This window comes from Nannobrachium achirus, assembly GCF_963921795.1.
Source record: "Nannobrachium achirus genome assembly, chromosome: 24".
NCBI lineage: Eukaryota > Metazoa > Chordata > Actinopteri > Myctophiformes > Myctophidae > Nannobrachium > Nannobrachium achirus.
The window spans coordinates 16148448-16292626 of NC_137831.1; the positions used below are offsets into that span (position 1 = coordinate 16148448).

Here is a 144179-nt window from a genome sequence, read left to right on the forward strand (position 1 = left end):
CTGGTATAGAGTATGTGTGTGTGCATGCATGCATGGGTGTGTACGTCTACCAGCATGCGTGTCTGTCGACCCGTGCGTCTGTTAGCCTAGGTGTGTCCAAAGTGCGAAGTCTGACAAAGTGGTTCTAAACAGTACAACGTGGACGATGCGTGGCTCTTCCTTTCGTCTTCCCGACGGTTCCGGGTCACTCTGTCCACCTGGAAAGGGGTATTCCACCACAGTGTGCCCAAAACACAGACACAGGTACTTAGTCTTTCCTTTCCCGTTAAGCGCAATAAAGAGTATCTAGATGGAGCTACGTCAGTGGTTCTCAAAGTGGATTCCAGGAACTTTGTGGGTTCCTATATGGGGGGTCTCACAACGCCACACGTTGTGAGCGTGTAGATCGGCTATTTTCACAATGTTTGCCTTTAATATTTAAGAGGCAATTTGGCTTTGATTTGTCATTTTAGAGGTATTAAAAAGTCCTTAAATTGTCACTTTAGAAATGTGCAGACAACCTCTATACAGTGAGGTCTTCAACAGGGGGTCCACGACCCCTAAGGGTCCGTGGAGGTACAGCAGGGCGGCCACAAAATTGTTGCTTTATTAAACATTTTTTACGTTTTTTTTTTCTCCCAAAATGGCCATTTGTCTTTAAATATTTTTAAAACATTTATGTTAAAAATAAATCATGATTCTGTCCATTTTGAATAGCTTGTATTTACTGTGCAAATGACAGTTTGTTGATAGTATTGACATTGGTTCTCAGTTAATAAGTAGTACGTTTAGAAATGGCAGTGGTATGGCCAGTTGACCACCCCGCTCGCTGTACCTTGTACATGTATGTATAAAATAAAGTAAAAATATGTTGTAGCCCCAACCCCCCACCCTATGAGGTGGAGAAAACAATGCTTCACATTAAGCTAATCATCTGGGGACCCTCCAAAATAATCTGGGGATTACCGACCGACAGGTTGAGAACCACTGCAATAATAGAGGGCTCTAGCAGGGCGGCTATAACCGGACGTTTTCATTAATTAATATTTTTTGCATCAGTTTTGGGGCTCCAGGCCCTCCAGGTGGTCGGGGATGGGCAGGCCGGTGAGCACGGTCAGACACTTGTTCCACACGTTGAACACGGGGCAGACGGGCTGGGCGAAGGCCACGTGGAAGGTGTGCAGGTGCTGCGAGCCCACGGCGTCGTAGAAGGTCAGCAGGCCGGCGTCGTAGTCCAGCAGCACGCCCACGCGCCGCAGGTGCGGCGAGGGCTCGATGGCCAGCTCCTTGCTGTTGTGGCGCACCACCCACGAGTTGTTGCAGCGGCACAGCACCCACGAGCACGGGTTCTTGCCGATCCACTCGTGCTTGGGCGCCGACTTGTAGGCGATGCCCACGGCGTACCTGGGTTTAAAGAGATTTGTCTTTTTTTAGCCATATCGACGTTGTCAGGTGAATGAATGAATGAATGAATGAATGAATAATGAGCCCCTCCAATTTCCCCCTTGCCATGAAGGAGAGGACCTCATGGTGCTGTGGTAAACAAACTTTTTTCACAAAATATGTTTTTTGCATGTAAAAGTAAATGTTCTTGCAGCCAACTTAATCAGCTGTTTGTGTCAAAGCAAATTGATTCAGGAAGATTTATTTTTTATCACACATGTTGATGAACTACCAACATATAAATCCATGTGATAGCTGCTAGCCGAAGATACCCTGAATTGCTAAGAGATGTCATTTTTCCTAAAACGTGGCTGTGGGGTAAAGTGAGACAAATGCTTTGGGGTAAAGTGATCTGATATCTGATCATTTCCATTTTTAGGATACATCCAGAATGAATGGGAAATGTGTAATCTTTTACTGATGTATCTTTTAGCTCGCCTAGAGGGGAGCAAATGTAATGATTCTCACTTCACCCCCTATGAATCCTCATGTGCCGCAAATGTACAGTACCTGGTTCACTTCACCCCCTTGATTTCTCTTGTTTGTCTCAGTTTACCCCTGAACTGGGGTAAAGAGCCCCTTGTCTTGAATACATTCTGATCATTTCCATTGTTTGGAAACATCCCGAATGAATGGGAAATGTGTACATTTTTACTGATATATCTTTTAGCTCGCCTAGAGCAGGGGTTTTCAAAGTGGATGACGGGGCACCCTGGGGTGCCGTGATGGAAGTCCAGGGGTGCCGCGAGATCATTTGATAATATTTGCAATTTATTTGGACACTTGAAACAATTTTAGTATCATTTTAAACTTGAAGTACAAAGTTATTTTCAGTCGGTTCTAACCAAAATGACTATTATCTCAACGTTTTCCTCGCAACATAATCACTAAAATATCGTCACTGTCGGGCAGAAACCTCGTATCTCCAAGTTTCAAATGTGTACGTCTTTTGGTAAAGCAAAGCCCTGCTTCATCATACAAGACTGTCACACAAAACTAGTGAAAACAGTTTGTATAGATGATAAATACAAAACGAACGGTTTTGGACATACAAGGTTTCCACCAGACAACGACGATATGCTATAAATATAAGGTGCTGGAAGTGAAAATTATAATATAAGGGTGCCTCGGATTAAAACAAATATTTATGGGGTGCCCTGAGACAAAAAAGTTTGGGAACCCCTGGCCTAGAGGGAAGCAAATGTAAAAAGTGTCACTTTACCCCAGTCTCCCCTACTTCTTCCACCACTCACCATGTGCTGCCTCCGATCAGAGCCTCCCAGTAGTGTCGTCCGCTGTCTATGTAGACGTTGCCCACCACACCGTAGCTGCTCTGGCTGCTGAAGCCCCCCTGGCCGTGGTGGCCCTTCTTGGAGGTGCTCTCGTCCCGCTCCACCGTCAGGTTGTCGTGGGAGATCTTCAGCTTCCGGTGGGCAGACTTGGGGTCCAGCTTGAACGGCTGGCCTGGCGGTGGGGGCGGGAGCGGGAGCGGGAGGAGAAGGAAGGGAGGAATTATGAGCTGGCCATGGTAGTCTGGCTGCCAACAGGCCTTTTTTGGCATAAGTATGACATTTGATATATATATTTTTTTTATTGGCCTAGAATATTGTCTATATACATACAGTCATGAATCCACCTGCTGACCGCCTTTATAGGGGGTAAAAGTGTAGGGCCCGCCCAATCACTTACTATACACTATACTATTCACCATATGCCATTTTCTTTTACAGAGGGCGCTAGAGAGTTTTTCTCTGTGTGCTGCTTCAAAAACATCTTTTCACTTCCTCCCAAATCTAAGAAAAAGAGATCCCAAGTAAGGAAGTGACAGGGAATTGTCTGTTGCCAGATATTGCCAAAGAAACAAGCGGCCAGGTCTATGAATAATAAGCCCAATAGAATTAACTAGGTTCAGTTTTACTACTTTACATTTGAAAATAGCAGATCAGCAAGCTCACAATGTGTCACATTGCGGCACTTTGTGAGTTTGTATATTTGCTATTTAAAAATATTGAGAAAAAAATAAAAATAAATAATTTGAATATTTTTTAAACATTTATTAAACACAAATCTGTGTGGAGGTCCCAGGCACCACATATTTTCAGATGGGAGTCTGCGACTGTGGACAAATATGTTAATCTGGGGTCCTTGATGTGAAAAGATTTGGGAACCACTGGTTTAAAAAATATTAGAAAGTAAGCCCAATAAACAACTACACAACTTGCTTATTATAAGCAGACATGGCAACACCGGTTCATTCAGAGCCCAGAGCGCCACTACTGACACTTTAATGCAAGGACACAGGAAACCAAATGATGTTTTTTATTTTCTTTCAGGATATGAACAGGAAGCCGGGGGCGGGGCCAGGAATATGGTGCATAAAGGAAAAAAAAATAACACCCAAAACATCAGCTTGAAGTAGCATGTGAGGGGTCTAAATAGGGTTTTTTAATTATTCTGAATCCATTGAAAGCATTTTTGTTTTGCATGAAAAACATGCCTTGGGCTAAAAAAGGCCTCCACAAAACTGTGAAAAGTGATAACTCATCACTCAATCTGAGTTCCCAGAAGTTATTTTTCTCACCACTAGGGTGGCGAGAACTCATCACTAAACCACAAAACTAAACTTTATGTTGGTGTGTTTACTGTTGAGTGAGAAAACAATGTTTCACTTTAAGTTAATCATCAGGGGACCCCCGCAAAATAATTTTGGACCCCCCTCCCCCTCACGGGGGTCCCGACCCACAGGTTGAGAACCACTGCTTTACTGTACAGTACGCCAGTGTGTTTTTTTGGCGTTGGCGCGGTTGGTTGCCAGCTGCTTACTGTTGGTCTTCAGGGTTCCCGGCTCGCTGCTGCGGCTCCCAGCCTGGTTGATGGCCTTCACCACGAAGATGTACTTGGTGCCGCTCTGCAGCCCGTGCACCGTGTAGTGGTTCTGCTTGATGTTGGGCACGATCATCCAGCTGTCCAACGAGTTGCACAGGCCTGGGGGAGAGAGAGGAGAGACGGAGGGGCGAGCGAGGGGGCGTGACAGGAAGGAGACGAAGATAAGGAGTGAGCACAGAGGGAGAGAGAGAGAGAGAGAGAGAGAGAGAGAGAGAGAGAGAGAGAGAGAGAGAGAGAGAGAGAGAGAGAGAGAGAGAGAGAGAGTTAGAATTGAAACCTCCAGTGGTGGAAAAAGTACTCACATTTTATACTTAATAAAAAACCTAATTAAAAGTATCAATACTGCAATGTAGTATGGTTGCAAGCTTATCAGCTAGCAACCATACTTTGGTGTGAACGTGCCCTCTCAAGTAAACAGAATTAAAAATGTACTTGAGTAAAAGCACACCATTATTGGTGTCAAAATGTAAAAGTGCTCAATAGGCAGTGTCCTATTTCAAGTTTTCAAGTTTTCAAATGTATAAAAAATCTTTTGAAAATAACAGATCTACATCTACAAGCTCACAATGTGTCGCATCGCAACACATTGTGAGCTTGTAGATAGGCTATTTTCAAATGGTCAAAATGTACAGTATATAGGGTTCAATTGATTAATGTATGTTTTGTGATAATCAAAATCTACAAAATAACTAGTAACTAAGGTTTTCAAATAAATGTAGTGGAGTAAAAGTACAATATTTGGATCCGAGATGTAGCAGAGTAGATACCCAGGGGGCAAACCAGCCTTTTTTTAGGAAACCTGCATTTGCCCCGACATAAAAAGTTGTCCACCAGAAATATTATCTATGACCCAGTAGGATCACAACCTATATGGACAACCCGGTCAATTTGTACAACAAAGTCCAATATGGCCGCCTCAATATTAGCCCCTATTAGTTTTAATGGGGGGTGAATAGGGCAAAATTTTAAACTGAGGGATATTTCCACGAAACTTCACAGGTTGATCAATGGTATACATATGAACATTTTTTGTATTGCAAGTTTCCATGAAATCCAATATGGCCGCCACAATATGGCCGCCATAATGTAAGGACCCAGAAAATAGGTTTTGCCTCTAACTTCTGAACCGGATGAGCTAGAAACGCAAACTTGGTGTCTATTTCATGGTGTCTGACCATGGGAGACTCAATGGAATAGCTAATTTTATTATTGGGTGTGTCTGGACCTTTATTGTGCATATTTGCAAGATGGTGGACTCCCAAAATAGAGCTTTAACATAATTTCTACCATGATTGTTGACTGCTTTTGCAAATACAAGCAATATGAATCCATTTGCTAAGATTTATGGCACAGAAGGGACTTATACCTGTATTATTCTTGAGTTTGCATGTTGTCAAAATGGCTGTAAACGAGATATTATATTTCCTGTCCGATTCTACTGTATGTAGTTGTAGCAATGACTTCAGATAAAATCAGAGACCAAAACAATGTATCTTAGAAATTATTTTTTAATTACAAAAAAAAGAAAAAAAGAGAGAGATTATCTCAATGAAATGAATGCAACTGCCTTTTGGGTCTTTCACACATAGACATGCACATGCTTTCCAACAACTTCAGCTTCAGGGAAATTATAATGAACACATGATTAAAACAGGCTGCATTATAATGCAAATAATTGCTAGTCACTATCACTGTCATGTGTACCTATCCTGCTGCATCTTGTCTCCAGTCCTTGGCAACGACACCCCAAGTAGCATGCAATTCCCTTCTTCGCACATGAACAGTTTTTCTGCCAGCCTTTGATACAGCTACATGATATTGCCTTGTCCATTGATATAGGCCAGGCTGGCTCTGTAGATGGACAGGGGACTGCCTTCCCATCAGTGAGAGACCATCCATATTCAGTGAAGCAAGGGATGTCTGGCTTCGCGATGTGTGCAGTTTTATCTATTATGGCTGCTAGAGCAGCTCTTTTCAGGTGCAGGCCAAAGGCATTTTCTGTAGGTGGCAGCAGCTTCAACAGGGTTGATCGGTTATTTAGGAACTTGTACACTCTCAGCTTTGCCAGGTCAAAGTCCTCCGAATGGTCAGCTTTTGATGCATATACAGCTATTGTGAGGTCTCTAGCCTGATTCTTGACATCCTCTGAGAGGGAATAAGAGGAATTTTCACCAAACTCCTGAAGTGCAGGGAGATCTAGACCCATGCTGGTCTTGAACCATGCCTTCTTTACCGTGAAAAAGGGATAGCTGGTGGTATCTCTGCCACTCAGGCTGTGAATAAAGGGCAGGGCACGACACTGTGCGAGTCCAAGGGCTGAGACCATGTGATGGATAGGAAGATATGCATCCTGCTCTGTTCTCACCCACAGCTCTGGAAGGTCTAGGAGGTGGGTGGCAGCATGATATAGGCACATGATGTCATCATCATGTGCCTATATCATGCTGCCACCCAGAAGAAGAAGGCATGGTTCAAGACCAGCATGGGTCTAGAGCTCCCTGCACTTCAGGAGTTTGGTGAAAATTCCTCTTATTCCCTCTCAGAGGATGTCAAGAATCAGGCTAGAGACCTCACAATAGCTGTATATGCATCAAAAGCTGACCATTCGGAGGACTTTGACCTGGCAAAGCTGAGAGTGTACAAGTTCCTAAATAACCGATCAACCCTGTTGAAGCTGCTGCCACCTACAGACAATGCCTTTGGCCTGCACCTGAAAAGAGCTGCTCTAGCAGTCATAATAGATAAAACTGCACACATCGCGAAGCCAGACATCCCTTGCTTCACTGAATATGGATGGTCTCTCAGTGATGGGAAGGCAGTCCCCTGTCCATCTACAGAGCCAGCCTGGCCTATATCAATGGACAAGGCAATATCATGTAGCTGTATCAAAGGCTGGCAGAAAAACTGTTCATGTGCGAAGAAGGGAATTGCATGCTACTTGGGGTGTCGTTGCCAAGGACTGGAGACAAGATGCAGCAGGATAGGTACACATGACAGTGATAGTGACTAGCAATTATTTGCATTATAATGCAGCCTGTTTTAATCATGTGTTCATTATAATTTCCCTGAAGCTGAAGTTGTTGGAAAGCATGTGCATGTCTATGTGTGAAAGACCCAAAAAGGCAGTTGCATTCATTTCATTGAGATAATCTCTCTCTCTTTTTCTTTTTTTTTTTAAATTAAAAAATAATTTCTAAGATACATTGTTTTGGTCTCTGATTTTATCTGAAGTCATTGCTACAACTACATACAGTAGAATCGGACAGGAAATATAATATCTCGTTTACAGCCATTTTGAAAACATGCAAACTCAAGAATAATACAGGTATAAGTCCCTTCTGTGCCATAAATCTTAGCAAATGGATTCATATTGCTTGTATTTGCAAAAGCAGTCAACAATCATGGTAGAAATTATGTTAAAGCTCTATTTTGGGAGTCCACCATCTTGCAAATATGCACAATAAAGGTCCAGACACACCCAATAATAAAATCAGCTATTCCATTGAGTCTCCCATGGTCAGACACCATGAAATAGACACCAAGTTTGCGTTTTTCTAGCTCATCTGGTTCAGAAGTTAGAGGCAAAACCTATTTTCTGGGTCCTTACATTATGGCGGCCATATTGTGGCGGCCATATTGGATTTCATGGAAACTTGCAATACAAAAAATGTTCATATGTATACCATTGATCAACCTGTGAAGTTTCGTGGAAATATCCCTCAGTTTAAAATTTTGCCCTATTCACCCCCCATTATAACTAATAGGGGCTAATATTGAGGCGGCCATATTGGACTTTGTTGTACAAATTGACCGGGTTGTCCATATAGGTTGTGATCCTACTGGGTCATAGATAATATTTCTGGTGGACAACTTTTTATGTCGGGGCAAATGCAGCACACCTTCCTTTGCCCCCTGGGTAAGAAGTAAAAGAGATACTCAAGTAAAGAGCAAATACCTCAAAATTGTACTTAAGTACATTACGTAAGTAATTGTAACCCGTTACTTTACAGTTTACACCATTGGAAACATATTTTTATAATGTTTTTTTGGCGCTTTTGAATTCGAATCCTGAAAAGGAACAGTTTTGGGACATAATGAGGCTTCCAGCCTGGCCCTGACAGAGACCATGTGCAAGGCAGCTGGAGCTGCGTGGCCCAGGCGTGTCACGTCACCCAAAAATACACTCCAACCCACCGTTCCCCCCCGAAAGATGAGTAAGCATTTCAAAATGAAACTCTTAAGGGGGCCACGTGGGGGAGGGGCGGGCAGAGTTGGGTCGCAGAGAGAAAACCGCTGAAAATGTCTTTTTTATTTTCGAGTTGTGCGTTTTTCAATCCGCAGGCTGTTTTCCCTGGCGCGTGAAGAAACTGGCACAAACTGTGGGGCTTTCCTTCACGCCGTTTCAGGCAAAGAGAGGGTTGGCGTCGTCGGCAAGGACTGCATACAGAGGGGGGGGGGGGGGGGGGGGGGGGGGGGGGGGGGGGAGGGGTGTTTATGCCTGAGCCCGTGGCAACAGTAGGCGAGAAGGAGGCTTCACCGATGCGGCGCGCAGGCACTGAAGAGCACTAGAGGAAGCAGGGGTGTCACACCAAATTATGGCGCCCTGGGTACAAGCATTTACTCACATTGTGGGCTTTAACTATTGGAAAATAGCAGATATACAAGCTTGTAGATCTGCTATTCTTTTTTTTTTTTTTTTATCTGCTATTCTTGAAGATTTTTGAACATTTGTGCAAGTCTTTGAATATTTCAAGTGTTTAAAAAAAAAAAAAACATGTTTCTATGTCAGTGGTGCTCACACTTTTTCATGGGAAGGACCCCCGAAATGATATGTATTTGGCCACGGACCCCCATCTCAAAATATTTAGTTCCAGGGACCCCCAAGAAGCAAAATTCAAGTTAAAAATGTTCGCTTAAAAAAATACACATATTCAAAGATTTGCACACATTTTCACGACCTTTCAAAAATAGCAGATCTACAAGCTCGCAGCGCGGCACTCGGTGCCGCGCTGTGAGCTTGTATATCGGCTATTTTTCAATAGCTAAAGTATAAAATAATTAAGGCCCCTCCACCTTGGGCCCTGGTAACTCAGTCCCCACTCCCCCCCCCCCCCCCCCCCCCCCCCCCCCCCTTGTGACACCCCTGAGAGAAAGTCATTCACACCTCGTTGGCTGCATAGCTCCATTGAGCTCTCCCACTGCCAAGTGAGTGTGTGCGTTTGTGTGTGCGTCTCTGTGTGTGTCTGTGTGTGTGTGTGTGTGTGTGTGTGTGTGTGTGTGTGTGTGTGTGTGTGTGTGTGTGTGTGTGTGTGTGTTTGCGCGCGCATGTGTCCTGTTGTGTGGCACTAAATAACTGCTGTGCCGCATGGCGTTCTTAGCACTCCACTCCACTGTTTTCCCATTGAGCCGGGCCATTATGCAATATGCATGTTGTGTTTATAAGTGTGTGTGTGTGTGTGTGTGTGTGCAGGGGCGGTTTTTATAAACTGGGGGCTCCCCACAAAGGTAGTAAAAGAGGCCCCCCCCCCCCATGAGCGCGCGTGAAAAATAGATATGCGTGAAAAAAAACAGTATGCGTGCGTGCGAAGTGCAGGAATTAAAAATGCCACCCTCCAACTCAATACCTATTCTGAAAAAGTGATGATTTAGCATGACAAGACGATGAACTTGACAAGACAATGAAGAGCAGAGGCAGAGGAAGCCTATTTGTTGTCATTATGGTTGGTTTTAAATACCTAACCACAATCATTTTGGATCTATTTGATTAATTTAAGAAGAGTACAGTAAGGTAGCCTATATAGAGTAGGCCTATATGTATATTTTTATACAGGACATATTTGATGCAGGACAATAATTATTTTAATAACAATAAGGGAATATCAGTGAATAATAATACTTTAAAATTATATTTTAATTATTAATTATTTAATTTAATTATTATTTTTCAAAACTTTGATAAAATTAAAGCTGCAAGCAGCAATGACCGGGCCCTCGCAGCTCTACCCACATCACAAGGGGCAACAGCCAATCAGAAGAGGGGACAGGACTAAGTTAAACCAATTAAGGTGAAGGACTCTTGATGAAGTCATATGACACCAGCCACAAGTCTGTACGACAAACGGTTCATGAGATATAGAGGCACTTCCTGTTTGGCGAAGGGCACTTCCTGTTTGGCGAAGGAAGCGCCAATTAAGGTTAAGGACTCTTAATCAAGTCATATGACACCAGCCCCGAGTCTGTACGACAAACGGTTCATGAGATATAGAGGCACTTCCTGTTTGGTGAAGGGCACTTCCTGTTTGGCGAAGGAAGTTTGATCTCTGTGTGAAACCTATTGACTCCAGTGAGCAGTTGGTCAATTCTTTAAACAATCATAACTTTTGACAGGAATGGGCTAGAGACTTACTTTTTTTTTCTAAATGCTCAGAATAATGAGCCCAGCAGGGGGCCCCCTCTGCCTTGGGGCTCTACGCAGTTGCGTAGTCTGCGTAGAGCAAATGCCCGCCCCTGTGTGTGTGTGTGTGTGTGTGTGTGTGTGTGTGTGTGTGTGTGTGTGTGTGTGTGTGTGTGTGTGTGTGTGTGTGTTTGTGTGTGTGTGTGTGTGTGTGCGCGTGCGTGCGTGCGTGCGCGCGCGCGCGCACACACACGTGCGTGCACACATGCATGTGTTCTCTGCACTCAGCCCCCATCATCCTTTCCATGGCTTGGACGTCAAGGGGTTTACAACTATACCCACCCACAATGGTAAAATGTACACACCTCAACCCAGAAACCATCTCAGAGCCAAGTGGGGAGCGTTTACCCGCTGACAATGTCACACTGGCCCATAATGACCACAAGTCATGGGCACACACAGCTCATTTCTACCCAATGCGATTAATCACTCAAACCCCAGCTTCTATGATCTGGGGGGTTCAAGTGGTTAATAGCAAACTTTAGCTGATCTACAAGCTCACAATTGGATTTTGATTTGTGATTGTATGGAGGAGATGAGTTCAGCACAATGTCTTCACTTTTAATACCGAAACCTTAATATTGTCGTTGTCGGGTAGAAACCTTGTATCTCCAAGTTTCAAATTCTTCTCAAAGTAAAGCCCTGCTTCATCATACAAGGCTGTCGCACAAAAGTAGTGAAAACAGCAGATCTACAAGCACACAACGCCTCGCACCGCGAGGCGTTGTGTGCTTGTAGATCGGCAGTTTTCACTAGTTTAAACCATTTTTAAAATGATAAATGCAAAACCAACGGTTTTGGACATACCGTACAAGATTTCCACCCGACAACGACGATATGCAACGATTCGGTCGTTCAGACCTTCATCAGGCATCCTCTAGATTTGTCAATGTAAAAAGGCCTGGATTGTGAGAGATCTTTTCCGACTTGAAATCTCAGCATTATTACGTCATTCTTCGCTGATGGGAAGGAAGTTTGCTGCTGCCTATAGAAGATGTTTGACTCCTGGCGTTGTGTTTTATAAGATGGAACATTATTTCATGGATGTGACAGAAAGGCCAACGGCAATATACTGTATCTGACACACAGGATGTTGTGAGAACATAAGACCTGCTCTGACACTGCAACCACTGGAGGTGACGACCAGGGGTGCCACACCAAATTCTGGGCCCTGGGTACAACAAGGATTCACTGCGGGCCCCCCATGAATGTTCTTCATAGGGGTAGGGGGGAGTTTAACCAATTTAGACTGGGAAGGCATTATTACGCATTATTTTGTGCTTTAACTATTGAAAAACAGCAGGTATACAAGCTCACAGCACTGCACTCGCCACGAGCTTGTAGATCTGCTATTTTTGAAAAAAATAATAATTGTGAAAGTCTTTGAATATTTCAAATCCTTCTAAGGTTTTTTGAAAAACCTATTTTTCCCATCTCAAAATATTTAGTTCCAAGGACCCCCCAGAAGCATAATTTGAGTTACAAATGTTCACTTAAAAAATACACATATTCAAAGATTTGCACACATTTTCACACCTATTAAAAAAATTCAGATATTTTTCAATAGCTAAAGTATAAAAGAATTAAGGCCCCTCCACCTTGGGCCCTAGTAACTCAGACCCACTTTCCCCCCCCTTGTGACGCCCCTGTGTATCTGACACACAGGTTGTGACAACATTAAGACCTGCTCTGACACTGTGACTGCAGGCACTGGAGGTGACGACACACAGAACGGAAAACTGAGGAAAAAAAGCTAAACCGTTTCACTTAGGCACACCGATTTAGGCGTTTAGCAGACACCCTTAGCCACAGCGACAAAGTGTGAGGCGAGAATAAACGGCCTGATGAACCCTCGTCAACAAACAACACGGTAAATGGACAAGTAAATGGAGTGCCAATAAAAACAACTGAATGCTGCAAAGTAACTATAGGATGCACCTGTTTTGGTTTAAAAATATTTTGTTATAATTAAAGCTATACTATGTAACTTTTTTAATAAAACAAATCTTAAAATTGTCCTAATTATTAAATCGCTAAAGTTTTAGAACACCCACTCTGTTCATTTCAGCTCCCAAAGCCTTTTCTTTATATGTGTTCTACTGAGCCCTGGTGGCCGTGACCGGGGCTGTTTTTCCCGGCAAAATTACGTCATATGCATCATCCTGTACACGTGTCTCCCTACCGGCCAATCAAAGCCCAGATCATACACTGCCGAGCTCTTCAGGAATTACACTGCAGTGTTTACACTGGGCTAGGAGTTTAGCATGTAGCTCCCCAACCGAGGCTCGTAGAGGGACACGAAAGACCTCTTTGGATAGGTCTCGGCGAGGCGGACGCGGTGGTCTGATGGCCCGATCCGCGGCGAAAAACGGACGAAAAAAGCAGACGCGACCGCGGTTTGCTATAACGCTACTGACCACTAGTTGAGCAACTTACACAGTATAGCTTTAATGCAATGTCACTGTTGTTCATGTGACACTATACATAATACTGCAACACCGCGAAAATGATAATAATAATGAGAAAGTGTCGGCTCTAAACCCCTAGTTGCTCCCGGTGAGCAGGTCGGTGCCTTTATGGTTCCCTCTGCCATCGGTGTGTGAATGTGTGAATGTAATGCACAATCTCTGTAAATCGCCTTATAAAGCACTATATAAATGCACCATTTTTTTGGGGCCAGTATTATATTATTTAGTCGACTAAAACTAGACTAAAATGAAAACTTTCCAGAATGATGACTAAAATATGACTAAAACGAAATTTAATTATATTAAAAAAGACTATGACTAAAAACCAAATCAAAAAGAGTGCAAGGAAGCCGCTTTGGGAGAACACCAAGACAAGGACAGTAGGAGAATATGAGGGCAGGAGTTAGTCATTCTCTGCAGCGTGACATCTATCAGCTTATAGAGAGAAAGGAATAAATAAGAAAAGGACTTCAAAACAGGAGAGATGAAAGAAAGGGAAATGGCAGCTTGATTGATAGCTATAGTCTTCAGAAGTATTGACCCCATTTCCTGTCCTGGTAGTTGTCGCTCACTGAAGTGTGCACTGCAGCCTGCTGTTATGCTTGGCTCTGCATCGTGTGTGCAAAAAAAACAAATAAAAAATAAATAAAGAGTGCTTAGGCCTGTCACAATTATTACATAATCGTATAATCGCAATTATTTGACATATTCGCAAATATTTTGACATAATAGTCATAATCGTGTTGAAAAATGTTCATATATTTTCAAGAATAGTGAAAATAGCAGAGCTACAAGCTCCGGTTTGGGAGAAAAATCAAACCTCGGTTCGAAGTGAAGCGGTGAATCTGAGGAAATTGTCTAGAGCTATGGATTCAGATTTCTGAATGATTTTATCTGGAGGGCCGGATTGTCATGTGAAGCTTGACCAATCCTAATTTTTAGGGACATTTTTAATCATCCAATCATCAGACCGGGACGGACACTACACACATATTCTGGACGTACGGGACAGATAAAACCTGTTCATTCTGGACTGAAATGACCATATATGGACATGGGGGACACACATTTACGGACAGATAAAACCTGTTCATTCTGGACTGAAATGACCATATATGAACAGGGGACACACAAAGCCACTCCTTGGACCGCTTCAAAAAACAGACAGGGTCTAACAACGCGGTAGCTTCCACGTGGATCTGTGATGTCATCTATGACGTCAGCACCATCTCCATATTTGGGCAAAGTTTCAGCCCGAGCCACTCTCCTCCAAGTCCCTGCTTGGCATTTACCACCCTCCAGAGATTTCCAGTATAAAATGTAAGTTCTAAAGTGTCTGACAAATTGGCAGCGTGCAAGAGAAATTTGGCACTGATCACGGTTCAGTGGGTTGTAAGATTAGCAGACAAACTCACAGACATAAACACCCTCTTCTAGGAGGCTCACTTTAAAAAAAAACAGTCGCGTCACCTCTCGAGGTGCAGGCAGCAAGGCAGGCATATACTGCAGTGCTTCCCAATCAGTACAGTACTCACTGATGACGTCAGCTTGTCCAGTAAACTACGGCAGGGGTTCCCAAACCTTTTTGTCTCAGGGCACCCCAGGAATATATTTTTTTAATCCGAGGCACCCCTACATTATAATTTTCACTCCCAGCACCATATATTTATAACATATCGTCGTCGTCGGGTGGAAACCTTGTGTGTCCAAAACCGTTCGTTTTGTCTTTATCTATAAAATGTACTAAACTATTGAAAACAGCTGATCTACAAGCACACAACGCCTCGCGATGTGTGCTTGTAGATCGGCTGTTTTCACTAGTTTTGTGCGACAGTCTTGTATGATGAAGCAGGGCTTGGCTTTACCAAAAGACGTACACATTTGTAACTTGGAGATACTAGGTTTCTGCCCGACAGTGACAATATTTTAGTGTGATAATGGCCATTTTGGTCAGAATTGACTGAAAATAACTTCTACTACTTCAAGTTTAAAATAATACTTATTTATTCAAGTGTCCAAATAAATTCCAAGTATTATCAAATGATCTCGCGGCACCCCAGGGTGCCCCGTCACCCACTTTGAAAACCCCTGAACTACGGTACTCACTGATGACGTTAGCTTGTCCAGTGAAGATGGCGTACTGGAGCTCGTAGGAGACCACGCAGAACTCGTCGTCGGACGTCCAGTGGACGGTGATGGTGTCGTAGGACGCCGTGCACAGCTCCTCCCGGATGGCCGGAGCGCTGGGAGCTGGGGAGGACGCAAAACACAAACAGCAGTGGTGAAAAAACTTTTTTTACTTAACCACTAGTTCACGTGGGCCTAGAATTATTTAATGATATAACTATTGAGAAAATAGCAGATATACAAGCTCAAAGCGCGAGTTCAATGAACCAGAGTACAATGAACCAGCGCTGAAGTCGTCGACTAAAACTGTGACGAAATATGTTCGTCGAGTACCTTTGTCCACTGACGAAAACGAAATGAAAACTAAACAAAAACTAAATATAATGTTAATTTTGTCAACAAATAAACTAGACTAAAATGTTGGAGAGCCCCCACCCCATTTGGTTCCATTTGTACACTCTCAGATTCAAAGACCAAAACACCAGGGGGTCCCCCCGTCCCCAGACACCACCACGCTGACGACCTCTGTGTTAGTTAGCATAATAAGCTGCTCTGTCATTTGCGATGCAGTTCTGATCCGAGTACAAAGGAGATTTGTATAAAGACGTTTTAACACAACCCGAGGGGATAAGGTTTGACGGAACTGTGACCAGCTGTGTGTAAAGCGGTCCCAAGCTTCTGTGTCGCTGACCATATTTGGACCGTGAGGCTTTGAACAGACCCCCGCCACCGCTCTAACAGCCTAGGGCGAACAGGTGTCCCACTTTATGAGAGGAACTGCACAGAGTTTGCATCCCTTGTCCCACGTCCCCACATATCGTCGTCGTCGGGTGGGAACCTAATTGTATGTCCAAATATCCAATGTTCTTTTAATATCTATCATTTTAAAAATGAGAGATATTTCACTTTCTGGTGACTCATATTGTCCTCCAAATACGTGAGCTCACGTATTAGGAGGACAGTATGGAGTCACCAGAACCAAGAACTGGTGTTTTTCTGGTGTTTCTATCACGGTTAAAATGGAGTTTGAAGTTAGAATGGGTTTGTATAGGAAGGGGGTGTGTCTGATAAAATGAATATCAAATATCTAAGTATTGAATCAAGGAACTTAAAACTGTCTGCTGGGGTGCTCCCAAAAGCCTGAGTAGATGATAAAATGACAAAAAGTTTTTTTTAAAGTGAAATATCCCTTTAAGGTTTTTTTTTTCTTTTTTTTTTCTTCTCTGTATGTTGTATTTTCTTTTTTTGCTTGTCTCATCTGTATGTAGCATAGTATTGTCCTGTATATGTTGTTTTGTATGTCCCTTTAAAAAATGGAAAAACAAAAATAAACATATTGTTTAAAAAAAAGAAATATCCCTTTAAAATAGCGAAATAAAGTGCTACCAAAAGCACACGCCTCGCATTGCGAGGTGTTGTGTGCTTGTAGATCGGCTATTTTCACTAGTTTTGTGTGACAGTCTTGTACCAGTATGATGAAGTAGGGCTTTATGAAATATGTTATAAAGAGAGTCTCATGGGAACACATCGTCGTCACAATTACTTTCAACAAAGAAATAAAATCCGACACAGGCTTGTTTTGCTGTGTTGCTATGGCAATGCGACCCAACCCAAAGTTCTGCCCCCGCGCCGTCTTTTACACTTGAAAGTTTCGGAGCGTACAGTCCTTGGCATTTAACTGCATTGCTGGGCAGGATCTCATCCTGTCAGAAAAAAATATGACAACATTCCTGTTTTACGTATTCATGCTGCGCAACCTCTCGAGTAATCGCCCAATAGCTCATAGAAAGCGAATAAATGGAAATAAGATGTAAAGCCACTGTCTCTAAATTGATCGCAGAGACACTTTCCATCTCTCCCCCACTCTCTCTCTCTCTCTCTCTCTCTCTCTCTCTCTGCCTCCATGTTTGTCTCTCAGAGCCTGTGCTCAGGGGCGTCACACCAAATTCTGGGCCCTGGGTACAAAGATTCACTGCGGGCCCCCCATGAATGTTAACTATTGAAAAATAGCAGATATACAAGCTCACAGCGCGGCACCGAGTGCCGCGAGCATGTAGATCTGCTATTTTTGAAAAATTGTGAAAATGTGTGCAAGAAACCTATGTTTCCATGTCAGTGGTGCTCAAAGTTTTTCCAAGGACCCCCAAGATGATATGTATTTGGCCACGGACCCCCATCTCAAAATATTTCATTCCAGGGACGCCCCAGAAGCAAAATCTGCTACTACTTTTCAAAAATAGTAGATCTACAAGCTCGCAGCTGTAGATCTGTTATTTTTCAATAGCTAAAGTTACTAGGGCCCCTTCACCTTGGGCCCTAGTAACTCCCACTTTTCCCCCCCTTGTGACGCCCATGCCTGTGCTCATGAGTGGCTGCACAATGTGGCATGACTCACAGTGATTGGGTTAGAGAACAGGGCCTTGGGCGGAGTGCTGCTCTCGCATCACAGAGGATGAATAAACACGAGACAGGCATTTCTCACAAGCTCTCCTTCCATATCCACTCCCCGCCAAGCCTTGTTCTTCTTGTCGCCAGTACACTGGCATTTACATAGCAGCAGTTAAGGATGTTTATGGTCAATACATAGCAGGGGTCTTCAACGTTTTCAGGCCAGGGCCATCATTTTAAAAATGATTTAAACTAGTGAAAACAGCCGATCTACAATCACACAACGCCTCGCACCGCGAGGCGTTGTGTGCTTGTAGATCATCTGTTTTCACTACTTTTGTGCGACGGCCTTGTTTGATCAAGCAGAGCTTTACTTTGCAAAAGAACGTACACATTTTGAGATACGGGTTTTCCACCCGACAATGACGATATACTAGTGTTGTTGCTGCTCTTACAGAAGTGTACACGTCTGGACAGATGGAGTCAGAATGTGCCGTTTCACATACTAAACTAAGTTCAAGTGTTCAAAAAAATTATAGTTTACTGCACTTTGTAGGGCAGTATAGAGCTCAGACGGCACGTTCACCGAAATGTCCTCGGATGCCACAAACAACCTCAGTTTGGCAGCCATCTACACATTGCAATGCATTGAAACTAGGGTGCTGTCATGACTTATATGCTGAAATTCCACGTGGCAGCAACCCAGTCCCTAAATGAAGCACATTTAATCTAGCCCCAGGGCCAAGCTGTACTGAAGCATACTAACTAGTAGTCTAGAGGGGAGCCTTCAGCAAAGGCACTGAGTGAGGCTGGGGAAAAAAGAAAAAACTTGAACATTTTCAGCAGTGGTGGAAGAAGTACTCTTTTTGTTTTTACTGAAGTAAAAGTGTTAATACCACAATATAGAAATGAGTCTGTTACAAGTGCAAGTTCGATAATCAAAATATACTTGAGTGACTTCTAACATCTTGCCATTGGCAAGACAGTAGATTTTCAGGGGATTTGCATTGCGAGTGCTTGCAGATCTGCTATTTTCACAACTTTTGTGCTGCCCCCGCGCCGTCTTTTACACTTGAAAGTTTCGGAGCGTACAGTCCTTGGCATTTAACTGCATTGCTGGGCAGGATCTCATCCTGTCAGAAAAAAATATGACAACATTCCTGTTTTACGTATTCATGCTGCGCAACCTCTCGAGTAATCGCCCAATAGCTCATAGAAAGCGAATAAATGGAAATAAGATGTAAAGCCACTGTCTCTAAATTGATCGCAGAGACACTTTCCATCTCTCCCCCACTCTCTCTCTCTCTCTCTCTCTCTCTCTCTCTCTGCCTCCATGTTTGTCTCTCAGAGCCTGTGCTCAGGGGCGTCACACCAAATTCTGGGCCCTGGGTACAAAGATTCACTGCGGGCCCCCCATGAATGTTAACTATTGAAAAATAGCAGATATACAAGCTCACAGCGCGGCACCGAGTGCCGCGAGCATGTAGATCTGCTATTTTTGAAAAATTGTGAAAATGTGTGCAAGAAACCTATGTTTCCATGTCAGTGGTGCTCAAAGTTTTTCCAAGGACCCCCAAGATGATATGTATTTGGCCACGGACCCCCATCTCAAAATATTTCATTCCAGGGACGCCCCAGAAGCAAAATCTGCTACTACTTTTCAAAAATAGTAGATCTACAAGCTCGCAGCTGTAGATCTGTTATTTTTCAATAGCTAAAGTTACTAGGGCCCCTTCACCTTGGGCCCTAGTAACTCCCACTTTTCCCCCCCTTGTGACGCCCATGCCTGTGCTCATGAGTGGCTGCACAATGTGGCATGACTCACAGTGATTGGGTTAGAGAACAGGGCCTTGGGCGGAGTGCTGCTCTCGCATCACAGAGGATGAATAAACACGAGACAGGCATTTCTCACAAGCTCTCCTTCCATATCCACTCCCCGCCAAGCCTTGTTCTTCTTGTCGCCAGTACACTGGCATTTACATAGCAGCAGTTAAGGATGTTTATGGTCAATACATAGCAGGGGTCTTCAACGTTTTCAGGCCAGGGCCATCATTTTAAAAATGATTTAAACTAGTGAAAACAGCCGATCTACAATCACACAACGCCTCGCACCGCGAGGCGTTGTGTGCTTGTAGATCATCTGTTTTCACTACTTTTGTGCGACGGCCTTGTTTGATCAAGCAGAGCTTTACTTTGCAAAAGAACGTACACATTTTGAGATACGGGTTTTCCACCCGACAATGACGATATACTAGTGTTGTTGCTGCTCTTACAGAAGTGTACACGTCTGGACAGATGGAGTCAGAATGTGCCGTTTCACATACTAAACTAAGTTCAAGTGTTCAAAAAAATTATAGTTTACTGCACTTTGTAGGGCAGTATAGAGCTCAGACGGCACGTTCACCGAAATGTCCTCGGATGCCACAAACAACCTCAGTTTGGCAGCCATCTACACATTGCAATGCATTGAAACTAGGGTGCTGTCATGACTTATATGCTGAAATTCCACGTGGCAGCAACCCAGTCCCTAAATGAAGCACATTTAATCTAGCCCCAGGGCCAAGCTGTACTGAAGCATACTAACTAGTAGTCTAGAGGGGAGCCTTCAGCAAAGGCACTGAGTGAGGCTGGGGAAAAAAGAAAAAACTTGAACATTTTCAGCAGTGGTGGAAGAAGTACTCTTTTTGTTTTTACTGAAGTAAAAGTGTTAATACCACAATATAGAAATGAGTCTGTTACAAGTGCAAGTTCGATAATCAAAATATACTTGAGTGACTTCTAACATCTTGCCATTGGCAAGACAGTAGATTTTCAGGGGATTTGCATTGCGAGTGCTTGCAGATCTGCTATTTTCACAACTTTTGTGCTGCACTTTTGTATGATGATCAGGGCTTTCATTTACGAAACAAACATACACATTTGAAACTTGGAGATACAACATTTATGCCCGACAGTGACAAAATACTGAGGAGTTGAAACAGCACATCTATACAAAGCCTTACCTGTGAGGTAGTCCAGGCTTTGAAGTAAAGACTATATGACATACATGTGAGGTAGTCCAGGCTTTAAAGTAAAGACTATAAGACATACATGTGAGGTAGTCCAGGCTTTAAAGTAAAGACTATATGACATACATGTGAGGTAGTCCAGGCTTTAAAGTAAAGACTATATGACATACATGTGAGGTAGTCCAGGCTTTAAAGTAAAGACCGTATGAAGCCGTACCTGTGAGGTAGTCCAGACTTTCCAGCAGCTTCTTCTCCCTGGTGAAGTCCAGGGCGAAGGTGTCGAAGGTGTCCGTCAGGTTGATCTCCGGGATCAACACCTGGGTCGACGCCGTCGCCATGGAGACCCTACGAAGCGGAGATGAGCAGCAATTCATATTTTAACATTTTGTGTTTTTTTCTCGTAAATTACTGTAACATCCTACTTGATCACACTGTGCAGCATCACACGAAAGCATCAAAAATAGCAGATCCACAAGCTCGAAAGCTCGGAGCAAAGCGGCACGTTTAGTCGGGGGCCTTAGGGAGATAACATGGCCATTTCGTGCTATATTAGTCTAAAAGCGCCAAATTGCACAGATGTAGCCCAGGGCATGCTCTAATGATTTAGCTAGGGCGCCCGAGTCGACGACCTTCGGGGTCGCCACAGCGGCCAAATCAAGTTGGGCTCCCATCGACTTTCTATACAGGAGGAAAATACCCAGAAAAACATTATTTTCATGGGTATTTATTAAGTAGAAAGTGAGGGGTCTAACTAGGGGTTTGTCATGATGCTGAATCCATTGCAAGCATTTGTTTTGCACAAAAAACATTCCTTGGGCTATAAATGGCCCCAGAAAACAATGGTTTAGTGATGAAAAGTGATGAGTCATCACTTTTCACCGTTTTGTGGGTGTTTTCTTGGTCCATTTATAGCCCAATGAATGTTTTTTTGTGCAAAGCAAATGCTTGCAATGGATTCAGCATCATGACAAACCCCTCGTTAGACCCCTCATATCCTACTTAAAGCAGATTCTTTTTCTGGGTATTTTCCTCCTGTATCAGAAAGTCAATGGGAGCCCAACTTGATTTGGCCGCTGTGGCGACCCCAAAGGTTGTCGACTCGGGCGCCCTAGCTAAATCATTAGAGCATGCCCTGGGCTACATCTGTGCAAAATGTGGCGCTTTTAGACTAATATAGCGCGAAATATCCCTAACGCCCCCGACTAGTTTCGAGCTTGTACGTCTTCTTAGACGATATGACAGCTAAAGCAGTGAAAAAAAGCCTGAATTTCAATTGAATCAAGTCAGCACTCTTGCCAATGAGCTGTGGGAGTGGCCCCATGTGTATCAATATGATACTATCTGCAGGGTGCGATTAAATGACAGGTGAGACTGAAATCAGTTTTACAATTTGCATATTCGCATTATTGCTCACTATGAGGGCTTGAAAGCCGGGATTTGCTCCAATCTGGCTACCGGTTTCCACCCCCTCCACACACAGCCCAGAGCGACAGTATTGACTTGCTGCCCAGTGAGTGCTCGATCCGCCCAGAGCAGAGCTGAATGGGAACAGAATCAACGGCGCGCTGCGGGCCCTGTGAGTTTTCAGCTCCGGCCAAACAGCTTTCCGATCACAGTCTGATTATTCCGACAGGGGTCTGTGCCCTCCATTATGTCGGAATCGAAGGATCGCAGGCTTAATGTCGTTCAGCACCGACCGGACTTTCCACAACCATTTATTTGAATTTGAAATCACTACTTAATAAAAGTGTTTTTCCCCATGTAATTAAAAGTTATTTTTAATGGAATTCCTCTTAAAAAAACGTTTGGATTTTTTTTAATTGGGATTTCTTTTATTAACTTTTCTTGAACATCTTTTGAAAGTAGGGAGGCTGCTTCAATATTTTACAAGCCGTTCTGGGGGGGGGTTCTGGGGGATATCTCGGGAAACTCGAGAGGGGGCAGCCAATGAGTGAACGACAGAATTTAGGGAACAAAAAATAAAGGGGTGTTTTTAGTCGTGACCCATAAAAATGGGTCTCGACTAAGGATGGGACGATAATCATCTTATCGTTTATCGTGATAAATAACACTCAAAATAACACTCAAAATAACACTCAAAATAACACTCAAAATAACACTGAAAATAATCGTGACATGACATTTTCATAATAATAATAATAATAATATCTGGGACTTATATAGCGCTTTTCTTAATACTCAAAGACGCTTAACATTGGGCCTACGGGGGCTAGGGGGAGGGAAGCTAAAAACAACTTTATTAGGAACAAATATACTAATAAAAATTATAGAAAGAGTACAAAAGAGAAAAACATTCAATAAAAACATCAAGAATAAAACAAGAGTTAAAAAGGAAGTCAACTGGGGAAGGCAATTTGGAACAGGTGGGTTTTCAAGGCAGTTTTGAAGGCAGGGAGGGAGGGGGCATCTCTGATGGGCTTGGGGAGTTCATTCCAGAGTGTGGGGCCGGCTACAGAGAAAGCCCTGTCACCCCAGGTTTTCTTCTTTGCCTTGGGGACCACAAGGAGGCCATCCTCGCTGGACCTGAGGGAGCGTGTTGGGGCATATGGTTGGAGGAGGTCGGAGAGGTAGGGGGGAGCCAGGTTGTGCAGAGCCTTGTAGGTGGTGAGGAGTAGTTTGAAGTGGATGCGCTGTTTGACGGGGAGCCAGTGGAGGTCATGGAGGACAGGTGTGATGTGGTCTCTGGAGCGGGTGCTGGTGAGGAGGCGAGCGGCTGAGTTTTGGACATATTGAAGTTTATTTAGGGTTTTGGAGGTGATGCCATGAAGTATGCCGTTACAGTAGTCTAGTCGGGAGGAGATGAATGCGTGGATGAGGGTTTCAGCAGCGGAGAAAGTCAGGGAGGGGCGTAGACGGGCAATATTCCGGAGGTGAAAGAAAGCTGTTTTAGTGATATTATTTACGTGGGGGAGAAATGACAGGGTGGGGTCGAAAATTACATTCATATCGTCCCATTCCTAGTCCAGACCCACTGTTTGGGAAACGGTCCACTACTAGACTATTCGCTGTGGGGTAAAGTCTAGTCTAATGTCCTGGGCTGCCAAGCAGTCCAGCCAACTCGTGTGCGTGCATGCTCATTAGATCATCAGATAAGGACCTATTGAAAGGCCACGACACCAACCTAGTTACCCGAGGTGATCGGGCTTTTGCCGCCCGAGCACCCAAGTTATGGAATGCACTGCCAGTACACCTTAGGTTAGCGGCTTCCCTGCCACTATTTAAATCATTGCTTAAAACATACTTATTTACTAAATCTTTTTCTTAATTGTAGTGATGTGATAGTAGGCTACACTTTTTTAATTTATGATTTGTGATTCAATTTGTGTAGTGTTTTTGCTCTGTGTCTGTGTTTTTTGTGTTTTTTGCTTTGTTACATGATGTTTTAATCTTGCCTTGTGCAGCACTTTGTGACTTTGTTTTGAAAAGTGCTATGTAAATAAAATTCATTATCATTATCATCATTATGCGTGTATGCGTGTTTGTGTGCATGTGTGCGTGCGTGCGTGCGTGCGTGCGTGCGTGCGTGCGTGCGTGCGTGCGCATACACTCTCTGACCTCTCGGTGATGCTCTTGGCGGTCTGTAGGAAGCGTGCGTGATCCGTCTCCTTCAGGGTCTGGTCTGCCTGTGTGATGAGGGCCGAGGAGCGCTCGATGCACTGCTTGCAGTTGGAGATCTGCTGGGCCAGCTTCCTCAGCCTGTGGGCCTGGAGCAGGGGCGAGAGACCATGGGAGACAGTGTGATTATTTATTTCGTGCCAGAGACCCCCTGAAGAGGAAAAAATAGCAGATGTAGATCTGCCACTTTAGGTTAGCCAATATATAAATGGATAAACTGGTTAAAATGACTAAGATGCTATGTTATGGGGACCCCCTGGAGTTACTTTTGATGGTAACGTTATAAAAAATCCCCCGATTCTTTTTCTCAAACAAATGGGGGAGGGTAAGAATTAGAATCAGACAGATAGAAGGAAAGAAAGTTAATCTATCACCTGATTGATGGGAACAACCAGCTTAAAACAAGCTTAAAATGAAATCTGCATCATTAATATCAACGATCTGTCTGTGGAGTGGGGCATGACTCCATGGTGGAAGAATCCTGTGTTTTTCACTCTCTCTCTCTCTCTCTCTCTCTCTCTCTCTCTCTCTCTTTCTCTCATCTTGTCCAGGGACATGCTGGGCCCCTGATTCAGCCCAGGAAAAATAGTTGGAGAGGCCCTCATTGCGCGCTATAGAGAGATCTCTCTCTATAGCGCCTATAGTGCTGCTGCTACTACTCAAAGATTTGAGTAGTAGCGCTGCTGCTACTATTCAAAGATTTGAGTAGTAAAAAAAAACAGCCGATCTACAAGCACACAACGCCTCGCGGGTGTGCTTGTAGATCTGCTGTTTTCACTACTTTTGTACGACGGCCTTGTATGATGAAGCAGGGCTTTGCTTTGCGAAAAGAATTACAAATTTGAAACTTGGAGATACGAGGTTTCTGCCTGACAGTGACGATTTACTTTGTTGGCCACCCAGCCCCCAAAATGGAACGAAGATCCGACATTTTATTTTTAATTTGTTTCCTAATGGCCGCGGCCTGGACCGGCCGGGAATGAACCAGCCGTTCGGGAGTTGTCCCGCTTTTCCCAATGGCCAGCACGTCCCTGATCTTATCTACAGAGATCCAAGCAGACGGATTGAGGTCGGCAGCAGGATTGAGGTCAGACAGACCCTTCATCAGCAGTTTTGCCCACAGAAAGAATAATCTCAATGGAAATCCTATGAAATCTGCCCCGTCAGAGAGAGAGAGAGAGAGAGAGAGAGAGAGAGAGAGAGAGAGAGAGAGAGAGAGAGAGATGCTGATATTTGTCACTCGAGCAAGGGTCTTCAACAGAGGCCGGTCCAGGACTCCTAGGGGGTCCTCAGAGTTACTACAGGGGGTCCTCCAAATCTTTGTCTCCTTTGTTATATTAACCACTTGAACCCTAGTGTCCATATTATGAGAACTGGCCAGAAAATAGCAGATCTACAAGCTCACAACGCCTCGCACTCGCACTGCGAGGCGTTGTGAGCATATAGATCGGCTATTTTTGGCAAAGAGGTTTGGTGTAGAGGGGAAAAAGAGCAGACTAAGTACAGTGTGAAAGGTCAAGTTTATTAAGTATTGACTTTCAAGTGGTTAAATATGTGAAAACACAAATTGACATGAATTCAAAATACACTGATGATTGTGCTGTCAAACAATGAAACAATATGGAATCTATGAACAGGTTGTGGGGGGTCCCTGCTTCATCTCTCTCTCAACTAAGGGGTCCTTGGGCTGAAAACGTTGAAGACCCCTGCACTAGAGGCTCTGATCAGTCAACTTCAAAGGTTTGTTGCCAGGAAGGAAGGAAGGAAGCAAGGAGGGAGGAAAGGACGTGGTTGCACCCTTCAGAAACATGACCACTCCCACAACAACTCCAAGATCATTGTTGGTATTCAGAGATAAGGTTATAACCAGGTCTGAAGACAGACTTGTCAAGCACTTTTTTGATAATTTCACCCTAGAACTAAATATTTTGAGATGGGGGTCCGTAGCCAAATACATGTCATTTTGGGGGTCCTTCACATGAAGAAGTTTGAGCAACACTGACATAGATTTAGAGAAAAAATAACGCACATCCTCCTGTCTTTGGTGCTGAGCTATAACTGACAGTGCAGTAATACTAAGAACAAACAAGGTAGCCCGCACTCACTTTCTTTGTTGCTCCAATTTTTATTTAGCAAGTAGCAAAAAATATAGACGTTTCGACCAGTGAGGTCTTCTTCAGTATCATACTGGTCGAAACGTCTATATTTTTTGCTACTTGCGGGCTACCTTGTTTGTTCTCAACACTGACATAGAAACATAGGTTTAAAAAAAATATATATAATAATAAGAAAAACGTAGAAGGATATACAGTATATTCACAGACTCAAAAATAGCAGATCTACAAGATTGTATATCTGCTATTCAATAGTTAATGTACCCAGGGCCCAGAATTTGGTGCGACACCCCCCTGTCCGTACCTTTCCCTCTTTGATCTTGGTGCCGATGATCTGCCTCCGCTGCTGGATGATGTCAATGAGGACATCACACTCCTCCAGCAGCTTGCCCTCCTGACGCGAGGCGTTCACCTGATGGGGGAAAAGAGAACTCATAAGAGGAGAGGATTAATTACCCTAGATCAGAGCCCTGTATTAGAGCAAGGGTCTTCAGCGGGGTGTCCTCTAAATCAGGGGTCTTCAACAGGGGGTCCGGGACCCCTAGGGCGTCCTCAGAGTTACTACAGGGGTTCCTCCAAATCTTTATTTTTTTAACCACTTGAACCCTCGTGTCCATATTGGGAGAACTTTAGCAGATCTACAAGCTCACAACGCCTCGCACTGCGAGGCGTTGGGAGCTTCTAGATCGACTATTTTCAGCAAAGAGCTTTGGTGGAAAGGGGTAAAAGAGCAGACTAAGTACAGAGGGAAAGGTCAAGTTTTATAAGTGGTTCAATATCTGAAAACACACATTGACGTGAATCCAAAATACACTGACGATTGTGCTGTCAAACAATGAAACTATATGGAATCTATGAAAAAAGGTTTGTGGGGGTCCCTGCTTCATCTCTCTCTCAACTAAGGGGTCCTTGGCCTGAAAACGTTGAAGACTCCTGCTCTAAAATCTTTGTGTGATGGAGACTTTTTTTCTCCTTTTTTATATGCATGCACTTGAACCCTAGTGTCCATATCCTGAGAACTTTAGCCAAAAATAGCGAATCTACAACGCGAGGCGTTGTGTGAGCTTGTAGATTGGCTATGTTCGGCAAAGAGGTTTTATGTATGGAGGGGGAAAATTGCAGACCAAGTACAGCGTGAAAGGTCAAGTTTATTAAGTATTGACGGTTCAAGTGGTTAAACATCTGAAAACTGACATGAATCCAAAAAATGCACGGATGATCGTGCTGTCAAACGATGAAAATATGGAATCAATGAAAAGGTTGTGGGGGTCCCTGCTTCATCTCTCTCTCTCTCTCTCTCTCTCAACTAAGGGGTCCTTGGCCTGAAAACGCTGAAGACCCCTGCTCTAGAAGCAATGTGTGACGTGTCATCCCTCAGCTATACAGCCCTCCAGGTCGGCTTCAACGTGGAGAAGGACGACGACACTTTGCATGCCGACGACTTGACGTCGCGGAGAGACACGAACCTCTCCCGTGCGTACGTGACGTGTGTATGTCTAACAGATGCTCTCCACACCAGGAGGTTCAGGGATCAAGGGGGCTTTTGCGTATTAAAACCCATTTAGGCCTAGAATTATTGAACGCTTTAACCAGTAGAAAATAGCAGATATACAAGCTCACAGCGCGGCACCGAGTGCCGCGCTGCGAGCTTGTAGATCTGCTATTTTTGAAAAAGTCGTGAAAATGTGTGCAAATCTTTGAATAGATGTATTTTCAAAGCGAACGTTTGTATAACTCAAATTTTGCTTCTGGGTGGTCCCCGGAACTAGATATTTTGAAATGCAGGTCTGTGGCCAAATACATATAATTTTGGGGGTCCTTCACATGAAAGAACCACTGACATAGTAGTTTGAGAACCACTGACATAGTAGTCTCTCAAGAACAGACTAACTGAGCTCCATTTAAGTGAAAAGGACCTTTTCTTTGACGATGGCTATAGGCAGATTGCTGACATAGAAACATAGGTTTTTCAAAAAACCTTAGAAGGATTCAAAAGACACTTATAGAATCGGGTCAAAATTCTAATGTTCACGATTTTTCAAAAATAGCAGATCTACAAGCTCGCAGCGCGGCACTCGGTGCCGCGCTGTGAGCTTGTATATCTGCTATTTTTTAATAGTTAAAGCATAAAATAATAATACACAATATAGCGTACCCGTTCTGAATGGGTTAAGGCAAACTATGCATGAGAGAAGTGCTTTCACACTTATACATAATGTAAAGCACATGTGCATATCATATCATCATATCATAGTCACTGTCTGCTGGAAGCCTTGTACTGTAACTGTTACTCTACTTACAATGTTTAGTACACTACATTTACTTCTACTCCACTACATCTCTGAGGCAAATATTGCACTTTTACTCCTGTACAATTATGTGAAAACTTTAGTTACTCGTTACTGTACTTTCTAGATTACAAAACATACATTAACCACTATACAGCCCCACATTTCGGCCATTTGAAAATAGTCAATCTAGAAGCTTGTGTATCTGCTACTTTCCAAATATTATTTTTTTCTTTTCTTCTCTTTTTTTCCTTTATTTTCTTTTACAATTTATACATTAACATTTTTCAAGTTTTCTAATTTTGAAAACTAGTTACTACAGGGGGTCCTCCAAATCTTTGAGTGACAGAAACTTTTTATCTCCTTTCTCACAACTTGTGAGCTTTGAGCTTGTACATCTGCTATTTTCGGCAAAGAGCTTTGATTTAGAGGGGAAAAGGAGCAGACTAAGTACAGAGTGAAAGGTCAAGTTTAATATTTATTATTGAGGGTTCAAGTGGTTAAATATCTGATATGATTGACATGAATCCAAAATACACTGATGATTGTGCTGTCAAACGATGAAACTATATGGAATCTGGGGGTCCCTGCTTCATCTCTCTCTCTCTCAGCTAAGGGGTCCTTGGCCTGAAAACGTTGAAGACCCCTGGTTTAGATACTTTTACAAGTAAGAAATGTGAGCAGGCCTACTTTTTTCCACCACTGGAGCGATGCCACCAAGCTCATGTTATAGCTGCAGAGAGCCGAGGGCTTTACGATTCAAAACGGGCGAATGAAAACCCAAAGTTCACGTTTATTTTTCAGCAGCAGAGGTCTGCTCATAACGTCCCATATTTCTGCTCGCACCCATTTCCCTCATGGACCTATTAATATCTGGGAGGGGTGGGGGGAAAAGTGTTTTCTGGCAAAGAGGAGACGCCGCAACGACAGCAGCGAAGAAAGTGAGGTTGCCATGCCAACGAGAGCGTTACTTAAGTAAAAAAATCGCACCCGTGCGAAGTGAGCGGTGCAAACTAATTCCTGCGCGAATCAGTGTTGATAGGCATGCATGGCAATATTGTTTTTGTTGTGTATGATGTCAGTCTAGAGGTCTGCTCAGACTATATAAGTCTTTATCGTCATTTCTCATCAGTTAGTTGACCAAGCTACGGATTGTAACTTGTAACTTAAGAGTGTCGTAGTGTAATGATAAGTGATCTTATTTACCTCCAGAGAGGCGAGAAGAGGCCAGAAGATGAATATTTTAGTTTTTCAAAGTCTGTTCATTTGTATTTTAAACTTGTATTAGCTGCCTATCATTTATAACCTGTAAGATTTTCCACAGTCTGTCTAAAAGTGTGGTTATTTTATCGCTTATAAGTGATATTCATCTAATACAATTTTGAAATTCAAGGTTAGCACCGCTCAATAATTTTTTATGACGTATTTTACGCGGCCTAAACGCGTTCTAAATCAGGGTTAACCAATCGGGTGCCTCTGTGACTATGACATCATGGACAGATCAACAGAATCGAAGTGTTTCATTGGTCTAGCGAACTCATGTCATCATCATTTGTGACATCATAGTTTTGGTAAAAAAGCGGTCTATAGGAGCGGTTAGCACCGCTCAAAAATGAAATGATTACTTGTTTCCACCAATGGTTCTCAACCTGTGGGTCAGGACCCCGAGGGGGATCTCCACATTATTTTGGGGGGGTCCCCAGATGATTAACTTAAAGGAGCTATAGTCAACTTTTTCATTGTAGGGCCGACACTTTGTTTACATCCTAGTCTATAGACTAGAATGTAAACAAAGTGTCGGTCTGCCAAAATGATTATTGTATCATTATTTTACGCTTTTTGTGGTCATTTTTGAATAGAAACACATATATGAAGCTTATTTTTTTATAAAATATTTTCGAAACATTATTTTTATTTTAGCATCCGTTTTTCAAGAAAAAGTTGACTATTAATAGCTCCTTTAATGTGCAACATTGTTTTCTCACTCAACAGTAAACAAATCAACACAAAGTTTAAGTGTATAGAGGGTATCTGCACATTTCTAAAGGGGGGGTCCCCAGTTATGATTATTTTGGGGGTCGCGGCCTGAAAAGGTTGAGAACCACTGGCTTCCACCACTGTGTATGAGTCTGTGATTGCTAACAGTGGAACTCGTTCGGTCATGTGACGCTGGCCTACTAAGGAGCTTTAAATATAGCCATGCCAAGGGGCAGAGAAGCAGCGACCCTCCTCCACCAACACCACCACCCCCGCCTTAGCGTCTTATGACTGACGTGGCCTTTACGGACTGGAAGCAAGGACCATATTGTCGTTGTCGGGTGAAAACCTTGTATATCCAAAGCGGTTCGTTTTGCATTTATCATTTTAAAAAATGATTTAAACTAGTGAAAACAGCCGATCTACAAGCACACAACGCCTCGCGGCGAGGCGTTGTGTGCTTGTAGATCTGCTGTTTTCACTACTTTTGTGCGACAGCCTTGTCTGATGAAGCAGGGCTTTGCTTTGCAAAAGAACGTACACATTTGAAACTTGGGAGATACGAGGTTTCCACCCGACAACGACGATATATTAGATTCATCAAAAGAAATGTTCATGTTTTGCTGTTGAAAAGGGCCCTGTCAGGAAGGGCAGTATTATTCACTGGAACATAAGTTGTGGTTTTCTCTCACGTTGTCGGGCAGAAACCGCCTATCTCCATACTGTATTCTTAAAGGGATATTTCACTTTAAAAAAAAATATATATACTTTTGGTCATTTTATCGTCTAGTCAGGCTTTTATGAACACCCTGAACAGTTTTTAATTTGCTTGATTCACTATTTAGATATTTGATTGAGGGTAAATGTTATCAGGTCCTCCAGGCCCATGTATGGCCTTTCCCCATACACACCCATTGTAACTTCAAACTCCATTTTAACCATGATAGATTAATTAAAAACACCCATTATTTTTTCTGTATTTTTACTGTGAATATTTTTTTTAAATGAAAAATACAAAAAGTTTTGGACACCCGACAACAACGATATTTTCTACACATACATGGTTTCCACCCCGACAGAGATGATATGCTAGCCATGTGTCATGCGTGACTGCACACATGTAGCACATGTAACTCTGTGTCTCTTGGAAGTGGGCCACGGCCACGGCTGCAAGCCGTCACGCGAGCACGTTTCCCATGGGATAGTCAGACCAAAAAGGCTCGCTTTCCACTACCACGAGGCAGACGTTTTCTTTTTTTGTCAAAGGAACGCATCAAAAACATTTTCACGCTTTTTTTCCCCCCACGCTCGGCTTGTAAAGCAATTCCCTTTCAAACCCGGAAATGAATAAATTATGCATGGAAGGCAAAAAAATAAATACATAAAAATACGCCCTGACCCCATTTCCCCAGTGCATTATGGATATACTGTACACAGCAGGCTCAATACACACTCTCTGACCTCCATGAATAACTTGCGTGTACAGAAGGGATAGCAGGATATCTGTGTGCGTGTACGTGTGCATGTGTTTGCGTGTGTGTATGTGCAGTGGTGGAAAACGTACTCACATTTTTACTCAAGTAAAAATATTAATACTGCAACGTAGAAGTACTCTGTTGCAAGTAAAAGTCCGGAATTCAAAATGTACTTGAGTAAAAGTACGAAAGGGTTGGCATCAAAATGTACTTAAATTACTAAAAGTAAGAGTAAAACATGTTTGAAAATAGCCGATCTACAAGCTCACAACGCATCGCGATGCGACACGTTGTGCGCTTGTAGATCGGCTATTTTCAAACAGCCTATAGATATAAAACATGGATAATGTGGTTAATGTATGTTTTAAAACAGTATCTTATATCTGAAAAGTAATTAGTAACTAAAGTTTTCAAATAAATGTAGTGGAGTAAAAGTACAACAATTCGATCCGAGATGTAGTGGAGTAGAAGTAAAAGTATTGGAAATTGGAAAAACTCAAGTTAAGTACAAATACCTCAAAATTGTACTTAAGTACAGTACTTAAGTAAATGTACTTAGTTACTTTACAACACTGTGTGTGCACGTTTGTTTGTGCATGCGTGCGTGCGTGTGCGCAGTATGTTGTTGCGTGTGAGGCGGATGAGGCGGATGAGGTGGACAGCTCTTCGTCATTACACCAAAGAGAGAAAGAAGCCATGCATGCTAATTTGATGATTACTAAAGCTCGTGATTAAAGCACAGCCTCGCATGTTTCTAATTTAATGAAGATAATGAAGGTCTCCATTTGATGTAGGCCGGGACCAGAACCTGACCAGCACCAGATCTGGGGGTCCAGAAAATAAAAAGGGGGCGGAATCTATTGAAAAACTCAGATTTTAAAGGTGATACACCATGAAATGTCACTTTTCCTATTTTAAAACCTTTTTTGGGGTCCCACTAGCACCTTCTATCCTCACAGTCACAAAGTCCCATTTCTGACCATTGTGTCTTTCTCTGGTTTTGGGAAGGCGGAGGTTAAAAGCATCCCACAGGTTCTCAAAACAGGCTGTCCAGATTTGCTGCCGTCGCTGACGTCAGGTTAGGCCAAAGGTGGTACTGCAGCTGAAAATCCTCTGAGAGCCATTAAAAAATGAGAGAGGCTCTCTATTCAGGAGTGGTAATTTAGCCGCAAACCTTTTGAAAAACGTTTTTGGGACATAAACAATATGACATAAATACTTTTTAAATGCATGGTGTATCACCTTTAATAACCCTATAGGGGTCGACCGGGGTCCCTCAGGGCGTTATGCTAGTGTCCTTTCTGTATTCTCTCTACGTGAAATATTTTCGCTGAGAATAGCCGATCTACAAGCTCACAACTGCTATTTTTGGCTCAAGTTCTCAGAAAATGGATGCTATAGGATTGGCTAATATAAAAAAGGAGAAAAAAGTTTCTATCACACAAAGATTTGGAGGACCCCCTATGTGTCCCGGGCCCCCTGTTGAAGACCCCTGCTCTACGTTAAATACTTTCGCTGAAAATAGCCGATCTACAAGATCTCAACGGGAGTTGTGACGCGTTGTTTCCCATGTTATTTCTTGATTATCAAGAAATAACACTGATTTCAGTGATTGACTAATCAGAATCAAGCTGATCAATGGCTGATATGTTTGCCAGACTGAGAGATCAGTCTGGCTGTATCGCTCTGACAGCGTGGCTTCGTGGCTTTACCTGCGAGCGCGCTGAGAAACTGAGCGTTCTCTCACAGCAGCACTCAGGAGCAGACAAGAGACATGGCACGCAGTTTGCAGGGCAAGGCGCTATGAATATTTTAACCCGTGTTTAATCTATCCCAGAGCAAGCTGTTCCGGAGACAGCTGCCTTGATTTTGCAGACAGCGCGCTACAAGCTTCTCCCATGCCATTAGAAGTCTCATAGCATGCATACTATAACAGTACATACAGTACAGATCCATCTCAGAAAATGTGAATATTGTGTAAAAAAGGCATTGCAGATGCCCTAGCATCCCAAATCATAACTGACTGTGGAAACCTCCCACTGGAATTCAAGCAACTGTGACTTCAGAAGGTTGACATTTTCTCTATTAAAAAAATCCATGTTTTGAGTGATCTCGTGTAATATTGTAATATTTATAAGTATGGAATTTTGATATTCATGAGCTGTATGCCATAAAAATCCAAGATTTGAACAAAAAAAGGTTTGCAATAATTCACTGAATGTTCAATGTATCTAGAATATATTATGAAAGGTTCAAGAAACATATGAAAGTTTCAAGAAAATGTACTTTTACACAATATTCATTTTTTTAGATGGATCTGTATATTATGTTCATACATGTGAATCTTTCAAAGCACCAAACACAGCACGCCACCCTGTTATCGAGAAATCTTGTTTGGTTATCTACTGTAAAGCTGCTATAGTAGGGATGTCCGATATTATCGGACTCCTGATATTATCGTCCGATATTAGCAGAGCAGGAATTTCAGTGAGGCCATGAAGGCCATGGCCGGTCGTTGCCCCTCAGTTTGGCCTTGTGCCCCTCCAAAAGATGGCATGCCCTGAGGCCACAGTGGCATATGCCCCAGCCCAGCTGACTGTACTACTTTCTCCTCTGTCTCTGTCTTGTCAATATGTAGACACCAGTGTCTTGCTTGTCATGTAGACACCAGTGTCTTGTTGAGCCCCCATTTTTAAATCAATCCAGTATCTTTATAATATCAGTATGTATTTCACAGCAGATATTAAACATATTAAATTAAACCCTTAAATGAAATTAATTATTTCAATGGACTAAAATCTTGTTTTATTTGATGGCCTTCCTGTCCTGGCATGTGGCCTTTGTGCCCTCAAAAAATTGACAACCCCAAAGGCCAAGTGGCCTTGCCCCTAAAATGACAAAATTCAAGGCCTAGATATTAGCATCAAATAAATGCTCACTTCATTGGAGACTTAACATGACTGTATTATATTAGATTTATTCAGTATTTATTCGATAGTATATTGATATTTAGCTATTTTATTTGATCAAATATGTGGTGTTACATATATCGCTAATATCAGTGTCGGAAATTAAGAGTTGGACAATATCGGTATTTCAATTATCTGTTAAAAGGCCAATATCGGACATTCCTAGCTACTAGTTCAACAATTATTAAATTGATAATGTACATACGGAAACATATTATAATACACAAAAGTCACATGCTGATGCTGCCACAGAAAAAAAAAGAAGAAAAGAAAAAAAAGTTGTCTTCTCTTTGCGCTGCGAGGCATTGTGAGCTTGTAGATCGGCTATTTTCGGCAAAGAGCTTGGGAAAAAGAACTGACTAAGTACAGAGTGAAAGGTCAAGTTTATTAAGTATTGACGGTTCAAGTGGTTAAATATCTGAAAACACAAATTGACATGAATCCAAAATACACTGGTACAATGATTGTGCTGTCAAAAGATGAAACTATATGGAATCTATGGAAAGGTTGTGGGGGGTCCCTGCTTCATCTCTCTCAACAAAGGGGTCCTTGGCCTGAAGACGTTGAAGACCCCTGTGCTAAGAGAGGAAAAGGGGCCGTCAGTGTCCTCATGGGGACAGAGTCAGTGACCTCATGGGGACAGGGAGTCAGTGACCTCATGGGGACAGAGTCAGTGACCTCATGGGGACAGGGAGTCAGTGACCTCATGGGGACAGAGTCAGTGACCTCATGGGGACAGAGTCAGTGACCTCATGGGGACAGAGTCAGTGTCCTCATGGGGACAGAGTCAGTGACCTCATGGGGACAGAGTCAGTGTCCTCATGGGGACAGAGTCAGTGTCCTCATGGGGACAGAGTCAGTGACCTCATGGGGACAGGGAGTCAGTGACCTCACGGGGACACAGTCAGTGCCCTCATGGGGACAGAGTCATGGGGAGAGAGTCAGTGCCCTCATGGGCACAGAGTCAGTGTCCTCATGGGGACAGAGTCATGGGGAGAGAGTCAGTGCCCTCATGGGCACAGAGTGGCTCACCTCCACGTGCTGACACGTCTGGATCATCTTCCCCATCAGTGACTCCAGCTCGTTGTTCCTCTTGATCAAACTGCTCAGGTTGGAGTCCAGGGCTTGCTGAGAGGGAGAGGGAGAGAGGCAAAGAGAGAGAAAAACTAAGTCGGTTGAACATCAATGGGTGAAGTGGATGAAGGCAAAATGAACAATAAAAAGAGGTGACAATAGTGCCAGTGGTGTAAAAAGTACAAAAATGTTTTACTTAAGTAAAAGTATCGATACTGCAATGCAGAAATACTGTGTTACAAGTAGAAGTTCCGGAATTCAAAATTGACTTGACTTAAAGTACAAAAGTATTGGTGTCAAAATGTACTTTAAGTACAAAAGTAGAAAGTACTCATTATGCAGAATGTTCCATTTGAAGTAGGCCTATACAAATGTATAAAAATATTAGAAAATAGCAGATGTACTCACAATGCGTTGCATCGTGATGCACTTAAGTGGTTAAAGTATGTTTTGTAATAATTATCCGAATCTACACAATGATTGAATTTTTCAAATAAATGTAGTGGAGTAAAAGTACAATATTTGGATCTGAGATGTAGTGGAGCAGAAGAAAAAGTATTGGAAATTGGAAATACTGAAGTAAAGTACAAATACTTCAAAATCTTACTTAAGTAAAGTACTTGAGTAAATGTGCTTAGTTACTTTACACCACTGTTAAAGGAGTAGTTCACCCCCAAAATGACTTTTCAATTGATTAGTCACGCCATGGAGACTAGAGTTCAATAATATTTTTATTTTTTTGTCACATTCCTAAGACAAAAATGTGATAACAATAAATTTACCCCCATTCGTTCCGGATGGGGACCCGTTTCGAAACGGGTCCCCATCCGGAATCAATGGGGGTAAATTTACTCGAATCACATTTTTTTCTTAGGAAGGTGACAAAAAACAAAAAATATTATTGAACTCTACTCTCCATGGCATGAGTAATCAATAGAAAAAAAGTCATTTTGTGGGTGAACTACTCCTTTAAGTGCAACAACAGATCAACCTCACCCCTCCACACACACACACACACACACACACACACACACCCTAGGTTTTTCTGCTTTTCGCTGGAAGCCCCAAAAAAGTGTCCAAGCCAGTGGGGTATTATCATCCTGCTTCAAAAGTCAAACTTCTAAAAGGGGGGAAACAGCAGGGGAAGCAAGCTGGGATATGAGACGAGACACCCCGACAAATGTCATCGCAACCGAGAGCAAGAGGTCGATAGTATTACATCACAGGGCATTAACGACTTGTGATTTTCGCAAGTCGACTCGACTCAGTAAAAAGTTGAGTTGAAGTCGACTTTATCGTTTGATGACGTCATCACATCACACACGAGTCGACTTGTGTAATGAAGTCGACTTGTCAACTTTTTCGTTAATGCCCTACGAGACACCCGACAAATGTCATCGCAACTGATAGCAAGAGGTCGATAGTATTACAACACAGGTTCAGCCAAAAGCACAAAAAAAAAACACAACAGATTATTATATATATATATATATATATCTTTGCTGCACCAACTTTCTCCACGGCAGTCAAAGATTCAGTGTCGTGGAGGGCTCCTCTACTACCCACTTCCTAGTGGGTAGGCACACTAGGAAATTAACCAAAACGTTGACCAACAAGTCGACTCCCACCAGGGAAAGTCAAAAGTTGAAATAAATAAATAAAATGTCTCATTATACGCTCCAACATTATATAGGAATTAGGATTATTATTATTCAATGATGCTGGTTGCAGTGGAATCTGTAATATTAACATCAAAACAAAAGCCTTGCAAAGGGAGAAAGGATCGCTTTAGTCTATTCTACTAATCCCAGAAGTAAGGAATTTGTGGGTTTTGTCCCCCGTTCACGCCCCCGACCGCCATGTCAATGTGATGACGTCATCAAACTATTAAGTCGACCTCAACTCAACTTTTTTCGAGTCGACTTGCAAAAATCACAAGTCATTAATGCCCTGCTACCCACAATACCTCTGGACGCTGGTGATGTCCCTCGTCTCTGCGGTGCCTCCTCATCTTTCGTCTTCACCCGCTGCCTTCCGACCCCGCGGTTCACTGCTAACAGCACGACTACGAGGCAAACGCGAGTGGGAGAGCACTTCTTCCCAAGAGTTCCCCTGGCCGCGAATCCCTTCGCCACGAGACGACGCGAGTAGGAGATAGCCTGTTCCGGCCGGCCGTGCCCAAAAAACTCAGCCAAGCGTCAAATCAGCCATCAAAAAGCCATGCTCCCGCGAGAGCGCGCACGCAGCGTCCCTGGCTAACGAAGCGAAGAAAACAGGTGCCCGGCCAGCACGTCAGCAGCGACCCGCCGCCTTTACCCCGTTCTTCCGCAATGTGGACTTTGTCTCTTTCTCGTTTCTTTTTACGGCCCCTTCTTGCCTTTCTCCTATCCTCCTTCTTTCTCCTTCGCGTGCCCTGTTTTCTCTACAGGGAAACGAGCTCGCCTCTCTTACTCACAGCTCCGTCATGTTATTGCCAACCGGAGCGTGCTAAGCTCCACTCCAAGGCTGGCTGCATCTGTGCACTGACCGGCTTTAAGCTTTAAAGATAAACCTCTCTCCTCTTATATTGAAAGTGGGTGACCTCCGTTGGTTCAACAATATATGGAAAAATCTATCTTCACCACCTTTTTCATTCATGCACATTAATATTGGCATTTGTATCGCAGCGCTTATCGAGGTCGAAGCATTCAGTACACTCTTTTTTTTAAGTTGTGCAGCCAGGGGTGTCGCACCAAATTCTGGGCCCTGGGTACAAGGATTCCCTGTGGGCCCCCCATGAATGTTCTTCATATAGGGGGAACTAGGAGCGCATTATTTTGTGCTTTAACTATTGAAAAATAGCAGATATACATGAACATTTGTGCAAGTCTTTGAATACTTCATATACTTCTAAGATTTTTGGAAAAACCTATGTTTCTATGTCAGTGGTGCTCAAACCTTTTCATGTGAAGGACCCCCAAAATGACATGTAATTGAACCCCATCTCAAAATACTTAGTTCCAGGGACCCCCCCAGAAGCAAAATTTGAGTTACAAATGTTTGCTTTAAAAAAAATACATATATTCAAAGATTTGCACACGTTTTCACGACTTTTCAAAAATGGCAGATCTACAAGTATACCTATGTATGTATATCTGCTATTTTTCAATAGTTAAAGTATAAAATAATGAAGGGCCCTAGTAACTCAGTCCCACTCCCCCCCCCCCCCCCCCCCCCCCCCCCTTGTGACGCCCCTGGACGTTACATTATCACTTCCCATAGATGTTCCTCTCTGGAGTGTGAATAATTCTTCTTCAGACTTTTTGGGAGCGCCAGTCGGCGTGAATGAGTGCCCTGCTGTAACGTTGGCCATTAACAAGGAGCTGCCCAGAGGGGAGTAGAGGGTAAACAAAAGGGGACGGCCAGGATGAGAGTTTGAGAGGTCCAGACAGGGACGTGCTGGGCCCCTGATTCAGCCCGGGAAAAAGAGTTGGAGAGGCCCTCATTGCGCGCTAGAGAGATAGAGAGATCTCTCTCTATAGCGCTGCTGCTACTCAAAGATTTTTCATTTCAGATCATGACAAGCCAGTGGGCCAATTACATGAGTTATATTTTGTCTTTGTCGGGTGGAAACCTTGTATGTCCAAAACCGTTTGTTTTGTATTTATCATTTTAAAAATTATTTAAACAAATGAAAACAGCCGATTTACAAGCACACAACGCCTCGCACCGCGAGGCGTTGTGTGCTTGTAGATCTGCTGTTTTCACTTCTTTTGTGCAAACAGTTTAATTTTTACTTTTGTGCAAACAGTTTAATTTTTTCCTAATGGCCGGACTGGACCGTTCGGGAGTTGTCCCGCTTTTCCCAATGGCCAGCACGACCCTGGGTCCAGATACAGTCGATAGTATGTGGAGGGGGTGGTGAGGGCGTCTCTTTGTTTGTGTATTAGCTTGTGTGCATTATGGAGTACAGTATGTGTGTGCGTGTGTGTGCAGGGGTGTCACACCAAATTCGGGGCCCTGGGTACAAGGATTCACTTCGGGCCCCCCATGAATGTTCTTCATAGGGGGAGGGGTTTAACCCATTAAGACTGGGAACGCATTATTATTATGCATTATTTTGTGCTTTAACTATTGAACAATAGCAGATATGCAAGCTTGTAAATCTGCTATTTTTTTTTTTATCGCGAACATTTGTGCAAGTCTTTGAATATTTCAAATCCGTCTAAGGTTTAAAAAAAAACATGTTTCGATGTCAGTGATACTGAAACGTTTTCATGTGAAGGACCCCAAATTGCCCAAAAAATTATATATTTGGCCACGGACCCCCATATATTTAGTTCCAGGGACCCCCCAGAAGCAAAATTTGAGTTAAAAAATACATCTATTAAAAGATTTGCACACTTTTTCACGCTGTGAGCTTGTATGTCTGCTATTTTTCAATAGCTAAAGTATAAAATAATTTCAGGCCCCTCCACTTTGGGCCCTAGTAGCCACCCCCCCCCCCCTTGTGACGCCCCTGGGCACATCTTTGTTTGTATATTAGCTTGCGTACATTATGGTGTGTGTGTGTGTGTGTGTGTCTGTGTGTGTGTGTGTGTGCGCGTGTGCGTGCGTGCGTGCGTGCATGCGTGTGTACAGTATCTGCGCGCGTGCACTGCAGTTCATTCAACGGACTGTGTGGGCTTAATGGATGGCCTTAATACGACAGTGGTGACGACGCGGGGTCTGCGGGGAGAGGGACACTCCAGCCAGCGTCACAATCAACACCGTTTCAAACAGCCCACCACTCAGAGAGAAGCCCCCACAGGCACAACAAGGCCAGCTTCAACAATGAGTCAACAGCACATCATCAACACACACTCACACACCATATTGTTGTGTCTGTATTTTATAGCTCATTGTGTGTGTGTGTGTGTGTGTGTGTGTGTCTGTGTCTGTGTCTGTGTCTGTGTGTGTGTGTGTGTGTGTGTGTGTGTGTGTGTGTGTGTGTGTGTGTGTGTGTGTGTGTGTGTTTTATGCATCTGAGCATTTGCATGTACTGTAAATATATGTATATATGGTAGGCCTATTTATTTTTATTTATTTTTGTGTCATGATGCCCATATTGCCTGCTGGTATTAAGGTCATGGGAATTAAACCTGAATGTCACCCTCCTCCCCCTGTCTGTAAACATACTCTGTCTGTCTGTCCATCCGAAAAACATGACTAAAAGTATCTTGTGTGCAAAGCCAAAGCTTTCACCTGAGGGTGGCACTAGAGGAAAGGCCATGGAAGCCTTCCTTTCAGGCGCATGCACACATTGATATCAAAGGGGGCTTGAGCCCCTGCCCTTTTATCCGTCTGTAAAACGTGCCTCCTCCAGGAAAGGACATGAGGACACTCACAATAGTTGAGGTTCATCCTATCCTGAATACACCCAGCAAGCTTCATGGCAATCTGCCCATCAGATTTAGAGATATATCTTATGTCAAAGTGGAATGTTTGGCCAATGGGTGTTGTAGCGTAAAGGGCCAACGGGGGTCACACCAGAATCCGATGGGTTCGTCCTTGCGGAGTGCATTTGGTTTCAGGCCGATCTGCCTTCTAGATTGGGAGATGTCGGGTGTGTGCGATTGGAAATGTTGTGCAAAGGCCATAGGGACAGACAGACATCCTTAGAGCCCTGCTGATAAATTGACTCAAAAATGTGATAAAACAGAATCTAGAGTCAATATTTAATTAACCCTTAACTCATTGCATGCCAGGCCCAATAGTCCCGAGATTATTTTAATGTCTTTCCCTGCCAGGCCCGATAGTCCCGAGAATTTCCGCCATTTTGAAAAAAAAAAAAAAAAAAACATTTTTTTCAAAAAAAAATTTGGACCCCAAAAAATGTAGTAGGCATGATAGAAATCGCGAAATTGCATGTTTAACCCCCATAGCAACCCCATCTATCAAACATGGCAGCCATCTTTGTTTACATTTTAGGAAAACATAATGGCTTGTATCTCATGAATGCCTGAACGGATTTCCATTCGGATTTTTTTGTTTGAAAGCTGTGAGCAATGTGGACACACGTGGTGCATTATCTAGGCATGGGTGTGCATGATCCGTGCACTATGAATTACATGGAAGTCTATGGAGACCAGAGGCACCATAGAGTACGAAGGTATTGTTAAATGGCGGGGAATGTGTTAAGTTCTGTTCAGATTCAGTTCACCTTCGTTCTGTTCGCGGGCCATTTTGACCGGGGGATATTTGGTTTAAAAAACAACACTAATATAAATTTCAACTTAACAAATCATCATTATACAATGACTTTGTCTCAATTCCAAATAATTCATATGATATATATGGCAAATGTTTGCATTTATGCTTTGCTATATCACATTAAACACCGAAAGAGCTAGGTGTTTTTACTGATAGCTGAAGTTCATGTAAAATAAGAGCTGAACACACATGTGAACACACATGAACGTCACATATGAATGTACACTTGTATACACTAGGAAGCACATGCTTCACAAACAAGGACTGCATGTGAGGCACAGATGAGCTTCTTGCACCTCCTGCAAGCAGTCTGTTTTCCTGTCTGCTGTGGGGTAATCTCGCTTTTGCGAATGCCCATCATTTTGACCGGAGGGTTAGGAGGTTAAGGTTAGGGTGAGGGTTAGAGTCGGGTGTCGAAAAGATGACATGTAGTAACAGCGACATGCTCCCGTCTGCTGTAGGACACACTGAACAGCACTTTCTCTTGCCAGATGCTTCAACTTTAAGTTCATTGTTTATTTTACCATATATATCATATGAATTGTTTGGAATTGAGACAAAGTCAATGTATGATGATGATATAACAGTGTTTAGTGCACCTCAGGCCCATGCATTCCGTCTCTCAAGTCCTTGAGATTTGTAAGTCACTCTATCTTTGTTTACTCGTCTCTAGCTGTTCCTGTCCACCTATACAACACAGTCACACAACCCTTACCCGCACATACAGTATTAGGGAATTTAAGCCAGGACGGTTTTCAGGACGGCTCCGTTAGGCAGAAGTACAGCTGCTATGACGCAATCGTTGTATCGTCTGAACTTAAGATTTGCACACGCACGCATGGATGCAAGCACCGTACAGCTGCAAAGAGAGCAGTCGCACAACCCGCGGAGAGGAAGGCATTTAGTTCCTCTCTCATTTTTCATGTGACATAATAGTTCTCTGTCACTCCGCAAACATTGTGTCGCTCACCGGCGTCCTCCGCCCACACAAACACGGAGCGTATCCTCTCCACGCTCTACAAAACCCAGCCGAGCGCTGTTTACTTCCCCTCTGCCGAAATGCAATCACGCTGTTTACATCTGACGGGGGAGGATCTCCGAAGTGGCGGATAGACAAAACATAAAAAATAAAAATCCACACGACACGGCAGAGGCAAAGTCAAGTCAGTTCGAGACTTTGAGGTTATTTATTGTCACATGCGGGGGCGTCATTTTTGAAAAGTCGTGAAAATGTGTGCAAATCTTTGAATATATGTATTTGTAACTCGAATTTTGCTTCTGTAGGGTCCCTGCAACTACATATTTTGAGATGGGAAACATCAGGTTTTCAAAAAACCTTAGAAAGATTTGCATAAAATGTTCAGGGTTTTTCAAAAATAGGTGCCGCGCTGTGAGCTTGTATATCTGCTATTTTTCAATAGTTAACGCACAAAATAATGCGTTCCCAGTCTAAATGGGTTAAACCTCCTCCCCCTATGAAGAACATTCATGGGGGGCCCACAGTGAATCCTTGTACCCAGGGCCCAGAATTTGGTGCGACACCCCTGACGCTGTTTACATCTGACGGGGGAGGATCTCCGAAGTGCCGGATAGACAAAACGGTGCCTCAAAAAAAAAAACAAAAAAAAAAAAATCCACACCGTGCCCTGTGTCGGGGCGCCGTGGGAGGCAGAGGCAAAGTCAAGTCAGTTCGAGACTTCGAGGTGATTTATTGTCACACGCGCTGACGATACAGATGGATACCGACACCGCTGTGGGTGAAGTTTGCAAAAAGCAGAGATGCGTATTGGAAACGTAGTGGTAGAACAAATAGACACAGAAACCTGGGAAGTTCTCTCTCTGTCTCTGTCTCTCCCAGCCTCAGTCTTATTGTCTGAACAAACCTGAACATTTCCTGCAAAATGCGTTTTTTCCACAGGTTTCTTTCCCTGTTTTGCCTTTCTCATTTTCATGGAGAATGGAGCGTATTCTTGCAGAAACGGAAAATCGATTGCAGGATGTGTGAAGTTTTTAAATGATCCCTCTGTATGTCCAGAAGGAAGTTGATTTGCACAAAAAGCTAAAATATAGAGACAGCAATGGTATGGGTCTAGTCCAGGGGTCTTCAGCGTTTTCAGGCCAAGGATGCCTTAGTTGAGAGAGAGATGAAGCAGGGACCCCCACAACCTTTTCATAGATTCCATATAGTTTAATTGTTTGACAGCAAAATCATCAGTGTATTTTGGATTCATGTCAATTTGTGTTTTCAGATATTTAACCACTTGAATACTTACTTAATAAACTTTACCTTTCACTCTGTACTTAGTCTGCTCTTTTTCCCCTCTACACCAAAGCTATTTGCCAAAAAATAGCCGATCTACAAGCTCAGAGCTTGTATTGTTATTGGCTAAATCTCTCAGAATATGTACATAGTAGAGCGGATAATAGGAGAAATCGTTCACTTAGTGATACAAGCGTGAAAATTGGTACACATCATCTTTGGAGGCCACTCTTCGATTTAAGAAACCGAGACACTTGAAAATCAAAGATGGCGGCCCCCAAAATCCAAGATGTCCATCCGAAAACATGTTTTTTCCTTTATAACTCCAAATGCATTGATTTTAAGACCCATAAATGAATTAAAGTTGAATATAAAGCTGGGCATTGCGGATGTTTCGGTACCAAGTATGTGTCTGTATCTATTGCAGTTCTTGAGATACAGCATATAGGTACTTTTACAGAATCCGGTGCACCTATATGCTGTATCTCAAGAACTGAAATAGATACAGACATGTACATGGTACCAAAATATCTGCAATGCCCGACTTTATATTCAACTTTAATACATTTATGGGTCTTAAAATCAATGCATTTGGAGTTGTAATGGAGAAACCATGTTTTCAGACGGACATCTTGAATTTTGGGGGCCACCATCATTGATTTTCAAGTGTCTCGGTTTCTTAAATCGAAGAGTGGCCTCCAAAGATGATTTGTACCAATTTTCACGCTTGTATCACCGAGTGAACGATTCTCCCAAAATACTGCTGTTAGCCGCTGTACTAACACTAGGGTTCAAGTGGTTAACTCATTGACTGCCAAGGCACGAGTTTCACGAGTTATTACAGTACTCCCAGGCTGCCACAGCCCGAGTTTCCCGAGTTGGAAGCCATTTTGAAAAAATAAAAAAATAAATTCAAATTTTTTTTTTATAAAAAAAATTCTAAAAATGCCTCAAATGTATTAGGCATGATCGCAATTGCGAAATTGCATGTTTAGCCCCATAACAAACACATCTTTCAAAATGTCAAAAATGGCTGTTTTGTCTGACTTTGAAGGCTTGTATCTCATGAATGCCTGAACGGATTTCCAAGCGGATTTTTTTGTTTGAAAGCTGTTAAAAAGTACTACACATATGGTGCATGATCTAGGCATGGGCGTGCACGATCCGTGCACTAAAAATTGATCTGTGCACTAGAAATTTAGGAAGGTGGCAGTGTTTGTTTTGTCTGACTTTGAAGGCTTCTATCTCATGAATGCCTGAACGGATTTCCAAGCGGATTTTTTTGTTTGAAAGCTGTTAAAAAGTACTACACATATGGTGCATATATGGTGCATGGGCGTGCACGATCCGTGCACTAAAAATTGATCCGTGCACTAGAAATTTAGGAACGTGGCATCCTGGTACTTGGCGGCCATCTTGAAAAGGGCATTCAATGAGTTAATATAGAAAAAGAAGAAAAAAAGTTTTGTACTCGCCGCAAATATAGCCGACACACTAACTACAGGCTCACAGTGCTTGTGGAGCGACTATTCTTGGGTTGTCAGATGTCTTGTCTCTTGTGCCTTTGGTCTCTCTCTTTGCTTTGTCTATCTCCCTTCCTCTGTTTTGTCTCACCAGTGCTGAGTCACTCTTTCTTTGCCAGACCACCCTGCTACCTATCTCTCTGTTGTCTCCGTTTACAATGTTTGTCTGTTTGTCTGTCTACCTGGATTATCTATTTCGTCCTCGCTATCATAACACACACACGCACGCACGCACGAACGCGAGCGCACGCACGCACACACTGTCTCACAGTAAACAAACCAACATAAAGTTGAAGTGTATAGAGGGTGTCTGCACATTTCTAAAGTGACAATTTAAGGACTTTTCAATGCCTCTAAAATGACAAATATTCGAGGCAGAAATTGTGAAAATAGACAATCATGCTCAGAACACCTCACGTCGTGATGCCTTGTGAGCATGTAGATCTGCTATTTTCGCAATAGAACCGGGTTATACAAAAAGTAATGCCTCAACTCTTAGTGTTCGTCAGAGTGGGGGGGAGGTCCCCAGTTAAAAAATGATTATTTTGGGGGTCGCGGCCTGAAAAGGTTGAGAACCACTGGGCAGGTGAGTGCATTCCCGTGCTGGTACATTTTGCACCGACTCTCAAGTTTTTCGGGGCGGGCGAGGGACGACTTGCCCCTGACGATTTAGCGGCCGACTTGTCTGGCCCGACGCAGAGGGCCTTGTTCGTATTTGTTTGTGTGTGTGTGTGTGTGTGTGTGTGTGTGTGGTGTCCATCATTCCCCACAAAGCAATGCTGTCATTGCAAAAAGTACCGCTCCAGGATGAACGTGTTCATTCCCAGCACACATGAAAGGTAAATAGATACAGTGTCGCATGCACATTCGCTTGCACACGCACGCGCACGCACACACACACGCACACACACACACACACACACACACACACACACACACACACACACACACACACACACACACGCAGGTTTGCAATTACTACTTTGTGGGGACATTACACATAGTCTACTATATTTGTGGGACATTCTATAAATTTTTAACCCTAACCCTATAACCCTAACCCTTAACCTAACCCCTAAACACCTTGTGGGACACTAAAATTTGTCCCCACAAGTTTTTTTTCTCCGATTGTACTATCTTTGTGGGGACATGAGGTCCCCACAAAGTAGTAATTCCCTGTCCACACACACACACACACACACACACACACACACACACACACACACACACACACACACACACACACACACACACACACACACACACACACACACACACACACACACACACACACACACACACACACACACAGGATACTGTAATTGCAAGGACATTCTTTTCATTGGTTTAGAGAAGACAGAGGCGATGAAAGGCCGGTATTCACTTTGAGGTTTTCAAAAGGACGGACTGTGATTCTGCAGAGATGCAGAGCAACAGCGTTATACAGCCATGACTTGTAAAATCCTACTTTTCCTACTGCTCTGGGCTGATTAGGAGCAGATGCCGCGGAAAGACTTTGGTTTTCTTTTGAAGAAGGAAGCTGCACCGCAAGTGCCTCAAACACCAGCTGACCGCGCTCAGGAAAAGTCCACTTATATTTGGAAGTGTATTTTACATTTCAAGCGATTCCGCCGCTCCGCCGCAAGCAGCCTTCGGGGAGGAGGCGGGCAATTAGTTCTACTCAGTGGCGGAAAAAGTACTCACATATTTTACTAAAAGTAAGAGTATCGATACTACAATATAGAACTACTGTTACAAGTGAAAGTCTGGAATTCAAAATGTACTTGAGTAAAAGTATGAAAGTGTTGGCATCAAAATGTACCTAAAGTACAAGAAGTTGTGTTTCAGCACATCTACAACCTCACATCACGTCGCATCATCGGCTATGTAATAGTCTAGGTATAAAATAGGACTATAGAGGTTTGTGTATGTTTTATTTATATCTGCAAAGTAACTAAACTGGAAAAGGGGCTTTGGTCTTGAACTTGGCAGGTACCTTAGCATACCGATTATGTGCCAATGTTGGTTTGTGTGTCTATGACATAATTGCAGTACTTTGTAGCACTCTGGAAATACTTCCTTGTGTCTCTAATTGAGGTAAGTAAGGATAAAAAAGTTGCTATCAAACTTACAGTAAAAAGATATAGGTATCATAGCTAGTGTTGCCCGATCCCGATCACGTGATCGGATCGGCCGCCGATATGGCCGTTTTTATAAGATCGGAGATCGGGGGAAAAAAATCGGGAAAAAAAAGTTTTTTTTTTTTTTTTTTTTTTTTCAAATTTTTTTTTTCTGGGAGTACTGAAAGTTACAGGTAAGGTGAATGCGATATGAAATGTAAGCTTACCATAATCACAGTAATCCTTAATCATTTTCAATCATATTCAAGGGCTTTTGGAGAAATGAGACAGACAGAGCACTGCAGAGGGAAGGTGATTGTGTCAGACTCTGTGTACAGCTGGCAGCTGATGCCAATAAGTAGTAATTGGCCCCTTGCTAATGGATCAAAGGAAGGCAATTATGTCTCTCTGCACTGTCAACTAGCTCAGTGGTTCTCAACCTGTGGGTCGGGACCCCCAGGGGGGTCCTCAAATTATTTTGGGGGGGTCCCCAGATGATTAACTTAATGTGCAACATTGTTTTCTCTCTCAACAGTAAACAAATCAACATAAAGTTTAAGTGTATAGAGGGTATCTGCACATTTCGAAAGTGAAAAATTAAGGACTTTTTAATACCTCTAAAATGACAAATTAAACATTGGCCAAATTGTCAAATATTAAAGCCAGAAATTGTGAAAATAGCCGATCTACATGCTCACAACTCCTCGCGTTGCGAGGCGTTGTGAGCATGTAGATCTGCTATTTTCACAATAGAACCGTGTTATACAAAATATACTTCCTCAACTCTTCAGGGTCGGGGGTCCCCAGTTAAAATATGATTATTTTGGGGGTCACGTCCTGAAAAGGTTGAGAACCAAGTGATAGAATGAATAGAATTTTTTTTTCTTCTTAATGCCTTGCCAAAAGATCGGATCGGGAAAGATCGGGATCGAATCGGAAGCAATAATATTTGATGGGTATCGGATCGGGAGCAAAAAAACCCTGATCGGGGCATCCCTAATCATAGCTAAATATTGTAAATATTACCGTTGTTCAAGCTCTTCCTTGGACTCAATCTGCTCTATTTAAAAGTCCAGACTGGGTGTTTCAGTTAAATAAGTAAAGTAAGTAAATAAATAAACTAACCTGAAAAACATTCTTGTTTTTATCAATAGATAATCTACCTTGGTGTTTGCCATGAATATTGGATGGGCCTTGAGTTGCCAAACCTCTTTGCCAAGAATAGCAAATCTACAAGCTCACGACGCCTCGCACTGCGAGGCATCGGGAGCTTGTAGATCGGCTATTCTTGGCTAATGTTCCACAAAGAATAGGGATTCTAGGGTTCAAGTGGTTAGTGTAGAAATAAATTGAGTTATTTTCACACAAAGATTAGGAGGACCCCCTGTAGTAACTCTGAGGACCCCCTATAGGGGTCCCGGACCCCCTGTTGAAGACCCCTGCCCTACTCCTTCCAGTGGGAGAAGTTCTTAGTCTTACATATCGTCGTTGTCAGGTGAAAACCTTGTATGCCCAAAACCGTTCGTTTTGCATTATCATTTTAAAAATGATTTAAACGAGTGAAAACAGCCGATCGATCTGCTGTTTTCACTTCTGCCGTTTTCACTTTATGTAATGGCTTTGTATGATGACGTGGGGCTTTACTTTGGGAAAGAACGTACACATTTTAAACTTGGAGATGCGAGTTTTCCGCCCGACGACGACGATATCCGGGTTATGTTTTGAAGCTAATTGAGCTGAATGGTCTCGGTATGCAGAGAATGCCCTGCCCCGCCCTCCTCCCCTTTCAATGTGTTCACGCTGTCATTGTAATAAGTGTCCGGGGACGGCTCAGGGTCAACGGGGTCTTAATCAGGCCCTTGGATCTGACTCTCGGCACACGCCGGCTGCCTGCAGCGGGGGGCTTGCCTTGCACGTTCCTAGGCTTACTTATGCAGGGGCGTCACAAGGGGGGGGGGGGGGGGGGGGGGGAAGTGGGACTGAGTTACCAGGGCCCAAGTTGGAGGGGCCGTAATTATTTAATACTTTAGCTATTGAAAAATAGCAGATGTACAAGCTCACAGCGCGGCACCGAGTGCCACGCTGCGAGCTTGTATATCTGCTATTTTTTAATACACATTTGTAACTCAGATTTTGCTTCTGGGGGGTCCCTGGAACTAAATGTTTTGAGATGGGGGTCCATGGCCAAATACATATCATTTTGGGGGTCCTTCAAATGAAGAAAATTTTGAGAACCAATGACATAGAAACATATGTATATATATTTTTTTAAACCTTAACACCTTCTAAGCCTGGCCGCACTCCCTCGGACTTCCTACTGGGTCCCATCAGCCAATCGTCTATTCCCGTACTTCCCCGTAATTTATGAAATTAATCATAATTTTTTGAAAAATACAGTCGCAGGTCGTGCTCTGTCTCTTTAAGAGACGTTGTGCAATCGGATCACGTCAGAAACGTGATGACGTCATCGGCTGGCTCTGCCACTGGCTCCACGAGCGGCCATTACGTTCCCCTTCACTGTGTGTGCTGCAGCCTGGTTTAGCCCATCCCCTCGTCTTTTTCGACCAGACGACAGGCGAAATCAAGGCTTCGGAATGAGTGGAATACATGGAATTAGATCGATGTGCGTGCGACGAGGACGTAATGTACTTTCGAACGCTGTTTTTTCTCGCGGATTACCCCATCTCGCTCCATGCAAATGAACGGCAGAAATACAGCCAGCAGCAGCTTCTAAGTAAGTGGCCGCCCAAACACGTAGTGTGTGCACGTCCTGCTGGCTTGCACTGAACGACCCGCGCGCGTTGTTTATCATTTGGTGTGTTTGTTTTTTAAAATATGTTTATAAATAAAACGCTGATTGCACGGCAGTACCGGGGTTCAGGGGGTTCTGCCGGGGCTTGGAAGGTGTTTTAAAAGGATTTGAAATATTAAAACACTTGCACATATTTTCAAGATTTTTCAAAAACAGTAGATCTACAAGCTCACAGTGCGACACTGTGAGCTTGTATATCTGCTATTTTTCAATAGTTAAAGCACAAAATGTGAGTGAATCCTTGTACCCAGGGCCCAGAATTTGTTACGACACCCCTGTACTTATGTATAGGAGGATGGACTGTGCAGTCGCTCAGATGAATCGCAGAGGTGAGACGCAAGCCGACCCTGAACGCACATGAAACACAAATACACACTTCTGTCAACTAAGACCTATGAGTTTCACTTTAACTTCACCAAGCATTTCAGGCTTTCGTGGGCAAATACAGCATGTGCAATGATCTTATCAGGGTTCCCACACATTTTTACCAATTAATTTCCAAAACTTTTCCAAAACTTTTCCAGAATATTTAACCCAATTTCCAGGACTATATAACTATAATTCAGCTCAATAACAAGTCGCTTACTCCTATGCGCAATGCCCAAAGACAGGTAGTGTATGCCAGTGGTTCTCAACCTTTTCAGGCTGTGACCCCCAAAATAATCATATTTTAACTGGGAACCCCGGCACCCTGACGAGCACTAAGAATTGAGGAATTTTGTATAACACGTTTCTATTGCGAAAATAGCACATAGATCGGCTATTTTCACAATTTTGCCTCTAATATTTGACAATTTGGCCAATGTTTAATTTGCCATTTCAGAGGTATTAACATAATCAATAACCAAGACAATGCATAGCTATTTTTTCCAGGACCTTCCAGGACCCTTGATCAAATCCAAAAGTTTTCCACTACTGGAAAAATATTTTTCTAATCTCAAAATATTTCCAGGAATTTCATGACCGTGGGAACCCTGTCTTATACAACTTATACAAAACATACACACAATATACTGCTTGGTCTGTCCCCACACCACGCTTCACATTGATTTTGCACCGTTTATTGTGACATTTTTATGAAGAAAATGATCTCGATATAATTCCTTGGAGGGGTTTGGAAATTGAAAAATAGTGGGGAGAAGTCATGAAGAAAATATGAATGCCCTTCATGGCACATCACGCACATTCTAATGCATCTCAGTGCACTCTGTGGGGGCGAGGGTGAATCACTGAGTTATATAGGTTATTTTTTGTTGCTGTGGCTTAAAGGATACAAAAAAAGATGTTCATGAAAATGAATGATACAAAGAAAACTATGAATCCACACCAAGGGGCTAGCTTTGTTCGGGCTGAAGTGGGTAATGTATGTTTTGCAATAATAGTCTCTAATAATAATAACTCTACAAAGTAACTATTAATAGTCTAGTGCAGGGGTGCCCAAAAGGTAGATCGTGATCTACCAGTAGATCACCAAGGGTGTGCAGGTAGACCACATGACATGCCTCTAAAAATGTATTATTAAAATATAAAAAGAATATGTCAATATGACATCAAGAAGGGCCTGTCAGCTCCCTTCATGGCTTCTAAAGTAGGCAAACCTCCAATGCAATACTTTGTTCAAGAGTCAGTAAAGAACCCCAAAACCTACCACTTCCATACAGAAAGGGATGAAGACATTTCCCCCAGTATTTCCCATTTATTTCCCCCTTACAGTAAGTGTGTTTATCTAAAATTTAACACCAGTGCTGCTGTTCCAAAGCTCCCCTCAGGCCCTCAGCTAAAACATTGTGGATGGGTAGATCATGTTGAGCTAGTCATTTTAAAAGTAGATCTCACGTCAAAAAAGTGTGGGCACCCCTGGTCTAGTGGTATTTCTGAAAAATGTGATTGTTAGAGGCATTTGGGGGTAAAAGTTGGGAACCAGTCTATTTTACACAATTCAAGGGTGCTGAATCTGGAAAAAAATGGTTACCAAGCAAAATTTTGAGTTTTTGACCTTCTAATTTGCATAACAAAATAGCTGCAGAATTGTCAATTTTAAACTATTTCTTCAAGGGATATTTCACTTTCAAAAAACCTTTAGTAATTTTATCGTCTAATCAAGCTTTTGGGAACACCCAGGACAGTTTTTGAGTTTGATTCAGTTTAGATTTAGATATTTGATATTCATTTTATCAGACACGCCCCCTTCCTATACAAACCCATTGTAACTTCAAACTCCATTTTAACCATGATAGATTTAATGAGAACACCCGTCCTTTTTTTCTGGTGACTCCTGATATGCTCCTAATACGTGAGCAGGTTATGTTTTGTCAATAACATTTTTCATTTATCTTTAACATGCCTGTGGTGGATTTTTATGAAACAAAAACTTTGCAGATAGAAAGAGGATAATTCAAGCTTTCAGTACAGCCGCAATGTTGGTGAGTTTAACTTTGTTTAATACAATCAGATAGGACTTTTCTGTTTGGATGTATGGGCTGTCAATGGCAGAAATTAGTTTTTTGCCACTCAGTAGGCGTGTTCCCACATAACTTCTAGCAACAGTGATGTCATGCGCATACCCTCTATATTTGCCTCTAAGATGTAGTGTACAGTAAATGTACTGGAAACTGGAAACACTCCACGAAAGTTTAAAAACAAAAGTACTTTAGAACAGTACTTGAGTAAATGTACTTGAAAAAGTACTCTCTCTCCACCACTGGAGAGAGAGAGAGAGAGAGAGAGAAATTGAGAGAGGGAGCGAAACTGAAATAGACAGTGACCTGTGCTCTCATTGTAACTGCTTGCTCATGCTAAACATGTGACTGTGAATCAGCACGTACGCACGCACCTGCGCTTCCGACACAACAAGGCCATCAAAGATAGCCTACGTCGCAGTGTATTCTGGGAGTTAAGACCTCAGCTATACGGATCTGGATTCTTCATATCCCGGCTTTTCGGATATCCACATTGAAAAATATCTAGGTCCACACAACAAAGATATTGTTGTTGTCGAGCGGAAACCTCGTAACTACAAGTTTCAAATGTATACGTTCTTTCTTAAAGTAAAGCCCTGCTTCATCATACAAGGCGGTCGCACAAAAGTAGTGAAAACAGCAGATCTACAAGCACACAGCGCCTCGCACCGCGAGGCGTTGTGTGCTTGTAGATCTGCTATTTTTGGCTAAAACATTTTCATGACTTTTAAAAAATAGCAGATCTACAAGCTGTGAGCTTGTATATCTGCTATTTTTCAATAGCTAGCCCCCCAAACTTGGGCCCTAGTAACTCAGTCCCACTTTTCCACCCTCTTGTGACGCCCCCGCACACACACACACACACACACACACACACACACACACACACACACACACACACACACACACACACACACACACACACACACACACACACACACACACACACCGGTGCACAATCACATAAATACATTCTTGCTTGTTTGCGTTTTTTTGGTCTTGACAGCAAAGGGCTTGGAAGTGACAGAAAGTCTATATTACCATGCTACCCTCCTGCGGCCATCCATAAAATATATATAACACCCTTTGGAAACCATTGGAGCCTGTTATTTCATTAAACCATTTAGAACGGGTACACATTATTGTGTATCATTATTTTATGTTTAAATATTGAAAAATAGCAGATATACAAGCTCACAGCGCGGCACCGAGTGCCGCGCTGCGAGCTTGTAGATCTGCTATTTTTGAAAAAAGTCGTGAAAATATGTGCAAATCTTTGAATATATGTATTTTCAAAAAGTTTGTAACTAAATGTTTGCTTCTGGGGGGTCCCTGGAACTAAATATTTTGAGATGGGGGTCCGTGGCCAAATAAATATCATTTTGGGGGTCCTTCCCATGAAAAAGTTTGAGAACCACTGACATAGTAGTCTCTCAAGAACAGACTCACTGAGCTCCATTTAAGTGAAAAGGACCTTTTCTTTGACGATGGCTGGCCAGATTGCTGACATAGAAACATAGGTTTTTCAAAAAAATCTTAGAAGGATTCAAAAGACACTTATAGAATCGGGTCAAAATTCAAATTTTCACGATTTTTCAAAAATAGCAGATCTACAAGCTTGCAGCGCGGCACTCGGTGCCGCGCTGTGAGCTTGTATATCTGCTATTTTTCAACAGTTAAAGCATAAAATAATGATACACAATAATGTGTACCCGTTCTAAATGATGCGAAGGAGTGTAATGACGAAGCGAGTTCGGGGAAGTGTTCTGGAGGTTGCGCGCGCTCACGTGGTCGGGACCTGCGCGTCCCGCCCCCTATACAATATATAGGTAGACCTGCCTGTAGGTAAGGTATTGTTGCGCAAGCTACTGCTGCTGCTACGCATGGCTGTCTCGAGGGGCTACTGGTTGTTTGTGCTGCTGACTTCTGCTTGGATCATGTCTTTCGCGTCTTTAGCCGCTGTCTACGCTAGGATCAAGGGATTCAAGGCAAGGTTGTATGGGAAAAACTTTGGGATTGTGGATGTGGGTAGACACTGCTGTTATAGTACTGCTTCAACAAGTGTGTGGGTCTGCGCTAATGTTGCTAATTCCCAGCTGATTTCTGCAGTGCAGTGCTGCTGATCCTTGCAGCAGTTGTTGTCGTGGCTAGGCTAATTTAGTGTGTTTGTGCTGTTGTTGTTGCTTAGCTAACTTAATTGTGCCTTTGTAGGCCATTGCTCTTCTTGTTTCGGCTGCTCACTATTGCTAAAGCACATTTTTAGCTGTTGTGATCAAGGCAAGGCTTATGGCATAACTGTTGGGTTTGTTGTTTGTAGTAAACACGGCTGAGGTCTACCTCTAACTACTGTTTCATCAAGGTAATGTTGCCCATTCCAGCGATTTTTGCATACTACAGATCAAGATGGAAGTAGTTGTGGCTACTGGCTAATGCTAAAATAACTTCATTGTGCTTGGCTTGCTTGCGACCGTTCGCTATAAAGGTAAACTCAGTTGGTTGTGCTTATCGGGAACAGTGGTGTGTCGTCGACGGAGCTAGCCGTATCTGCTACTGTTGAGCAGCGTTCCTTTCTTCAGTCAGCCAAGGGCTAGCTTTGCTTGTTGTTAGCCGGCTAGCTTCTAACTTCTGTAAGGATAGCTGTTAGCTGGTAAAACAGCTTGCTAGCCATGTTCTAGGCACAAGTATGGCCCCGTGTGAAAACGTTGCCTCTATTAACAGTAATGTCTCATGTCAGGAGGAATAAATTAATATATAGGTTGCGCGTGTCCGTAAGCGGCATATTATAACTCTATGAATCTACCTAGCAGAGCTTTACGTCTTCACGGAGGAGGTTTACGGTAGCACATACTAAGCGCTGCGTGTGGGAAATGTAGTTCTCTATCATGCCAAGCCTCGGCGTTGTGCTAGAAGTAATAGTCATATGAACTACACGTCGGGCCAGGAGGAAAGCTTTCGATTCAGGCTTCGTCGCAGCGTGCTTAATCTAGTTAGTATCTGGGGCCTATATTGCTTCTGCCTCTCCTTGGGTTATGTGTATGTTTTGCACTGTCTGGCCCTCGCGGGATGAATGATTAAAACATTAATCGCCGCTCGCTATTATAACTCTATGGCCGCTCGTTTGAGAAGCTATAAAGAATGTCTGTTTGCGTGGGCCCCTGGGAGGAGGAACCCGCTAGCTCATAGGTGCCATAGTTTACGTGCGATCAATGTTTTGCTTCCGCTAACGCAAGTCGTGCCTGTCTGACCTGACGTCACCAGTTGAGTCGCTAGTGCATGCAGGGAAACGTAGTCTACTCTAAAGTTAACCATTCTCTTCAGTTTTCAGCATCCATCAGCTGCAGCTCATCAGCTTTTTTCTTCGCATCGCAGGCTATTAGTTAAAGTTGATAAGTTCTAAGTTGTCAGTTGTGCTGCTATATTAAATGCTAAATAAATACGCCAATTGTTGCTGCTGCCGCAGTCGGATACCGTCATGTCTCCGTGGTTTCGGTGGAGGCTAGCTCTACTCAAGCTGCTAATGCTGCTGTTATGGCTGCTAATAATTACAACTGACGCTTCTGCTTGTAGGATGCTGACATCATGTTATCTGTGCAGTTCATGCTCAGTGCCACGTGTCTGATACTAACATTATTTGTATCATTACAGCTCCTGGCTAAAGCACTTCTGGTCCGCTGCAATCGTTACTGCTTCATGTTAAAGCTGCTACCAGTGTATCAGAAGTAAAAGTGATTTAATTTAAATGTCGTTTCAAACTAAGGTTATAGTATTGGGTCACATAGCACACTTTATGTTTTCTTACAGCTCATGCTAAAGCTAATACATGTTGGTTGCTAACATCCTGTTTATTATTTCAGCTCAAGGCCGGAGCGGCTGCAGGCCCACGGCTTCGGCATCAGGTTATCATGGCAGCTTTATGCTAAAGCGGCTACATGTTCCACTAATCATGTTTTACTTTATAGCTTCTTGCTGCGGCTGCTACATGTCTGCTGCTAACATTTCTATATTTTCAGCTCGTGCTGGAGTGGCTGCATAGCTGCTACTGCAGCAGCTAACATAATCTTTATCACTGCAGATCCATGCCGGAGCTGTGGCAGGCCCGCTACTACAGCAGCATTTTGATCATTGCAGCTTCTGGCTAATCTCCTACAGCTTCTGGCTAAGCTCCTACAGGTTCCGCTAACAGTGCGTTTTTCTTCATAGCTTCTTGCTTCGGCTGCCACATGCCTGCTAACAGGTTTTCAGATTCGGGCTGGAGCTGATGCATGGCTGTCGCTACAGCATGTTTGCCATTGCAGCGTCGTGCTGCAGCGGCTGCGTTGTCTATTAACATGTTATCTTTATAGCTTCGTCCACGGCTGTAGAATACCATGAGGCCAGTCAGGAGTCGATTAGCACTGCAGAGGGCTTTGCTTCTACAGCATCGGCCAACCCAAGCAAGGCGGTCGTCACGCCTGCCAGCCCACCCGCCGCCTGCCTGCTGCCCGCTAGCCCGCCGCCTGCCTGCTGCCCGCGAGCCCACCCGCCAGCCCGCTGCCCGTGAGCCCACCCGCCTGCCCGTGAGCCCACCCACCCGCCAGCCCGCCGTGTCGTGCTAGAAGCTCAGGGGGCGCAGGCTCGTCTTCCGGAGGCGCAACACGCCGACGCCGCCATCATGCCGCAAAGGAATCTGGGAACTGCAGTTCCAGCACCAGTGGCGGGAACTCCATTCCTCTCACCAGCAACAGCTATCCTAGAAGCACTGCGGAGCCAGACTCTAGCAGGTAAATAGCAGCGCATTTGCTTGTTCGGTGCTGTTGGGGTTTCAGTCGCTTTAAGCTTGGAAACAATAGGTAGCCTTAGTAAATAGCAGCACATTAGCTTGGTTGGTATATTGGCTTGGCCGCTCTTGCATTGCTTGACTTAAAAGTCAAGATGTGGTTTTGTTGAGTTTCTTATATTACGCATCAGCAGACTCTGGAGCAGAACTAATTCACTTTTCCGTCCTTTATTTCCATGCTGAAACATCCGCCTGATGTCTGCCCCCGGCACCCATGACACGAGCCTGGTACGGCATAAAACCGAGAGAGCTGCGGCCTGCCCAACCAGCTGCCCACCTGCACGCCGCCCCCCACCCGGCTACCCGTCCACCCGCATAGCTCTCTCGCTGGACCGGAGCAGTGACAACAGCTGCGCTCCGGGTGCTGTCATCAACCAGGAAATCCTCTAGCCGCCGGGCATCGGCAGCTATGTCCGTTACGTCAGACTCGGCAATCTGAAATCCGGCACGCCCAGCTACCAATGAGCATCAAGCCATGCAACTCGGGACTGAGCGGCTGTGCTACTAGCTCAGGTTTCATAAGGTTACATTATGCCGTTCTGCTTCGGCGTGTACCCGATATGTTTGTGTGTTTATTTGCCGCTGCGCTTCACATGCCTAAATATGCAAAGCAAGGTGTTTGCTGGGGTGTCTTTTTAGGTTAATGGCTGCCTCTCTGCTGTGCTTCACATGCATTTTAATATGCAAGCCAAGGTGTCTTTTAGGTTAGATGGGTAAGTTTAACAGTATAAACCAGTGTTATACGCAGTTGCTCCTGCTCAGTATAGCATCGCTAAAATGACACCTACCTTCATTGTTGGTTGGATGTTGCTAATATTAATACACTTCAGTACTACTGTGTATTTCTATCGCGTTTTCCCATTCTAGTATAGCATAGCGCTCGAGTTCTAGTGTTGGTCGGCGTATCTACACTTTAGTTGCCTCCTGCCCACCGCAGTAATCGCTAAATTGCAGCAATGCTACCTTCTTCGCCGTTGGTTGGCCTTTGGCAAGCTGCTAATATTAATAAATGTCAGTACTACAGCGTATTTCATTTGCTGTCCATTCTAGTATACGTTTTTATGAATAGTTGCATTGCTCTGCCGCACTCCATTTTCTCTGCAAAGCAAGGTGGTTGCTGGGGTGTCCCTTTAGGTAGGATGTTCTGAGCTGTCCCGCCGCCTTTACTTTAATAACTGAGCTTGGCCTTTCCAGAGTATTGTGTGAGGTAGTTATATAGTTCAGTGCCTCCTGCTCACAGTAAGCGCTATAGTACAGCAGCGCCACCTTCCTCGCCGTTGGTTGGTCTTTGCAAGCTGTTGGTATTCATTAATTCCAGTTTACTGCGTATTCATTTGGTATCGCTCTAGAGTATTAAGGTTAGGCAGTTAGTGTAGTTGTGCTCAGCACTAGTCGCCTATTTACAGCAGAGCAACCTTCACCGTTGGTTGGCATTGGCAGTGGATTCTTAGCTTTTGCTTGTGTTGGGGGTTGTTGTTTTGGGGGGTCTCGGGTAATTGCCTGCAGAGATATGTTAAGCCCACGACGTACACAGCCATACATGTACTTCGCCGTACATGGTACACGTGTGATCGTGGGCCTGCAGGAAATGACCCGAATACAGAATCCATCGCCAAGTTATGCTCCTGCCTAAGTTGCCATAGATGCCTGTTCTTATTCCTAGGCTGTTGGTATGCTGCGGCCTTAGTATAGTATCACAGTATACATGTCATGCATTTGTCGCTCTCCTGCTGCCGTTAATATGCCTAGTGTATGCTGCTGCCTTTATGTATCGTGCTGCTGCCTTCATATCTTGCTGATGTTTATATGCTATGTTGCTGCTGCCATTCTTGTCAATAAAGTATAATCTAACCTAAAGAACGCTCCCCTGAAATGATGCGAAGGAGTGTAATGACGAAGCGAGTTCGGGGAAGTGTTCTGGAGGTTGCGCGCGCTCACGTGGTCGGGACCTGCGCGTCCCGCCCCCTATACAATATATAGGTAGACCTGCCTGTAGGTAAGGTATTGTTGCGCAAGCTACTGCCCCGCCACCACCCCAGCTCCACCGTAGGTTCTGTGTTAGACCCCGCGGGGGGTCTCGGGTAATTGCCTGCAGAGATATGTTAAGCCCACGACGTACACAGCCATACATGTACTTCGCCGTACATGGTACACGTGTGATCGTGGGCCTGCAGGAAATGACCCGAATACAGAATCCATCGCCAAGTTATGCTCCTGCCTAAGTTGCCATAGATGCCTGTTCTTATTCCTAGGCTGTTGGTATGCTGCGGCCTTAGTATAGTATCACAGTATACATGTCATGCATTTGTCGCTCTCCTGCTGCCGTTAATATGCCTAGTGTATGCTGCTGCCTTTATGTATCGTGCTGCTGCCTTCATATCTTGCTGATGTTTATATGCTATGTTGCTGCTGCCATTCTTGTCAATAAAGTATAATCTAACCTAAAGAACGCTCCCCTGAAATGGGTTAAGGAAAAAAGGAAACTATTTCAACAGAGATGTGTAGCTAGGCTATTTCCCTAATGAATGGCGACGTTGCGACGGCAGAAAAACAATTTCCAGTCCTCTGGCAATGTATTGTAGGCATGAGTATAGGACATTAGGTTACTTGTCATGCCGTCCCCCTCCCCCCCGAAGGGACGTTTATGTTATTTGTCTGTGTTTTGTGGACTATAGTAGCTGATCTCTAGTGAGTTTATTGCCTCTGGTTTTCCATTATAGCACTCTATCTGCCTCTGTGAGAGAAGCACTTGATTTGCCGTTTGTTTTTGAGAAAGAGAAACAGAGAGCCGGGGTGCGTTTGGAAAAAGAGGCTCGCGTACGGGACCCCCTGTGTATTTTGCCGCGAATAAAGGCTGTCCTCTTCCAGAAAAGCCTAGATTCAGAGAAAATGGGCTTCAAAGTTGGCCATCTGCATTGGATTACATTGAATAAATCGGCGGGAATATGCACTTAGCGATCGCGGTAAACAACGGCAGCCCTCGGACCACCTACAGTGTCAATAATCAGCTCACGGTACCAAAGCAAGCCGACACTAGCCGACAACAGCAGTGATAGCTGAGTGGTTAGTGTCCATACCTAGGACTCCGGAGGTCCCAGAGGTCGCAGGTACGATTCCCTGCTCCAGCTATCACTGCTTCCCTCCCCCCCGCGCCTTGTGCGAAGCACTGGGGGTCAGCTGGGTTAAGCTGAAAACTGAATTTCCCTTGTGGGAGGACGTAGGCAAATTCTTTCTTCTTCTTAAAATGAGCCGAACTAGTTCGGGATCGGCGCTCCGGATTGCGTCGCTAGCCCAAATGAGCCGAACTAGTTCGGGATCGGCACTCCGGATTGCGTCGCTAGCCGACAAAAAGCCGAAGTAGTTCGGCCATTTGGCACTTTAAGGGTTAAATTATGGCTCCATTAAGGTGGAGTAGTGCTGAAGGAGATGGTTAAGTGTACTGTACTGTACTTCCAGCCTCTGAAACCGGCACAGAGATGGATCCTCTCCAAAGGCCAACGACCTTCCACACCTTCCATCCACTATGGATTTTACTGTGACAGTGACAAAGACTTCCTGTGTGTGTCTCTCACACACAAGCACGTGCACACACGCACGAGCAACTAATGGATACAGCCACGGGCAGGGAAACATATCGTCACTGTCTGGCAGAAACCTCGTATCTCCACAGTGTTTTCGAATTTTAAATTTTCTTTTTTTTTTGTTTCGTAAAGTAAAGCCCTGCTTCATCATACAAGACTGTCGCACAAAACTAGCGAAAATAGCAGATCTACAAGCACGCCTCACAATGGCGAGGCGCTGTGTGCTTGTAGATCTGCAATTTTCACTAGATTAAATCGTTTTTAAAACGAACAGTTTTGGACCTGCAAGGTTTCCCCCCGACAACAACTATAGGCATAATTACGAATGCATGTTTTCTCACATGTGCGCGAACACACTCACACACACACACACACACACACACACACACACACACACACACAAACGCACGCACGCGCACGCACACACACAGAAAGGGAAGGAAGTCCCTAGCCTCCACCAGGGTCTGCTCAATTAGCCACGCCTCCACCTCCGCCCCGGCAGCCAATTAGCTGTCATTAACCTGCAACCTCGTTGAGGACGCCGTGTCCCAGCACTAATGACACCCTGCGGGGTGTGTGTGTGCGTGCGCGCGTGCGTGCGCGCGTGCGTGCGTGCGTGCGTGCGTGCGTGCGTGCGTGCGTGTGTGTGTGTGTGTGTGACATGCCATTGTATCATGAAGACATATGCCATGATTTTGTAAATGTAACTTTACTGCAACTATAATATGTGTGTCCTTGTATGCATCTCCTTTGTGTGGACATACATAACGTCGTTGTCGGGTGGAAACCTTGTATGTCCAAGACCGTTCATTTTGTAGTTATCATCTTAAAAATGATTTATACTAGTGAAAACAGCCGATCTACAAGCACACAACGCCTCGCACCGCGAGGCGTTGTGTGCGTGTAGATCTGCTGTTTTCACTACTTTTGTGCGACGGCCTTTTATGATGAAGCAGGGCTTTAAATTACGAAAAAACTCACAAATTTGAAACTTGGAGATACAAGGTTTCTGCCCGACAACGACAATAAATGGTTAAAATGTGTGCGTGTGTGGGTGTGCGTCCATGCGTGCGTGCGTGCGTGCACATTATATGAACACCCTCCTGGCACACAGGGGTGGCGTAGTAATTATGATAATTGTTTAATTATGCGGCGGAGATAATGACTCTGCGGGAGTCGATAAGAATCGCCGGATAATTGAGTTGGAAACCTCAGCCCGTGTGATGACGGGCTATTTCTCACCGCAATTTATTTGCTTTACTTTTTACTTATTCTTTTTTTATTATCTCCCAAAGGCTAAGCGCCAGCCGTCCTAATATATACCAGCATTATGCGTGAAGATAAAGGTTCGAGACAAAAACTCTGATATCACCTAGTCGTACGTTTGCAATTTATCACACCCTTCAACCTGGAAACGGCGGCCAGGCCATCCGTAACTCATTTGCATAATGTCACTGTCATGCAGAAACCTCCTATCTACAAATTTCAAATGTGTTTGTTTTATTTTTCTGTGAATTAAAGCCCTACTTCATAATACGAAAGCGTCACACAAGTAGTGAAAATAGCCGACCTTGCTCGGAAGACAGAGAGAAATAAAAGGGAAGGTTTTGGACATAAGGTACAAGGTTTCCCCCCCACAACGAGGATAAAGTGTGTGTACAGTATTTGTCTCCCAGTGTTCTCAGTACACAGAGCCCGTATGGAGGCATGGAGGGAGGCTCTGGCTTGATAAATGACAGCCCACCTCGCTTACCCTCCAACCCCCTCTTTTACACACAGCCCCGGAGCTCAGGGGAAAGTTACATCATATTAGAAAATAATGACACACACACACACACACACACACACACACACACACACACACACACACACACACACACACACACACACACACAGTGGCGTCAGTTGAGAAAAAGCTAAGGTATGGCAACATGACTGGTGTCTTGAACGCGTGCGAATGGGCACGTGCAAGACACCAGTCATGTTTCCGTACCTTAGCAACAGGTATGTATGATGAATTTATTTTAAGAAGTCCATTTAATTTTCCCCCTGGAGCCAAGGTATGGCAGCTGCCATACCTTGCCATACCCAATTGACACCTCTGCACACACACACACACACACGCCTCCCATCCTCTTCTATTCCCCCTTTCTCTCACCCGCAGCTTCTCGTAGCGGTCGCTCAGCGCCGCCACCTGGTGGTCGCGGTGCCTGCCGACCAGCTTGCACAGCGAGCAGATGAGCTGGTCGTCGGTGACGCAGTACATGTTGACCTTCTCCTCCTCGTGCTCGGGGCACTGGAGGCCGCGCAGGTGCGAGTCCTGCAGGGGCTCGATGAGCCGGTGGCCCGTGAAGGGCCTCTTGTTGGGGTGTGTGGCGCGCAGGCACTCGTCGCAGTACGACACCTCGCACGTCACGCACGTCTTCACCGCCTCCTGCGGCGGGTCCTGCTCGCAGAACTGGCACTGGACGGGCTCCGGAGGGGTGCCGGGGCTGAGGGGTAGATAGGTAGATAGATACCGTTATTACTGGACGGGCTCCGGAGGGGTGCCGGGGCTGAGGGGTAGATAGGTAGATAGATACCGTTATTACTGGACGGGCTCCGGAGGGGTGTCGGGGCTGAGGGGTAGATAGGTAGATAGATACCTTTATTATCCCAAGATGGGAAAAATCGGTCGCACAGTGGCAGCACAGCAGTTAAAGGACAACTTTGTTTTTTTTACAAGGGATCATATTTTAGATTGTAACTAGTAAGACTCCCTAATCGGGAGATACGCGCTTATCACAAACTTCAGAAGGCAATCGTAGCCAAGATGAGTGTTAAAATGTTTTCTTTTACTGCTTTCTATAGTTTTTTTATCGTTCTTTTTTTACGTCGAATGTAACATACATAATAACAAAATGCATTTCAAATTAAATTAAAATTTAACTTTTCAGGATTCCAATTCAAAAATAGAAAAAAATAGCAGAGCTTGTAGATCGGCTATTTTTGCTACTTTTGTATGACATGGAACGCAGATGTCCTACAGGGGGTACTTGAGAGAAAATGGAAAATACCCAAACACTTATTTTACTATTATGTTTAATGATAAAACATTAACACATGTATGTGAAAATGCTGTTCTGTAAAGGTTTAACCAGAACTGTCACTGAATAGAAAACAATAGGCTACTTTTATTTTTAATATATTGACAAAAACTGGACATTTGATGTCAGTATTGTCCAATCAAAAATGTTGTTGTGGATTAAAGGGGGTACTTGGATTCAGCAATCAGGAAAAGGGGGGTACTGAAGCCCAAAAGAACCACTGGTATATGCAATGTGGCCCTCTGGAGTGAGTGTGTGAATATAGTGGCCCTCTCCATCATCAAAGTTGCTTAACCAAATAATGTCAGTGTCATAACAGTCATCATTGCTACAGGAATGTCTCGCCGTCATCTCACCATAACACAAGTCAGGGACGTGCTGGCCATTGGGAAAAGCGGGACAATTCCCGAACGGCCGTTTCATTTCCGGCCGGGCCAGGCTGGTCCAGGAAAAAAATATATATAAAATGTCGGCCTTCATTCCATTTTGGGGGCTGGGCGGCCAACAAAGTAAATCGTCACTGTCGGGCAGAAACCTTGTATCTCCGAGTTTCAAATTTGTACATTTTTTTCGCAAAGCAAAGTCCTGCTTCATCATACAAGGCTGTCGCACAAAAGTAGTGATAACAGCAGATCTACAAGCACACAACGCCTCGCGGTGCGAGGCGTTGTGTGCTTGTAGATCTGCTGTTATCACTAGTTTAAATCATTTTTAAAATGGTTTTGGACGTACAAGGTTTCCACCCGACAATGACGAAATATAAGTCATGTAATTGACCGATCGCTATGCCCCTCCTAAAGCCGACTTTGCCCAATGCCACGTTAGCGACAGGTTACTAAGGCGGGTGCCTTGGCAAGCTGCCATGGCGGCGTGCAGACTGCAGAGGAGAAGCCAGCTGTCAAAATCCCATATTAAACCTGACACAAACGCACGTCCAGGAAGAAAACAATAGCCTATACTAAAGTCAGATTAACATACAGTACACAAGTGTTACCAGTTATATTTTCTCATGAAGTGCTCCTAAATTATTCCCGTGGGTTTGTAGGTCAGTGCAATCCGTTCTGTTTTTGTTCAGTGTTTGTGACACGGAGCGAGTGGGTGGGACGTTCGCGAACGAATCGAGTCTTTTGAACGGCTCTTTGAAATGAACGATATGATTCGGTTCACAGTAGGGAGCCGTTCCTTTCTAATGAACAGTGGTGGGAAAAGTACTACATTTCTTTACTTAGGTAAACATATCAATACTGCAATCAAGTTTGGAATGTTATTAATGTACTTGAGTAAAAGTAAAATAGTATTGGTATCAAAATGTACTTAAAGTAGGTCTACCAATATTAGAACGTACTCATTATGCAGAATGTCCTGTTTCACAGGTTTTCCAATGAGTAAATGTAGAAAAATCATTTGCAAATAGCCGATCTACAAGCTCACAATTCATTCAATGCATCGCAACGTGACACATTGTGAGCTTGTAGATCACCTATTTTCAAATGCCAGAAATGTATCCAATGGCCAAAATGTATAGGCCTATTTGGGTGGAAGTGATTTGCAATCATAATCAAAATCTACAAAGTAACCAGTAACTAAAATGAGCCAGTCTTTTGAATGGCTCTTTGAAAGGAACGGATCTCAGAGTCAGAGATCCGGCTCACTTCAAAGAACCATAAATCCCATCTCTATCTAGCAGCCAGACTCGGTACACCGATGCGCGCCGCCATGGCAGCTTGCCAAGTCAGCTGCGTTAGTAACCTGTTGCTAACTTGGCATTGGACAAGGACGGCTTTAGGAGGGGCATAGCGATCGGTCAATTGGCCCACTGGCTTGTCACTTGTCATGATCTGAAATGGCAAATCTTTGAGCAGCAGCAGCGCTATAGAGAGAGATCTCTCTCTATAGCGCGCAATGAGGGCCTCTCCAACTCTTTTTCCCTGAATCAGGGGCCCAGCACGTCCCTGACACAAGTAATACCACTTGCCTGCCGGACATGACGAGGGCGGAGGCGTCCGGGCAGACGGGCACCAGCGCCAGGCGGTCGCGCTCCTCGCCAGGGGAGTTGGGCCCGCTGGGGGGCGCAGAGGGCAGCAGCCCGGTGGGCAGCGGCAGGCCCGCGGCCGAGCAGGAGGCGGCGCGCTGCACGCGGTCGATGATGTTCTGCAGGGTGACGTTCCTCTTGAGGCCCTCGAGTCCGCGTTGCGGGCTCAGGGAGATGACATAGCGGCACGTGGGGCACTGGAAGGCGCCGACGCTGTGGACGGACGGAGCAAGGTTGTTAGAGTTAACAAAAAACTAAGAAATAACGAAAACTAAAATGGTGACTAAATAAAAAACTATAATAAAAACTAACTGAAATGGTATTGTGTATAACTAAAAGGAACTGAAATGGAAAGGGGCACCGAAGGCAGCAGTTTAGTTTGTTTAATGTTATTTTTATTTATTTTTATTAAACAATGATTTTAATCCTGTACCTGCCAAATAACACAAATTATGAAAAAACTAAAACTAAACACTAAAACTAATAAAAACTAAACTAAGACTAAGCGTTGTCACAAAAATAAAAACATAAAAACGAGCAACCCTGCTCTATAAAACAATTAAAACTAACTGAATTAGAAACTAATTTTGTCAAAACAAGCTAAAACAAAAAACAAAACAAGTAGAATGGCACACACTCGTGGCCATATAGAGCATCGCAGCGGAAGTGGATTCCTGGGGTCACTTAATATTCCCCATTCATTTTCGCCATAGACTTTTACAAAGATATTTATAACAATTATGTTAAGCCTCGAACCAAGCCATCCAGGATGGAGGTGAATCATGACCATATAACCTTTTTTTCTATGAAAAGAACAATTTGAAAATCGCTAACCAAAGGGTAGTTATTAAATGTAGTATATCAAATAATGTAATATTAAAATATGTTTTCACATAGGATCAAAGGTAATATGATCATGATTCACCTCCATCCTGGATGGCTTGGTTCGAGGCTTAACATAATTGTTATAAATATATTTGTAAAAGTCTATGGCGAAAATGAATGGGGAATATTAAGTGACCCCAGGAATCCACTTCCGCTGCGATGCTCTATATGGCCTTCTTGTGCGCCAGCAGAGTGCCCAGTACTGTGATCGGTGCTGTACGGTGCTGTCTGCATGTATGTGGGTGGGCAAGCTGGCACTCTGCCGAGATGCCAACTTGCGTCTTGTTATCTATCAGGTCGCACTTGTTGTTGGTAACGTCACCAAGAATGCTAGTCCCTCATTAGCTGCTGATGATGACGTCACCATGAACACTGGTCCCCGATTGGCTACGGGCGTAAACACAAACAGAGGACGCGACAGAAACACCAAACGCAGTACTTGAGCACTCTGTTGGTAGGGCTGTCACGATTATGACATTTTACATCACGATTAATTGTCACTCAAATAATTGCGATTGACGACTTAATTGTGTTGTTGTCGTTGACACTTACATTACTGTTTGGCTTTTAGGCTTAAAGTTGCACATGGTAGATATGATACATAACCTAAATATACAAATAAATTACTGACATATTTGACAACTTTATACTTAAAAAAGAACATTGATAGTGGAAATAGCCGATCTACAAGCTCACAACGCGTCGCCATGCGACGCGTTGTGAGCTTGTAGATCAGCTATTTCCACTATTTTTGCCTTTTTAAAAAAAATATATGAACATTTTTCAACATGGAAACGATTATGACGATTATGAAAAATAATCGTGATTAGGTCAAATAATCGCGATTGGACAATTATGTAATAATTGTGACAGCCCTACCCGTTGGCGCAAGTAACTAACTATGAAAGAAAAGTCCCAAAGTGTTCCTCTGACCTGTGGACGGACTCGTGGGCGGCGCAGTGGGACGCGAGGATGCGGTGGGCGCAGCCGAAGCACAGGCTGTGGGCGCAGGGCAGCAGCAGCGGGTCCTCGAAGAGCTCCAGGCAGATTGGGCAGGTCAGCTCCGACTCCAGGCTGTCCATCACTGCTCAACGGAGGGGCCGGGCCGGGAGGGGCGGCGGGACGGCGAAATGACGGAGGCCCGGGAGGCCGTCTGCAATACAGCCAACAACGGGGTGGGGGGGGGGGGGGGGGGGGGGGGGGGGATAGAGTGAGAAGGAGGGAGAGAGAGTACAGACCCAGTGAGCACAGTCTTGCAATCGAGAAACAACGTCATAGGCATACCTGGCTCCCTAGAGCAGGGGTTCCCAAACCTTTTTGTCTCAGGGCACCCCATGAATATTTCTTTCATCCGAGGCACCCCAACATTATATCGTCGTTGTCCGGTGGAAATGTCCAAAACCTTCTCTTTTTGTGTTATTTTAAAAACTATAATAGTGAAAATAGCAGATCTACAAGCACACAACGAGGCGTTAGCGCCTCCTGTGCTTGTAGATCTGCTATTTTCACTACTTGTGTGACACTTTTGTATGATGAAGTAGGGCTTTTATTTTACCAAAAAATATACACATTTGAAACTTGGAGATATAAGGTTTTTGCCTGACAGTGACGATATTCATAATTTTCACTCCCAGCACCTTATATTTATAGCATATTTTAGCGATTATGTTGTGAGGAAAACGTTGAGATAATAGCCATTTTGGTTAGAACTGACTGAAAATAACTTTGTACTTCAAGTTTAAAATGATACTACATATTTTTTTAAGTGTCCAAATAAATTCCAAATATTATCAAATGATCTCGCGGCACCCCTGGACTGCCATCATGGCACCCCAGGGTGCCCCGTCACCCACTTTGAAAACCTCTGCCCTAGAGAAAACAGACTTTGCACCCACTGCAAACAAAATGAAGTGGAGACTGAGCTACACTTCCTAACCACCTGTCCACTGTACGAAGACATCAGAGACACATCCTTCCCACAGATCATAACCACACAAGGAGAGTTTGAAAATATGACCAATGATGGAAAAACTCCCATATCTGCTGGGTGAAGTAAAACAATGTGCAAAGCAGCAAGATTCGTGAGCTGGAGAAGGATATCAAATGGAACCCAACCACCTTAAAAACCAATGTATATATCACTGCTCTGCCTGCACGTAACATTGATGCATGAAAACTGTTTTCACCTGTACATATTTTGTTCTGATTGTATTGTATTGTATTGTATTGTATTGTATTGTATTGTATTGTATTGTATACACTTCTGCTTTGGCAATGTAAACGTATGTTTTCTCATGCCAATAAAGCCCTTTGAATTGAATTGAATTGAATTGAATTGAATTGAGTAATAGAGTGAGAAGGGAGAGAGAGAGAGAGAAGGAGAGAATGGGGGGCGTGGGAGGTAATGGAGTGAGAGGGGGCGAGAGAAAGAGGGGGGAAAACCACAAGGATTTTGGATTAAATGGAGTGAAACAGCTTACGTCTCTCACTGTGTACGCCGCGGGGTTCATATCTCCACGGAGCTCAGTTTGGAGAAATACACAGACGACTCGAAGAACGACCGAGTGCAAGGCAATAGATTTCATATAAAAGATTGGGGCGAGGGGGGGGGAATGGAAATGAGGGGGGAAAGTGATAACCAAAGAGTCCCGACGTCAACAAAATGCACGGACGGCTCGGCGAAAACTGCAAGTTTGCTCGTGTCGTGTATTAGAAATGGAACAATGGGGGAAAATGTCAGGGCCATGAAATCAGCACTTTTTGTCAACGGGCCACGGTGGTTTGAGAGCTTTCATCATCACCGCTCTCCTTTTCTTAGCCGGCGTAGGAAACACAGGTCAAAGAGTCAGAACACAACTCAGAGACAATGCCGAGGCCAAACGAACAGGAGTGGTTTTGAAACTAGGACCTTGACTGCAGTATTTCAACCTCTTTTTAAGGCCACAGCGAGATTTCAGAATAAAAATGCCGTAAAACAATGTTTTTAGTCCGACATCTCGTTTTTTTTTCACCCAGTGCCAATTGCCTAATGTAATCCTGGGCTCTGCTCTCCCTCTGCCGCGCCTGGGGAGACAACGGACTGACCTCATGCTTCCTTCTGTGCACAGGGCCGATTCTAGGGTAGAGCGAACGGTGCGGTCGCTCAGGGCCCCGCACCTGCAAGGGCCCCGCGCTAGGCTTGGTTAATTGATTTAGTTTTGTTTTCATATTAAATCTTCACACAAACACCGCAATCTGCAGGACGGAGACAGAGCCTGTCAACCGATTGGCTGTGATATCTCCCTGACAACCAGCAACAACCAGTGAAACGGCTGACTGTCCCCTCGGGCTATGGGATTTACTGTATCTAGTCTTGAGACAGGGGATCCTACAACTTGATTCAGCGTTCCCTTCCCTTCCGTTACTTACTTATGAGAGAGTTGAGAGAGAGGGAGCATCATATCTGCGCGAGGTAAGGCCAGGGTAAAGTTCTACAAAGTTATGAGGAATCCCCTCATCTGACAACATGACGATCTTGTGTCTGATTGATAGCCTAGTGAAGTAAATACATGGTCCCATTCAGCTATTGCATTCATTCTGCAGGAGTCTGCTTTGTGGCCGTGTACAATAAAAGCAGCAGAATAAACATGCTTCTGTTTTACCGTTTTAGAGGTAGAGTTGCTGCTTAATTCCATTTCCATAGCATTTATAGATGCACAGCCACAGAAAATCGGTTGCGCACATGTGCGCGTGCACGCACGTGCAAGTAAAAAAATCCCGGCCGTGCTCCACGGGGGAGAGGGGGGGGGGGGGGGGGGGGGGGGGAACTTCGCTCAGGGCCCCGCATTTCTCCCAGTCGGCCCTGTCTGTGCATGAGTAGTCCAAGTTGCTTCTTTTCACTTGACAGGGGGGGAGTTCCCCGGTTTGGACATAGCATCAGTTTGGGGATCCCTGGCCTGAAAACTTTGAAGACCCCTGGTATAGTAAATTATATGAACAGATAATAATTTCATTCTGTGTCTGTTTACAAAGTCTTTAAAAGGGAAAGGCAGTATTTTATACTTTAAGTGAATATTTGAGTCATTGTTGGCTGAACATCGCTCAGTAAGTCATCCTGGGTGTTTGAATCTGTCTCCCAGATCGATCAGTTCTCCAGGGCCTTCCCTTTTCACATCAAGCCTGGCTTAAAAAGTGACTAATGACACACAAAAAAACAACAACTGTGCAATGATATCCAACATGTTGGATTGCCTCTATTTCAAACAACTTTGAACTGTCTGCAAGTTGATTTTCATACTGTACAAATGAGACAAATGGAACGCTATGGCTTCCTCGAAACTCAAACAAACCAGGGTGTGAGTTGGAAAATGGTCAGCGGTCATGTCAAACACGCCGTGAGTCATGGTGCAGCCCCCGCCAAAACACGTGCCAGAAATTCTATGTGTATTCTAACTTCGAGTCAAACTAGTGAATAATTATGAATAGAACGCACAAACACATTCGGAGACATACAGACAGATACACACGCATCCAGACACACTAGGGGCGAAGTCCAGGGACCTGCAGAGAATGTTAGAGAGGCAGGGGCTAACATTTCTAAAAGGGCCTTTTGGTGCTTGATTTCTACACAGAGGGGGCAATTCTTTCAACATAAGATGCTGCATTCAAGTTCAGGAGCATTTGGACAAGGCATTTCTCTTGAATGCTGCCTTTAGGTGTGGCATCGAAAAGGGGGGCATTTGCATTTCTTTCACCATAGTAAAAACTGCAGTAATGGTCTGGAGAGGGCACTTTTTTTAAAGACGGATAAAAGGGCAGGGGCTCAAGCCCCCTTTGATGTCTCCTGTGTGCACGTGCCTGGCGAAGTCTGCCTACTAAGAAGGTACAGCCAAAATTCAATAGCATGACCTGACGAAAGTCCGCTAACAATGTCTGCTTGCTTTCACACCTCTGGCACGTCCTATAATCACAAAGATCCGACATTCATACAGTGGCGTCAGTTCAGGAAAAGCTAGGGTATGGCAAAGATGGGAGTCCTCATGGATAAGAGGCATTACATTTTGTATAACACTGTTATATTGTGAAAATAGACAATCTACATGCTCACAACGCCTCGCAGTAGATCGGCTGTTTCCATTTTTTACACAGGTTTCTAAGGTTTCTTGGTCTGGATATGGCAGCCTGAAACGGTTGTTCAAGTGCACCTAAACGTGGCATGTTAGTAAATGTGCCACAATTAACAATAATGCATTGCACCTGTGCAGCTGACCTGCGGAACCTGGGAATATACCATTTTGTCAAGATGGGGAGAAGTGTGGTGAATAGTTAAAGTGACCATTTTGTTACATTTTGCATTTGTAGTTATCAAACATATAATTTTCCAAACTCACTCACGCTCTAACGCTCTAACGCTCAACTCACTCACGCTCTAACGCTCTAACGCTCACGCTTATCTACGTTTATCTATTCACTCGCTTCAGCAACTGATCCCAAAGTTCACATAGTATTGGCCATTAGCATTATACCAACACTGACGGAGCCCGAATTTCATTTCTCCCAAATTAAAGCAGTTTTTTAGCGTTTTCTTAACCACCTCTGTTGAACTCTGCTGTCTGTTGCCAGGGTTACGGTCCGTTCCTCCAGGCCATGGGATCTGTAGCCCCACACACACACACACACCCCTTTCTCTCACAGTTAGGAATGTTTCTCTCTCTCTCTCTCTCTCTCTCTCTCTCACACACTTTCACCGGGTGCGTTTGACATATTTTGGAGCACATATCTTCGAACGGGTAAGGTCTAGTTTTACTGTAATTTAACAACATAATAACCAGCGCAGATAGACAAAGAGACATGGATTTATATTTAAAAGTAACTTTTATTTTCCCCCCTGGACCCAGGGTATGGCAGCTGCATACCTCTGCCATACCCAATTGACGCCCCTGCATTCATACAATAGATGGCTGCAGGGTCTGGTGTCCATCCAGCTCATTCACCCAACACATTGGCAGAATATCCTTCTACAGCAGTGCTTTTTAGTTTTTCTACGTTCTGACCTGATCTTCTTCTGGGTATAAAACTATTACATCAAAACAATGACGTAGTCCCTGCATCCAGCTCCTTCCATTGGCTCTCTCTGCCCCCCTTGCTTTCTTCTCTGTGTCATGTAGGCTAGGGGTTTTCAAAGTGGGTGACGGGGCACCCTGGGGTGCCGTGACGGCAGTCCAAGGGTGCCGCGAGATAATTTGATAATATTTGGAATTTATTTGCACACAAATAAATAAATAAATATTTAGTATCATTTTAAACTTGAAATACAAAGTTATTTTCAGTCAGTTCTAACCAAAATGGCTATTATCTCAATGTTTTCCTCACAACATAATCACTAAAATATCGTCACTGTCGGGCAGGAAACTCGTATCTCCAAATTTCAAATGTGTATGTCTTTTGCTAAAGCAAAGCCCTGCTTCATCATACAAGACTGTCGCACAAAACTAGTGAAAACAGACGATCTACAAGCACGTGCTTGTAGATCGGCTGTTTTTACTAGTTTAGTTCATTTTATAGATGATAAATACAAAACTAACGGTTTTGGACATACAAGGTTTCCACCCGACAACAACGATATGCTATAAATATAAGGTGCTGGAAGTGAAAATTATAATGTAAGGGTGCCTCGGATTAAAAAAATATTTATGGGGTGCCCTGAGACAAAAAAGTTTGGGAACCCCTGATGTAGGCTAGTCAATTATTCAATATGGGGGCAACAGTCACCTATCTATGGTTACCTACTTGGCAGTGAAAAGTTTAACATTTCAGATCATAGTTCAGCTTAATGTTAAATGTCACAAATTCTAGCAAATAACGAGAATAACTTCAGTCTCTCACACTATGTCCTTGACAAGAGTAAGTATCACTGACTGGATTTTGAAGACATTTGTACAATCGGCCTCAGGTCTAAAAAGGGGTTCATAATTAGGAATAACATGTCAATGTTTTGCTATTACGGACTGTTTCCAGAGACCAAAGTACAGGGTATTTGTGAGGACCAGAGGCGGTGCTATTCTCAGTGCAGCAGCAGCAGCAGCAGCAGCAGCAGATGTCAGTGTTTACTGAGCTGTGGCCTTGCGTGCTCTCTCTCTCCACCCCATGCTAGGAACTCTGTGACCTAGATCACTACTAGTCAGGAGATATCTTTAAGTCCTGGAATAAATTCCTTACCAAAACATTTCTTCACCAATGTGTTTGTAAAGGTGTCTAGTAACACATCTCACAAAGACTGAAATTCAGTTTCCCTAGGAGAATCCGTTACAGCTGATGAAAGTTGGAGTCCCATTAAATGAACTATACAGGATAAAACACACCAAAATACATATGCTTTAAGTAGCATGTGAGGGGTCAAACTAGGGGTTTTCCATGATTCTGAATCCATTGAAAGCATTTGTTTTGCACGAAAAACATTCCTTGGTGTAAATTAAGGTGGCTCCCCCAAAACTGTGAAAAGTGATGGCTCATCACTAAACCATGTTTTTGTGGGGGTGTTTTTAGCCCAAGGAAAGTTTTTCGTGCAAAACTAATGCTTGCAATGGATTCAGAAGAGCTGTGGAGCTGAAAGGACATTGTTATGGTACCATGCTATCACTGGACAGCGGACGGGGGCTGGGTGTAGTGTCACGGCTCCCAGACCTTTCCGCCAGGGACATGCTGGGCCCCTGATTCAGCCCGGGAAAAAGAGTTGTAGAGGCCCTCATTGCGCGCTATAGAGAGAGATCTCTCTCTATAGCGCTGCTGCTACTCAAAGATTTGCCATTTCAGATCATGACAAGTGACAAGCTAGTGGGCCAAATACAGGAGTTATATTTAGTCGTTGTCGGGTGGAAACCTTGTATGTCCAAAACCATTTTAAAAATGATTTAAACTAGTGAAAACAGCCGATCTACAAGCACACAACGCCTCCCCCCGCGAGGCGTTGTGTGCTTGTAGATCTGCTGTTTTCACTACTTTTGTGCGACGGCCTTGTATGGTGAAGCAGGGCTTTGCTTTACGAAAAAAATTACAAATTTGAAACTTGGAGATTCAAGGTTTCTGCCCGACAGTGACGATTTACTTTGTTGACTGCCCAGCCCCCAAAATGGAACGACATTTAATTTTTTATTTTTTTCCCAATGGCCGGGAATGAACCGGCCGTTCAAGAGTTGTCCCGCTTTTCCCAATGGCCAGCATGTCCCTGGGTACCATGCTATCACTGGACAGCGGACGGGGGCTGGGTGTAGTGTCACGGCTCCTTGACCTTTCCGCGTTGGGAGACGGAGAGAGTGTCACAGTGCCAGGAGGTGTGGGAGGAATACACAAACACACACTGACACCAGAGAATGTCTTTGTGCGAGACGTTAGCTTCCGCCGTGGTCTGAAGTCTCACCTCTTCAGACTCCACCTTATTAGCCCATAGCACTTACTGTAGCACTCGCCTACCATCAACAACCTTACATCAGGGTTCCCCAATAGGCGGCCCGCAGGCCATTTGCGGCCCGCGGGGGGCTACTGTCTGGCCCACACCAAGCCAAGTAGTAATGGTGGTATAAGAGCAGCAACAACACTAGTATATCGTCGTTGTCGGGTGGAAATCTTGTATCTCAAATGTGTATGTTCTTTTGCAAATCTTACAAGGCCGTCGCACAAAAGTAGTGAAAACAGCAGATCTACAAGCACGCGAGGCGTTGTGTGCTTGTAGATTTTCTGTTTTCACTAGTTAAAATCATTTTTAAAATGATAAATGCAAAACGAACTGTTTTGGACATACAAGATTTTCACCCGACAACGACGATATCTGAACTGTCGCTGGAGTAGCGGGAACGCCACCGTCGCCCCCTGCAATGTTGTGGCCATTGGGGAAAACTAAATGGGGAACCCTGCCTTACATGAAAGTTATATATCATTTCTTTAAGGTTTTATATAAAGTGTGTGTGTTTTGTTTTTTTACTGATTAGGTGCTTGGTCTACAGTACCTACGTCCTTTTTCTTAGATTAGTATTTCTATGCATTTGATGTATTGATGTTGATGTATTGAATGTAAATCGCTCTGGATTAAGCGATTGTAAATTGAGACGGAAAGACAAGGAAACGGGCAGAAAATAAAGACAAACACGCATCAGGCAGATCCACACTAGCTGTAACTATCAAACTAGTAAGCGCTATCTAAAGTACAGAATAGATCCATGGGGGACAACTACTTATTTTGAGACGTTGAGAGCAAAACCGCGCCATGTTTAGCACCGGTCGGTCCAAAATTTTGGTCCCAAACAAGATACACAAAGTACCTCCAAAACGACTGTCCAACACGCATGCATGTGCTCAGACTCTCTCTCTCTCTCTCTCTAAAACCCAACTTTTAGCGACGTCACCCTCTGTAAATCCAGGGGTATAATTCTTTCCCGACAATGCCAGGAAGGTTACACAGTACACACTGGTGGAGCAGGGGTAAAATGACAGCAGGTGCAGCAGATGGAATTGGAAGGGTGTAAGCCCACCTCATTTTGACAGACACACATGTACTGTACTGTACTGTACTGTACTGTACTGTACTGTACTGTACTGTACATACAGACACACTCTCTCTCTCTCTCTCTCTCTGCATTCTGCATCAATGCTGCTGAATGCATATACTGTACCTCCCCTCCTCCCTGAAATGCATCTTTGCATACCGTAGGTGACACTGTTGTACCACGGAACGGAAGCGAGTGAGAGGAGAGGAGAGGAGAGGAGAGGAGAGGAGAGGAGAGGAGAGGAGAGGCGAGGCGTACAGGCATGTGCACACAAAGACAACAAAGGGGGCTTGAGCCCCTGCCCTTTTATCCATCTGTAGAAAGTGCCCTCTCCAGACCATCCATGCAGTTTTTACTATGGTGAAAGTGTTGCAAATGCCCTCTTTCCATGCCATACCTGAAGGCAATATTCAAGAGAATTGCCTTGTCCAAACTCTCCAGAACTTGAATGCAGCTTCTCATGTTGAAAGAAGTATTGAAAATAGCCGACCTCCAAGCTCAAAATGCGTCGCAGTGCGGCGCATTGTGAGCTTGGAGGTCTGCTATTTTCAATTATTTTCACCAAAAGGCCCTTTTAGACATGCCAGCCCCTGCCTCTCTAACATTCTCTGCACGTCCCTGGTGGTGTGAATTAACTAAGTACTGTTCAATACCGTAATTTTAGTTACTACAGTAGCTACTTTGCAGATTGAATTATTAACACAAAACATACATCTACATTATGTATTGCTACAGATTAGCCTATGCAGCACATATGCAATTACCGCCATACTGCCAGCTGCAACATTAGCGTGATGAACGCATTAATGTATTAGTAATTAGAATCCAATAATATGATTGTGAAATGGACCAATCTGCATAATGAGTGCTTTTCTTTTTTTTTTTCTATAATTTTTATCCCACGATTTTGCAACCCATTTTTTCACCCAGTGCCAATTGCCTATGTAATCCTGGGCTCTGCTCTCCCTCTGCCGCGCCTGGGGAGACAACGGACTGACCTCATGCTTCCTTTAATGCATGAGTAGTCCAAGTTGTTTCTTTTCACCTGACAGGGTGGATTTTCCCCAGGATGGACGTAGCGCGTGGAAGGAACACGTTATTCCAACCAGTTCCTTTCCCCTCCATCAGGCGCCCCGGCTGGCCAGGGGGAGGCATTATTGAGACCAGGATTACTGCATGTTTTTGTGAGGGTATCAACCCTAGGAGACACGGGGAGAACATGCAAACTCCACACAGAAAGGCCCTATCGCCGACCCCACCTAGGGTGTGGGCGCTGATGCCGCGGAGGGAGAAACACGCCCCAGCACCCACAGCGTCCCCCGGCGGGAATCGAACCCAGGACCTTCTAGCTGTGAGGCGAAACGCTAACCACTGCGCCACCGTGCCCCCTCATGAGTGCTTTTCACGTTTGGTTCTGTAAGTATACGTTGATGACGCCAATACTTTTGGACAGGGCTGTCGTGCCAAATTCTGGGCCCTGGGTACAAGGATTCACTGCGGGCCCCCCATGAATGTTCTTCATAGGGGGAGGGGGTTTAACCCATTTAGACTAGTAGTGCGTCCCACTACCCCCCCCCCCCCCCCCCCCCCCCCCTTGTGACACCCCGGCTGAAAAGTAACAGTTTTGGAAGGTTTCCACCTGACATGTACAGTAGGAGAACGGAGTGGTGAATGTCACCTCAGACGGGTACAGTATGGAATGCAGGGGAGAAAAAAATAATAATTTTGTTTCCCTTGTCACAGTGTCCTAGTGAAGGACCACAGACATAGCTGCTATACAGTACTGCCTACACTATATAGTACACAGTCACATCCTGTACGTGTCACTGCTGCAATCCACAAATGGCACGTCCTAAACTTCCACCAGCTTCACTACAGATGATACCAGGGACGTGCTGGGCCCCTGATTCAGCCCGGGAAAAAGAGTTGGAGAGGCCCTCATTGCGCTATAGAGAGAGATCTCTCTCCATAGCGCTGCTGCTACTCAAAGATTTGCCATTTCAGATCATGACAAGTGACAAGCCAGTGGGCCAATTACTGTAGGGGAGAGCCGGTACTAATAGCGCAGCGGGACTGTTGCACGTCGGCGCATTTAACATGCTTCACATGAAGTGACGTAATTTCCGCCGACGTCATTCTCTTCCTCTTCGCGCGAAACCACTGGAGACCAAGTTTCATCCACGTTGGCAAAGAATTGACGGAGATATCATCTTTAAGGAGTTTTTACACACTGTAAGTACAATATATCCCATCTGAGTGTTTTCCGTTTGTAGGGCTGTGTGTATTTGGTGCCGAATGTTAATGGATATCGTCTTTTAGGCTAATGTGTTGGCTAACTCCCAGTGAAGGTTTCATTGAAAAATATTCATTAGCTTTTGTGCTAGGGGGCTAAACGTAGCGGGAGACACGCTCGGGGCGTTCCGCGCAAAACGCATGGTAGATGCGTAAAGCATGTATGTTGCCACTTGCCACTGCTTACAGGAGATGCCCCGGATCAGGGTGAGAAAGACCACCAGGGGTATCTACCCACCTGATGCCTTCCCCCTAGCCTATCAAGCAGTGCAGGATGGCCAGACCATCCGTGGTGCAGCTAGGCTACATGGCATCTCAGAGTCGACACTGAGGCGTTATATTCAGAGGAAGAGCCAGGACCCTGATGCGCCCCTCCCAGGCTATAGAGCCCATAATAAAGTTTTCTCCACAGAGAAAGAAGCTGTCCTGAGAGACTACCTTCTCAAGGCAGCTGACATATATTATGGCCTGAGTCCTAGGGAGGTAAGATTAGATGATATACTGTAAGTGCTTGTCATAATGCATGTGGCCAGTAGCTCAGTGAAACAGCACAATAGGCCTATTTTAGGCTTGTCTAAAGTGTGACCTGTTAAGCTAGTAATAATGTGCTGTTCCACTGGGTTTATCACTATGGTTTATCATGCATGATGAACAGCACTTATAAATTATATTAGGACTATCATTTATAGGGCCATTGGTCTAGGTAACCATGTTAAGTTATGCATTAGGCTATTATAACACAGCGTTATAGGCTTGGTGTCTAATGAATAATATAAATATAATTTAGGCTTGGCCTATAATAGCCTAGTTGAAGGGTCTTCAACAGGGGGTCCAGGGCCTCTAGGGGGTCCTCAGAGTTGGCTACTACAGGGGGTCCTGCAAATCGTTCTGTGATAGAAACCTTTTTTCTCCTTTTTTATATCAACCACTTGCCAAAATTAGCAGATCTACAAGCTTGCAATGCACCGCGCTGCGAGGCGTTGTGAGCTTGTAGATCGGCTGTTTTTGGCAAAGAGGTTGGGTTTGGTGTAAAATGTGTATTAAATTAGCCTATTATTATTATTTATTTTTTTCAACTCACTTTACTTTCAAACTCATTAGGCCTTTATTTAACATTTAGATAGATAGATACCTTTACCTTTATTTATGACTATCACTGACATTTAGCCTACTTTTAATAATTCATCTTCTATGTCATCAGGTCCGAAGGCTTGCCTTTCAGCTCGCTAGGGCGCATGGCTGTAAATACCCGGAGGTCTGGGCTGCCAGAGAGATGGCTGGGAAGGACTGGATGACGGGCTTTATGGAGAGAAACAGTGCTCTGTCCATCAGACGTCCTCAGCCGACCAGCCTCTCCAGAGCCACCAGCTTTAACCCAGTCAACGTGGGCAAGTTCTTTGAGAACCTCTCCAAGGTAGGGTATGGGACAATATGAAAATGTCATGTCACGATTATTCTGATAAAAAGAAAATTTTGATTTGCTATATCGCAACAATCAAATAATGAGCTGTTATTCTGGGGGCAAAATGTAAAAAATTAGCCGCTCTACAAGCTCACAATGTGCCGTGACTCATGATGAGCTTGTAGGCTAGGCTACTGTAGATCGGCTATTTCTTGGCAAAGAGATAGAGTAGAGTGTGAACAAAGACTATCAAGTAGCCTAGGTTATTTCCAGGTCAGAGTTTAAATGGTACCGGATATGCAGCTCGGCAAATAGAAAGTGAATTGATCCTAGTGCATGATGTGCATTTCACAATAAATCTAAATCTCCACGATACGATTATTGTGAGTGTTTATCACAATTAACGATAATAATGATTATGCTTCCGTCCCTACTCCAAGGTCCTCACTCTACACCATTTCCAGGCTAAGGATATCTGGAACATGGACGAGACCAGCACTGTCACTGTGCAGGTATTTTTTGTTTATTTCGATCCTCATCAACATTATAACAAAATATTTCACACTGTAATCTGACATTTCTGTCTGGTTGATCGAAAAGGTACCCGACAAGGTCATCGCCAGCAGAGGGAGGAAACAGGTTGGGGCCATGACATCTGCAGAGAGGGGGACCCTGGTCACCATGGCGTTCGCTGTCAATGCCCAAGGCAACAGCATCCCACCCCACTTTGTTTTCCCCAGAAAGAACTTTAAGGACCACTTTGTGCGTGATGGGCCTGATGGCTGCATTGGCACCTGCAGTGGTTCTGGATGGATGCAGGAGAAGGATTTTCTTGTTTTCCTTAAGCACTTTGTCCATCACACAAGGGCTACCAAGGACTCGAAAATCCTTCTCCTGCTCGATAATCATGCCTCCCACCTTTCAGTGGAAGGCATCGATTATTGCAAAAGCAACGGTGTGGTGCTGCTGTCCTTCCCCCCTCACTGCTCCCACAAGCTGCAGCCATTGGATCGCAGCGTCTACGGCCCGCTGAAGCGCTACATCAACACTGCCATGGACCAGTGGATGATGAGAAATCCTGGCAAAACCATGACCATCTATGATTTACCAGGTAGGGCCTATGATTTGTAATGTAGGTGTTGGCTACTGACCTGATTGGTCTGAAATATAGCCTACAAAGCCAACACAAACACACAATTCACAATCATAAAGCAACATGGTACAAAACTAAATGAACACAAAGTAGCTACAATGACACACAACTTAACTCAAAACCCACAACATAAGGACATAGGCCTATTAGTCCCTGGCATCAAACATTTTCAGATGGGGGTGGAATGCATATCAAACCAGGCTAATTCAAAATCGTTTTCTTTCTGTTTGTATGTTTGTTTGTCTCAGGGATCGTAAGAACAGCGCTCCCGTCCGCTGCGACACCGTCAAACATCGTGGCTGGCTTCAAGTGCACCGGGATTTGGCCATTTAACCCAGACATTTTTGGTGACAGAGATTTTGCCCCGGCCTATGTTACAGACAGACCAGCTCCACCTACTCCGGACGACGCTCCACCTGCTCCGGACGACGCTCCACCTGCTCCGGACGACGCTCCACCTGCTCCGGACGACGCTCCACCTGCTCCGGACGACGACTGGCTGGTGCTGACGCCTGTGGCTTTTGAGGCTCAGACTGAGGATGCTCAGGACGAGCAGTCTCCTGTCCACGCTGCCACCGCTGTCCACTCTGCTGCCACCGCTGCCCACTCCGCTGCCACCAATGTCCACCGTACCACCGGTGCCCACTCTGCTGCCACCGCTGCCCACTCCGCTGCCACCAATGTCCACCGTACCACCGGTGCCCACTCTGCTGCCACCGCTGCCCACTCCGCTGCCACCAATGTCCACCGTACCACCGGTGCCCACTCTGCTGCCACCGCTGCCCACTCCGCTGCCACCAATGTCCACCGTACCACCGGTGCCCACTCTGCTGCCACCGCTGCCCACTCCGCTGCCACCAATGTCCACCGTACCACCGGTGCCCACTCTGCTGCCACCGCTGCCCACTCCGCTGCCACCAATGTCCACCGTACCACCGGTGCCCACTCTGCTGCCACCGCTGCCCACTCCGCTGCCACCAATGTCCACCGTACCACCGGTGCCCACTCTGCTGCCACCGCTGCCCACTCTGCTGGCACACCTGTCCACCCTGCCACCGCTGCCCACTCTGCTGGCACACCTGTCCACCCTGCCACCGCTGCCCACTCTGCTTCTCTCACCGCTGCTCAAGTCCACGCTGTGCTGCTAGCCACCAACGAGCAGATCCAAGCCACTCTACAAGCCAGTACCAGTCAACCTCATGCTACCCAGCAGCTAAATGCCACTGCACAGCTCCACGCTACACTGCTGGCCATCTCCTCCCAACTTCTAGCTTTGCAGGAAGCAACGGCTCAACTTCACCAAACCACAGCACCACCTGATCGGGAGGAGTTTGTGGCTCTGAGCCCTGAGGCTGTAGAGCAGTCTCAGGCTCCTACTCAAGTCCATGGAGCTCGTCTGGTTGTCACTGCTCAGGTCCACGCTGCGCCTCAGGATCACTCAGCCCAACGCAACGCTAGTCCAGAGGCAACCGGTTTCAGTCCGGAGTTACTCAGACCTCTACCGAAGGCTGGACCGAGGAAGCAGCAGACAAGAGGAAGAAAAAGGTCTTCTGCCATTCTAACAGACACCCCTGTGAAAGCAGCCTTGGAGGAGGAAAAACGGGTCTCGATGTCGAAAGCTAAGCGAAAGCTGAACCCGTCCAAGCCTACGGCTGCCCCCAAGTCTACTGGCAAGGCTGGCAAAAGGTCTACTGTAGGCAAGCAGTCTGCAGTGCCTTCAAAGGTAAGAAAAAGGTCTGCTGCTGCCGCTACGCCTGCCCATGATGATGAAGAGGAAGAGGAGGGTGATGATACAGAATGTCCTGTGTGTGGCGAACAGGACTACTTGAGTAGGCCACAGACTTGGGTAGCCTGCACTGTCTGTGGGGAGTGGGCCCATGAAGTATGCACCGACCAGGAGCAGCGTTATGTCTGTCTCAAATGTGAGGACTTTGATTAAGCTGCTGTTTCCGTTCTAACCCTAACCTGTGATTTCATTTGGGTCCATTGTCAGCATCAGCACCGCTCACTTAACACAGGTGTGAGTTGAATGTTCATTGTTGGGCTAGGCTTCCTTTATTTTTCTTGTTCAGTTGTTACAATGTTTAAAAGGTGCTTTTATATAGTGCCTTTATCCAAGGCGATTCAGGAGATTGTGCATTAGGCCTACACGCACACGCACACATGCACGCCCGCATGCACGCACGCACACACACACACACACACACACCACACACGCACACATGCAAACCCGCATGCACGCACGCACACACACACACACACACACACACCACACACACTTTTGTATAAGCCTTTCGAGTTACTGTTTGCTGTGTCTTTGACACATGGCAATTTAGAATGTTGTCCTTGAATTTGTATAACTTTTATTTATTTTTTGCACTGTCACATGGACACATTAATGCTCAGAACAGTCATTCTGAGCATATAATCAGAACAGTCATTCTGCTTAGCCTATCTAGGCTAATTTTTCTAATTTTTCTAAACCCTACTAACCCTAACCCTGAACAACAATCACTCTGGTCTAACCCTACTAACCCTACTAACCCTAACTAACCCTACTAACCCTAACTAACCCTACTAACCCTGAACAACAATCACTGGTGTAACCCTACTAACCCTACTAACTACTAATTAAAAATTAGACAGTTTAATAGCCTACATTGTTTCTTGTTACATGGTAGGCTATGTTGTCCAGCTTTTTTGATGGAAAAGGGGGGGAAAAGAGCAGACCAAGTAGCCTACAGAGTGAAAGTTCAAGTTCATTAAGAATTGACTGTTCAAGTGGTTAAATATCTGAAAATACAAATTTACATGAACCCAAAATACATTGATGACTGTGCTGTCAAACGAAACTATATGGAATATATGGGTTGTAGGGGTCCCTGCTCCATCTCTCTCAACTAAGAGGTCTGTGACCTGAAAACGAAGACCCCTGGTCTAAAATGACCGGCCAATAGGGGGATGGAGTGGGTCAGACTGCTATGTTTATCAGCAGAATATTTGCACTGTCACATGGACATAAAAAACCATTTAAGTGGCACCTTTTACTACACACACTGATGGTGGGGACCACCAGTTTATTGTTTACATGAAGTTGTGGCCTATAGGCCTAAGCCATGCAAAGTTACCTCATAACAGGATATAGTGTTGTTCTTATCTTGTTTGTTTGCAAAAGGTTTGGGGGTTTAAACTGCACTTTTGACAATCATTAAATGTCCAGTTGCCTATATCTGTGAATAAAATCAAAATGTGAACATTTTTGTATTCATATCAAGTCTGGTCTGGTCCTTTTTATTAGGCCTACATGTTGTCTCTGCCTAAGAGAATGTTTTATTGCTTAATCAATGCTGGTAGAGAGAACTATAATCAGAACAGTCATTCTGCTTAGCCTATCTAGAATAATTTTTCTAATCTTCTGAGATGTTTAAGCCTAATATTTGATGGGGACCCCCTGGAGCCCCCTCAATAGCCATTGGTGGTCCCCGGACCTCATGTTGAGAAACACTGACTTAAGTTACAGCTGACAATGATGTAATGATAAGGAACCACAGCTGACATTGATGTAGGCTAATGAACCATCTGGATATGGAGTGGTGGAGTGGACATGATGTGAAACCCTTCTCAAAGGTGAGAATTATGGTAATTTCAGACAATGATGACATTAACATGATAACTGTAGGCTATTTGACAATAGATATGGTAATTTCCTCATGCATCAATAAGCGTTAGATGACCTCGTGGCTTATTAGGAGGTTGTATCCAAGCATGCAGCATAGATAGCGTCGCTAGGGGACGCAGTGCGCCGTATGTCCATCCTGGGTGCGCTTCTTGCCCCGCAAGACTTGAGATGAGGAAGTCGGCGCGAGGTCGCGTTATTTGCTGATTGCGCCTGTTTTGTTTCACCAAAATTGAAAAAAACAGCGGATAATGTTAGAAGACAAGTGTATCTTGTTCACAAGAAAGTAAGGTTGTTTAAGATTAATTAATCTCGGTGCAGGGAGGGAATTAGAAAAACGTGCGCCGTTGGACCCGGTTCTCCCCTACATGAGTTATATTTCGTCATTGTCGGGTGGAAACCTTGTATGTCCAAAAAAAGTTTGTTTTGTATTCATCATTTAAAAAATGAATTAAACTAGTGAAAACAGCCGAGGCGAGGCGTTGTGTGCTTGTAGATCTGCTGTTTTCAATACTTTTGTGCGATGGCCTTGTATGATGAAGCAGGGCTTTGCTTTGCGAAAAAAAATCCACATTTGAAACTTGGAGATACAAGGTTTCTGCCCGGCAGTGACGATTTACTTTGTTGGGAATGAACCGGCCGTTCGGGAGTTGTCCCGCTTTTCCCAATGGCCAGCACGTCCACAACATCACAGTCAAATCATGTAGTGTCACACTGTCACTGCTGCAATCCACACATGGCAGGTCCTAAACTTCCACCAGCTTCACTACAGATATGATACTTATATTGTTCTCCAACTTGCTCCAGGAAGGAGACAAACAACGCACTCTTTTTTGACTGTTAACTTTTCTTTTCTTTTCTATTATTACTCGCTTGTAGATCTGCCACTTTTGAGAAATTCCGAAAATGAAAATATCCCGATTCTATAAATGTCTTCTAAGTCCTTCTAAGGTTTTTTTTTTTTGAAAAATGCATGTTTCTTTGTCAGTGGTCAAACTTTTTCATGTCAAAGACCCCTAGAATTATATGTATTTGACCGTAGACCCCCATCTCAAAATATTTTATTCCAGGGACCCCGATAAAGAAATATATTAGTTACAAATGTTCACTTTTAAAAGATATATTCAAAGATTTGCAAAAAAATATGTTTTTTTCAAAAATGGCAGATCTACTAGCTCGCAGCGCGGCACATAAAACAATGGGGGCGCCCGCTGGTCTAGTGGTCCAGGCGCATACCTGCTGGCGTCGCCGGTTCGACTAACGTGAAACATATTCACAGGATATGGAATCGATATGCAGGGATTTACATCCTACTGGCGTACAGTGTGAACAGGGCATTCGCCGCTGATCCGTCCGGTGTCTTTCAGGATTAACTGTGGACACTGTAATGTCTGTAGATGTCTACCTTACAGGACATACATAAATAGCTCTTAACTCTTTTACTGCCACAGAATTGAACAAAAAGCTCAATCCACTGCCAGCTAAATTGAGAATTGTCGCTCATCTTTGAAGGCCTACTGGAGAAATTTGGTTTCGACTATAAAGACAACAATTATATGGCAACGAAGAATAGAATGTCTACTTTGCAACAGAAAAAGATTTCGAGTTTTTATCTTGTTCTGTTCATTAGCTAGAAGCTGCAGAATGTGGCCTAAAAACAGCTCTTTGAGAACATAAAGCTGAGAAAAATGCATTTTTGTGAAGAATACATTTTCAGGCAGAAATCTCTCTTTAGCCTTTTATTGTTGGCTTCAGTAACATCACACCTATGATCAGTGGTTGTTTACAAACACATTCAAAAAAATAAAAACAAGAAAAAGTGTCTTTTTACACACTTTTAGTGTGTAAGAGAAGTAAGAGCAGTAGTAAGAGCAGTGCAGAACATTGACACAGTGACATGAGCTTCAGCCTGAATCCTGCTTCAGCTTTCAGGGTTCTCTTTATCTCACTGTGACACTACTGTGACACTACATGTCTACAGAGTGTATATGTGTGTGTGTGTGCGTGCGTGCGTGCGTGCGTGCGTGCGTGTGTGTCATTCAGCCTGCACAGGGCCTGGGGCTCCATTCTGTTTCACTCCAGCCAGGCTCCTCCGGAAGGGCTCCACCGGGTCTGCTGAACTCGTACACGAGCCCATGGTCGATCTGTAAATTATACAAATACATAATTACTATAAAATACATGAAAAATAGTACACCTTCAAGCTCACAACGCGTCACAGCAGAATGCGTGGAGGTTGGGGGCCTACTATTTTCATCAAAAGGCCGTTTTAGAAATGTCAACCCCTGCCTCTCTAACATTCTATGCACTTCCTGCTTACCACACAAATATATTGTGGTGGTTCGTTCGGACACCGCCCGCCAGGTAGGCCCTGCATGTCAAAGAAGCGCACCCTGGATGGGAGAGCGAGCCCTAGCAGACCAACACACTGTGTGGGCCAAGTGATTGACGGGCGTTACCTGCCGGCCCACACGCTTCATCAGGCACAAGCGTATGCACCTGTGGGCCCCACCCAACACAGGGGTGCATAAGTACTGAGCTCGCTCTCCCCTTCAGTCTGTGCTGGGAGTCTCTGACAAGCTGATCATGGGCAGACAGGCGGTAAGAGCCACCATATTTCCCTCTCCACCGCATGTTACTGTGTAAAGTGCATTATAGTAATGTTCCTTCTACTCATTACTTCTAGGCATGGACTGGGAGCGGACTGACACTGAGGAGTGTGTACCTGGATCAATGAGGAGCGCAAACCTGACTCACTGTGGAGTGTGTACCTATCACTGGAGAGTGTGTACTCGGCGAGCTGAGGAGAAGGACCTGGAAAAGGAGACCACAGCCTTACCTTCCGGACCCCCAGCGAGCCACCCCTATTCCTATTTTGTTGAGTATATCTCACTTCCCTTAAAACCTTACTAGTATCCGGAAATTCTCTGGCCCCAGGCCCATTATACCCCGTGTTCATTTTATTTAGAAGATAGAGAATTAGACGGATTTGTGTAAGAGCGGGCACCTACTCACCTATTACCTGTCACCTGTGGAAAAGAACTATACTCACCTATTACCTATGGGAAAGAAATACTTTACCTGTCACCTGTAGAGAGGAACTATACTCACCTAGCGCCTGTGGGGAAGAGAGACTATACAATGGAATTATACTCGCCTGTTTCCTGTGGAGGGAAACCCCTTTAAAGTAACTCTTACCTACCCCCCTGGCCGCCCCACGAAGAGGAGAAACGACAGCCCCGTCCAGGGAAAACCTTGTGTTGATTTATTAAAAGACAATTTCAGTTATTCACATTTATGTTGTTCATTCATGCTACGTTGCATTACAATGCTGTTGTAAAATAAGAACTGTTCAATAAACGCCCGAGTTGGCAACACTGTCTTTGCTCTCTTGTGCCTTGGTTTGGGTTCAGTCTCCACACATGGTGTGCAGAATACGGGTACTGAACCTCACCTAGACGCAATATGACAACCACACCGGCCCTAGACGCTCTGTTACAGAGCCAGGCCGAATTACAGCAAGCGGTGACTAAATTAATAGAGAAAATCCAAATTGACCAAAACGTTAATCCCACACGTTCGCCTGGAGAAGTGTTAACGAAACTGTCCCCCGATGATGATATTGAAGCCTTCCTGGAGGTGTTCGAGCGCACCGCTGCCCGGGAACGATGGCCCGTCCCCGACTGGGGCAGCATCATCGCTCCTTTCCTCTCAGGAGAAGCCCAACGTGTGTGCCGTGACCTACCCCTGGCAGAGGCCCGTGAATATAGGCGCCTGAAAGCAGCTATCTTGGCTAGTCAAGGTTATAGTATGCCGGCCCGAGCCCAGCGCTTCCATGGGTGGAACATACAAGCGGCGCTGCCGCCTCGGCCCCAAATAGCCGCTCTCCTCCGCCTAACTCATGGGTGGCTGACTACGGCCGGTGACCCGCCACTGATTGAGAGAATTGTCATAGACAAATGTATACGTTCCCTGCCGCCTGATGCCCGCCGCTATGCCTCACAGGTGAGCCCAAATTCCGTGGAGGCCCTGGTTGCGCTCCTGGAAAATCACCAAGTGAGTACAGAGATGATGAGAAGCACAAAGTCAGAGATTCCCAGAGGGACGGGGGAGGCACGTTACAACCGGGACCGCTCGCGGCCTCCGGCTACTCCCCTGTCGCCTACTACTACGAGACGAGCCGCCACAGAGCGGACTGCCCGAAGCCAACCGCAGACATCACGCCGGTGCTACGTCTGCGGGAAAGCGGATCATATCGCATGGTCCTGCCCGGACCGAGACCGGGACGTATCCATGCCATCCGCCACCGCCGCCTCCGACGGCCGACGCCCCTGCCTTCACTCCGGGAGCCAGCGGCGGCGCCACTCCAACCTGCCGGTGAGAATTGACGGAGTGGACACCCAGGCTCTTCTCGACTCGGGGAGCGTCGTCACGCTGGTACACGCTGAGCATGCCGGGCGTCCCACCTCCAGCCGTATGCCGGTCAGCTGTGTGCATGGGGATGTGCGCTCCTACCCAACGACGCTGATACGCGTCCAATCCACCAAAGGAGATGTCGAAGTGGAAGCTGGAATTGTACCTAACCTACCGGTCCCACTGCTCATCGGCACGGACTGTGTGCTGTTTGAGAGACATTGGAACCCGGGGGGCAGAGGACCGCCGCGGCCGCGGCGAAGAAGAAAGATCCGGCCGGGCCCCCGTTGGAGGAACTCATTGCCCGCGTGCCCGGTCTTCCGCGCCGACTCAGAGGGACCAGAGAGCGAACCCTCTCCAGACGAGGAGCTGCAGGGAGATGCACCCGAGGCGGAGGAAGCGCCGCGGGGCACCTCGTCAGAAGAGCCAGAGCCGGTGGCGTGGCCTGACTTCCCCGAAGAGGAGGATGAGAGCTCTCCGCTCAGAGGGGACTTCGCCACACAACAGTGGAACGATCCGAACCTGGAAAATGCTCGGAGGAACGTCAGCGCGATTGATGGGAAACTATGTGAAGGGGTGAGTGAATTAATTTCCCCCTATTTCTTTGTGCGGAGGGATTTACTGTATAGAGGGTGGCGGAACAACACTGGGGACGTGATAGAACAGCTGCTCGTGCCAAAAGAATATGTCACCAGAGTATTGTATTTGGCCCACACGCACCAGCTGGGGGCGCACCTGGGCGTGAAGAAAACCACCGATCGCATCAATGCACGGTTTTATTGGCCAGGCATAAAACGAGCAGTAGAGGACTTCTGCAAAGGCTGCGGTGTATGCCAGCTCACCGCACCCCGTCCTTTCCAACGTAACCCTCTCATACCTATGCCTATCATTTCCACCCCATTCAGCCGCATTGGTATGGATATAGTCGGCCCCCTCCCCAAATCGGCTCGGGGACACAAATATATATTGGTAATACTAGACTATGCAACTCGGTACCCCGAGGCAATACCCCTGAGAGCCGCTACAGCCAGAGCAGTGGCGCACGAGCTCTTCATGCTATTCAGCCGGGTCGGAATAGCCGATGCCATTTTATCGGATCAAGGCACATGTTTCATGTCTCGCGTCATCACCGAACTCTATAAATGGCTTAAAATAGATAAAATAAAGACCTCTATCTTTCACCCGCAATCGGACGGATTAGTGGAACGCTTTAATAAAAGTTTAAAGCAGATGTTAAAAAAGTTGATAGATATAGATGGCAAAGATTGGGATCGCTTGATTCCGCTGGTGTTGTTCGCCATACGGGAGGTGCCTCAAGCGTCTACGGGGTACTCCCCGTTTGAATTGCTATATGGACGGCAGCCACGGGGGCTGTTGGATATAGCAAAGGAAACCTGGGAAAGCCAACCTTCCCCACATCGTTCTGTCATTGACCATGTTGAACAATTACAGGAGAGAGCCAAGAAGATCTGGCCGCTCGTTCGTGAACACATGGAACAAGCGCAGCGCGCCCAGTGCAGGGTGTACAACCGAGGCGCCACGCTGCGGAGCTTTGAGGTGGGCGAAAAAGTGCTGGTGCTCATTCCCACGAGCGAATGTAAATTTCTCGCAAAATGGCAAGGGCCATACGAAATTATGGAGAAACTGGGCCCGGTCAACTACCGCGTGCGCCAAATAGGGCGGCGGAAAACTATGCAAATTTACCATATTAATCTGCTGAAAAAGTGGCACGTTGTGCCTCCTGTCGCTCTCCCGGCCCTACTAACCACTCTCTCCTCTCAGAACCCGCCTCCAGTCCCTATTGGAGAGGAACTGTCCCCAGCTCAGGCGCAAGATATACGTGAGCTTCTGAGCAGGAATGCGGACCGGTTCTCAGAACTGCCGGGCCGTACCCACGCTATTGCGCACGACATCCAAACAACCCCGGGGAAAATAGTGAGACAACGTCCGTACCGTATCCCAGAGGCCCGGCGAGGAGCCGTAAAAGAGGAGGTAACAAATATGCTACAACTGGGAATTATAGAGGAGTCACACAGTGCCTGGTCGAGTCCCATTGTGCTGGTCCCCAAGCCGGACGGCACAATCCGGTTCTGCAATGATTTCCGTAAATTAAATGAGATTTCAAATTTTGATGCTTACCCCATGCCCCGGGTAGATGAATTAATCGAGCGGCTGGGCCCCGCTCGATTTGTAAGCACCCTCGATTTGACAAAAGGCTATTGGCAAGTGCCCCTTACAAAAGAAACCAAAGAGAAAACAGCCTTCTCTACCCCTGAAGGGCTGTTCCAATATACTGTCTTACCGTTCGGGGTACACGGTGCCCCCGCAACATTTCAGAGACTCATGGACCGAGTATTAAGGCCCCATCATCTCTATGCCGCCGCATATTTAGATGACATTGTGATCCACAGCAGCACCTGGGAGAATCACCTCCATCACATCGACGCAGTCCTGGGAGCTCTCCGACGAGCGGGTCTGACCGCCAACGCCAAGAAGTGCCGAATAGGTCTGTATGAGGCCGATTATTTGGGTTTCACTATTGGGCGCGGGTGCGTAAAACCCCAATTACGCAAAGTGGAGCGTATACGCGAATGGCCCAAACCCGTCAGCAAGAAGCAGTTAAAGTCATTCTTGGGAATCATGTCCTACTATAACAAGTTCATAAATAACTATGCTACCCTTGCAGCTCCCTTGTACGAGATGACCCGACAAAGTCGGCCCAATATGCTGCGCTGGACAGAGGAGACCGAGGCCGTGTTCCGAGGCCTCAAACTGAAGCTCTGCGATGAGCCGGTCCTAAAAACCCCGGACTTCGGTAAGAATTTTCTACTCCACACCGACGCCTCGAACACAGGCCTCGGGGCCGTGCTCTCGCAAGTCATTGATGACGAAGAGCACCCAATAGTCTTCATTAGCAGAAAGCTCTTAAAGCATGAACTTAATTATGCAACGATAGAGAAAGAGGCTCTTGCTATTAAGTGGGCCATACACCACCTACGCTATTATTTGTGGGGAAGGCGTTTCACTCTCATAACGGACCACGCACCATTGAAATGGATGGCTAAAAGTAAGGACACTAATAAGAGAATAACACGTTGGTTTCTGGAGTTGCAGGATTACAACTTTGAGGTGGAGCATAAACCAGGGAAGGATATTCCCCATGCCGATGCCCTGTCCAGGCTCTATGAGGAAGAGCGGCAAGTTTGCGAACCAGTAGCAAACTTAAGGGGGGGGATGTGTGGTGGTTCGTTCGGACACCGCCCGCCAGGTAGGCCCTGCATGTCAAAGAAGCGCACCCTGGATGGGAGAGCGAGCCCTAGCAGACCAACACACTGTGTGGGCCAAGTGATTGACGGGCGTTACCTGCCGGCCCACACGCTTCATCAGGCACAAGCGTATGCACCTGTGGGCCCCACCCAACACAGGGGTGCATAAGTACTGAGCTCGCTCTCCCCTTCAGTCTGTGCTGGGAGTCTCTGACAAGCTGATCATGGGCAGACAGGCGGTAAGAGCCACCATATTTCCCTCTCCACCGCATGTTACTGTGTAAAGTGCATTATAGTAATGTTCCTTCTACTCATTACTTCTAGGCATGGACTGGGAGCGGACTGACACTGAGGAGTGTGTACCTGGATCAATGAGGAGCGCAAACCTGACTCACTGTGGAGTGTGTACCTATCACTGGAGAGTGTGTACTCGGCGAGCTGAGGAGAAGGACCTGGAAAAGGAGACCACAGCCTTACCTTCCGGACCCCCAGCGAGCCACCCCTATTCCTATTTTGTTGAGTATATCTCACTTCCCTTAAAACCTTACTAGTATCCGGAAATTCTCTGGCCCCAGGCCCATTATACCCCGTGTTCATTTTATTTAGAAGATAGAGAATTAGACGGATTTGTGTAAGAGCGGGCACCTACTCACCTATTACCTGTCACCTGTGGAAAAGAACTATACTCACCTATTACCTATGGGAAAGAAATACTTTACCTGTCACCTGTAGAGAGGAACTATACTCACCTAGCGCCTGTGGGGAAGAGAGACTATACAATGGAATTATACTCGCCTGTTTCCTGTGGAGGGAAACCCCTTTAAAGTAACTCTTACCTACCCCCCTGGCCGCCCCACGAAGAGGAGAAACGACAGCCCCGTCCAGGGAAAACCTTGTGTTGATTTATTAAAAGACAATTTCAGTTATTCACATTTATGTTGTTCATTCATGCTACGTTGCATTACAATGCTGTTGTAAAATAAGAACTGTTCAATAAACGCCCGAGTTGGCAACACTGTCTTTGCTCTCTTGTGCCTTGGTTTGGGTTCAGTCTCCACAATATATATATATATATATATATATATAGTAATTATGTAAAAACAGCATTCATGGTCTGGAGAGGGCACTTTTTACAGATGGATAAAAGGGCAGGGGCTCAAGCCCCCTTTGATGTCTATGTGAGCATGTGCATGGTGCTAAGTCTGATTTACAGAAAAAAGTTTGTTTTTTCTTTACCTATCCTTGTCCTTGGACGACCACGATGTGGAAATGAAGAAGTAGGCTCATCATCATCGTCGACTCATCATCTAAAATCATAGCCAGGAAAATATCAAATAGTTTATATCTAAACAAATCAATTTACAATTTTGACATTTAGCAAATGACTTACAATAAGTTCATATATAACATAAAATGCAGTTATAGTAAATAGTTACCATGCATTTACTGTCACAGTGAAATTCCCTTTATACCCTGTATACCTATATAAAATGTCACAATGCAACATAGCTCTGTTTACACAAAGCTGTACTCCCTCCAACTGTATATATGTTCCCCATTTTCAACAGTTTTTATTTGTAACACTTGCTTTGGCAATGTAAACGTATGTTTTCTCATGCCAATAAAGCTCCTTTGAATTGAACTGAAAAGCTACATCATCAGCTACTGATGATGATGATGATGATGATGATGACGATAAAAAGAAACCTCTCCCTCTCTCTCACACACACACGCATCGTACGCACGCACACACAAACTAAGCCAATAAATCCTAAATTCCCATCAAATAATCCTAGTAGGCTGTGCAGTGCACGTACACTACACGCGGTACGTGCACGCGCGTGATAGGAACTCCACGTGTGTCCTGAGTAGCGACAAAAACAAACCAAGCACGTGGATCCTAACTGCTTGGATCAAGTTACTGATCCGGTCCGGATACGGAAACATTTCTTGCATGTATGTGTACGTGTAAATAGCCGGATGCAGTAGGCGGGCTCTAGACCGGATCCCAATGTCGGAGTGGCAACACGTCGCAATGGAAAACCGTTACCCTATCTCACTGATCACTGACCATCCCCCCATCCCAGGCTTCCAGTTCCACACGGATGCTCTGTTATCACACAGTATACAACTATATACAGTATACAACTATACAATACATACATGCACTGGATTGGAAGTCTTACTTTGGACAGTAGAATCGTGGCCTCTGTTCTCCGAGGGGTCTCTACGCGGAAGCCATTCTTCATTGGCCAAATCGCCCAGTTCGTCCGTCTTTTCGCGGCGGTACATGGGTCTCTGCTGCTGCGGCGATGTGAGCCCCCGGGCGGGGGGATCCATCCTACACGGGGGTCGAGCTCCGTCGGGATCGGTTTCCACAATATCACGAGGCTCTTGATCCATTTTTGGACCCCGGTTCTTCGCGACTGGCACCATCTTCAATCTTTTTATCTTCAATAACAATGGCTACAGTGATCTTTTTCTCTTCTTCATCATCATTATCATCATCATCATCATCATCACGACCACCACCACCATGGGCGCTGGTCCTGGGTCACCAACACGGGTAGGTTGTGTAATCCTAATTCTAACAAAGTTTATTTCTATCGGTGGATCTGCTGAAGCTGCTCCTCGGCCAGGGGGGGTTGGGTCGCACTTCGGCGGAATGATACCAGCAAGTTGAGGCTGAGTTGGCCTAATACATCTCAATATTCTAGTACTGCTAAATACTACTACCTACTACAATTACTATACTACTAATACTATAAAACAACTGATTTCCGACAAAATGATCGCTTTTACCAACGTTTCTCTCTCTCTTTCTCTACTAACAGCCCGATGCATAAAACAATATAGTCCCTCAGGCTGCTAGCAGCTAGCAGTGGCGTCAGTTCAGAACAAGCTAAGGTATGGCAACATGACTGGTGTCTGGTGAAGACACCAGTCATGTTGCCATACCTTAGCAACAGGCACGATGAAAAGTACATTTTTATTATTTCCCCCTGTCAAGGTATGGCAGCTGCATACCCCTGCCATACCCAATTGACGCCCCTGGCAGCTAGGCAGGCGCAGAGTCGCTCTGGGCAGGCGGAGCCAGGACAGTCTGTTTACTTTTTTTTTTTATGAACGGTTTCCGGCTGTCCTCAAAACGACACCGACGACCAATTATGCATTCAAAAGTTGCGCAAGGACGTCTTTTATCATAATCCATAAAAAACATCAAACGAACGAACGGCCGTATTGGCCCTACTCGACCTCAAGAATTGGGGCGAACAGGAACGTTCAAAGCAGTATAAGAGTTAATATAACAGTAAGAGCCAACTTTGTGAGTTCGCTTTTCTGAGTATCAGACGGTATAGCATTTATTTAGTTGCCGCCAACACCGGTATCAAAATAACATTCAACTAAACACGCTTCCGCATACGCCACCTATCCTAGACATGCGCACTCTATCTAGTAGGAGCTCGCGTAGCCAGGCTTACTCATCTGCGAAGAGAAAAGCCTGGTTACGACCATAGGCTGAAACGGCAATGAAACGGTGCTACTTCCGCCGGGAGAATTTCACTGGAAGACTGCAAAGCATGACGTAACTTCCGTTAACCACAGCACTTCCGCCACTTCCGGTGTCCTATAGTAACTTCCTTTCATTACACACACGCACGCACGCACGCACGCACGCACGCACGCACGCACACACACAGGTCAATCCGTTACAAGTGCATGGTTGGGAGAGAAAGGACAAGCACACTGTATACAGTATGAGAGATACAGAGAGACTGCGTGCACAATGGAGGCGCAATCCTCTTTTAGCCATAGGAGACTTGACTACTAGCTGTCTGCATGGACAGGATGTTTTGAGGTCAAGCGGAAAGGGATAGAGAGACGAGGGACCTACAGTATGTGCACTGGTGGACAAAGTATCACATCAATACTGCAATGTAGAAATACTCTGTTACAATTAGAAGTCCGGAATTCAACATTGACTTGAGTAAAGGTACTGTACAAAAGTGTTGGTATCAAAATGTACTCAAAGTACAAAAGTGAAATACTCATTATGCAGAATGTCCCATTTTACATTTTTTCAAATATATAAAAATATCTGAAAATAGCTGATCTACAAGCTCGCGAAGCGACACGTTGCGAGCTTGTAGATAGGCTATTTTCAAATGTCTAAAAGGTATATAGGGCTGGTTAATGTGGCCTATGTACTGTAAGTGTAGAAGTACAACATTTGGATCCAAGATGTAGTGGAGTAGAAGAAAAATGGTCTCAAGACTGGCTGCAAAAACCCCTGCATAGACTCCTGACGTTGCTCAGACTGTGACCCTCTCCAAGTTAACAACTTAAGCCCCAAATGGGAAGCCGGCTTCCCATAACCAGTCACACAACTGTTTTTGTTCTGTTATTGGTCAATAAATCAATAGAGACAAAATCAAATTACAATTTCAATGTTGATTCTGCTACAGGGGCCCTACAGCACATACAATCAGCTGCCATTGTATTTTTCATCCATGAATTAGGCTACTCATATTACATTATTATTACATATTTATTTTTACTTGTTTTTATCATTTTTCACCCTATACTTTTACATTACTAATATTACAGCACTACTCTCACTAAAACATCTGTAGAGTTTACATAGTGTGAAATATATTCATAAGATTTTGCCTATCAATTGATGACACCTTGATGGACAATTTCTCTATTCACTATATATGTCTCCAATGAGGTCTTGAGTCTTTTTCACTATTCAGAATGCAAATTTTCCATAGGCGGAGGTCTTTTTCAATCCCCTTTTCCCTAGTAAGTGATCACAGCATTACAATTTGTTAAGAGAAATGTGATGTTTTACACTGCATTTGTGAATTTTCAGGGGTTAGCTTACATTTGGTGGGTCAAGAGTAGCCATAATCATTGTAGTTTTGTGTCCAACTGTTTCAATTTGGGCATGCATTTTAGGCGGATTTTTCCCCTGGACCCCCGGGTTCAAGTGGTTAAATGGTTACCGACTATGTTTGCTGAGTTTGGTGGTAAGTATGTGCTGCTATAGCCTACAGTATGTGAATGCTGCACATGCTCATGTCCCCATGTGTTTGTGTGTGCTGAAGTGTTCCTCTGTGGCGTCTCTCGGGCTGTCAAGAGCGTGACAACGTAGCTGGCGATCACGCAAACTGTCACACACATAAATGCGATATGATTTAATTACGTTTTGGGGGATTGAACATGGGAACGTATAGATATAAATTACATTACATACAGTAGTGCTTTGGGGGCCGGACGCGACCGGACGCCGTGTGGCCGGAAATATTTCCCCACATGCACGCGCACGGACGGCACCGAACGGTGCACGACCGTGTAAACGCGTGCATACCCCCCCCCCCCCCCCCGCGAGAGCCGCGACAACCCCCCACCCCGCGAATCCGCAATAACTACAAGCAATAGCCTACTTTAATCAGTGGCTACTACTATGCATAACAGGTTTCTAGTGGTGAATGTGTGAGCGTCCTCAAGCCTCTATTCATATGGATATATAGCCTACTTAGGTTTCCAGCTGTGACTGCATGTGCATGTGTCGATGTGTGTGTGTCCTCATCCATTACTGTGGTATTTAGTGTTTGAGATTCGTTCAAGGCAAACTTTGTTTCTCTAGCCTACTGCAGCGCTGTATTTTCTAAATGAATTTAAAGAAAGTAGAACATAAAATCTTGAGTAACAATGCAAATGTAATTAAGACTAGAAAACTATTGTTTTCCCACCATTAGATCTGCTGACATCCTTTCTATCTAAATAGCCTCTAGAGGCGCGTGCACGTGCGTGCACATGACGTCAATAAATGACCGTCCGCCCGAAAAAAAAAATCCCAAAGCACCACTGATTACATAAATATGTAAAGACATGGCAATGCCCGGTACAATAGTCAACGTATATAATGTATTATGGCCACATTTTTTAAATCTTGGAATTAGTCTTTTTTTTTTTTTGTCCAGGCAAATTAATACCGATGGATGGAAATGATTATGCAAAAATATTGTGAGGATCTAAAAAAGGATGGCGATCAGGTGGTTAGGTAATGTGCGTGACAGGCCTTGCTGCAGCTGGACAAGGGCGTCACAAGGGGGGGGGGGGGAGTGGGACTGAGTTACTAGGGCCCAAGGTGGAGGGGCCTTCATTATTTTATACTTTAGCTATTGAAAAATAGCAGATATACAAGCTCACAGCACGGCACTCGGTGCCACGCTATGAGCTTGTATATCTGCTATCTAGTTAAAGCACAAAATAATGCGTTCCCAGCCTAAATGGCTTAAACACCCTCCTCCCCCTATGAAGAACATTCATGGGGGGCCCGCAGTGAATCCTTGTACCCAGGGCCCAGAATGTGGTGTGACAGCCCCGTCTCTGGACATCATGACACGCAGCAGGTGATGTGACATCCTGAAGGGACTAGTGTTGTCAAAAATATCGATATTATCGATAATATCGATAATATTGATCAGTTTTTACCTCTCTCGTTGGTTTACACCAACATTAATTTTATGTGTGTCCTTCCTACTTTGGCTTATTCCTAGTTATTTTAAAGGCCTATTTGTACTTGGAATGTGAAAAAATCAAAGGCAGGCCTTTAAAAAGTGCACTACCATCTACCTCAAGAAGTTCTGTATTTTTCTTTAAATAAAAATAAACATTTTTGCACTGAAATCGCTTTGGTTGCGTGGTATTGAAAATGGTACTACCTTACGAAAATATCGTATCGAAGTTAGAAATCCAGTATCGTGACAAGCCTAGAAGGGACTGTTGGTGACAGAGTGACATGCAGACAGTAGACATTCCTGAGGTCCTGTTTCACCCAGAGGTGCCAGTCACCTCGGCTGTTTCACCCAGAGGTGCCAGTCACCTCGGTGGGAGCAGCTACAGGTCACACTGTCTGTCACAAGAGCAAAGAGTGACGTTATTTTCTCACACCAGCGATTCAACCCAACCTTTTCTGGATTAACCCTTTAAGACCTGAGGCTGACTCTACAAATGCGTTGAGCGCTTGTAGAGCAGCTATTTTCACTACTTCTTAATTCTTATTATATTTCATTTATGGAATATAATTCTTAGATGTGTTTGCTTGTTTGTTTTGAAAATGTTATAACATTCTTCTTTTTCAAAAAATAAAATGGTATATTATTTCAAAAGGTTATCCATCTTATGAAATATGTATTTTATTTTTGGTAGGAAAATAACATTTGTACTCGAGTCTTGACCCATAAAAATTGCCCGGTGACCTACAAGTGGGTCCCGACCCAGTGTTTGGGAACCTGTGCTCCATCCACAACTTTCCAACATCCAGTCGTGCACTGCGCAGAATGTGCAGGCAGCTTCCAGCGCCGCAGCCGAGTGTGATCTACAAGCTCACAACGGTTGCATCTGTGACGCGACGTGAGCTTGTATGTCTGCTGTTAACCGGAAGCGTCCCGCAAATAATGCTACAGTAAATTCTCACGGAAACAGGTGGATAGCAATGATTGCTATCAAAATACCTAGTTTTGTAACTCTTATTTCAACAAAAGGAACATCACTTCCCCCACCTTTTAATTACTCTGCTCAATGAATGTTGTACAAAGAGCCCTGTATTCTGTAGTTCCATCCACCATGAAAGCTAGCACCTCCTTGTTGTTCATCTTATTTCAGTCGTCTTCCCTCCGGTGCGCGTCGAGCACAATTCCTTTTTTCTGAATCATTCATTAGCTTTGGTTTATAAGGAGGCTTTCCTTGTGACTCTTAAGGAGAATTCCAGAGAAGCCTTGTTTTTACCTTAGTCTGATGTTTTTATATCCCGGTAAATCACTTATTTCATTTGGAGCGCTTTTTTACATTTTGAATTCCGGTAAGGCCACACTAAACTACCTCTGAGAGTGGATTCCCCATTCTGCCAATGCATTTCATTGAGATTGGAGCGTTTTTTTTTGTTTTGTTTTTTTGCAGAAATCCTCTACTGGCATGAAACCGCTTCATTCCCATGCATTCACGGAATGGGAAATCCACTCTCATAGGTACTTTGGTGTGGGTGCAGCCTAACAGAGTATTTCTATATTGCAGTGTTGATACTTTTTACTTAAAGAGATATTTTTTCATTTATTTTTAATAATTATTTTTTTGTATTTCATTTTTTCCATTTTCCCAAATAATTATAAAAAATAAATGAAAAAAGCTATCGAAAAAAACACGGCCTGCACACGTAGGAGGGACTGCCCATAAGTCCGAAGGTTCATTAGTCCGAAAGTTCATTATAGTCCGAATTTAGTTAGGGTTACTGTGGTTAAGGTTAGGGTTAAGAGTTAGAGTTAGGCATAGTATTCTTAACAAATTCGGACTAATGAACCTTCGGACTAATGAACCTTCGGACCAATGCCATGGCACCGAATTAGGAGGGTAGTATGAGTCACCAGAAAAAATAATGGGTGTTTTTAATGAATCTATCATGGTTAAAATGGAGTTTGAAGTTACAATGGGTGTGTGTGTGGAGAAAAGCCCATAAGGTGTTTCCCTGTTGAAAGTGGAATATCCCTTTAAGTAAAACATTTGGGAACCTTTTTCCACCATTGCCTTGCACCAACCCGTTCTGGGATATAATAGACTGAGGTAAGAAAAAGGCTGCTCCGCAATTGTCCTTTAACACGTTGCATTTTTCACAGGCACCCCTTTCAGTCCATTTTCCTAACAATCTGACAAGTTGAGAAACGTCTCTCTCTCTGTGTGTGTGTGTGTGTGTGTGTGTGTGTGTGTGTGTGTGTGTGTGTGTGTGTGTGTCGTGTGCGTGCGTGCGCGTGCGTGTGTGTGCTGCCAGCCAGGCCTCCGGATTATAAACAGCTCCTTGTCATAAATATCGTTGTTGTCGGGTGGAAACCTTGTATGTCCAAAACCGTTCGTTTTGCATTTATCATTTTAAAAATGATTCAAACTAGTAAAAACAGCCGATCTACAAGCACACAACGCCTCGCACCGCGAGGCGTTGTTTGCATGTAGATCTGCTGTTTTCACTACTTTTGTGCGACGGCCTTGTACGATGAAGCAGGGCTTTGCTTTGCGAAAGAACGTACAAATTTGAAACTTTCCACGCGACAACAACGATATACTTACTGTACATAATATATAAGTCATGATGTCACATAAATGTTTGTAATATAATTGCCTTCAAATCCTTTTGATATTTTATAACAAAGGACAGTTTCCTGGCTGCGCCGCGTTGTTTTCTACCCTTAAAGCTAAGAAGCGGGGTGGGGGGGGTGAGGGGGGGGATTTTCCTTTCATTCCTACTTAACGTTTTATTGGGCTGAATATTTCAGTTTGCCTGAAATATGCCTGAATGAATCGCGAGAAGATCAAACGTGACAAAGGCATGCATGGTTCACATAATATTATGTCACTCTATAGCGTAGCTAGTGCCGGAAAGGAGAAAAAAGAAATGACATGAAATAAATAAGCGTTTCAACCAAGCCAAAAGCTGCTTTTAACCAAACGGGAGAGGAGAGGAGAGGAGAGGAGAGGAGAGGGGGCATCAATTGGGTATGGCAGGGGTATGCAGCTGCCATACCCTGGGTCCAGGGGGGGATATAAAAGTTACTTTTAAATATAAATGTGAATGTCTCTTTGTCTATCTGTTCTGGTTATTATGTTGTTAAATTACAGTAAAATAACTACAAATTGACAGAATGATATATTCCCAGGTTCCGCAGGTCAGCTGCACAGGTGCAATGCATTATTGTTAATTGTGGCACGTTTACTAACATGCCAAGTTTAGCTGCACTTGAACAACCATTCCAGGCTGTCATATCCAGCCCAAGAAACAGTAGAAACGGAGGAAAAAATAAAATGTACTTCTTAAAATAAATGTATCATGCCTGTTGCTAAGGTATGGCAACATGACTGGTGTATAATACCTTGTTAAAGTGACCATTTTTCCAAGACACCAGTCATGTTGCCATACCTTAGCTTTTTCTGAACTGATGCCACTGGGGGGAGGGGGAGGGTGGGTTGGCGGATGGCCCATCCGGTTGTTTTGATGTGAGTGACTGTGGCATTCTGCTGTGCACAACCCAGAACTAGGTCATACTCATTGACCTAGCTCACATAATCAGCATACACTCTCTCTCTCTCTTGCTCTGTGAGTGTGTGTGTGTGTGTGTGTGTGTGTGTGTGTGTGTGTGTGTGTGTGTGTGTGTGTGTGTGTGTGTGTGTGTGTGTGTGTGTGTGTGTGTGTGTGTGTGTGTTCGTGTGTGTGTGTGCACGTGCGTGTGAGCGTGTTGTTTTTTAATGGCATTTTAACTCATAGGAACCTAAACAGATTCGCGAGCAGGGAGATAATGCTGGCCAAAGAGAAAGAGGTCAAATGCAAAGCGATCCGCCCGCCAGTCTGCCTTTAAATGTCGAGCGACGCCAAAATTTGTCATCGCTTTTAAAGCGTTGTGAAATATTAATTTAATGTTTGGGAGGATGGGAGAGCCGCGGGCGGCACAAACCATGACGGGGTAAAATAACAGACAGACCGCCGACCACAAGTACATTTTTCCAATACTTTGCTTTCTTAATACTTTCTAATACAGTGGCACACATAAGAGAACATTTGTCCATGTCTCAATCTATACCGCAGGAATTTCTGTTTTTTTCCAAATAATATTTGTGGCCATCAGCTCAAAGAAGTATGCTGGATCTCACTTCATCCATTGTTCAAGTGGTGGGAAAAAGTTGGCAGATTTTTGTATTATTATAATTATTTTACTTGAGTAAAAGTACAAAAGGTACTGACATCAAAATATTCTCGTAGTACTAAATTCATACCATTTTTTGTCAAACTGTTTCAAAAATAGCAGATTTACAAGCTACAATCTTGTAGATCTGCTATTTTCGAATAGCTGAAATATAAAATAGGGCTTATGTGTGGTTAATCGTATGTGTTGTAGTAACAATCTAAATATGAATACTAACTAAAATAAAAAGTACAACAGCTTACTGTTGTTGCTGAATCTAAAAGATTAACCCATTTAGGCCTAGAATTATTGAATGCTTTAACCAGTGAAAAATAGCAGATATACAAGATGCGGGTCCGTGGCCAAATAAATATAATTTTGGGGGTCCTTCACATGAAAAGTTTGAGAACCACTGACATAGTAGTGTCTCAAGAACAGACAAACTGAGCTCCATTTAAGTAAAAAGGACCTTTTCTTTGACGATGGCTGGCCAGATTACTGACATAGAAACATAGGTTTTTCAAAAAAATCTTAGAAGGATTCAAAAGACACTTCGGGTCAAAATTCAAGTTTCACGATTTTTCAAAAAATAGCAGATCTACAAGCTCGCAGCGCGATGCCGCGATGCGAGCTTGTATATCTGCTATTTTTCAATAGTTAAAGCAGTCAATAATTGTTAAAAACATTTAAATACTCCAGTTAAGTAATAAGTACTTCAAATTTTACTTAAGTTCAGTACTTGAGTTACTTTCCACTTCCACGTTGCGTGTGGGAAACACATGGCTAAAGAATGCCACATGGTGGGTTGCCAGGGCTTAGTGGGCAGAGAGGTCATCTGTTAATCAGAAGGTCAGCGGTTCACTTCCCAACTATGTCTACGTGTGGACGTGTCCCATGAGCAAGGCACTTAACCCCCTGGTCTCGCGTAGCCAGACAACTGTTCCACAATCTCTGGCACTCCTTGCTTTGGGGGGTCCCTCCCCTGGAACAAAATATTTTCAGATGGGGGTCCGCGGTCAAATGCATATAATTCTAGGGGTGCTTGACATGAAAAAGTTTGATGATGAACCACTGAATGTTTTTCAAAAACTTTAGAAGTAGCACAAAATTGTCAAGAGCTTGTAGATCTGCTATTTTTTAATAGCTAAAGTATACAATAATGGTTAAAGTGATTATAATATAAAGTGACACAGACACGTTCTAGGTCTAAATGGGTTCATGTGTTTGTATAATTGTTACTATCAAAACCTCCACCGGCAGTCTGTCCGTCACACGTCATGTCACACTTTTACCCTAGTCATATCTCAGCCACCGTGGCCCCTATCCATGTCAAACTTTGCACACACACTCCTTGGCTGCCAAACCACAACCTCATAACTCATGCAATTGGCTATAGAGAGAGATCTCTCTCTATAGCGCGCAATGAGGGCCTCTCCAACTCTTTTTCCCGGGCTGAATCAGGGGCCCAGCATGTCCCTGTTCCCTCCTGATTGGCTACCATTGCCTTCTAAAAGTTTGCGTATGCGACCTGACGGTCGCTTAGCTCCCGATTTAGGGAGTCTTACTGGTTGTCGTTGAGATTGAGGAGGACCCTCTTGAATGAAAATGAGACCATTCCAAGGGGTTATTCCTAAATAAAGAATCTCTGAGAGCGGTAGAGGGGTTCCCCCCACGCCCCCGACGCACACAGGGGAAGAGGGAACGTTCAATAATTCACGGTCGCCTGGAACACACACAATTAATAATTAACATTCTTTTTTGGGTGGGAGGGTAATGACGGGAAGCAACCTGTGTGTGTGTGTGTGTGTGTGTGTGTGTGTGTGTGTGTGTGTGTGTGTGTGTGTGTGTGTGTGTGTGTGTGTGTGTGTCTGTAACGAAAGGAAGTTACTAGGACAAGTCTCATCACGTTTAGTGCCTACTAGATAGAGCAGGGGTTTTCAAAGTGGGTGACGGGGCACCCTGGGGTGCCGTGACGGCAGTCCAGGGGTGCCGTGAGATAATTTGATGATATTTGGAATTTATTTGAACACTTAAAAATATATTTTATCATTTTATGGTACTTAAACTTGAACTATGTCATTAAAATACCGTTACCTTAGAGGAGTTGTGTGGAAATAGAAAAAAAGTTCCCCCCCTTCTGTGTTGCCTAGAAGTGGAGGATTGATTTGGGGGTTTGTATTGTAAAGTACAACTTGATGACATCACACTTTACAATACAAACCCCAAAAACAATCCTCCAGTTCTAGGCAACACAGAAGGGGGGGGGGGGGGGGGGGACCTTTTTCTATTTCCACACAACTCCTCTAAGTTATATTAATGACATAGTTCAATATTGAAAATTGGTGGTCTTCCCCTTTAAAGCAGATTATTTCTTTGCATGTTTTCCCCTGTATAGTAACGTTAATGGCACATCAACTCTAGCGGCTGATAACACCAATTTAGCAGTGGCTCAGAAAGGGTTATCATACCAAAATATAATCTACAGATATAGAGCTTTTCAAATGCAGAGTAACCTTTGCCACCTTTTGTAGAGACATCTCGTATGGCCCATGGACTATGTGTGTGTGTGTGTGTGTGAGTGTGAGTGTGAGTGTGAGTGTGAGTGTGTGTGTGTGTGAGTGTGAGTGTGAGTGTGAGTGTGAGTGTGAGTGTGAGTGTGGGTGTGTGTGTGTGTGTGTGTGTGTGTGTGTGTGTGTGTGTGTGTGTGTGGTCTCTGGTCAGTTAAAACCCACCCGTTCATTTTGTCTAAACGTGAACTGCAGGCCACCCAATCCGTTTTGGCTCGGTGCTACATACAGTATATATACGCATCTGTCTGTCTGTCTGCTTGTGGTCGAGACCCCTCCAACCTGCTTATGGGATTGACCATTCAGAAAACACCCTAATCTGCTTTGTAAAAAAAGTGCTGGAAGTTGCGCCCGAAAGGATTAACCAGGGGTGTCACACGGGGGGGAAAAGTGGGGACTGAGTTACCAGGGCCCAAGGTGGAGGGGCCTTAATTATTTTATACTTTAGCTATTGACGAATAGCAGATATACAAGCTCACAGTGTGGCACCGACTAAATATTTTGATATGGAGGTCCGTGGCCAAATACATATCATTTTGGGGGTCCTTGACATGAAAAGGTTTGAGCACCACTGACATAGAAATATAGGTTTTTCAAAAAAAAGAAACAATAATAATAAAAATAATTATGATGTAAAAAATAGCAGATCTACAAACTCGCAGCGTGGCACTCGGTGCCGCGCTGTGAGCTTGTAGATCTGCTATTTTTCAATAGTTAAAGCACAAAATAACGCGTAATAATGCGTCCCCAGTCTAAATGGGTTAAACCCCCTCCCCCCATGAAGAACATTCACGGGGGGCCTCGCAGTGTGTCCTTGTACCCAGGGCCCAGAGTTTGGTGTGACACCCCTGGGATTAACCCTTGACCCGGTGGAGTAAAACGAGACAAGAGGTTCATCTACCGTGGGGGGGGGGGGGGGGGGGAGGGTGCAAGACAATGAACATGGAGGTCATCGTAATTTCATAATGGAAATATGTTTTCACGAAAAGGATTAATTCCTCAATCTCCTCTTCATTGCCATGTTGTCTGTTGGAGGGGGGGATGACAATCTGAACATGGCATGTTATGTAGACAGATGCCAGGTTCATGTGCTGACATTCTATATCTATAGTGTGTATAGTCAATGTACAGATCTTTTTGGAACGCATTATTACTTTAACCATTTTCTTTGTGCTTAGCACAAGCTCACAGTGCGGCACCGCCGCACGTGCACACATCAAAGGGGGCTTGAGCCCCTGCCCTTTTATCCGACTGTAAAAAGTGCCCTCTCCAGACCATGAATGCAGTTTTTTCTATGGTGAAAGAAGTGCAAATGCCCTCTTTCCATGCCATACAAGCATTCGAGAGAATCGCCTTGTCCAAACTCTCCTGAACTTGAATGCAGCATCTTATGTTGAAAGAATTGCCCTGTGTAGAAATCCTTGCCGTTACGCCACATCTCCAGTATTGACTGTTCACTGTGGTATCAAGCACCGAAAATAGCAGACCTCCAAGCTCACAACGCATCGCAGCACGACGAGTTGTGAGCTTTTCTCCCCAAAGCCCTTTTAGAAATGTCAGCCCCTGCCTCTCTAACATTCTCTGCACGATCACTGGGCACCGCATTAATGTCCAAAACTTTTTACTTTTAAGGATTAAAATTAAAAAATAGAAAAAGTAACAGATCTACAAGCTCGTGGTGCTTTTTGTGTGACGCTGTAGTATGATCGAGTAAGGCGTTAATCTACAAAAAGAAAAGAATCTAATGTGGATTTAAGAGGTTTCTGCCGGACAGCAACCATGTGCGTAGTGGGGATGAGGAACGCATTCAGCCACTGACTCATCGTCTCCTGGCCAAAAGAATGCATGACTCGGTCAGTCCCTCGTACCGGTATAGGCATCAAGCTACAGTAGAAATCCCCTGCATGGTTCCTAGATTAGTGACTCCTGCTGTACTAATGCACGTGGAGGCTCGGGAGGCACAGCTGCTGTGTTGGAATGTAAGATCCAAACTATAAGTTCAGTCCCCGGCACCTCCTGCACAGCTGCACGTCCAAGTGTAGATAGATAGATACCTTTATTATCCCAAGGGGGAAAATTAGTTGCCCAGAGGCAGCACAGCAGTATTATTTACAAAGTTACAGAGAAGTATGAAAAAGATAAAAAGAAAAAACAAGAACAAAGTACAGAGTACAGTAAGTACAGTAAGAGCTAGGTACAACAGGAAAGGGAACGAATAATATATATACATAAAGTGTCCTAAAGCACGACTATCAATATAATACAGTGCCCAAATCAAAGTGATCATAACAGTCAATGGTAGTTAGTGCAACAAGTATCTCTACATCATGTCAAACACAAGCAGAAATCCAAAAAAACAAACTACTAACACAACCTAATAGTGCAGTGTCCAAAGGTCAGAGCGATAAAAACAACTAGCAAAAGAAAATAAAAAAACAAGAAAGGGTGATGCAGCAAGACGCACAAGAACACCCTCCCTGGAAGGTCCTTAGAGGTCAGAGTCAGTGCAGATATAGTTCCAGTAAAGAAAAAAAGGCTACCGTCTTCCTACGTTAGGAATCCTTGTCAATCGACTGTTATGTGTCTCGTTGTACAGCTCAAGTGTCCTTGAGCAAGATGCAGGAAACCATGCCTCGCATGCACGGTTTCCTTTGCCACTGGTGCGTTAACGGTGCACGCATATTGTAAAGCAGGGGTCTTCAACAGGGGGTCCGGGACCCCTAGGGCCTAGGGGGTCCTCAGAGTTACTACAGGGGGGGCCGCAAAATCTTTGTGGGATAGGATCATTCTTTTAAATGGACGGCTTGAACCCTCGCATCCCTATTCTGAGGAGGACTTTGGCCGAAAATAGCAGATCTACAAGCTCTCAACGCCTCGCGCTGCGAGGCGTTGAGAGCTTGTAGATCGGCTATTTTCGGCAAATATGATTGTTGCAGAGGTATAAAAAAGAGCTGACCAAGTACCGAGACAATTTAAGTGGTTAAATGTCTGAAAAAATACATTAACATGAATCCAACATCATAGACTGACTAGAGTGCTGTCAAACAAATCTACGAATCTATCTATGAAATCGATGAAAATCTGCAACACAATTTTATACAACATTTAGAGGGGGTCTCTGCTTCATCTCTCTCTCAGCTAAGGAGTCCTTGGCCTGAAAACTTTGAAGCGTTTTGGATATAAAAATGCATCATTTACAGTACCATTTAGCAATGCACTTTACATTTGCACACAGACTATAGGAATGAACTACAGGAATGCACAATAAAAATACAAAAATACCATGACAGCTGCCTGCTTTTTCACTGTTGCTCGATGATGCAATGCTCACTATGTCCGCTGTTGTGTGACAGTACGCGTACATGATCCTATACCCGCAGATGTGCTAGCTGATGGGAGGCTGCAAAGTTGGCCAATTATGCGAAGTGCCAGACTCTCGATCTGCAGTCTCTTGTTTGCAATTCTCTTCATAAGTTCTAAGTTGGATGTTTATCCTGTCTGGAGGATTTAAACACAAGAGCTGGGAGACTGCAGGGCGGCGAGGGCGCTTAGCGAGCTCATTCTGGTGGGTGTTCAACAGATAGCCTACTGCTGATTCTGTTACTCCATCCAGGGGTGTCGCACCAAATTCTGGAATTCTTGAAAAATAGCAGATATACAAGCTCACAGCGCGGCACCGAGTGCCGCGCTGTGAGCTTGTATATCTGCTATTTTTGAAAAATGTTGAAAAATGTTCAAAATCCTAAGGTTTGTTTCCTATGAAACCTATGTTTCTATGTCAGTGGTGCTCAAACCTTTTCACGTGAAGGACCCCCAAAATGATATGTATTTGGCCACGGACCCCCACCTCAAAATATTTAGTTCCAGGAACCCCCCAGAACAAACTTTTGTTACAAATGTTCGCTTAAAAAAATACATATATTCAACGATTTGCACACATTTTCACAACTTTTCAATAATAGCAGATCTACAAGCTCACACTGTATGCTATTTTTCAATAGTTAAGTATAAAATAATTAAAGACCCCTCCACCTTGGGCCCTGGTAACTCAGTCCCACTTTTCCCCCCCTTGTGACGCCCCTGGTTGGGGGATTTAAACACAAGAGAGCTGGGAGACAGCAGGTCCCTTAGCGAGTTCATTCTGGTGGGTGTTCAACAGTCTACTGATGATTCTGCTGCCGTCTCTTTTATGAAATGTTTTACGATGTACATGCTGTGCATCAGCCTCATCATAGACTCTACTTGCAACTGGTAAATGAAAATCCTTACCTCCCCTGCCCTTTCTATTGTAAATATAATTTTATTTTTTTCATAATTTTTATCCCACGATTTTGCAACCCATTTTCACCCAGTGCCAATTGCCTATGTAATCCTGGGCTCTGCTCTCCCTCTGCCGCGTCTGGGGAAACAACGGACTGACCTCATGCTTCCTTCTATGCATGAGGAGTCCAAGTTGTTTCTTTTCACCTGACAGGGGGATTTCCCTGGGATGGACGTAGCGCGTGGAAGGAACACGTTATTCCGACCAGTTCCTTTCCCCTCCATCCGTCTGTTGGGGGGGGGGGTGACAATCTGAACATGGCATGTTATGTGTAGACAGATGCCAGGTTCATGTGTTGACCTGGCATTCTATAGTGTAGTGTGTATTGTTTGTATAGTGTACGGTCAATGTCGCCCTTAATGGGAATTTAGTCATTTTAGGGGCAAGGCCACATGGCCAAATGACAGGGCAGGAAGGACATAAAATAGATAAATGATGGTATTTACAAACTGATCCATGCTCAGCCCTGCACCAATCAAAGTCACTGGATTGGTTTAAAGACGGGGACTCTGGGAGTTAATTCAGAATCTCAACAAAAGACGACAAGAAAGAGACACTGGTGTCTACGTACAGTATTGACAAGAAAGAGACAGAGGAGAAAGTGGTACAGTCAGCTGGGGCATTAAGGCCACTGTGGCCTCAGGTCATGCCATTGGTTTGAGGGGCACAAGGCCAAACTGAGGGGCAACGACGGCCATGGCCTCCCTGAAATTCCTGCCCTGCAATGTACAGATCTTTTTGGAACGCATTATTACTTTAACCATTATTGTATGCTTCAACTATTAAAAAGAATGGCAGATATACAAGCTCACAGCACAGCACCGCATTATGTCCAAAACGTTTGACCAAATTCTAAAACAGCAAAAGTAGCAGATCTACAAGCTCGTAGTGCTTTTTTGTGTAACGCTGTATTTATGATCGAGTAAGGCGTTAATCCAAAAAGAAAAAAAAAGGATTTAAAATTCTGCCCGACAGCAACCATGTGTGCAGGGGTGTCGCACCAAATTCTGGGCAATGGCATTTTCACCCAGTGCCAATTGCCTATGTAATCCTGGGCTCTGCTCTCCCTCTGCCGCGTCTGGGGAAACAACGGACTGACCTCATGCTTCCTTCTATGCATGAGGAGTCCAAGTTGTTTCTTTTCACCTGACAGGGGGATTTCCCTGGGATGGACGTAGCGCGTGGAAGGAACACGTTATTCCGACCAGTTCCTTTCCCCTCCATCAAGCGCCCCGGCTGGCCAGGGGGAGGCAAATATAATTTATTTTTGCATTGTGTTTTTATTTTACGACTGATGATATATTGATGATATATCCTCTGCATATATTGTGTTCTATCTGTATGTCATTCAATGTTGTATATAATATGAGTAAAAAAAAAAAGGATCTCAATTTAAATAAGCCATAGGCTTTCATAGGGCTTATCCTTTTAGTTGCCCGTGAACTGTACTGTCATGAAACTGTACCTTTTCCTATGCAAACTGCTAATAAATTCTTCAATCAATCAGTCAATCAATATCCACTGAATATTCTGCATATCCTCAACAATATCCTTTCAGCGCCCAAATCCTAGGTGGGGTTGGCAAAAGGGCCTTTCTGTGTGGAGTTTGCATGTACTCCCTGTGTCTCCTAGGGTAGGTACCCGCACAAAAACTTGCTGTAATCCTGGTCTCTATAATGCCTCCCCCTGGCCAGCCGGGGCGCCTGATGGAGGGGAAAGGAACTGGTTGGAATCACGTGTTCCTTCCACACGCTACGTCCAACCGGGGAGCTCCCCCCTGTCAGGTGAAAAGAAGCGGCCTGCTCACTCCTCATGCACTGAAGGAAGCATGAGCTCAGTTCAGGGCTCTCCCCAGGTTGGCAGAGAGAGAGCAGAGCCCAGGATTACAGTTTAGGCAATTGGCACTGGGTGAATAATGGGTTACAAAATCGTGGGATAAAAATTATAAGAACAAAATAAAAGTAATCAATGTCTGTCTGTCTGTCTGTCTGTTCGAGTCTTGCTGTAATAGCAATGTAGCAGGGAATCTATAGCTTCGCGTAGCCAGGCTTACTCATCTGCGAAGAGAAAAGCCTGGTAACGACCATAGGCTGAAACGGCATGAAACAGTGCTACTTCCGCCGGGAGAATTTCACCGGATGTTATTGTTTTTTCATATTCCACGCTGGCGGAAAAAAAAACTGTTCTACTTCTCCCGACCCATCGGTTGCGCTCGTAATAAACAATATCCAAACAAAAACATGGATTCTGACCAAAGGACACCTATTAAGAGTGAGTTAAGAGCTGTATCTTTATGTAAACGGACTGCAACGCATGACCTAACTTCCATTAACCACAGCACTTCCGGTGTCTGTAGGTTCATGCCGTTTTCACCGGCTATTGTGGCCAGGGTGGGGAATCTATGGCGAAATAGAAGTGTGGTCGAAGCTTCTCCTTTCCTTTTTTTATCACGGCAACAAGACTCCCCAAACACTCAAGTGTGACCAATTCTTGCAGCATGGCTCAAATCAGAAAAAGGTTTACTTTGGAAAAGTGAATTGGAGTTCAGGCCAATCTCATCCTGTCTTCCCGCGACAGGCTCTGTCAGTTGCTGCCAGGGAAAATTAGTTCCCAAACTTCCCATCATTGTGTATACTGCCTTAACCCTGTAAGACCCACTGTTGCAATATTACAACATTTGTATTTTATCCAAAAATGATTTTCTTTTTGCTCCCCCTACCGCCTAAACATCACTATTGGATTCTATTCTTTAGTATTACAATGCCATTGGCCACGATATTTGCATATGAATACCCCCCACTTCAAGATCTCTGGAGTCCATAGTATGGACAAACAACACTTTTTCACTGAAGCTATTCCTCACAACAAAAAAACAAAAGAAAACAAAAAAAAACAGTAAAATGCTTGTAATAATTGTTTTGGTGATCATTAGAATGTCTAGAACATGTACATTATGTTATTATTGTGAAAAATATCCCCCATATGTAAATCGGAGCATGAGTTAAGGCCCAGATAACAGATAAAAAAAATCTCTTTCTCCAGATATTTTTCCATTCAAAGTGGATGGTAGATAAAGATAAAAAAAAAATATCTGCCACAGATAAAAGAAATATCTGTGGTAGATATTTTTTTTTTTCTGTATCTACCATCCACTTTGAATGGAAAAATATCTGGAGAAAGAGATTTTTTTATCTGTTATCTGGCCCAGTGGGAATGGCTTTATGGCTATAAAACCTTACAAAAACATAAAAAAAAAACATTACATTTTCCTCTCCAAAATACTCCTACAACACCATCTGACAGGTAAAAAAGAAAAATTGTTCAAGTATTTCTATTTTTGGGGTCTTACGAGGTTAACATGCACGCTGCGTTGCAGCTCCGCAGCATGGTATGCGCCAGCAACAACCACCCCCCCAACAAGCAGTCATGTAAGATTGATGCAGTGGTGGTGAGACCAAGCTACTACTGCTGCAATTACAAGCCCGCTGATGGCTCACACGTGTGCACTGCACGGTAATGAGGAGAGAGTCACAGTTTTACATCGGCCGTCTCAGTTGCTGCTAGTGTTTACTCACTTTAATTGCCTGTCAGCCGGTGGTGCTAAAAGTCCTCAAATGTTCTACTTATATAAACGAGTAGCAACCCTGCAATGCAGAAATACTTCATGATTCTAAATTGACTTGAGTAAAAGTAGGGGTGCAATACTGAACCGAACCGCCAAACCGAACCGAACTGCCCATACCGAATGAACCGAATTTCTTGATTTTTTTTTGGGTGTAGCCACATAAAAGCATAATTTTAACTCTTTCTGTACACTTTTTTGGAGAAAATCTTCCTCCCTAGTAAAATCACAATAACTGATTATCATGTTTTAGGGGGGAAACAAATGATTGCACCCCATCTTTAAAATTAACTGAACATTTTTGATTCTTTATTTTTTTCATTTTCAATTGTTACTGTACCGAAACCGTACCGAAACCGTGAGCCAAAAACCGAGATACGAACCGAACCGTGGGCTGACTGAACCGTGGCACCCCCTAAGTAAAAGTACAATGGTATTGGCATTGGTGTGAAAGATATACTTATGTGTATAAAGTATCGTACCCCTGATTTCACAGGTTTCAAATGTGCATGAATAAAAAGCTCACAAAGCGTCGCATCGCCATCATGACGCCTTCTAAGCTTGTAGAGTATATACTGTATATCGTCATTCGTCACTGTCGGGCAGAACCCTCGTATCTCAAAGTTTCAAATGTGTATGTTTTTCCGTAAAGTAAAGCCCTGGTTCATCAGACAAGACTGTTGCACAAAAATTGTGAAAACAGCCGATCTACAAGCACACAACGCCTCGCACCGCGAGGCGTTGTGTGCTTGTAGATCGACTGTTTTCACTAGTTTAGATCATTTTCAAGACGATAAATACAAAACGAACGGTTTTGGACATACAAGGTTTCCACCCGACAACGACAATATTATATATAGGGCTGAATTGGTTAATGTACGCTTTTGTAATAATAATCAAAACCTAGAAAGTAAGTACGTTTACAAATCACCTCTGAGCTGCAGTGGAGGATAAAGTACTGAAGGTTGGAAGTACTCCAGTAAAGTAAAAAGTGCACTGAAGTCCAATACTTGAGAACATGAAGTGTCAGTGTTAGTTTATGCAGGACATGGGAGTCAAGTTGCTGCTCAGCTATAGTCAGATGTCAGTCAGCTCTGTTCTCATACCTCATTAGCATATCTGCTGGTCATTATGTCACATGACTGCCATATACTCCAATCAAAGCGCTCAATCAGTAGGGAAGGCTCATTTAAATATGGCTTGCTTCTCTACCAATGCTTGGTTTCCGAAGCTTCGGAATCATTTGCTGCTTGCTGCCTCCTCCACCCCAGCCTCCACCTATTTGCACGATCAGTCTGGCAAATACTTGGTGATTGTCTGATTAAGTTACATGTCAATGTGGTTAAGCTCAATACTGTGATTTGACTATGTTACATGTCAATGTGGTTAAGCTCAAGTACTGTGATCTTGACTAAGTTTCATGTCAATGTTGTTAAGCTCAATACTGTAATTTTGACTAAGTTCATGTCAATGTTGTTAAGCTCAATACTGTGATTTGACTATGTTACATGTCATGGTTATTGCTATTATTTTGCTATTCTATCCCTATGGGGGGGGGGGGGGGGGGGGGTTATTGTTATGCGTTACCTGATTTTGCTTAGCATGCTCAGAAAAGCCTGCACAAAATTCAGGAAGCATCTCCGAACGCGGAGCCCTTCAAGCGCCAAGATTAACTGTATTCCATTTATGCAATAAATGGTTAAATCAGCTTGACGTGAATGTTTCTGCCTAAAATATATTTAGTTCCTTTCCAGCACTGCCTGTCACCACATCATATTATCCACTAACTCTCTCTCTCTCATAAGATCCATCTCTCCTCTCCTCCTCATCTCTCCCTGGTTGGCGCAGCAGGAGCCCACCTCTTTAAACACAAACAACCCTGTTACCACAGAACGCGCGGCGTCCCGGGAGGTCCTAACCACTTGAACCCCGGCATTCCTGTCCTGACGCTCAGAGGAAATTGCTTATCTGTGACGAGCTCATAAACGCATCGCGACGTGACACTTTTGTAGGCTCCATCTACACTCGTAGATCGGCTATCTTTCAGCAAAGACATTTTGGGCTCTATTTTAGTCCATGCCTTTTGTCCATGCCTTACCCCTTTTCCCTAAACTATTTTGCATTGTTTTACTATGCTGAAAAGCATGTTTAAATATATCTCAAATAGCTGATCTGCAAGCTCACAACCGGTCGACGTAGATCGGCTATTCTAATGATTTAAAAATGTTTTTCAAAATAGTGAAAAAATACAAAGAGGTTTGGGGATAAGGGGTAAGCAAGGCATGGACGAAAATATAGCCTTTTGTGTACAGGGGAAAACGTTGCCAGGGTACCAGACTGCTACGCTGCGTTCAGTGGATTGTTGTTGTCACAACGCTTCTCAGTCTGGCCAGGCTCCATTTGACTCGTATTTCCGTCACCCGTTAGGCAACGTTGTTGACGATTTGGATGTTGTTCCAGCGAATCAGAGTAGGGTTAGGGTAGCTACGTCATCAGCCAGCCAATACACACTGGTGTATTTGTCCCGCCCGGCGCCACAGACCAATCAGAAGCCATGAGTGGTTTCCACTCGTTTTCTATGTCCCGCCTCCCTTGGAGATAGGAGCCTGGCCAGTCTGAGAAGCCAAGTGACGAAACCAAATCCACTGAACGTAGCGTACTGTAGCAGGCTGGTACCCAGCAGGGCATACGTACGAGCGGAGCGGAGCGAGTAGAAAAGATGCTCCGCGCTCCAGAGGGCTCTTGTCCCGCTCGCTATTCGCTCTGGTCGCCGCTCGCGCTCCGCACCGCTCGTATGCCCTGGTACCCAGGCTAGGGAAAAAGGGAGGTGGGCTGTATACACCGGCCAGTCAGCAGAAGTATCTTTTTTATTGTATTGTGTTTTTGGGAATTCATAAAAATAGCAGATCTACAAGCTCACAGCGCGTCACAACGCTTGAGAAAAATCTCGAAAGTGTGAGAACTACTGATTTAGAAGGCACGCCTCATGTCTCCATGTGTAAAATAAATAAATAACTAGATGTTTCCATCCCAGATATTATTCTGCAAAGATTACAGCAGGAACTGCAGGATTAAGGGTGATGTGGTGTTTGGTCTGAAAACAAGCACACAGCGAGCGAGCTCATCGCCACTCGCCCTGGTTGGCTCCCAACGCGACGGTGCCATCGCTCACTCTGATGCATGTCCTGTACAGTGTTACACACACGCTGTTTGACAGCCCAGAGCTGGGAAATGTCAGCGACTCAAACACTATATTGTCAAACACTGTTCTTATTTGGGTTAGGGTTACTTTTACGTCAGTGGTTCTCAAACATTTTCATGTCAAGGACTCTCAAAATGATTATGCATTTGGCCACGGACCCCAATATAGGCCTAGAATTATTGAATGCTTTAACCAGTGAAAAATAGCAGATATACAAGCTCACAGCGTGGTACCGAGTGCCGCGCTGCAAGCTTGTAGATCTGCTATTTTTGAAAAAGTTGTGAAAATGTGTGCAAATCTTTGCATATATGTATTTTTAAAGCGAACGTTTGTAACTCAAATGTTGCTTCTGGGTGGTCCCTGGAACTAGATATTTTGAGATGGTGGTCCGTGGCCAAATAAATATCATTTTGGGGGTCCTTCACATGAAAAGGTTTGAGAACCACTGACATAGCTCTCAAGAACAGGCTAACTGAGCTCCAGTTAAGTGAAAAGGACCTTTTCTTTGATGATGGCTATAGCCAGATTGCTGACATAGAAACATAGGTTTTTCAAAAAACCTTAGAAGGATTCAAAAGACACTTATAGAATCGGGTCAAAATTCAAATTTTCACGATTTTTCAAAAATAGCAGATTTACAAGCTCGCAGCGCGGCACTCGGTATCTGCTATTTTTCAATAGTTAAAACATAAAATCATGATACACAATAATGTGTACCCGTTCTAAATGGGTTAAAGGTATAATTCAACTCAAAAATACTTTTTTTTTTATCGATTACTCACCCCATTGAGGATTTTTTTTTATAAACCAGTAAGACTCCCTAAATTGGGAGATAAGCGACCGTCAGTGGTAGGAGGGAATATGGGAAATGGGACAGATTAGAGATACTTTATACCGCTTTACGTGATTTTAGGGGGGAATGTGTAGGAGCAGTGTCCAAAAATGTTTTTTGCAAAAATCATCATGATGGTGACGCTAGAAGAGGGCCATGTGAGAAATGAGTGGTGGAGGGTGTGATTTGCCATCCAAGGAGTGTGTGTGCAAAGTTTGGCATCGATAGGGCCAACGGTGGCAGAGATGTGACTAGGGCAAAAGTGTGACGTGACGTGACGTGACGTGACGTGACGTGACGTGACGTGACGTGACGTGACGTGACGTGACGTGACGTGACGTGACGTGACGTGACGTGACGTGACAGTGGAGCTTTTCATGCGACCCGATAGTCGCAATGAGCTAAAACGTACAGTACAGAATTGTTTTAGGATTCAATTTGGAGACACAATAAGGGAGGAATTGACTACACAGATTACACACACCCGAAGTGAATTTGAAAACTCGACCAATGATGAAAAACTCCCATACCTACTGGGAGAAATACAACACTGTGCGAACAGAGCAGCAAGATTTGTGAACTGTTGCGACAAAAGAAGGTTAGAAACACAACCACCCTAAGGACTACAAACCATGGATTAACATATAGACCTACTGCACATACAGTATGAAACAGAGCTGATACCTTAAAATGCATTTTGAGGAAAATAATGCCACTATTTGTACCCTGTATATATATATATAGCTCTGTTTACACAATGCTGTACCCCCTCCAACTGTATATTATGTTCCACCATTTTCAACAGTTTTTATTAGTGGCCAAGGCCACGAAGTGGCAAAAGGCCACTCATTGATATTGGACTTCATCTTCTTCCGCCACTTTTTCACTTGTGGCTTGACCGTGCAGTCGCTTTTTACGAAACTCGGCAGTATGGCAGAGGACCATGCCAAACGGCTAAAACGCGAAGTTCGCAACAATCGGCCAAAGGGTGGCGCTGTAGGAAGCCTTCGAAAGTGCAAACTTTGAACTGGGGTAGCTCATGCCCTGTTTCAGGTACAGCAATGAAACCTGTATACACTTATGCGTCTCCTCATGCCGAACAACTTTTACGCTCTGACTTTTGACCTCTGACCTTTACCTCTCCCACAATTTTGAATTATATGAAAAACAGTCAAAATCTATCTCCTCCTGGGACTTTCGCGTAACGTGCGCGAAACTTTTTTTACATGAACTTTGGACCAACACGGTCATCGCACAGCGGCCGGATTTTCTTTAAAGCGAAACATTATTTTTTAATAATTCACTCAATGTTGCAGTTTTATGCAAATTATTCTTCTGCCTCTAAATCATACATGCAAAGTGACACGTTCATGGCATTTGGCAAATATGTCGAGGGTTAGTCCAAATATCACTGAAAGCAATCTTACTCGAATTGGCCAAAGGGGGGCGCTATACGAAGCGTTTGAAAACTCAAACTTTAAAGGGGCATAAGTCATGCCTCGTTTCGTTTGAAGACATGCAACTTGCTTACACGCGTGCCTTGACTCAAGCTGAAGACATCTGTGTCTTTGTTAAGTAAGCTCCGCCCTTCGATTTTCCGCCTTTTGGAGCAGTTCGTAAAACACTTAAACCCGCTTTTATTCCGGAACTTTCGCGTCACGTGCACAGAACTTTTTTTACATGAACTTTGGACCAATATCTAAAGATCTGTCAGATCGGATTTTTTAAAAATTGAAACATGCTTTTTTAATAATTCAATTCATAATTACGGTTTTATGCAAATTATTCTTCTGCCTCTAAAACAAACATTCAAAGTAATATTTTCTCACTGTGCAGAGCTGTGCATAGTTCACATGGTAAGGCCTTTGTCTATCATTCCAGAAGTCTCCTGTTCAAGCCTTACCTCATGCATTTAAAATACATTTTACAACATTTTGCCGTGAAAACCCTGGTATTGCAACTAAACATGGCAACCCGACCAAACATGGCAACCCTATTAAGCAAGAGAGTATAAATAACGGTTGAGGTGAGGCCACTTCCTCCTCACTCAGTTTGTTTGGAAGCCGCATGCTGCTGCTGGATGCTGCTGGATACTCCATTCTGCGCCCATCTACTCAGCGGTGAGTTGTGGCTTGGGTGGTTAGTTTTGCTAAAGTGTGTTGAAATGTGTCTGCTAGTTGTTTGGTGATTTAGCAAAAAGGCTAACTTTAACATGGGATTTAACATGGAACATAAGCTCAAACCGATTATTTTATTCAACAAAATGGAGAACAGTACAAGTATAGTCAATACAATAGTAATTGTAACCCAGGGTTCAGATTGTATATTTTCATTTTATTTTTAAATGGAATGTTTTCTTCATTTCCACATGCAATGTTTTGGTCCCGGTCAGGGGCATCACACCAAATTCTGGGCCCTGGGTACAAGGATTCACAGCGGGCCCCCCATGAATGTTAACTATTGAAAAATAGCAGATGGGTGGGTGACGTGACGTAACGTTTTCGCTGTCCTCGGTGTCAAACATGTATAAATAAAAAATATATTTGTCAAAAACCTTCTGAATATTGTGCAGGACATTAAGCTTTATGTGAACTTACTCAAGATTAAAACATTTCATTCCTCATTTCTTCAGAATCTTCAACCAAACATGGCAAAACTCATATGGTGTGACTGTCCTGACCTTGTTTCTCAAAGTGGGAACTTGAATAAAACTAAGAAAAAGAATTGCTAAAAATCATTTGAAAATGAATTTAGGCTAAAAAAAATGTCTATTTTGAGCCTATATCTTTTCAAAGTCAAAGCATAATGTTTTCAGTCATTTCTGATCAAAAACATTTTGTCCCCCAACCCAAAATCATTTGGTGTGACACTAGTTTGGAAAAATTAAACAGGCAATTATTTGGACACCTATTGGCTAGAGAGGTCCTTCTTCTGTAAGGCTATTCAGCACTCCCAGCACAACTGCAAGACAGGTGTCTGAGGTGAGTTATGATTTTAACATTTTCATGAAATGCCATCTTGTTGAAACGTTGACAAACTCACCATTCTGGATGTCTTTTGGTGTGACACCTTTTCTTTAAAAAAAGCTTAAGTTATTTGAAGTTTTGGTCATATTTCCATGTAGATCTAGGCTGCTTTGTTATAGCTAGCATGCTGTTAGCATGCTAATGTGTACATAGTAGCCTCAAGGTAAACCTAAATGGAGAAAACAGTAATATGGTGTGACACTTAATCATATGGTGTGACATGTCTGCTTGTCACACCATATGACTTGACTGTCACACCATATGATTTATACTGTATTTAACTACAGATATAACAACAAATAACAAAGTTCCATGTTTCTTTTGTACATTTAAACATTTGTTTTAAACATTTTTACATAAAATGTAATTTAGCTTCATTCAGCGATACTTAAAATTCATCAGACAGAGCAGAAACCCCTTCACAGAAACCTTAACATATTGTTTCAATCTAAACAATATTTTCTCTTTGTCTTAAACTATACATTCCATTTTCTTTTGTCAGCTGGAAAATGACAAGTGCTGAGAGAACGAGAAAGTACAGGGAGAAACTAAACAATGACCCAGCAAGGAGAGAGGAGCCAAAGGGGCGAGACTGCATTTTCTACGAAGAGCAGGAGGTTGTCTGTGGCATAGCAGAACCGCAACAAGGCAGCCGGTTTGCTACCCTCACCAAATACGACTGGCTGATGTACAATACAGTCTAAATGTATAATCTAATCTGATCTAATACTTTTGTACTTTGACTCACTGGACTGGACAGTGGACAGTGTTAAGGTAGGACCCGAGACAAAACTAGCGAAAATAGCTGATCTACAAGCTCTCAACACGTTGTGCTGCGAGAGCTTGTAGATCAGCTATTTTCAGAGTTGCGCAACCCAGCACTCTTTAGCTAGTGGAGATGTGGTGTAATGTCATGATTCCTAATTACATTTGTTCAACACAAAATGCTGTGTTCAAGTTCAGGAGACTTCGGAAAAAAGCAATTTACCTGAATGCTGAGTTCTGTTTCCACTAATTGGTGTTAATAAAATGTTGCCTTCAATGCCTTGGCTCCAAGTGTGGCTATGCGCCTTATTGTCCCTTTAGGATCCTTCTGCCGTGGGCCGGCAGAAGACTTAGGTGTGCGTTGCATTCCTGTGCACATCCTCATCATCCATCTACTACTACAATTCTTTCTTATCCCATGTTAAAGCCCTACAATAATATCCTGTTCAGAAATATTAAGGCCATGTTATCCTGGGTAATTGTTTAATCAATCAGTAAAGTTCAGTACTCCCTAATAGGTAGATTAAAACACAGTTTGCTTTGACACATGAAGATATGATCATACGGTGTGACACTAAATCATTTGGTGTGACATTCCAAATAGTGAGAAATCATACCTTTATTAATGATTAAACCAAAAAAATGTTTATGGATTACATAGAGAATATTATCAGGAAGAGTCACAAATATTTGTGTAATTTTAGAGAAAGTTTTGACAGAATACATTTAAAATATGTTGTAAGATCATGAACATGGGCCTCACACAGAGTGTCGATTATGAAAAAAATATACAGATATAATTAATTTTCAAAAAACAATAGTGGATCACTGGTTAGTTATGATAAAGGACTTTGATAAAGTGAGTAACTTAAGAAAGATGTACTCCATTTTCATTTTATGAACAATTATTTTCATGTCACACCATATGACGATTTTAGGCACAAGTACAACAAACTGCTGAATAAAGTCTGATTCCAATAAAATATCTAAAAACAAAATGTATTTCCATAAGGTTGAGAGTGAGTAGAACAAAAGTAAATAACTTTTATGCCTGCAATTTAAAGTTTTTTTAAAAACACATTTTTTGGGGCGTCACGTCACTGACCCAGATATACAAGCTCACAGCTTGTAGATCTGCTATTTTTGAAAAAAATGTGAAAATGTCAAGAAACATATGTTTCCATGTCAGTGATGCTCAAACTTTTTCATGTGAAGGACCCCCAAAATTATATGTATTTAGCCACGGACCCCCATCTCAAAATATTTAGTTCCAGGGACACCCCAGAAGCAAAATTTGAGTTACAAATGTTCGCTTAAAAAAACATATATTCAAAGATTTGCACACATTTTCACGACTTTTCAAAAATAGCAGATCTACAAGCTCGCAGCGCGGCACCGACGCGCTGTGAGCTTGTATATCTGCTATTTTTCAATAGCTAAAGTTACTAGGGCCCCTCCAACTTGGGCCCTAGTAACTCAGTCCCACTTTCCTACCCCTTGTGACGCCCCTGGTCCCGGTACCCAAGTCACAATCAGTCACACAGCTTCCCTTTAATTGACAATCATCACCACACCCAGTATAAAACTGTCAGTCTGCAGTTTGCTCAGTGAGGTGCACATCACTGGAGCTGCTGCAGATCTGTACTGTTCATTATTTCAACAACTATTCCTATTTCTAACAGTTTTAATTCATTCATTCAGTTTAATTCATTCACCTCAGCTCACCTCACCTAATTTTTCTCTCCCTCCCCCACCTAGACTGGCTGGAAGATAAATTGGTAAGTGAACATGTGGCTCAGAAATGTTTGTTTCTGGTTTTGGGATTGGAATGTAAAAAGATTCATTTCGGGAATGTAATTATTGCTTGTAGATAAGCTGCTAAGTTGATTATTGATGTGTTTTGAGTTCAATGGCAAGCTTGTAGATCAGCAGATTTGTCGACTTTATTTTGTTTTAAGCTTGTAGATCGGCTGATTAGTTGTTTTTTTTTTGTTTTTTTGCCTGTGAACTGAATCTAGTTGTTTGGTTTTCAGAAAAACTACATTTCCCAGAATGCAGCAGCTAAGATGGTTGCTTGTTGGGCGTCGGCCGATTGAATCCATCTGAACAGTTTGCGCAAAACACTGCTGAGTTGAGGAGGCTGTGTGCTTCTCTGTTAACCGGTAAGATTGTTTGCTTGTGTTTTGTATGGTCTCTTTTACCGTTTTACTGTGTTATTTTGGTTCTATGGTTTACAGTGAGAATGTGTTTTATATTGTCAGGAGTGTTTAGTTGTGGATGATTGCCTGTGTCCACTATTGTTTGGGGTGTGGCCTCATCTCTTTCTTTAATGTAAGCATTTAACTAAAGAGATGTGAGTATTATTGCGACTGCTAGGTCGCAGTTACTATCGAAACCTCCACCGGCTGTCACTGTCCGTGTGACATCATACTTTTGCCCTATTCATATCTCCGCTACCATTGCCCTTATCCATGCCAAACTTTGCACACACTCCTTGGCTGCCTGATTTCTCATATGGCCCTCCAGCGCCACCATGAGGCCGATTCTTGCAAAACATTTTTCAACACTGCTCCTACAGATTTTGGCCTAAAATCACGCAAATTGGATGGCAAATCACAACCTCCAAATCAGCAGATCTGTTGACTTTATTTTGTTTTAACCTTGTAGATCGGCTGATAAGTTGATTTTTCTTTTTTTTTATCCAGGCCCTGTTTTTTGCATGTGAACTGAATCTAACTGATGGCTTTGTTTGGTTTTCAGAAAAACGACATTTCCCAGAATGCAGCAGCTAAGATGGCTGCTTGTTGCAATCAGTTTGATTTGTCAGCACCTGGCCGCAACACAGCTTCTCCGAGTGGGCAATCCAAATGTTTTTGCTCTTAACCACCGAGCTCTGCTTCACTGTGTAGCTGGCTCTCGAAGGGACTCTTCCATCGAGCAGTAAGCAAAACTCCACTATGTTCTCCTCTGTCGCACATTTGCTCTGTATTTTGCCACATTGCTAATGGTGGTTCTATCTGTTCCCATTGTAGGCAAATTAGGAGCTGCATCTGAATCTTGGAAGAGAAATGGCATGTGTTAATGGAAGCAACGGCATACTGTGAAACATGTGTTTCGAATGTAACCCCTGTTAAGTTCTGGAAAGAAGCATATTTTGAGTTAAAAGCCCCGGTTTTGGGAAGAACTTTATTTCATGTTTTAGGGGAACGCCCCATTGAATAAAACAACGCTTATTGCGTTTTCACCTTGAGAACTGTTTCCGTGTGCTGGTTTGGGTTCAGACTTCACAATACTTAATGTTTAAAAACTTTATTTGAAGACGTTTACTACTTGAATTATTTGAAAACATTGTGATTTAAAAGACATGCCTGAAAATGGCTAGGTTGTTAACCCTCTGTTTTGAAGGTTTACAACCTGATCACCAACTCTTCAACAACAAAGACAACTAATGAAAAAGTTGGAAAATAAAGATATTGAGTTAAAACCTTGAGGAGTTCTTTGGAACTATTTTATGTCTGTTGCATATAGTCTTTTGCATACATGTTGTGTAGAGGTCAATTTGTGCTTTTACCAATAACTATGCCGATTAGTGTAAAATCGGCAGAGTCTGTCATTTATAGCGCCACCAGAAGGCCGAAAACACTCTTCGATATTATTCCTTCAGATTTTATCCGATAATCACAGAAATGGGTACACAGTATCTCTACAGTGATGCAATCATGACGGATTTGTCCGATATCATATTCTATCTAATTGGCTAACATTGAATTCCAAGGTTTGCAGGATTGCTCCTTTTTGAACAAAATGTCTCAAACGCAGCCTGCTATTTGTGTGAGATTTTGCACACACATTCCCACTAGGCCAAGGAACAGATGCCACCCTTCTCACATTGGCCTGTTATAGCTCCACCAGCGGGTCAATTTTTGCAAAACAAATTATTGGAACAAAATGCTTCAAATCCCGCATGCAGCGTCCGATTGCCGTGAAAGGCCCAAGAACACGTGGTACCCTTTTCACTTTGGCCTATTATAGTCACCACTAGGCCAAAAAAAAAAAAAAAAAAACACCTGACCTGCCGGAGACCTGTTCGGAAGAACACTGCTTCCAGTTTTTCTTTGATTTGTTCTTTGCTTTCCCTTGATGCCTTTTTGCTTTCCTGCTTTTTATGCCTTGGCCACTTTATCGCTGCTTGTATTTGTGATACTTGCTTTGGCAATGTAAACGTATGTTTTCTCAGGCCAATAAAGCTCCTTTGAATTGAATTGACTATAGTTTTCCTCCACAAACAAAGTGCAGGGAAGGATGCCCCCCACCCGCATGGCCCCACCAAGCCTCTGATCTCAGACAATGCTGAAGGCCCACCCCCCCACCAATGTCACCAGGGACGTGCTGGCCATTGAGAAAAGTGGGACAACTCCCGAACGGCCGGTTCATTAGGAAAAATTTAAAAATAAAATTCCACTTTTCGTTCCATTTTGGGGGGCTGGGCGGCAAACAACAAATTTGTAGATTTTTTCACAAAGCAAAGCCCTGCTTCATCATACAAGGCTGTCGCACAAAAGTAGTGAAAACAGCAGATCTACAAGCACACAACGCCTCGGCGTTGTAAAATGATAAAATACAAAACAAACGGTTTTGGACATACAAGGTTTCCACCCGACAACGACGAAATATAACTCATGTACAGTAATTGGCCCACTGGCTTGTCACTTGTCATGATCTGAAATGGCAAATCTTTGAGTAGCAGCAGCGCTATAGAGAGAGATCTCTCTCTATAGCACGCAATGAGTGCCTCTCCAACTCTTTTTCCCGGGCTGAATCAGGGGCCCAGCATGTCCCTGAATGTCACAGACCAACAGACACCCAGGCCTTGGCCCGGGCCACAAAGGCCACTTCATTAATGAACAGCTTAACAACAGAAGTTACACCATTAAAATGTCCTGCCACACCCTCAAGACCAGCTAAACACACACACGTGCACGCGCACACGTCTTTGTCTGTCTGCAGACTCCCTGCCATGGTCCGTCCCTAATCCCCTTCCTGCAACAGTGGCCATGACCAATCCTGGCCTTTCATGTTTGGAAGCGGGAGGCAGTCACGCCTAACACGATTGGCCGGTTCTGGCAGTCAGGCATGTATGTATGCCCGCCTGGGCTGCGAGTGAGCAAAGGATGAGGGATGCGATGGACTGATGGTCAATACCAAAAACACAACTAAAACGCCAAATCACAATTCATTTTGAATGACAATCAATCACCAACTTAAATTTGTAAGTGTGACAGCCACATGGAGGGGAGGGGAGGGGGGATGGGGGGTAGTTTGTTGTCCCAAACTAATCTGGCTGATCTGAGGGGTCTGTCAACGGGGTGGGCTGGGCTGGCAGCCCCACTGCTCATGGGCGTCTCAATGGGGGATAAAGTGGGACTGAGTTACTAGGGCCCAAGGTGGAGGGGCCTTCATTAGTTTATACTTTAGCTATTGAAAAATAGCAGATATACAAGCTCATATCAAATCTGCTATTATGAAAAATATGTGAAAATGTGGGTACATTTTTAAATATATGTATTTTTTAAGCGAACATTTTCAACTAAAGTTTTGCTTCTGGGGGGTCCCTGCCTGGAACTAAATATTTTGAGATGGTGGTCCCTGACCAAATGCATATCATTTTGGGGGTCCTTCACATGAAAAAGTTTGAGCACCACTGACTTAGAAACACATTGTTTTTCAAAAAACCTTAGAATGATTTGAAATATTGAAAGACTTTTTTCAAGATTTTTCAAAAATAGCAAATATACAAGCTCGCAGCGCGGCACTCGGTGCTTGTATATCTGCTGTTTTTCAATAGTTATAAAGTACCCAGGGCCCAGAATTTGATGCGACACCCCTGGATCTGAGGGCTCTGTCAACGGGGTGGGCTGGGCTGGTGCCCCCCCCTGCTGCTGTTGTCATGTGACCCACATAGCTCTAACTACAGTGCACTGCGTGGAATTAAATGTGTTGTTGTTGGGACTGAAGATTAGGAGGAGGGCCAACAACAATGCAGATCTGTCTACCGCATACATGGGCAACTGGTGGCCCGGGGGCCACATGCGGCCCCCACCTTCACTTAATGCGGCCCGCAGGTTAATATTGGACTACTGATATATTATTGATTTCAGCTGTTACAATTCCAAACATGGAAAAATGACCAGCTTTAATTACTTCAGTCTATATTAGTAGCTAAATGACTAGTATTAAAATGTTATTGTATTTTTTATGTCCAATGTATTTGTATTTAAGTCCATCAAACATATAATTTTCCGAATGTCTGTCTGTCTGTCTGTCTGTCTGTCTGTCTGTCTGTCTGTCTGTCTGTCTGTCTGTCTGTCTGTCTGTCTGAGTGTCTGTCTGTCACAGCGTTTCTCCTCAGTGGCTGGAGCAATTGATCTGAAATCGCATCACCATTAGCATATGAACACACCTGACATAACTGTGAAGCCTGTTTGTCACTTTCACAAATCATATGCTGTATATTAGCATTTTTATGGTGTATCTACTATCTATTCTGCATCTAGCATGAGGCATATCTATTCTGCATCTAGCATGAGGCAACATGTTTAACCAGCTGTGTGTGTGTGTGTGTGTGTGTGTGTGTGTGTGTGTGTGTGTGTGCGTGTGCGTGTGCGTGTGCGTGTGCGCGTGCGTGCGTGAGATGCAGATCGGTACACAGTATCTCTGTAGCCATTAAACGAAACGGGTATTTCTTTTAATTGATGCTCCTACATATTATCATGCAAGCACCAGTTAAAGTTACTTTCCATCCCTCATATACTGTGTGCACAGTGCACACCCCATAACCCACACACTGCACATCATTTCGGAGCTCATATCTTTGAACGGGTAAGGGCTAGTAAAGTTAACATAAGAACATATAAATGTATTTGAAATTTTAAAACGAAAGAAGAAAAAAAGTTACTTTTTGGGATTCCAATTCAAAAATAGCAAAAAAAATAGCAGATCTACAAGCTCAAAACAGCACGGCTGTGAGCTTGTAGATCTGCTATTTTTACACACACACACACACACACACACACACACACACACACACACACACACACACACACACACACACACACACACACACACACACACACACACACGGTGGCAACTCTTGTTGATGTATGTTTAACCCCTTAAACCAGAGGTCTTCCATGTTTTTTCAGGCCAAGAACCCCCTTCGCTGAGAGAGAGAGATGAAGCAGGGACCCCCCCTCCCCACCCACTACATATTGGATTCATGTTAAACGTGTGTTTTCAGACATTTAACCACTCAGACCATATATGGGCAACTGGCGGCCCGGGGGCCACATGCGGCCCCCACCTTTACTTAATGTGGCCCGCAGGTTAATATCGGAATACTGAATATATTACTGATTTCAGCTGTTAACAATTCTAATTCCGTCAGTCTATATTAGTAGCTTAATGACTAGTATAGTAGTATTAAAATGTAACTATTTTTATGTCCAACATATTTGTATTTAGGAGGTTCATAAAGTTAACATGAGTATATAACTAGATGTGTTTGAAATTTTATCAAAATGTTACATTTCAGGATTCCAATTAAGAAATAACAAAACATAATTCAGGATTCCAATTCAAAAGAAGCAAAAATAGATCGGCTATTTTTGCTTCTTTTGTACAGTATGAGATACTAGAATGACAAAGTAGGACGTAGCAATATGCAATGTGGCCCTCTGGAGTGAAGGTGGAAATATAGTGGCCCTCGCCATCATCAAAGTTGCCCATCCCTGCCTCAGATCCTCGATACTTTGTATACGTTGTGACCTTTGGCTCGGTACGTGGTCTGCTCTTTTTTCTCCTCTACCAAAGCCCTTCCCCGAAAAAAAGAAGCAGATCTACGCCGCGTAGTGAGCTTGAAGACCTGCTATGTTCAGCTATTGTCTCCCCACCTCCAGAATAGGGATGCTAGCTAGGGTTCAGGTGGTTCATGTAAAAATCTAAATAAAACCTTTCTATCACACAAAGATTTGGTGGCAGTATCTCTTGAGGACCCCAATAGTGGTCCCCGACCCCCTGTTGAAGACCCTTGCCTTAAACCCAATACCAGGGGTTTTCAAAGTGGGTGACAGGGCACCCTGGGGTGCCGTGACAGCAGTCCAGGGTTTCCGCGAGATATCTTGATAATATTTGGAATTTATTTGGACACTTGAAACAATATTTAGTATCATTTTAAACTTGAAGTACAAAGTTATTTTCAGTCAGTTCTAACCAAAAATGGCTATTATCTCAACATTTTCCTCGCAGCATTATCACTAAAATATCGTCACTGTCGGGCAGAAACCTTGTATCTCCAAGTTTCAAATGTGTACGTCTTTTGCTAAAGCAAAGCCCTGCTTCATCATACAAGACTGTTGCACAAAACTAGTGAAAACAGCCGATCTACAAGCACACAACGCCTCGCGATGTGAGGCGCTGTGTGCTTGTAGATCTGCTGTTTTCACTAGTTTAGTACATTTTATAGATGTTAAATACAAAACGAACGGTTTTGGACATACAAGGTTTCCACCCGACAACAACGATATGCTATAAATATAAGGTGCTGGGAGTGAAAATTATAATGTAGGGGTGCCTCGGATTAAAACAATATTTATGGGGTGCCCTGAGACAAAAAGGTTTCGGAACCCCTGCCCTATACAAACCCCAACTACGGTCACCCTGGGCTCTGCACTGATCCCATACTTGTCTTTCAGTGGTGGAAGAAGTACTCAAACATTTTACAAAAAAGTATCAATACTGCAATGTAGAAAATACTCTGTTACAAGTAAAAGTCCGGAATACAAAATGTACTTGAGTAAAAGTACAAATATATTGGCATCAAAAGTTACTTAAAGTACCAAAAGTAAAAGTGCTCATTTTGCTAAATGTCTCACTTCACATTTTCAAATGTATACAAACATTTAGAAAATAGCTGATCTACAAGCTCACAATGGACACTGTGTGACGGGGCCGGATCTAGGCATAGGCAAGGGGGGGCAATGCCCCCCTAAATGCCCTGTCTGCCCCACCAAACATGATGGCATGCAAAAATCAAAAATCGGCCGGTATGATATCAAACCGGCCGCATCGGTGACCGGACGGTCACTGACATGCTCTGGACTAATTTAAACATTAGCAAATAGCAGCCAGTCTACTTAGTGGCAGCCTACAGTACAACAGAATACAGATGATGCTGATTACCTTTGCAATGTAAGGATATATTCCATAATCCTGTGTCAATGAAAAAAAAAAGCATCGCAAGGCTTTCCTGCCTCCAGTCCAGACGGTCCATGCAGAATGAGTTTACTTTCACTTTCATTTAAAAGAAAGCAACAGCATTGCAAAAGCTGTTGCAAGCGACAGAAAAAGCCATCCTATAAATGTCCCTTTATTTTAGCCAGTTTCAAAGGAAAACCACCTCCCGTTTCTCTGTTGGAAAAAAAAAAGTCAGTTCACTTTGCGTGGTGTCACTGTCATGTGTGTCTGTCCACACGCTGGATTAATTAATGCATGTCCAGGTGAAGCCTGTTAAAGGTCGTTATAGTATCCTCCGATAGTTTCACAAAGTACATTAAGCAACAGAAATGTATTATGTAACATTTTAAGTCCCTTACAGAGGTTTTACAACCCAAAACAACAGGAACAGCCAGGGTCATGAGGTAATATTTTGCCCTTAAATATTTGAAAGGAAGGAATAGACTAGAGTCAGACTACTGTGACACAAGGTAAATTTCTCACCTTGAAGACAATGAATGCAACCTTATTTATTTTAGCTTTTAAGACAATCGTTTTGCTTGTTAAAAAATATTTATTCAATAATAATATTATTAATAATATTTGAAATAAATGATCTCAATATGTATACCAATAATTTTAAAATAAAGGTTTTGCCATAATCATGCAGCTCTAACAGTGACACAGACAGAAGCAATGGCACAGCAATTATACAATATACAATAGTATGTATTTTTAACTTTAGGTGGCATAGCTCAGGGGTAGAGAAACTGATATTAGAGCATGAAGGGTATAAATCCCGAAGGGTTCCCAGTTCGAATCCGGGCTCCCCCTGAGTTAATGTCGAAGGGTCCTTGGGCAAGACTCTGAACCCCTAATTGCCTCCGGTGAGTAGGTTGGTGCCTTGCATGGCTTCCTCCGCCACCGGTGTATGAATGTGTGTGTGAATGGGTGAATGTAATGCACAAGTAAAGCGCTTTGGATTAAAAGCGCTATATAAATGCACCATTTACCATTTAGGCCTTACAGTGAATGATCAGCTGGCATCAATATTATATCCATATCATATTAGACTGGATATTGTCTGTGATTTTGGATATTGTACTTTTGTGATTGATTTGGCATTAGTGTTCTTCTAGCTTATTGGTACTCAAATTGAAGTATGTCTTGTAGGCCTACGTGGCCTGAAAAAAGGGTATTGGAGCAACCCTATTTTCTAGTTCATAGCTAAAGAAATCGGTATCGGAAAATCAGTTTTGGCAGGTCAGACCTTCATAAAACCGGTGGATCGGTACCGGCCAAGAATTTTGCAATCAGTCCATCTCTACGAGAATATATAGAGACAGAGAGAGATAGGTGTAAGACCTGTTGTTTGTAATGCGTGTTATAGGTATAAGTGTGCCAAAATGCTTTGTTTTTTATGCATTTCGGGTGTTTTAGGGGGTTTGATCCCCCCATTTTTTTCCGCCCACGCCTAACGGCGTGGGCTGAAGGTGCCCCCCTATCATTTCTTGCTGCCCCACCTACTACTAAAGGCTAGATCCGGCCCTGCTGTGTGAGCTTGTCGATCGGCTATTTTCAAATTCAAAGCGTTGGCCATACTGTATCTTCTATAAACATTGTCCTGATATTTGTAGATTTCACGTTGGTTTAAGCCTGAATAATTGAATCAATGTTGGCTAAACATCAGGGCGCAGTTAATAAGTCAAGGATGTTCCAATTTCCGTCTTAGATATTTTACCTTTGCTCTTTTGGTTAGACTTTTCAAATCAATCCGCGCTTCGCAATAAATTAAATGTCAACAGTACAGTATGTTTTCGTTGGATTATCCGCCTCAAGAGAGTTTCGAGTGGACTTTCACAGCGTAAAAGAAGAATAAACTGAATCCAACAGCTTCCTCGGAAATCAAACAAACTATGGCAGGGGGTCAAAATAGCAGATCTACAAGCTCACATTGTGAACTTGTGAAATGGGACATTCTGTTCAATGAGTACTTTTACTTTTGGTACTTTAAGTACATTTTGATGGCGATATACTTTTATTTAAGTAAAACATTTGAGTACTTTCACCCACCACTGCTTGGAATAATAGTCAACAGTAATGCCACAGCATGTCAGTAAACCCAGCCAGTATAGGCTATGGTCCTTTAGCATTGTACATTCTTTAAGTATTTGGTAAGCAATCTGTCCCAGGTCTGTTACGCATCTACGCTCAATCTGTACCGCGTTGAGTCACATTATAGGGGAGAAGGTGAGGGACGGGGCAACCGAGGTCAGCAGTGTTTTATCATGCATGACTCTGAGAGAGAGAGAGAGAGAGAGAGAGAGAGAGAGAGAGAGAGAGAGAGAGAGAGAGAGAGAGAGAGAGAGAGAGAGAGAGAGAGACAGAGAGAGAGAGAGAAGAGGGAGGTTTACCTGCAGTCCTAGGAATGTTATTTGGAACTGGGGAGCATTTCTGAACCCAGTTAAATGAATGCTAGCGGTCCAACAGAAGTCAGACAGATGCACAGATGTGTGTGTGCGTGCGTGCATGAGTGTGTGTGTGTGTGTGTGTGTGTGTGTGTGTGTGTGTGTGTGTGTGTGTGTGTGTGTGTGCGTGCGTGCGTGCGTGCATGCATGCCTGGTTCGACTATGCTTTCTCCAAAATTGCATTTATAGATGCCCAGACTCTGTGGCAGAGTTAATGCTTTTTTGCTAAAAATACCTCTGCCATATTGGAGCATTATATAATGTAATTTAATTTAGTGGGCTCACATAAAAATCGGGCAAACTTTGTGTGGGCAGTAGCTAGAGTGTGTGTGTGCGCGCGTGTGCGTGTATGTATGCACATACGCATTCCATCTGCTCTCTAAAACTTATTTTGTTAAAGTGAAGGTTGACTTTACTTTACGGTGGGACAGGGGCGTCACAAGGGGGGTGGAAAGTGGGACTGAGTTGCTATAGGGCCCAAGGTGGAGGGACCTTAATTATTTTATACTTTAGCTATTGAAAAATAGCAGATATACAAGCTCACAGTGCGGCACCGAGTGCAGCACTGCGAGCTTGTAGATCTGCTATTTTTTTTTTTTATAAAAGTCGTGAAAATGTGTGCAAATCTTTGAATATATGTATTTTTTAAGCGAACTTTTGTAACTCAAATTTTGCTTCTGGGGGGTCCCTGGAAATAAATATTTTGAGATGGGGGTCCGTGGCCAAATACCTATCATTCTGGGGGTCCTTCCCATGGAAAAGTTTGAGCACCACAGCCACCACTGACATAGAAACATAGGTTTTAAAAAAAAACTTTTGAAATATTCAGACCTGCACACATTTTCAAGATTTTTCAAAAATAGCAGATCTATACAAGCTCGCAGTGTGGCACTCAGTGCCACGCTGTGAGCTTGTATATCTGCTATTTTTCAATAGTTTAAGCACAAAATAATGCGTAATGATGCGTTCCCAGTCTAAATGGGTAAAGATTCTTCATAGGGGGAAGGGCCCCCTATGAAGAATCCTTTTTTCTTTACTGATTATATTGTTTTTTAGATTGATATTCATATGCATTTGTTATATTGTTGTTGATGTTCTGACATGTTGTCTTGTTTATTATAGTGATGTATTATCTGCTTATTGTAAGTCGCTTTGGATTAAAAGAGTCTGCTAAATGCCTAAACTGTGTAAACTGTAAACTTTAAGAACATTCATGGGGGGCCCGCAGTGAATCCTTGTGCCCAGGGGCCCAGAATTTGGTGCGACACCCCTGACGGTGGGAGTCCCGGGGTGGGCCGGGTGCCTCCTTCACATGCCCCCTAAAAATCTTTACTGCAGCACACGTCTGAGCCCAGCTTAACCCCAACATGCCTGCACTGACCCTGCCAAAAGCCCCTTCAAAGTGCCCAAACACCCCACATATGGACTATATTTGGACATGTTTAGACCCACAGAAACGATTTGCGAACGCCGTGGATGTTGTTGTGAGTATGCGCCCGACGTGACACCAGGGGCGTCAATTGGGTATGGCAGGGGTGGTATGCAGCTGCCATACCCTGGGTCCAGGGGGGGAAATAAAAGTTACTTTTAAAGTGTTAGTTCACCTATTTTTGACATAAAGCTGTGTGAAATACTTGCTATTAAAATAGTGGTTGCAAATGTATTAATTCATTACCAGAGTCCCGTGGTCAGAGTTCTGGTCAGTTTTAGATGAATATAAAGTAGTTCCGGTGATCTGGCAGGGGCTCATGGCCCAATCATTAAAAATAGATGAATCCACAAAACTAGCGTCATTTGTATTGTTGACCTATTTCTACCAAATAGACCAACTTTCGTTCAACTTTGACCCCTCTGTCACATGGTACTATGTTTTGTGTCCAGTATCACTACGCCGCTGCAACGTATTTCCCCAAAACAAGGTGCTTTGCAGTCAGCTGATCAGAACGAAACCTCGCTCTATATGGTAGAAATAGGCCACCAATACAAATGACGCTAGTTTTGTGGATTAATCTATTTTCAATAGCGTGGCCATTTGGCCACGCCAAATGGCCCCCACCCCATTGGAACTACTTAATATTCATTAGAAACTGACCAGAACTCTGACCACGAGACTCTGGTAATCAATTAATACATTTTTAACCACTGTTTTAATGGCAAGTATTTCACACAGCTTTTTGTCAAAAATAGGTGAACTAACACTTTAAATATAAATCCATGAATGTCTTTTTGTCCATCTGTGCTGGTTATTATGTTGTTAAATTACAGTAAAATAACTACAAATGCAAAATTTAACAAAATGGTAACTTTAACAAGGTATTATAATTATATTCTGCACTCTTGTATTCTCCCCATCTTGACAAAATGGTATATTCCCAGGTTCCGCAGGTCAGCTGCACAGGTGCAATGCATTATTGTTAATTGTGGCACTTTACTAACATGCTAAGTTTAGCTGCATTAGAACAACCATTCCAGGCTGCCATATCCAGCCCAAGAAACCGTAGAAACGTGGGGGGAAATAGAATGTACTTCTTAAAATAAATGTATCATGCCTTTGGCTAAGGTATGGCAACATGACTGGTGTCTTGCACGCGCGCCTTCTGACACCAGTCATGTTGCCATACCTTAGCTTTTTCTGAACTGACGCCACTGCGTGACACTACACAGAGTCAGGACTAAAAGACGGACGAGAGGGGGATGTGTGTCTACATACGTATTTCTTCTTGAGAGTTCATAAAGGCCAGTGTTCTCCAAACATACAAGAAACAAGATCCATAGTGGATCCTGGAACCCCGTTTTTTATGTTTTTGTTTTCCTACTGAAAAAGAAGACATTCTAAATGTTCACTTCCAAATAGCGATGCGAGGTGTTGTGTGCTTGTAGATCTGCTAATAGTATTATTACTAGTTTAAATCATTTTTGAGCGGTGGTAAACCGCTCCATAGAGTGGCTGTGCGTGTGTCTGTAGCCTTTTTCCTCAGCGTTTTGCCATAGTAAAACGTGTGTGTGTAGAAACACGCTCCATAGAGTGGCTGTGCGTGTGTCTTTAGCCTTTTTCCTCAGCGTTTTGCCATAGTAAAATGTGTGTGTGTGGCATAGCCTGTACATCCTGACTCAAATCCCAGTCTGAAGACGTTATGACCACCGCTCACTTCACATTAGGTGTGATTTTTAAAATGATGACTACAAAACAAACGATTTTATACTGTACAAGATTTCCACCCGACAACGACGATATAGGCCTATATTATTTTTAAAGTATGGGTACCTGGGATATTGGAAGACACCAAAGTTATCTTTTGGGTTTCAAGCTCAGAAAGTTTGGGAACATCTGTTATAGACATTTTGATAACTACCTCTTGTTATCTCTCATGGCAAAGACAGAGAGAGCGAGAAGAGAAGAGAAGAGAAGAGAAGAGAATAAAGATCTCACTTTTAACTTCTGCCTGGATGATATTGATAATTGTGGCTGTGAGGAGAGAAGCAGACTGCTGTCTGACGCCTTTGCTAAAAACTTTCAAGGCTGACGGCAGCTATCTATGAGTCAGGTCCTATCAAAGCATTTCAAAGGCAGCGAGTGGGTGTTATCTTCTCAAAACCTCCCAAACAAATCTCATCCCCAACCCAAATATTATATCACTTTTCACTCCCACTTTCAAAACGTTCTAAAACAGCACAATTAGTAGATCTGCAAGCTCGCAACACGTCACAGCGCAACGCGCTGAGAGCTTGCAGACTGGCTATTTTCGCTACTATCACGCAACCACGCTGTACGACAAAGTAGGGCATTATTTCACAAAAGAAATAGAGATGGACCGATTGCAAAATTCTTGGCCGATACTGATCCGCCGGTTTTATGAAGGTCTGACCTGCCAAAACCGATACCGATTTCTTTAGCTAAGAACTAGAAAAATCACAATATCCAGTCTAATATGACCGTCTAGACTAGGCAGGAGGAAAGCAGGTGACACATGCTTTTTTTCTCCTTTTTGGAGACGACATTGACACAGGATTATGGAATATATCCTTACATTGCAAAGGTAATCAGGTAATCTAACCCTGCCACTAAGTAGACTGGCTGCTACTTGCTAATGTTTACTTTAGTCACAGGACCAGAGCATCATGCTGTGCAGTGCCATTGATACAATTGGAATAAAACCGATATTTATGTCAGTGACCTGCCGGTCACAGATTCGTCCGGTTTGATATGATACCTGCCGATTTTTGATATTGGCCGATACCGATGTCCATCCCTAAAAAGAAACAAACTTGTAATATGGAGAGAGACAGTGTGAGACACAAGGTTTCTGCCCGACACGACAGTGACAATATTCTGCTTTCTGTGGCTACTTCTATCCAGAGTGCCCTTACATAACGACAACTAAAACACACATTTAGCATGGATGGCCTCCTGTTGGAATCAAGCCCATGCAGGAAGTTGCATTGCCATGTGCACAAGCTGCACACAAACCCAACAATAGGCTATATCAGAGGTCTTCCTCAGAGTTACTACAGGGGGTCCTCCAAATCTTTGTGTGATAGAAACTTTTTTTTTCTCCTTTTTCATATTAACCACTTGAACCCTAGTGTCCATATTGGGAGAACTTTAGCCAAAAATAGCTGATCTACAGATCAGCTATTTTCGGCAAAGAGGTTTGGTGTAGAGGGGAAAGGTATTGACAGTTCAAGTGGTTAAATATCTGAAAACACAAATTGACATTAATCCAAAATACACTGACGATTGTGCTGTCAAACAATGACACATACAGTATATGGAATCTATGAAAAAAGGTTGTGGGGGGTCATCTCTCTCTCAATTAAGGGGTCCTGAAAACGTTGAAGACCCCTGCAATTAGCCCTATTCACGGCCCGCCCAGTCAGCATCCCCCTGGTGCTGAAGTCACATTTTGAAGGGTAAAACCCTGCTAAAAGCCCATAGAGTTAACACAAAAATCGCAAATTTAATGCAATTTCCGAATAGTAAAGTATAAAATACGGCTAGCATGATCAAGATAGTAAAAGGCACAAAGCATTATAATTTACTTTACCGTTCGAAATAATGATTTGTTGGCTTTAAGTCCAGCTATTTCTGTTATAGTTTCCCCTTCTAAACTGATGTCAGCACCAGGAAGTTGCTGAGACATTTGCTGAGTGGGCCGGCCGTGAATAGGGCTAATAGGCTATATGCACTGCAGGCATTTTGGTAAGAAGTTGGGTCTCTTCTCACTTCCTTCACAGGTGTTACCAATGCTACTAACGAAGAATCTGTTCCATTCTGGTCAAACAGAGTCTGGGTGCTGATATTGTGCATGTTGGCTCACTAGAAACATGCTGCTACACCAGCGGGTCTCAAAGTGTGGTCCAGGGACCCTCATGGTTCCTTGGGGGTTCTAAATGGCCCCTTAGTATAGGGGACCTATAAGTATAATCCTCAGGGTATCATTGTAGGCCACTTTAAGCCTCCACATGCTACCTTTCTTGTATGTGCACCACAAGAAAGCTGTATACATGTTAATACTTTTGACAGCGCATTATCCCATATAGGACTTTTATATGTATAGCACGGTTACTTCTGTACTTCTCAGAAATTCACTCCGATATTCGGCCCGAAAAACGCAGCAGTGTGCAAAGCCAAATACCTTTTTATTAACTGTTACAAATAAGCAAGATTGCCAGTATCTCAGTACAAATCTACATCCGTCCTTAAAAAAACCCCAGCGTAACATTTCACCATTGTTAGTTTACATAATTAAATGAGTTTGTAACAGTCAGATCTCTGGTCTCTTCCTGACTGTTTAATTTGATCTTCAAAGAGGTTTTCCCCATGCAGCCCACTTCACAGGCTGGAGGGGCCGTGTGCTAATTGTAATCTGAGCACCCATCAGGAGGAAGAACAAAAAAAAAAAAAAAAAAGCACTAGGGAGGCTTTGCATTTTTTCCCTTTTTTCTCCGGCTACTTCGTTATCTTCCACCCCAGTTCACTTTTCTTTCACACGAGCAGGGGTGTCACAAGGGGAGGGAAAAGTGGGACTGAGTTACTAGGGCCCAAGGTGGAGAATTATTTTATACTTTAGTTATTGAAAAATAGCAGATATACAAGCTCACAGCGCGGCACCGAGTGCCGCGCTGCGAGCTTGTAGATCTGCTATTTTTGAAAAGTCGTGAAAATGTGTGCAAATCTTTGAATATATATATATATATATATATTTTTTTTTTTTTAAGCGAACATTTGTAACTCAAAATCTTGCTTCTGGGGGGTCCCTGGAACTAAATATTTTAAGATGGGGGTCCATGGCCAAATACATATCATTTTGGGGGTCCTTCACATGAAAAAGTTTGGAGCACCACTGGCATAATAAACATAGTTTTTTTCAAAAAAAACCTTAAAAGGATTTGAAACATTCAAAGACTTTTTCAAAAATAGCAGATCTACAAGTTTGTATATCTGCTATTTTTCAATAATTAAAGCACAAAATAACGTGTAACTATGCGTTCCCAGTCTAAATGGGTTAAACCCCCTCCCCCTATGAAGAACATTCATTGGGGGGCCCACAGTGAACCCTTGTACCCAGGGCCCAGGATTTGGTGTGACACCCCTGCACGCCAGCGTTCTATAATAATGTCTCCAATTAGACGGAAGCGCTGCGTCACCCTACCAACCTCAGATATTTGCCACAGCGAGCAATCGTGGATCTCTGGCAGCTTTATGCACCATCCTGTCCCACGAAAGGAGGCGATGTGCTGCTCGTTAATGCTGTTTGTGACAAACTTTCTTTTAGCCCTGCAAGACCCGAATTAATTTCTACTGGACAATTTTTTTTTTTTAAATCAGATGCTGTTGTAGGAGTCCTAATCACAGGAGGGTTAGGGTTAGGGATGTTAAAAAATTTATAATGTTTTTGTAAGGTTTTATAGCCATAAATCATACATCATAAATCATGCTCCAATTTGCATTTTGGGGATATTTTTCACAATAATAACATATGTACATGTTCTACACATTCTAATGATCACGAAAAAATATATTACAGGCATTTTACTTATGTTTTAGTGAGGAATAGCTTCAGTTAAAAAGTGAGATGTTGTTCGTCCAGACGCTGGAAATTCAACTTCTCTGGGAGGTGTGAATGTCAGCCCCTGTGGGGGGTATTTTAATACTAAACAATAGAATTTAATGGTGATGTTAATGTGAAAAAAGAACAGGAAAACTAACTATAACATTTTTTTAAAAATGATTTAAAAAAATGTTGCCAAAAAGCAACGCTGGGCCTTGCAGGGTTAGCCTAGTTTTCATAACGGTGTATAGACTTGGAACAGAATAGCAGATGGAAGGATGGAACTTACCCAGCAAATTGTGACTTTTTTCTTTTCTGTACTTAACCATTTGCGATATAGTCATCTAGGGATGGGATGATATGAAAATATGCAATATACAATATTATCGCGATAATCAAAATATCCCAAACATCTATTATCCTGGGGCAGAACATTTGCCAAAAGATGGCAGATCTACGGGCACCCGCTGGCCTGGTGGTCAAGGCGCATACCACATACTAGGCTATGATGCCTGCTGGCGTCGCCGGTTCGATTCCCGATCCGGACGGCCTTTGCCGCATGTCATTCCCCATCTCTCTCCTCATTTCCTGTCAGTCTACTGTCCTATCGAATAAAGGCATAAAAACTAAAAAGCCCAAAAAACAAATCTTAAAAAAAAAAAGATAGCAGATCTACAAGCTCGCAAGGCGACGCGTTGTGAGCATGTAGATCGGCTATTTTTTGGCAAAAGGATTTGGTAGAGAGTGAAAAAAGACTGTATCAAGTACGTATATTATATTAAGTATGTTTTACCAACAGAGGGTTTAAGTGGTACCGGATATGCAGCTCGGCAAATAAAAGGTGAATTGATACCAGTGCATGACGGAGAACGATATCACGATGAACTAAATCTCCACAATACGATTATCGTGAGTGTTTTTTTATCACGATAAACGATAATATCGCTTAACGTCCCATCCCTAAAGTCCCTTCTTTAACCTTTTTTGTGTCCACTTCAGTTAGTCAAATAAAGTGCACATGCAGGACATGGATTGATAATTGAGACACAGAAACATGTTAAGATAATTAGTTCTGATTCGCTGAAAGGAAACAATGTTGCTCTCCTGTCAACATGTGCTAATGTGGGGCTGCACTCAGGAGGAATGCACGTGTCACCACCTGGATTCCAACCCAGGCCTCCTGTATGAGAAAACCAAGCCGCTCAGCAAAAGAGGAATCTTCCCCCCTGGCCAAAGGGAGCATTAAAAACCCATTCAGGCCTAGAATTATTGAATGCTTTAACCAGTGAAAAATAGCAGATATACAAGCTCGCAGCGCGGCTGCGAGCTTGTAGATCTGCTATTTTTGAAAAAGTCGTCAAAAATGTGTACAAATATTTTAATATATGTATTTTCAAAGCGAACGTTTGTAACACAAATTTTGCTTCTGGGTGGTCCCTGGAACTAGATATTTTGAGATGCGGGTCCGTGGCCAAATACATATCATTTTGGGGGTCCTTCACATCAAAAGGTTTGAGAACCACTGACATGGTAGTCTCTCAAGAACAGACTAACTGAGCTCCAGTTATAAGTGAAAAGGATCTTTTCTTTGACGATGGCTGGCCAGATTGCTGACACAGAAACATAGGTTTTTCAAAAAGTCTTAGTAGGATTCAAACGACACTTATAGAATCGGGTCAAAATTCAAATTTTCAGGATTTTTCAAAAATAGCAGATCTAGAAGCTCGCAGCGCGGCACTCGGTGCCGCGCTGTGAGCTTGTATATCTGCTATTTTTCAATAGTTAAAGCATAAAATAACGATACACAAAATGTGTACCCGTTCTGAATGGGTTAAGTATTCAAGCAGGCCACAGGCTACCCTCCCTCTCTTAACTCACTCTCTGTCTGTCTGTCGGCTACTGTACGGCTCGTATGTACAGCACTGTCCCAATTCACGAGCGCTTTCAAATTGAATTACGCTCAAAGAGGGGCTGGCATCCAAACAGCGGCACTTACGGTAATTGCGCTCGCAAGGTTGGCATCTTGCTGCATCATGCTTCAGGTTATGCACAGATGTACCCGTCTATCTATCGACATCTGCGCTTAACAGGCTCCTTCCTACGTGCCACGACTTGGCCAATGCTGCTTTTGAACTATTCGCACTATTCATTTGACAGCGTCTGAATCTCCTACTGGAGGCTGTATGTACAGCAGTCCTGTGTTACCAATGATTGCGACCCTCAGGTCGCAGTTACTCTCAAAACCTCCACCGGCTGTCCGTCAGTCCGTCCCTCACGTCACACTTTTGCCCTACTCATATCTCCACAACCGTTGCCCTTATCCATGCCAAAATTTGCACACACACACACACTCCTTGGCTGCTAAACCACAACCTCCACCCCTCATTTCTCACATGGCCCTCTTCTAGCGCCACCATGAGGCCAATTCTTGCTAAACACATTTTTGGACACAAACGTTGCCCTAAAATCACGCAATTCGGTACACAGTATGTCTACACTCATGTCATCAA

The 144179-nt window shown here is 43.8% G+C and overlaps 1 protein-coding gene across 1 annotated transcript; it reads right to left on the bottom strand.

Moving 5' to 3' along the window:
• Window positions 1–1034: 1034 nt before the first annotated feature.
• Window positions 1035–69173, bottom strand: LOC308279991 (E3 ubiquitin-protein ligase Midline-1-like; the record flags this gene model as incomplete). The annotated part of the gene is made up of 11 exons (XM_080720229.1): window positions 1035–1383; window positions 2676–2886; window positions 4246–4407; window positions 15337–15480; window positions 20971–21098; window positions 24330–24478; window positions 26808–26915; window positions 36245–36340; window positions 64247–64580; window positions 67159–67419; window positions 69025–69173. The coding sequence occupies 11 exons, from the start codon at window positions 69171–69173 to the stop codon at window positions 1035–1037; spliced, it is 2091 nt and encodes a 696-aa protein (XP_080576355.1).
• Between the last annotated feature and the right edge of the window lie 75006 nt (window positions 69174–144179).